We start from the raw sequence: 107,466 nt of genomic DNA on the forward strand, positions 1-107,466 counted from the left end.
AACTCAAAACATTGTTTGGATTCAGGATAGGAGGAACAATTTGAAATCACGTATTCAAACAAAAAAGTCATATTACCGTTTTAGGGAATTAATAATGTCATCATATTCGAATTTTCGAATTTTTCACATATAGCCTTACTTAGGATCGAGCTACTGATCTTAAAAGTGCATTCGAAATTATCTAAAAACCTCACCATCTTTTCTATTTCCAGGGTACACGGAAAGAAAAATTCAATTTGGTGAGAGTGTGTGCACCACAGAAAGCGGTGCCACGTTTACTTTTCAATTTAGTTCGCTAAGACTGGAGTAAAGCAGCTTAGGACTCGCAATTCTGTGAAATATAAGGCAGGTCTCACGGCTGTGCAACGCTGGCCTCAACGGATTGCTCGCTGCTAATGAATCCTGACGCTCCCTGATACAAGGACACACAGGATCAAGAAATTCTTGTATGTGGTGACATGTTCAATACAAGGTATTGAACAAGGGTATTGACAAGGGTATTGGAAAGCTCATGAATGCTGAATGAGTGCATTAGTAATTAAAGTGAATCGCTGGTGTGTGCATTATTAGAAAGTACACGTGCGATCGATGACCAGAGAATTCGTTGATTTATATTATTGTTATATATGGTTATATTTATATTCGTTATATTAGTATATTTATATATTATTATATTATTATTAGATTATTAGAAAGTAGTGAACCATGTAAGAGGAATTTAAGGAAAAATATATTTGATTTTGTGACATACAAATTGAGCTGAAGTTTGTCGATCTCTAAAGCATTAGCTCAAATGTGACAAGATAACAAGGGTTGAGAAGCTTTGAATTAGCACTAAATAACAGCAAAAAAAACAGACTTCGCATGGTAATTGTTCTAAATTCTTGGAGTTGTGAAGCAGAGAACTTCCCACAAATTAAAATATAGCTTTGGATAAAATTTTGTATATTGGCCAAATTGTTAATGTAGATGTGATTATTAACTCAATATCGAACGAAAGTTTCATTAATAAAAGTTACTGCTTGTTTTTCACTCTGGGAAAGTGACAATCTCTAATTTAACCTTCAATTGAACAAATTTAAATGATAATTTCCGCGTCAAGTAAGGCAGCTAACATCTCTAAATTTTATTTTAAGATTAGATTTCCGTCATTTTATAAATTACATTACTTCTTTGGCAAATTTAAAAAAATCGTGTCAAATGACTGAATCTTCAGTTATTAACCTAATATTGTTATTGAGCATGTATCGTCAAGCAATATCGGCGAATTTAGATCACGCCTCAAATATAGGGTGAACCAGAATTAAGTAACCCTTTTAATTTGTTAATAAATAAAAAACTAAGAACGTTATGAAGTTGAAACTTGTTTTATTTAAAAGAAGAACATTTTTATGGTAATATTGTATCATAGTTACGTCATTATCCTGTATAAAAAAAAAAACAATTAAATCTCTTTATCGAAAATTTGCGGATACCGGGAAATTACTAATGAAGGTTATGGAAGCAACGAAGAGAAGAGCCCTATTTTGTCAAAACAATTGTGGCGGGCATTTAAAATGTATTATACCTATTTAAAAACTATGATACAATATTACCATAAAAATGTTCTTCTTTTAAATAAAACAAGTTTCATCTTCATAGCGTTCTTAGTTTTTTATTTATTAACAAATTAAAAGGGTTAATTAATTCTGGTTCACCCTGTATATCTTAGTATGCGAGCCTTTAGTCCTTTATTCATGAAAATCAAGGCGAAAACAACCATTGTAATTCGTCGACCTTTTCTTCCAAACTCCTGAAGCATTTCAGCAGAACTACCCTCAACACAGCGCCATTAACAAGCTCTCTTCTGTCATGCCATGCGCACGCCTGTAACATGTCACCATTAGGATGGCAGAGCACAACAACGTCAATTGTTGCTGCTGATGCACGCCTATAACATGTCGCCATTAGGACGGCGGAGATTAATTAGCGCTGATGAATTAACAGTCAATTCTGGTCGTGTTGATTCCTTCACTTTTGAGGAAGTTCCTTGGTGGAAATCCCCCCTTCCCCCCTCAAAAAAAATAATTTCTTTCACAATGAAAAATCGCTATAGGTCTAGATAACCAGCCGCTCAAAATAATCATTTGGACAACAAATGTATAAATTTATTACTAAATCTAATAAAAAATTAAACAAATGACCGAAAAGAATCATGGCGAAGCCACAAGTCTATTAAATCAGTGAACACTAATAAACTAAGAAAAACACATGAAAAGGCTTCTAATAAACCAGCGGTCGACCGCAAAGCTCCGATAACCGACCGTGGATAATTAAACTACGGCTTGGATGTGATGACGCTACAGGATGAATAATCACTTCCCATTAGACTGCTGGAATGAGTCTCATTAATTAATTCTATTCCATGAAGGATGAATCGCAACGACGGAAGTGTACTCGGTACTTGTTATTCTCAGCGTCCTTACTCTTGCATCATAACAATGTTACTGGCACCCGTGCTCTATAAATTATGAATATCCTTCCATTACAACGAGCTGAAAGCAGAGGTAGAAAAAATGTTTCATCGAACAATATTATTCTAAAGTTTTACGTAAAATAACATAGTTCAAAAATATGCCAGAATTAACGAAGTATTTGAGGTGGGATTATATTATTGTATGGATATCATTAAAATCATAATGATGTAATTAACACAATTAATGAAATATTTCAACGATTGGCCCGAAATGAAAGATGTGTAATGCCGCACTTTGTTAAACAGCGAATTACATAATGATTGCTCTTATTATATTACATAATGATTGCTTTTATTATATTTTCAAGGTAAATTTTATATCCAAGCTTCTTTCGAATTGAATGACTCAACTTTCAGGTGAAAAAATTTAATTCAGTATAACTCATTGCAGTGAGTGACAGAGAGCGCATTTTCTCGTCGACGAAAACGTCAAGTCACGGACAGACGGACGGACATGACGAGCACAATAGCGCCTTTTTTCCATAAATCAGAAAATGCACCAAAAAGAACACTCTATGTTCTGCAAAAGAGTAAGCTAATTTGCGAAAGAATACCTACTAAAAGACGGTCAATTACTTAATAATTTATTGTCGCCACAGTAAAAACTGTAGCGCTGCAGGACAAACTTAAGAGCACTGCAGTGCGACGATTTGCCTTACTTCTTATTTAAGTTTTACCTCGTTGCTCTTTTGAAGCCTCTGTTGCGCGGGAAGTCCTGCCCCTTGTTAATTCCGGACAAGAGTTATTGCCCACACTCCCTGCTTAAAACTGAGGTCATATTTTGCATTGCATCGCTTGCAGGCCAAGCTTTGCAGACTGGGCCATGAGCGACGACAGCTCCTGCGGTGAGCCGCAGTTCACGGCCAAACATGGAAGATATGAACCTATTTACGAATGAAATATTACGGGCCAAAGAGAGTTTCCTTATTTTCCGGATGCTTGCTAGTGAATAAATAACAGAATACACGAAAAAAATATTTATTAATTCTTTAAAAAACTACTAGGCACTTTAATTTTTACTTTTATAAAAAAAGTCAGAAAGAAGATCTAAAGTTAATAAAATCGTCGATTTGCAGCCCATTTACTTTCTATCCTATAATTCCAATGACTCATAGCTTAATTCGTGTTTCTTGCGATCATTGTTGATATTAATTTTGGTAAGGAAATCCTTTTTATATCTGATAAGAATCCTTTTATATCTTTGGAATTATTTCATATTAAGAGAAATCCCATTCAACCCTGAATGGACGAGCACGGTCAACTCTATATACCAACTTCGGTGCTGAATAATTCTACGAATTATTACCGTTTTCTGAGAGTAACAGTTGTTTGAAATGCGGTACAAGTTCAGCCGTAGCGCCGGACGTGTTCGATATCAGCCTGCTGGTGTCAGTTGTACATTAACATTACAGAATTAAATATTTTTCCATAATTTTAAATGCTTTTCTTGCAATTTACATACACATTCGTTGCATCGGATATTACACAATTTCAGGAGAAGGGTTGTTTGAAATATTCCCTATTAAAATGGTTGTCTAAATATAATAATTATATAAACGTTTTTAATTTTCAGGTCGTGATACAGACCGTGTAAGGTTGAAGGATAATCGTCAAATATTTAAATTTTTGAATGAAGGTTCTTCTATTCAAGTAAACTCGGAAATATTTTTCACAAATTATTTAGTATTTTCAACGACATATCCCATGGATGAAAACGTTGAAGGAAAAATAGCACAACGAAGCTAATTTTCTTACAACAAATCCATTAAAATACACTTCATAGTTCTGAATTAAATTGTCCAAAGTAGCACTTCAGCAAAAAAAACATTCATCCCAGATACATTATTTTATTTAAAACGCCTTATTTCCCAGATAGACTCGTAAATTGTGGAGCTCCGAGGTCAGTTGTGCCCGAACATCGGTCGTGCGTGGAGTGCTGCCTTCGCGCTGTCACGCGCCGTGCCCATTTCTGATCTGTCCGAAATTTCACTCTAGGAGAACTCCTATTGTAAAATTTACAGTAAATATGAGTAAATAATATTATATACTTATGTATAAATACATACTATTTAATTCACTTCGTTACGAGTACATGATTTTTTAACTCTACGAAATCAGAATGATATGTTTAACTGCAAACTAATATTTGATGGATTCAACGAACAATACAATTTAACAATTAGTAACACACTTTCCTTAGAACTTTACAATTTTTTGTAAATAATATCCGTATATAATTCGTCCATGCTCATGAGCGCCGAATCCGATTCCATAACAACATATTAGCATGTTCAGCTTTTTAAGGAAGTCTCGAGTCAACTAATTATCTTATCAAAAGACACTAGATATTTATATAATTCAATAGAAATTTATGTAAATTGATTCTTCCAACTATTTCAGAAATTTTTCGTGTAAGAATCGAAAGTTGAATACAAAAACGTTACACTGCCACAAGTGATTTTAGGCGTAATCAATGGAATATAAGGTTTCTGCTCACCATCGACACTCTGTTTAGAAATAATGAAGCCAACTCATTTGCAAAAATATGACAATTGGGCCGATAATTTACTTCTATTGATGCATATGCATAACAAGTTTTTTCTCGGACGTTGAGAAAATTATCGTACTATATCGATAATTTGATTGAACAATTCTGTATGAACATTGTTTGCTGAACCTTAGTCTGTGAAAGACAGTTATTAAAAATGGCAGTTTTTTGCTACTGACTTTGATATTTAGAATTAATTTGCCAACGAATAAGAATACGCGAGACTGGCATGCTTTTTCGTTATTTTAGTATTTTACCCATCCCTACGAATAAGTCCAACTATCGAGCTGGCGACGCTTCTAAATTTGGCAAGAAACAATAGCACGGCGATGGTTACTAAAAGGCTTTACGCGTCGAGTGATTGCTTTTTCGGCCCGCGTTGCTATCTTTGTTTTGCTAAGTAAATTGACCGTGTTGCCGCGTGCGAAAGATAGGCGTAAATTTCCAACAACGTTGATGGAGAATCCATTATTGTTTATTAAATGTTTTTATCGCTCCAAAAATTGCAACGTCGATTATGATGAACGACATTCTTCCCCCAAGGATTTATTCGAAAATTCATGAAGAGAGAACGCAGTTTATGAACGTTTTAAATTAGACATAATAAAGGAAGATATGAATATACGCTGGTGCTGTTTCTGTGTTCGCATTAATTGCATAGACATCCGTCTGTGTAATCTTCGAGCATATCTAACCTGCCACCATAGGCAATCCTCCGCGCCTGCTTTGCAGATGAGTTATAAATTTTAATGTACTAATGCATTTAACGTTTATTATGTAATTAATTGAATTAATTAATTAATTATTAAATTATCAAAATTTAATATGCAACAAATTTATTCTGTAATGCAATTTAAAATTTCAATTTTGAACTACTTGCAAACTTGTACAAGTAAAATTTATTTATGATTCACAGTAATTTTCGCGCAATCAGGAGCTCAACATTTCTCAGCACAACGCAATTATTTTAATACAAGTAAACAATCCATACAATAGACCCGAACAATGGGTGCTGAAAATCAGATGATAGCCACTAGAGTAATTGTTCAAATCGATCAAGTAACTTGTGTCATCAATATAATTTAAATTCTCATAGCTTGGATGGTCATAATTTGACTTTTCAATTTTATATGCAATCATAAAAACTGCCAATAGCATTAGGACCGAAAATTTCTACCTAGTTTTAAACAAACACTCATGTCCTCACCAGTCTTATGCCATTTACGCGGAATTTCACATGAGACAAAATAAATTCAATATTTAATAAAATTTTTGCCCGCAACTATCCATGGCTGGTCAATTTACATATCACTCAACTTCATAAATTTATAATCATAGAATGTTCGAAACAATCATATACAATAATTATATACAAATAACATAGACATAAAATTGGTAGCAGTACACATACTCAATTCCCGTACTCACATATGACCTCGTGGAATTTTCCTCAAGCTTCCATCGGTAAGCAGCGACAAGCTCATCATAGGCTTGCCAATATCGGCTTTGTGGCCCTCAGCAACGGCATCAGTCTGTGTCGGGCGGTAGAGGCCCGAGCTATTGTGTGATACATTTAATATTTCACCCGAGAAAATTTGCCGAGTTTCGTTTGGCATAAAATTCAAGCTCATATTTTCGAGCATCTAAATTTACTATTTTAGTAAGTTATTTTGATGGATGCTTTTAGCAAATACTATGATAATGGTTTCGGAGAAAGTCCTTAGTTGAACAGGGTTGAGTTCAAAGAGACTTCGTAAAATCTAAAAATGAATTTTCGGTTGAATAGATAAAGAAATCGAAATATTCGTTGGCATTTCTCGTGAAGTTCGGGTACTTCAAGAAGCTTTGAGGAAAGAAAAAAAAAACAAAATCATTGTCAGTTGAAATGAAACTCATCTTTTCAATTAGTTAATGTTCGTGTGTTAAAAAAGGAAGGCAATGTTAACTAACTTAAATCCAATCGCATCTGACAAATATACCGCAAATGATTTTTTGAAACTCTTGAAAGCTGATTATAAACCAATAAATTGATAGGTACCGAAGTTTGAAGAACCAGTTCCGTTGAGTTGCGAGAAGCATCAGTTAGCAAGTCTCTTCTGAGGAAGCGAAGGCAATCGGTCACTGTCATATCTCGGCCCGTCACCGATACCTCTTCAAATCCGCATCAAATTACTTTCTTGAGGTTTTCGAGTAGACAAGACTGGGCCAGACGTAAGCACCTCAGATCTCTCAATGCATTTTTTCTTTGGTGAAAGAAGAGCGGACAGTAAAAGCTGAAGTGAAGGATTTAGCCGTCGTTTGGAGGGCATTTCTTTTGATTGGAAATTTTGTTTTCCTTTACAGAAATTTAAAATTAAAACACTATATAGTTGAGGTAAAGTTGGAATCATAGAAAATAATCAAGAGTTTACTATAGTTTGAGAGATTTTAGAAGGGTTTGACTACTTTTCTTTATTATTTTTTAATTTTTGAAAGAATTCAAAATAATTATCGCGAGCTTTGAATCTTAAATCCTTCAAGGATCAATGAAAGAAAATAATTCCAATAACTAATCTTTCAATCAAGCAATTCAGACTTAATAAGCTATATTATTACCCGCGGGATGTATAAATGATCAGGTTGAAAATAATATCCGGTGAAATCTAACAAGAAGTCAATTTTTTATGGGGCGATAATTTTTTGCATTCAAATTAAGGTTGGAAAAGCAACATTTTCAACTTCTTTACATTTCAAATTGAAAATTGTGTAATAAGTTAAATCGAACATCGTGCACATTTTTCATGTGCACACTCCCGATTTCTCCATTCTTTTTTATAATTAGAATGGGACAAATTAATCAACAGAATGAGAATATTAGGAACATTAGGAACAATAAATAATGTCACCAACTATAAGTGCGTTATCATTTTTACGTTAAATATTGAAAAGTTTTTACTTACACGTTTTCGTGTCCTCTTCTCCAGGCATTGGGTTTGCCAAAACATCATAGAGTGGATTTTATGATATGTTTTGCCTAGCCCTTATAAGAAAGCGAACAAGACACAAGTTTTTTTTTTCTCGGAATAGTGAAAAAAATGCCTGCTAGCATCAGATCTTATTTTGATCCTTATCTTTGGTTAGAAAGCAAATTTTTCTTAGCAATTTTTTCTATTTCAGTTTAGCCCTCCTCGATTTTCTTCTAACAACATTGCCAAAAAATTTTCAAGTCAATATCTAAAATCCGAAGTCCAGCAGCAATTCAACCTCTTCTCGAAATGATATTCAAGTCTCAATTCTATTGGGGAAATCTAAAGATAAATCAAACCTTCTATTCTTCTATTCTATTGGGGAAATAAGTTCAAGTTAAACTGTAAATATTTAATATTTATTGAATTTAAATCGTATTAACATATCAATCTTTTCGCAATGACCCGTCAGTATTGTCAGGATCTCTCTCGGGACTTTAAGGCAGAATCGTAGGAATCTTTCAAGTCTTCCTCAAATGCCTTGAATTCTTGGCACCATAAATTTCAAGACGCACATTTCGGTGTCAGTGACAGGCTGACTCGCGGGACACAGACAATTACCCTCAAATAATTGAACAGAATAAACGACTTTTACGGCCTCGCACGTTTTTTACCTCAATTCGTAACGTCGGAATAGAAATTCTACAGACGAGATTACTTTAATTTTCTTGGATGCAACGGGGCTCGATGGGATTACATTGCATGAAGTGGTCTTAGTCCAAGTGGAAATGCCATTTCATGACTTATATCTGCATGATGGAAAACATATTCATGTTGACGCTCGTGATGTCTCAGCCATGAATTTGTGCTATTATGGAGGATTTTTGTGTTACTCCGTAGAGGACGAAACCATTTTTGAAATTATTACCATTTTAAAAGTTTTAAATTCGTATTCTTAAAATGATTTGATCGAGTTTAATTATTGTTTGTCCCTGTAGTCATATAATATATTATTGTGCGTAGTATAGATGAAGATGTAGAAAGCAAGTCTTTTTCGGGGGGGCATTCATATTGAAACTTTTTCCTCTTTTTTAATATCAAATTAAATGGCGTAACGTAACGAGTTTCTTATGGTTAACTTTTCTATTGTTTCTAATAATATAATTGGGTTTATTTGTTTTGCTTTAAAAAGTTTTTCGGGGCAATTCACGTAAATTCAATGCCTTAAAATTGCTCTAAAAACATCATTCAGTTCTCATAATGACTGTTCCATTTGGTTACTTCAAAATTTTCTTCTGTAAAATATTTCAAATGATCAATCAATTTAATCATTAATTAATATTTACTGCGTCTTTACGAAGTATTTGTTGTATCTTAAGATGTTGACGTCGCTACAAAGGCACCTGAGAGCGACGCCCGCCGAGAGCTTAACATCGCGCTACCATTAGCCTGCGCCGAAATATCGCTTGCGCCAGGCTTTCATTAGCAGTTTTTTCGCCAAAGTTGACAAGAAAAGCAGAGTTTTGAGGACATGCTGTTGTCAGCATCCGACGCAAGACCTTTAATTAGCTTCGCCGTAAGTGGGAGCAAAATTGTAGAGATTGGACATCTTTAGTACAGGAATTCTTATCAAATAGCCGGGTCTCAACTGGAGACTTGGCAAGCGATTACTTAAATGGTGACTTTCTAAAAGCTTCGGCAAACATTGAGTTTTCTAAAGGAAGAGCGCTTTTTTTGTTCATTTGGGATACGGTAAAATAGATATTCTATATCGGTTCATGATGGTTGAAACCAATTTCGATTATTCAGCCATATTATATGTTAATAGCTTTTGATAAGTCAAAACAAAACGCTAATAAAAGTAATTGGGTTCGAAAGTCGTGTTTCTGCTGCCCTAACGTAAAATTGCCTCGCTTAAGATATAATAATGCAACTCAAATGCGAAATAATCCCGCAGTTTATTATGTTGACGCTACAATGTAACCAAGAACCGGCCTAATAGCCTACGTACTGAGCTCATTAGAACACTTTAGTCAGAATAAAAATTTTCTCATCTCGAACCTAGATGGGACAATGTACGTAATAAATTTGCAGGGTATAAGTACTAAACAGAATGGTAAGCAGATAAGTATCATTGTATCACAAAGAAAGTTCATGGAATGTTATTTTCGGAGTGAAATTATTAACCAACTTCTTGCAAAAGTTGATATTAAATTAAGGTTTTTCTTTTTCTTCGATTTTACGACTTAGATTTCCCCAGTTGAATTAAAACAGTATCATCTCCTTTAATAATCTTAATCAGTCAAACTTTAATCAGAATGCAGATAATATGCAAATAAAATCCTTAAAATTACAATTTCATCATCGCTGATAACTTGACCTAATACAATTTCTTCGAAAATTTAGAAATATGGAATACAATTCTGCTCCTATATTATGGTAGTTTTCCAAATAGTATCAGAATTTTGTTCTCACTGAGACAGACCGTCGTTTTAGGATCAAGATGTAAAAAGCAATCAATATTCATACATTTACTTTTTATGGTTTGAGTTTAAGATCACTGTCATTAAACTTCGCTGTCGATTTAACAGATTTATCATTAAAAACATCATATTTAACTGATGTGAAGCTTACTTCCTATTGAACTCTTAAGCTCAGATTGATCTCTGTAGAAAATCCAGTTAGTTTTGCAAGTTTTTCAATGCATTTAGCGGAATTATCCTCGTAATTTATTGTTGTAGTTTGACCATAACTTTTTGAAAATGGCCGTTACGGAATCGCTCCTGTCGTAATGTATCAAGCTCATCACACAACATCATAAATTGAGTCCTTTATAAAAAATATAATTTTGATGGTTTTCAACAAGCGTTTGCATTTAACACGGCACATTCCTTGATATTAATATTAACACGGAAGACTTTACTTACTTGTGTATCTAAATTTCGTGCGACTAAATAGTGAATTTATTTCACTCATTTACTGTTTATCCTTCTCAAGTCACCTAAAGCTGCATTAAATGCTCTCAAGTATTTTAAAGATCGAAAATTGGAAAAACATCAGATGGTTCATTTTATCGTGAGGCGTAATTACCATTTTAATTTCAACCAAAACTTAAAAAAAGTGATTCAAAATAAATTACCCAAGACTTCTCAACTGAACTCTCCAGAAATTGCCGGTCGATTAAAAACCTCCGTAAGCAATTTTTTAGATGCCGGTAATAACGCTTCTATTTATTTTAATACACAGAAAAGACCCACCCCCTGCACTTCAAACTCTTGGGTTAACTGCGTCAGATGACGTCGCTAGCATTAAAGAATCCTGCCCTAGATTATAGCATCAAAGGATATCCTCTTTTTTCCCACAATATTTTGAGTCACCGAGAATAAAACTCAATGGCTTTGGTGAAACTATTTGAAAAATTTTCTCCCAAGCTATGGCTGGGGTTTGAATTTTTATTTCGATAGTCGCCATCCATTGATGGAGTTTCAAGGGAGTTAAAAGTTCACGTATCGAAGCTCTTCAGTGATGTTGAAATACACTTTAAAAGAACATTTTTTTGCTGTTGATAAGTAATAGTACGCAAATGTCGTAAAAAAACTATAGTGTGAAAAGTCTTTCTCAATACTGGTATTTGCAATTCACAAAAATTGTTTACCGATGCCCGATTAGAATTAATGTAATTAGATTGGCTTAATCAATAATATCAGCTTAAATTATAATTTGCTCTAGCCGGGATTAGAGCTATACACATTTCTGATACTATTTCCATTGATAGTATTGACTCAGAGATATACAGTATGGCCTGAGCTTGACAGAAAAATAAATGTAATATTTTAGCGCATTCTTCGCGTTGCCGACAGTATCCAGATTTCCATCCACTCTCGCCGAGTTTTCCTAGAGCTTTCCATGGCCTGAAAAAGCAGCGGTATCCTTAGAAAAAGTATTGTATTAAGGAAGAGGCAATAAATTAGCCACTAGTCCTTTATATTGCCGAGTGTCTGCTGAAGGATGGCCAGGAAGTGGAGCAAATCTTTCTTCGCCCAACATTTGTTGTTAAAAAAAATATTGCTTCACTTGGATTGACTAAGACACGCTAAGGATAGTGGGACTGCGGAGATAAAAGTCTTAGGCAATCATGCACGGCTAAAAATACACTTCTTAATATTTACTGAATGAATTTATATCCGTTACGCTGTTCAGAGTTAGAATTTAAAAATTTAACTAAGGAAAAAAATTTAACTTACGAAATAATAATTTCACACCCTTATATTACACAATTTTAAACAAGATATTCAATTTCAAATGAGAATTTTCAAAATAATGTTGACTAATATTCATGACTAAGGATTTCACATATGCTGACAATCATTCCAGTCTTATGGGGCATAGTAATATATTCACTGGCTTTACTTTATTACCAAGCAGTGCCCGTCTTTTATTAGGCTTTAACCCAAAAACACCTGATTAGCAGGGTGCTCCTTTGTAATAAATGATTGAAGGAAATGCAATTTTACGTAACGTAAAGACGACTGACTAATAATAATTTTAATAATAAATCATCAACTTGTGAGGTCAGGACTCTGACTCGTCTTTAGGAAATCGAGTTTATAGCTGCCAGAAATAGGATACTAGTTTTTGCTTTGTGGACGAAACGCGCTATTTTATTGCCCTTATTAGCGTCAATAGTTTTGGGACCGACCTTTCATCCCTCATTAGGTGGCAATTGGACAATTCCTCAGAGCAAATTGCCTAATAACGGTACTGGGAATTTGCCACTGAAAGGCAAAGGTCAGCTCACTCAGTTGCATTTTTCGTTACGTTTTCATCGAAAAATTTTCATAATATTTTAGCACTTACATGAAGATTTTTCGCATGTTTGAGTTACTCCTTATAATATTCTCGATCCCATGCGAACGCTCGTCAAAGCCATCTTTCGGAGGACAATTTTAGCAAGTGCGTAACAAACCCGACCTATGAATTTACTCAAATGAAAATTAACGATCATTTAACGGGCATGTTCTTCTTGATCCACGTACATTAATTTGTTTGAACGCTTGAAATTTAGGTAAACAAATATTTATGGTCTGACAGTTGTTTTGATTTATATGGCTTAATTATTTAGTCAAGATGAATTGCTCAGAGAAAACTATTTTGTCAATAAATATATTTCAGAAAACCTTTTTCCTAACAAACGTAAACAGGAAGGTAGGAGAACATTTGTTAAGATATCAATTTATATTCTAGACCCGTTTCATGCTCGATCATATCTCAGACCTTTTTAATTGGCGACTAAAAAAATGCTCGTTAGATCTTTTACAGTAATTATTCCAACTCAATAAATCAAGACTTTCCGAACCTCCTACTCTGCTGTACATTTTTGAGCTAAGTCGCGGATCACTGAATCGTTCAAATCATTCTCTTTTTAATGCGACCTTAATGGGAAAAGGCTCAGAGTTGGGCTTCTGAAGTCGCTTTTTAATGATGATATTAGCACTCATGCGATAATATGTTAAGCAAAGCGGGTTCTACTAAATGCCTCCTGAAATTTTCATTCAACTGAACTGCAGTAATATTTCCTTTCAAGAGAATTCCATTCAAAGTCTCTCGACAAGACTTAATTTACCAGGAAACTCAAGTTAAATTTCTGAATCAGTTAATTTCTCGCCGATGTTTCTGCGCAACTAGTGTAAAAAAAGCTAATCGTATCAGAAAAGTACATAGAATTACAAATTATGGTTTCAATTTAGTTTCTCGTTGTATACAATTTTTATAGTTTCCTTGCAATTTAAACAATATTTTAAATGTGAATAAATGAGACTCTATAGAGTTCCATAACTTTCAAAAAATTATCTTGATCAGACAAACATAAAACGAACGTTCATCTCGTATTTTAAAAAGCAACCGATTTGTACAGAAACTACATTGATGGCTTTTCAAATGTTTCAGCAAGTCATCTAAACAGTTATTTTGATTTAAAATATAAGATAAAGTCCTTATATAAGATTACGGACAACGCGGAAGATCTGCCAGGAAAACATTTCAGCGTATAATATTAATCGATAATTATAAATCTAAAAACAAAATGGAAGGTTGTAGGTCCGAGCATATATCATCAAAACTTCAATATATGTACTTAAACCTAATTAGCTCGAAACCGGACATTTCATTGAAAATTAATGTACTGTACACAAGGGTCTTTGCTTGCAATTGAACGTTACTTTTAATGGATCAGTACTTTTGTCTCTAATCCATTAAGTTCCATTAGATAACTCTTACACAGCGACGACGATTATTATTTATCACCGAAAAAAGCAAAGTATCCAACTACAAAATTTATTTCAGTATAACATCATTTAATTGACATTTTCAGAGCACTTAACAATACGAGATCTCGATCCAAAATTCATTTATTTAATAGCTTTCACTAACGACCTTTGATCCTGATACAGCAGTCTTCGAGGACCATGAACTACAGAATACCAACTCGATTTATGAGATGCACCGAGCTGCTGGTCTATTGCTGCGTCGCAACGTGTGTTGCTGCAAGTGCTGCTCCAATGAACGCGACTCATGGCATCGTAAAAGACATTAATGCAAACTTTACTGAAATTAAGACAACTCAATTCGTCGCATCTGATGATCTCGGGCTGCATCCAAGATCGACTGATAATTACCCAAGGAAGGACGTGCGAAGTGAGGAAGAAATAAAAATAAGTTTACATGAGGACGAAATTAACAATAAATTACAGACAAATTATATTCTCAAGCATAAGCATGCCTCAGAAAACTCTATTAACATTCTCTCGACACTTGGTCCACTAAATGAATTGTATTCAGTCAATGCCTTTCAAAAATCAGACATTCCGAATCACCTCAGTACGCTCTACCACAAAAATGAACTTCTACTCTCTACAAAATTTAGTAAGCATTGGAAAATAACCAGAAATAACTCCCTAAAGTACAATTTAGAGCAACGCCATCCAGTAAACGTTACTGTAAATGAGTCACTACGTCGTGATGTGACGAGACGTCGACGAGATGCCGAGACCAGCGTCACAAATGACGCTCACGAAGCAATACATGTCGCACGCGCTACGAAAGACGGCATTCAAGACACGAATAACATCAAGACCGCTGAAGACCTCCTGTCTCGCTACCCTGGACAAGACGACCTTATCAGTGAGTATCAATACATAGTCGTTCTGTAAATTTAGCCGCACTTTATCTGTTTTTAGAAGATTCCAATGTCTCAGATTTGTGTCTACTTATAAGTATCGGGTTCATATATCTTTTCTCAAAGTTCGTTATTTTCCCCTCAAAAGTCATTGCTTTTTTTCAACTAGCAATTTTAAAAATTTTATCCAACTTTGATTTTGTGTTTAAACTCGAAAAATCACATGATTTTCATTATAAGAACTTCCAGGTACATTTCTCAGTATTCATTATCAATCCTGCAGTTTACTGCTCACTGAAGCCGTTGATTCAGACACTCGACTAGCGGCATTCCAGGCTGTGACTTACTCAGACTCAGCGAAAATCGAACTGAAATCAAGGCGGCACCAGCAACACGTTCGTAACTTAGAGGCGCTAATCAGAGCGCAAGTTGAGGTCTAACGACAGAGTGCCGAAGAAATAACTTCTATAACGAGGAGTTACGAGCGCCACTCAAATTGCTCAGGACTGAATTTTAAAATAGGCTTTGAGACGTTGGTTCGTGAGGAAATTCATCGTGTGACTAGCGAGTGAAATGCACGTGGTATGGTGAATTTTTATGCAGATGAAGAACCAAACTACCCGAGTAAAAAACTTATTAACCGTGAGAATTATTCTATTATGGCGGGCTACGAAAACATTCGGATGCATTGCGATACCTCAATACCATTAGAATACGACGATTTAAGCAGGAAATAATCAAGATGAAAAAAAAAATAAAATAAAAAGCGATTTTTCATTTTTTGATGGTACTTATTACGCACACTCGTACATTATATAGCTCTCAGCTATTATTTTCAACGTCATTCGTAAAACTATAATTAAGGAATTGAATTTCTTAGCCACAGTCAGATTCAATTAGCAAAGTAATTCTGACGAAAGTGAAGTTGCATAAATTTTTCAACTCTCGTTGTGAATAGTGTTTTTTCCATTGAAATTTAAGTGCTGCAAATTTTCTTGATAATATGTGAATGAAAAATTAATCATTCTAAATTATAATATTTTCAACAAGGGAAATTAATCTACGTCTTTGTGAACTAGAAGGCATTTTAAATAAATTTCTAAACCATGTCATATCAGTCAGCACAAAATTTCGTGATATCACGGCCTGACTCTGGCGTGTTTACCGCTTCACCCACGGAGATACGACAACACAAGGGCTTAGCTCCGTCTTAGATTACGACGGATTTCAAAGGCCAAGATTAGCAGCTCCAGGAACATGCTTCACTTCGCCTGGAAAAATCTTGACAGGCTCTTAGTACGACTGTAATTGGCGGAGGCTCCAGGGCTAGACGAAGCCTGTCTCGTTGCAGAACTCGAATTTACGTGTCAGTGTTTCCCCTGGCCTGTGCGACGTTAAACTTTCCGACTGGTCGGCTGAACTGGACTTTGACGTTAATTTATAGCGAATGGCCTTAGCTTCACGCTAGACTGGGTTATGAACGAAAGAATATTCTCGCATTGCTTCTCATTTTTGTAACTACTATCGCCTGACCTTTCCTAATAGAATTTTGCAATATAATTATTTATCTGGTAAACACTTATGCTTTATTCAGGCAAGCTGATAAGAAACTATTCTGAATGAAATCAATTCAATAATAATAACCACTTTGCTAATAAATGTTTAAAACGAATGGCTCACTATCTAAAAATTTATTTAAGTACATGCTCACTGCCAGGAAAAAATGGACTTTTCCACTTTCTTATTTTCCTTTTAGGAAAATAAAAAAGTGGGGAAATTTATTCTAATTTCGGGTACTTTGTTCAAGCAATTGCAGTCGTCCCACCTCCGATACACTATGATGGGCACCAATATTTTTTAAAAAATCATGAATTACGTTCACAAAATCCTATCATCATGGCTATGTTTCAGCGTTCTATCATTCACTAACTTCAGCCTTCCACCCAGTGTAGCATGGGTGCTTTGTGATCTATTATGCACACCATGCGAGTCACTTAAGGCTATTGGCGCTCTTTCAGCTCTTAATCCCGATACTTTGTTACGGAGAATTTCAGTATAATGAATAGACGTTAAATTAGGAGGTACACTACAAGATTTAACACGCACTCCACGCGTCGCAATATGAGACATTGCTAAACTAAAATAGAAAATTACCAGGCTTGAATGTTCATTACGAAGTAACTAATTCGAATGAGTGCTGTTTTAGTTGAGATTTCGATCAATTTCAATACTTTTCTAATCTTTAACGTTGTAACAAATAACAGTTATAAATAACGCTCTTGAATAACAGTTATAAATAACGCTCTTGAATAACAGTTATAAATAACGCTCTTGAATAACAGTTATATTTTATTTTCTATGTAACGGGGTTACGTGTTCTGCAATATAGTTTCAGAAGCCCTTTAATTACGAGAGGCTATGGCTTCTCGATTCTCATTCAGAGACGTCGGTATAAAGAAGCAAGAACCTTTGTTTGATTGACTATAGATTAAATTAAATAGATCAAATAGAGCTTCGGCCTTAAATTAATTTACAAGTCGCATTCAGTCAGACTGTTCAAATACAAATCAATTAAATTCCTCATTCCCATTTCATGTAATTATATTCAAGGAATTATTTCAACCGAAGCATTTGTTTTCGATGAAATGAGTTACAACTCCTATATTTATTATTTATTATTCAAAAAGATTCTTGAGTGCAAAATTTTGCAACACAGGGATATTTGATTTTTGAATACCTAGGACCTAAAAATTGGAGTGCCTCTAGAATACTTCTTTCATGACATTCCGAAAAAGGTGCGCCTTGGTTTTTCAGACCAATCAGAAGGTTGGTATTCTTTGGGCGCTCTAAAGTGAAACTAAACACATTATAAACTTTCAACAAATCTCAAGAATTCCGGGGAGGGAACTCTGCCCAGAGTAAAAAATTTTGTATCCCAAAGATTCTGCGGTGATGTCGGTAAAAAATAAGATTGCTCAGCAGATGCTTAGGCAGCCGATTTCAGCAGCCCATACAGCAAAAATTTTTGAAGAACTTCCCCAGATAATGAGAGTTGGGTCCACACTTTCTTTATAGGGTCGGAGCTGTGGGCAGGAGCATAAATTTGTCTTTATATCAGTGACCGGGCCGTTACCTCGAGTTTCTTCGGCGCAGTTCTAGGGAAATAGTGGAAGTTGAAAGGAAAAGTTCTGATTTTTTCGTGGTGTTTTGCCGAACGTGGTTGGTATTTTCTAGGTGTCATGTGTCTGGTTTGTGGTGTCAGGCTTAATGCTTTTGTTTTGGAACCCTGAAAAAGCAATTGATGATACTTGTGAAGTTATTCCAAAATTTTGTGACTTCCAGTCAGTTTGAATTTATGATTAGATTTTTACCGATTTTACATAGAATTTCTTTGAGACGTTGGTTACTTGCTCTAACCTGCCGAATATATTCAATAACTCATTGGAAGGTTAACATTTTGTGAAGAATATTTTCTAAAAGTGTCTGTTTTGCTGAAGATGGTCGTTTCTGGAGAAATATAAAAAATTTCTAGGCTGTACGAGTTGCCCGTGAAAAATTTTTATTGGTTTCAAAGAGGAACATTAGTAAAGAATATATTTCATTAGATCATGCAAAATTTTTAGAGCATTATCTTACGCGAGAAGGCAATACTCCAATATTTTACTACTAATATCCATTTTTTATCCCAAATAATGAACTTTTTGTATTATTTTGCCTCAAGGCAACTAGGCTTAAATTAGCACACTACCTCTAAGCTGCTCTCCTGATAGCTTTTATGCTAACAAAAATACGTTAGATTAACCGGTAAGTAGAGCCTTTTTACCCATTGAATTAAAGCCTGAGTAAGAATGAATGGCTCAAGAGCTCAAGGCTATCCAGATAGCAGAATTAGGAAACCAATTAAATAAGGCTTTAAAATTTGGAAAATGGCTTACGCTAATTATCATCACAGGCTGGAATATTATTTAATCCTAAGCCTATACCAGGGAAGCATGATAATTGTCTGAGATGCGGCCAAGCGGAAACAAGAAGGCCTCATAACGAAATGAAATGGAAGATTAGATCTGAGTTATGACTGCCACCTGAGGATGCAGAGGATGCTTCGTTGAGTTTTGGTCTGGAGATGTTAAGCTTTGCTGTGTGGTTTTCATAAAGTACTAATGCATTAGAATGAAATATATCATTTATTAATAACTACATATTACATTAAATTTATATTGAAATATTATTTATACATTTATTGTAGGGCCCTTCATTAAGACAAGCTTGATTCAAAAATAATATGCGTTTAAAAATTACTTTTTGAAGACAACACTTCTGAACAATCCAGTGTCTTGGATGTTACACATGTACAATGAATTTCTAACTTTATTTTTAACTATTGAAGAAAAAATTATTTTTCCAACTTTTTTTGATATCAAATTTTTTTTAATTTTCAAAATTATTTATTCTGTCAATTGATTCATGCATTGTCCCTGAATTTATGCAATTGTGCAAAATTTCAGATCAATTGGACAGGTCAAATTGTGTCATATATGGATTATAAGATTTGTAGCAGACAAAATTTTATTTTTTAATTTTTTTTAATAATGAAAAAAAATTTTAGTTTATAAAATTATTTATTCTGTCACTTGATGATTCATGCATTGTCTCCAACTTTACGCAAGTGTGCCAAATTTCAGATCGATTGGGCAGGTAGAAGTGTGTTAAATATCGATTATAAGATTTGTAGCAGACAGACAGACAAACAAACAAGAAGTGAAGTTAAAGAGAAGTGTTGTAAGAATGACATTTCAATCAAAACTTCATTAGAGTTTAGTTTCTCTAGCTTTCTAATAAAAGGTACAATAGTAAGGTCAACGAGTCTTAAAATTTCTCCAAAAGAAAGGATTGTAAAACCAGCCGACGCGTTTCGCTCGTCGCTGAGCATCTTTAGGTATAAAAGTCAAGCTGAATATTTATTTCATATATTATTTATTTATAAGTATTTTTTTCGAAAATATTCCAGCGTATGATTAGGCATTGAATGAATACGTACCAAAACCGAAAGCGCCGATGAACTTACATAAATATGTCATAAAAACATGTAATAGATATTTAGTAGAAGTAAAAAGGAGTGTGTTAAGGATATTTTGTTGAATCATTAAATACTTTATCATTGAAGCTGTATCACACTGTGAAATTACTGTTTTCAAATTGAGTTAATGTTACTATATTATTCTAAATAAATAAAACTTTGTAAATTAAACATGTACTAAAAATCCGTAGAGTTTTTCCCTCTTCTCGTCGATGTTGAAGACTTGTTGGTAAACGCACAGAGTTTTAGCAAGCTTTGAGTTAGTTTAAGTGTAAGCATTTACTTACACTTGATCGATATCTTTTCAACCATGTGGTATAAATTAAGAAAAATTTTACATTTTAGGAATTAAAAGGCAGGTAAATACGAAGATATAGATATTAAATTAATTTTGTTAGAAATAATACATTCTCATGGCATTTCTTTTCCAACCATTGCTTGCACATGCAATATCTCACGATGACGATGCAGGAATGCATGTATCTATTCCTGCGTTCCATATAAACTTTATTCGACGCTCAGAGTTACGCTAGAACTTTGCCCCTGAAAGTTTATCATGCCGCTGGTCACTCGAGCTCCAGTGAATCCTTGCATTTCTATGACCTAACTGTTATGAATAACTTTTACTTCGGACTGCTTAATGGATGGAAAAATAATTCTGAAATTACATTTTCTATGACATTGTCAACTTAGAAAAATAAATTGCCTGAAATATCTAGCATTAATGAAGTTTCAGCAGGAGAGACGTCTCGGCAACTTAGATATTCTTCTGTAGCTTCCATTTTATTAGCGTTGAAAGATGATGCACCTTGAGCATTAATTTCGGGTCTTGAATTCATTGCCAAATATATTCCATTTGAGAAAAGAATACATGAAAAATAACTGAACCCATTTAACATTTACTTGATAAAAATTTTTAAATATGGAAAAATACGCAAATAAACAATAATTGTTAATACATAAATGCAAACCGAATTTGAATTTTGCAATCCAAATTACTCTCATAAATTTCGATCATGAAAGACTTTTATAAAAAAATTCATATGACCTGAAATTTTCTATCCACTGGAAAAACATTTCTCCGTTCTCTTGCATTAACTCTCCCAAGCCTCTCTGTCTTATTATGACGGCAATGTTTTTACTGCTGTAGTCACAGCTCTTCGGTTTTCATCATTGTTGTAAAGTCCGCTCTGTTTTTATGCTCTATACAATTATTGTCTGATAGAACAACAGTTATTTATGATGAATACGCTGTGAAAGCTGACAGCTCTCCCGATAATTGCGTTACGGCGTTTGTTTTTTCGTCCGCTGTTGCTCGTGACGAATGACGGACCTGCCGATCTTGTGGGATTGGCCGTAGCTCTCCGCATGTTGCAGCAGTTTTGCGGCCCGCTCCGCAGTTCTCGGTTGTGCAAGCAGCCAGTTTTGCGGCCCGCGCCGCAGTTTCCGGTTGTGCAAGCAGCCAGTTTTGCGGCCCGCGCCGCAGTTTCCGGTTGTGCAAGCAGCCAGTTTTGCGGCCCGCTCCGCAGTTCTCGGTTGTGCAAGCATCCAGTTATCAACCGTGCTGGCAGTGACTGGAGCTGTCCCATGTTTTACCAGCTCGTTTTTAGGCAGCATTACGTGCAATCAGCAGCTTCGCATGCTACAATCAGCATACAGCTAAGTTAAGATGAGTTAATTCAAGTTAAGCATACAATTAAGAAACTCCAACAATAGTTTGAAACGTCATCTACCAATAACTTTGCAAAACGTGCAGTTATTTAATGCATAGCGAGCAGCCCTGTTGTATAAATAAATCACTTCATTCACTGCCAACTACTCACTGTATATCACTGCCTATTAAGAGAAGCTTGTTTTGTGCTTCGCAAAGTCGTTCGTAGACAGATTTTCTACCAGCCCTGTTTGAATCCTTGCAGACGCTGTGAGTTCCCAATTATAGTGAAACAGTTCATCACAGGCGAAGGTAAATGATACAGCATTCTTAAAACTCAGCGATTAATGTCATGCTTGAAATCAGCAAATTACATCTAGAGATTTGATAGCAGTGGCAGCATTTTCCTCCAATATCAGGGAGCAAACACTGCAAGTAAGTCGCCTTGCGCTTGGACCCCAGAGAAAACTCTCTTATTCTCATATAACTTTCACCTAATGACTGCCGAAGAAAAATTCCGATTAATTCTCACCTAGCGAAACTTTCTTTGAATTTCTAACAAGGCAAATTTTCCAGGCTGCGTGAGTTTGGTCGGAGTCATCGGCTGGGATAATGCCTGCATAAAAGACGGCAGCTTTCCTTGATGACTTTCTTCGTTAATGATATCAGCGTTAAATCGGTTTCCTTGTGCGATTATATATCAGGGATAATGCAAATTATAGTGCTTAAATATAGTTATGTTAATTGTAAATTGTATGTTAGTGAACGACAAAAAAAACGAACACTATCACAGCTTCTCCAATTCTATCGCAATCTTTTAAATTTTTAAAAAGATAAATTAGTTGATAAATACTCAACACGATTCAACAATCATCACAAAGCTCGATTGGAATTTCCCTAATGAGACTGTTTTTGGGCGACAAATTCCGCCATAGACGGCCTTGTCTTCACTAAAAATGCAATGCAGTAAAATTGCCTTTTTGCCAAGCCAAAACAGCAATTTTAGTGCAGTTTTTTCTAACCAAGTTCAGTCGTAATTTTCTGGCTTTAATTTCGTTACTGAGGCAAACAATTTCCACGCAATACAAAAAATAGAAGGAAAAATTGCTGTGCTCGTTAGCATGTTTCCAAGATTTAATTCCGGTCTCATTAACACTTGTGCAGCTTGATGAGACTAAACGCTCACTTCGCTAACACAAGACTTAACGAATATAAAGCATTACGAATGGAAGACTTTACGAATATATGACTAAACGAATTTAAGAATTTAAGAATACTAGACTATAAGAATAATAAAGAATACGAATATAAGACTATATGAATATATGACTTTAAGATTATAAGACTTTACGAATATAAGACTTCCGAAATATAAGGCTTTACGGGTATGACTCTCCGAATTTAAGACTTTACGAATGCAGCCAATCTGACTCAAATTCCACACGCCCAATACTTTTGTGAGCTTTTGGACGGCCCACCAACCGATCTACGAATGTTATGATCAAGATAATCTATTTTATTATACAGACATATTTGATCAAACATGTGTCATGAAAAATTTTTTGGCGTACTCAGATCAAAATCCGTAGCTAGGCCAATCTATATTTGAACGTGAATAATAATTATCCATCAAAATCAAATCCTATTTGCCAACACAAAAAATAACAAAGAAAATGCAGCCAGCGATGATTGATAAAAATAAAAAATAAAATTGCAGAATTCAGTCCTTACTGGAGAATTTCTCTGTAATTCTTTATAGTTTGTGATGCGGGAATTGTATGCATTTCAATTTCGATTAGACTAATCTAATAAAGTTCTCATTGCACCGAATAAAATAAATCATCTGAAAGTTTCAAGTCGAAATCAATCCCGTACTAAATTAGTTATTTATTCAAATGCGCTTAGAAGCTTAGCAGGTTTAAAATGAGCCCTAAAATTGCTTCTCAAAGGCCTGCAGTTTCAATATCCAAAAATTATTCTTTAGAGTTAAATATGTGGGGGAATAAAGTGCGGAGCAAATTGAAAAATTACAATTAATAATATTGAATTATAAGGCAAAGCTTTCAAGTGTTAAAAGTTAAAAAAACATATAGTATACCCACGAAAATTTGAACTTTGCTCATAGTTTGAACTCTACTGCAAAAAAATAATCATTTCCTAATATTTTAGAATCAATCTCGGTCAAGCAAACCTGTGTTATAATTAACATTTAAAATTATTGATCACAAATAAACCCAGTTCCTTAGTCCAAAGATTCTTTAAAATTATTCATCTTCTATCGTTTCCATTGAATACTATTTATAAAAAATTGTTTAGTGTCTTTTGATGGCGATAATGATTGTCTTAAATACCGACCGGAAATTATTTAATGCGTTTTCTTATTTTTTGCAGCTAAAAATCATTCATCACTGTGAAACCATCCTAATTTGAATTGAAGAATTGAACGATCTCGGCTTATACATTTTTCATTGAGGTAAATGTTTATTTCCTGACATTTCACAGAATAATACCTGTACTTGCAAAATAAGGATGGACGACTGATTAAAAAAAGATTACTATGAACCATCATAAATTCAGGTCAGAACATATTGTCTTAGCATTTCTCTGGGGGAAAAATTATGGTGAGTAGCTCGTTCAAAAATTAAAGCGAGAGCTACTAAATTAAAAAGCTCTTTCTAGCGCATTTTCTCATTAATGAAAAAGGCGCTATTGTGCTCGTCATGTCCACCTGTCCGTCCGTCTGTCTGTCTGTCTGTCTGTCCGTCTGTCTGTCCGTCTGTCTGTCCGTCTGTCCGTCTGTCTGTCCGTCTGTCTGTCCGTCTGTCTGTCCGTCTGTCTGAACAAGCCCGTCTACAGGTCAGTGACGTCCACAAGCCCGTCTACAGGTCAGTGACGTCCACAAGCCCGTCTACAGGTCAGTGACGGGCACAAGCCCGTCTACAGGTCAGTGACGTGCACAGGTCCGTTGGCTGGAACGAAATGAAAACACATTTCTTTAGAAATTCGCTATCCAACTGTGATTTTTTTGTGGACACTTGCCTAATTAATCCACTTCGAGCATTTTTCTACCAAACAATTTCTAGAGTTACCCTAAAACTAATTTCATCTCCAATTTTAGAAACTTAGCCTGATTAGGTGATATTAATTAATAAACATTTAATAGTCAATAACAAATCAGTATAAAAAATAGAGCACATTTGGTTTGATGATAATTAGCTCTTCGAACTTCATTCGCATTATATAGCGAAGCATGGCCACATCCTTACCCCTCCCCTTAGACCTAGGTTAGCTGGAGGATGTTGTGGATGCGTGTGCCTGTCTTTTTGTGGCGGTTGGTCATTTATATTTTGCACACCATTATCATCTTGAGATATTATTTCATACATTTAATTCATCCAATTTCGTTCAACGCTTATAAAAAATATATATTGTATCAGAAAGTGGTGGTATTCATAGTATTCATTGTTAACCGAACCGCTAACCCAGAATGTTCAAAACAAAAACCATGCCAAACGAAAAAATCCACGGAGGTTGTTTTTCACGTTTCAGTTACTGAGAAATGAAAAGCTCACGACAGGAGGTCACAGCTTCACTGGAAATAGTATAATAGTTATTATTATTATATATTATTAAAAAAATATTATATTATGCCGCTCGAACCTAAACGGCTTGTTGAAAACACCTCTACGATAGGAATAAGTCATGATATTGAGAGTTTGTTGAACCATGCAGCATTAGTGAGAGAATGCAATAAACATGTTAAAAGGGTTTTAAAATATGAAATTTTTGAGCGAGAACAAGGAAAAGTAGTTCAGGACAATATTCGTCAATTAGTAACAATTATATAAATCCTGACATTAGTCGCTAGGGATGTTCAACTTTATTACGAAAACTGCATCATTCTCCTGTGAGAAACTATGTCCAGAAAATGAAACAAGTGCAAATTATTAACTAGTATAACGAGAATGGATAGAAAAATTGAAGTTCATGAACGAGGTGATCTTAAAAGAACAATGCGATGATTGTATATATTGTTCTAAGTGAACCTTGTATGATTGGCGCTGCAATTGCAACAAGTTCAACAGCGTTACCGGATTAGAGACAAAAAAGTGTGTCCATGTTGGAACAAGCCTTTCTTGAGAGCCCACAATCAACCTCGCTAATTAATCTTACGCAAGACAAATTTGAGTTGAAGAAGAATTGTCAATAGGCAGTATGGTAACATCATGAACGAGACTAGATGTTTCTCATAGCAGCCTTCCACTTATAGAGAAATATCAAAAAGGTTGCTATACTTCTTCTTCTTTTAAATCTATAACCGAATTAATTTATACTGTAAAATTAGCTAGAATTTAACTTGATAATGGAATTATAATCGAATTTATTTATACTGTCGAATTAGCTAGAATTTAGCTAGATAATGGAACTAAGTGTATCAGAAGAGTTGCATGCTGCAACGCACAACTGAAATATCCGACTAGCCAGTGGAGGCCATCGAGAAAGAAATCATTTTCAAGGGCTTCTTTATTAATCAAAGCAGAGCATCTTCCTTTCAATTTGAAAAAGACGAAGAATAAATCATCATGTTGATATTTTCTGTGATGGTAGAAGGTTGATGAAGGTTGATTTGCTCGACACTAATATCTTACTAATATCTTACTAATACTAATATTCTTATTAGTGTATATATATAATATTAGCTCGACACTAATATACAATACACTAATATCTTGTAGTTAGACATGATAATTCCAGAAAGCTCATTGGTTGCTCATCCTTTTCCAATAATGTCCTGTATATAAAATTTTCGTAATTGACCATTGTGGCTTTTCCGGTAGTTGTACCATGTAATTTTTACCCCCAGTAAGTTCTTGAACCAGTCGCAATTTCAGCTCCGAATACCAAAGTATAACTTAGATTTTTAAATAAATTCATCGCATTGTAGTTTGGAGACACTCATTACATTTTTTGCTTTTTGTTTCTCATCAAGGCCTGATATTTTAAGCAATATGATATATTATTTTATTTCTTCATCCAGTTTCACTGAAGGGGTTGGTTGATACAATTTTTAAAATTGATGAATATTGTCTGACTAATATTGTCGTTTTTGTATTTAGCTAATAATGTATTTAACTGCCTTTCCATGTTCTCGCTGTGGAATATTTATGGAATATTATTCTCGCCCCAGTGGAATATTTGTAATATTCTCTCACAAATGTTGCAAGGTTCACCAAACACCTAACTCTAAACATCATTACCTGTTATCCTCTAAGATGTGCTAAAAAGCAGCTGTATAAGGTTTAGGTGGCATTATTTAACAAGAGCATCATCTCTACCTAACAACACATTTATCAATAAGCGTTGAATTAAATAAAGATGTTATACATGCACTAAATAATATATAAATTTTGTAATAGAGTGCAACATATAACATACAGCCACCTACAGACACACAAGCACCCGTAACATGCTCAGGTCCAGGAGGGATCAAAGTCCAGGTGGGAGAAGGGGAGTGCGACCATGCCACACAATAGTATGCGTATAGTATGCGTATTTTTTAAATGATTCATTTATATTCATTTAGCAATAAGACCTCAATCTCTAAAATTGAACGCTAAAGACAATATCCGCTTAATATCCCTTATGTGCAGAATTTATTTAAAGGCTTTACGATAACTCCAGAAATTGTCTGTTTAAAAAATCCTTTGAAGGAGATTAATTTGCTGGTGTCATGACGTACACAATCCTATATGCAGCGATGTCAAAATCCACCAGCAGATATAAAAACATATAGTAATTATAACTTTATAAATTTCATTCAATTTTTCAAATATACGCTACAGAAAACTAGAAAGCACAAAGTCAATTAAAGCCACAATCAATACATTGTTAGATGTATTAAAGCTTATCATGGATTCCTAATTTTATTCAAGATTTTACTCAGCAATATTTAAGCCATTAAAGTATTCATCGATAGCCATTATAGAGCCCTTATGATAATTGGATTGAAGAAACTCTTTTTACTGAAATTAATTCTCGAGAGATCTTCTTGATAGATTACTGCGAATACCGCGTCAGGAAATTATTTATTGCCGGGAAACTGCATAAGAAATATTTTAAATATCTATTGACTCTAAATATATAGGAAGCATACTCCAGTGGCAATTAGTAATAGAAACTCGCAATTGAAATTAAATGCACAATTGTGGAAGAAGGTCTTTGTTGAAAACTAAATATAGCTTACAAGCTTGAATAAGGCATGTTAATGTTATTTGATGTTCTATGATTCGTTATAATTCAGAAAATGGCTTGAAATTTTTATTTTTACAAAAACATTTGATAAAATACAGACAAATCTGTTGTAAGGTAAGTCACAAATATTTCGCCACATGTTAAAGTTTTTATGTAAATTTTGAATTTAAGGCAAGGAATCGCATATTTCGTTTTATGGAATCACATAGTTTCTAAAATGGAATATTTTAGAAACTTTCAAGGAACACAGATGAATTTCGATTGCGCTAAAATTCATTTGCCTTTCATTTTGCTTATTTTGGAAAAATATTTAGAGAAATATTTTCTGTCTAGCTTCTGACACAACTAAAATTTTACAAGCAAACTTTGAAACCGGAAACAGTCTTTGTAACTTTGAAACTCGCCAAAAGCAACTAAAGTTTTCGTATGCGATTCGATGAAATTGGAAATACATAAACGACGATATCTTTCCGAGGGCAGCAGAAGCAGGAGCAACCATCAGAATTGGTTTCAATTCAAAGCTCGGACACAAAAAGGAATGAGAGTTCACGAAAGGAGCTTTCTGAGGGCAAAACTCTTTATCAGACTGGCGTGGTAAACACGCCATGACAATGGGAGCCATTGAGCATTGCGGACCATGCGGACGGTTCCATTGAAGACCTTTACGGTGCGGTAAGGAGTGTCGAGCATCTAAGTTATTGTTAGGGGTCCCCCAGTGCAGAAATAACATCGGCGATATACGGGCAACGAGCCTATAGTCGGAATAACATCAGGGATATGGGAAGGGGACCGTACCGTGCAAATGGAAGCGCTATGAAATTGCCGGGACCGGAATGCGCTACCTAAACACGTGCTTTATTGTAGTGAGGAAGGCCGCAATATGTGTCACGAGGACCTTTTTAGATACGTGAGAAGAGGTCACATGCTTTTATAATACACAATAAAATGATTCATTTGAATCAAAGCCCGTAAATTCTCTAGAAGTATATAAACTACCAATATTAATATAATGAAGTATGTGTTCGAGCTCAAATTCGACAGTCTTGTCCTTATTTCTTTTAAATGAGCCTGGAATGCGACTTAATGCTGACATTTCCATGATATAATAGATATTCATTCAATTTCTTATTCACCTTCAAGTTATAAAAAAATTTATCAAGGAGATTTTTAGGTTTCCCTAGTCTTATCATAATAATAATTACATGAAACCAGAAGAAATAATATGCGTTTAAAAATTACTTTTTAAAGACAACACTTCTAAAGAATGCAGTGTCTCCGATGTTACACATCTACAATGAATTTCTAATTTTATTTCCATATATTAAAAAAATATTAACATTTTTTCAATATATGAAAAAATTTAAATTTTCAAAATTATTTATTGTGGCAATTAATACATGCAATGTCTCAGACTTTACGCAAGTGTGCAAAATTTCAGATCGATTGGACATGTATAAGTGTGTTAAATATCGATGATAAGATTTGTGTTAGACAAAATTATTTTTTCAAATTTTTTAATATTAAGAAAATGTATTTTTTTATTTTTTTATTCTTTTTTTTTTTTTTGTCAATTGATTCATTCATTGTCTACAACTTTATGTAAGTGTGCACAATTTCAGATCAATATGAAAGGTAAAAGTATTTTAATTTTGATTATAAGATTTGTAGCAGACAGACAAACAAACAGACAAGAAGTAAAGTTAAAGAGAAGTGTTGTAAAAATAAAATGGTTACACTTATTTATACACTTCAAAAATTTTATGCCTAGTTTTATTTAGTTGACAAGATCAACAGTATCGTACAGCAAAAAGTGATCGCCCAAGTCTGCCGTATTCGCTACGTAAACTAATAAGATTTCCACCTTTTTTCAAGTTGCGTTAGACCTTTGCCAAAATTTCCGTGTTTTTTTTACCAATTTTTAACTTCAAACTCTCATGCATGTGGGTCAATCGATTTTAACCAATTTCATGAGACTCGAATATGATAATTTTCCGGCTGATTCACTTGACAAAATTGAACCTGCAAAACCTACGCATTTCCCATATTGTAGGGACCGTTGCGTTCGTCAAAGCTAACTGGTCAAACCCTAAATGGTCCTTGATAACCTTATAAGCCGGGACACACGTCATACTAAGGCCCGGCTCTATCAGTCGATCGAAGCTTAACATGGTTACGCTACCTCGAGACGATGACAAGGACCGATTGTTCTCTATTATCTTGCGATAACCGCAGCTGGAAACTGTTTTAGTCTTCAGACACTTTGATGCCTAAAATATGCTATGCAAATTATGAATATTCCTCGTGTTGTAAACTCGAATAAACATATTTGGTACACATGAGTTTTATTTAAATATGGTAACTTGTAAGCGCTAAACCAGCCTGAAGGGGTAACGTGTTCCGACGCATGATCCACTATTCCGACAAAAATCATGTATCGTTTTCCCGTAGTTTGTTTGCGAAGGTAAAATAAGCTCTTTTCACTATCTTGTCTCAGTTTCTCTATCATTTCATCATGAAATGGTCTCATGTCAGAGTTTTAATTGTTGCAGAACCAAAATTTTACAACAACTCCTGTAAATGTTTTGCAGCTACGATGCACGCAGTGGAGCAGCAGTGCACTGGAAAAATGCAAGTCTGTACGACAACCGAGTGGTGTTTTTACCTGCGCGTTCCGTGCTTGTGCTCTCCAAGATTAAAGCGTCGGATGAAGTTACCTACACGTGTCGACTGGACTTTAAAATCAGCCCAACACTCACCTATAAAGTCAACCTCACCGTCATTGGTGAGTATTGTGATTTGTTAAATCAAAATTTTAGAACTTCGTCAGATTCGTTACAGGGTAAACTGAAATTTTGTAAAGTAGTTTGTAGGAATTTATAAAGTTTATGGAACATATTTGCTTGCTAGGCAAAGCTTTTGCTATTATGTAATCAATAGTAGGCTAATATAGAGATCTTCTAACGCTATATTTCGAATACGATTAAAGATTCTTTCAATTCAAGTAAAAAAATACAGAGTAGTAATCAAGTATCAATACAGAGTAAAAAAATTTATTGAGGTTCTGTTTCTATTTCCACATATTTTAAAATATAAAAAGCTTAAATTCTCTTGATAAATTAATATGCTTGGAAAAATTAACTAAACTAAATCTTATAATCATTTTCTAACTAAATCTTATAATCATTGTCAATAAAAATCTTCACAATAAATACTTCTTATTTCATAAGTTTTCTAGATTCTTGCATCGACCAGTTTTAATTTTTGTAAGTTGTCGAATGTCAAAATTTCGCATTAATGATTTTTCAAACCCATTATTCCATCTTTTCAAACTTGGAAGATATTTAAGGAGCTGAAAAAAATATTTAGGACAGAATGTGACAAAATTTTAAATTTAATAATTAATTTACTACTGTCTCTATCCAGTCTTACTCTATAAACCGGGCAAATTTCTAGTTTATTTTACAATGTTTCTTTTCGTTTATATAATGCCATTCACTAAAAGTTTATTGGTCGTTTACCAAATTATATATTTGTTAGAGTTTTTTATTTTTAAACAACATATCTCCCATTTCTTTAGTTTAGAACTCTTCACTTCTTTGAAAATGCAATGTAATTTGCTTTAGGTTATGTTCAAATGACACGAAACTTCCCGAAAACACTGATTGCTACGAATTTGCAATATGAACGAGACTGAATATCACGTCAAGAAAAAGACAATCACGAGATTCTTTGCAACATTTCCTGCACGAAATTGTAAGGAATTGGGATCCAATTAGCGCGAGTTTCCCAACGACGAAAACATAAGCAGATTACATTTCCAAAATTGCGCAATACAAAAATATTGTTAAAAAATTCTCGGAAATTTTGAAGTCTAAATATGAAGCGTGAGTTTCAAAATATTGAAGAGCAAGATTGAGCGAGATTCCTACTCAAATATGTAGGCGCAATCAGGCTTGATGGATGAGCAGCGTATCATGTCAATTGTAACTACCTAACGGCCTCCATTCTTTGTGCTGGTGACAGCAACACGAACCATCAAGTTCATCACTGCAATCATGCTGATTGAGGATCAATCTATACTTCGTTTCATCATAGTTTGTTTTATTCTCGTCTTTTGAAGCCTTCCTGTTTAACCTCTTTTCTTGGTTATTTTGTTCTATTTCGCCTACCGCTGTCCGCTCATTGTCTTAATCTTCCTGTGTTCTAAGAGTATCAATAAATTTATATAATATCTTTAGAAAAACTGAGAAAATAATTATTACATCTATATTGAATCATATTTTCGTATCAAACATATTTCCTAATGAATTGAATATTTTCTTAACGCACGATTCACAAATCATATAGTTAAAAAGAAGTTAAAGGTAAAGTCATGTAAGTTAAAAAGAAGTAAAAAACCTATGAAAATTATTCAGTCGCGTGAAAAGCACACCAATTAAGACGATAAATGAAGAATGGCAAATTACTGCGCAGAGGGAGGAAAAAATAATGGCATCTGCTTAGAAATTCATAACTCAGTCGCCAGTACTGCAAGCATGACTGGACTGACGCAATGTAGTAACAGAATCATCAATATTCTAATGCAGTTAAAATGGTAATATCAGTTATAGAAAATACTTCAAGAGGAAATTAATTAATTAAAGAGGAACGTTATTCTGGGCAGGAAAATGAATTATTCTTCATGAACCCAGTTATTGAACTTCACAACGGGAAAAAATAATGCGCGTGGAACCTTAAACAACACGCATGCATCAGTGAAATAATTGGTTTTCTTCTCAGTACCGCATACAAAATTTTTTGATGGATAATGAAGTCGAGAATGAAAATTATAATTCATGCCTTTTAATTCTTTAAATGATTTAATACAAACTCAATCGAACATTAGAGCTTAAATTTTAAAATTAAAAAAAAATTCAAAGACAAACTTATATAATTTAAACCAGAACTGCAATTAATGAGAACTGTACATATTGTATATAAATATTTTTAATCTGCATTAATCCATTTTACGGAAAGCGTGAGCTGTGCTTGTACGAGCAATTGAATTAGAAATCCTAATTTATCAAAATTTAAAATCATTTAAGTCGGAAATTTAAAATTTTTATTAAATTTAGAGAAGAGGTAGAATTGAGGTTCGTTAAAAGGCGGAGAAGGAGGTTGATCGAGAGCGGAAAACGTTGTTCTTCGCCCGGTGGAGTACATCGAGCGATAGAATCTCTCAAGAAAATTCTCGTCTGATTACAATTGCGTAATATATGGCAGAAATGCCATGTCTGCGTGTATCCACAACACTCCCTTGCAAAAAAAGTTGTAACAAAGATAATCCGGCTTATTTCAATTTCAGAAAATGTTTATTTAAATGGACCTACATCAACAAACAAAAAATACTGAATGAATATGGACAATTTTAATTACATTATTAAAAATAGCAAATTAAGTACGTAAATCATTTGTGAAAAGAATGTAGCGAATGAATTGAACACAATGGCAGTACCTCCGTAACCAATGTCTCGCTATCCACGATAGCAATACTTCAGTACCGTACTAAATGCCACCTCAACACCTCAGCATCTTGTTGACTATAAGCAGGCAAGTCCTGGAAAAAATATAACTCAGTACTCACTGCAGTGAGTGACAGAGAGCGCATTTTCTCGTCGACAAAAACGTGAAGTCACGGACGGACAGACAGGCAGACAGACGGACGGACATGACGAGCACAATAGGGCATTTTTAGCTCATTTTCTCATTTATGAAAAAAATGCACTATCGCATTTTTTCCGTCTGGCCGTCCGTCTGTCCGTCCGTCTGTCCGTCTGTCTGTTCGTCTGTCTGTCCGTCCGTGACTTCACGTTTTCGTCGACGAGAAAATGCGCTCTCTGTCACTCACTGCAGTGAGTACTGGGTTATTTTTTTTCCATAGAGGAGAAAATGCTCTAAAAATTATCCACAAAAGGTGTAATCTAAGAATATTAATGTTTCCAGTGCCACCGCGTGAGCTCGTCATCCTGTCGACAGCGAGCACGACAATCACAAATAACAGCGTGGGACCGCTCGTAGAAGGCTCGTCTTTGACTCTAATTTGCCAGAGCAAAGGCGGGACGCCCGACCCCAGAGTGCTGTGGTTTGACCAAAACGACCAGCTTGCTGAGGGCGTCTCACGCAACCTCAGGCGACAAACTGTTTCTACGCAGATGATCGCTTACAACGTCTCTCAAGCCCTTAGTTTGTCACCTAGAGGATCTTATGAGGCGATTAGCAGTAAGTTTTTGGTTGTCTGTTCAAAAAAATGTTTGATGGTAGGTTGAAAAGACGTTCTCCTTATTCTGTCATGAAGAAAAAAATTAATTCATCCTATGCATGCAGCTAGAGCTTGCTCGACGGTAGTAATTTATAGATTGATGGTTTTTAGTGGAACGAAATTGGTACTTAAAATATTTCGCTGGTACTCCTCTGCTCAAGCAGTAAACTATCTCTAAAAACTCATTTTCATATGAACTATAAGAGAAAATTGTAATAGTAGACAAAATTTTCCCAACATTTTTATGAGGAACTGCGATCCGTGACTGAAATACCAATTTTCTTGCTTTTACCTTTGCAAGAGGACTCTGTTGTACGCAACACGTTGGTACTCGAGCCCTTACAACGTTCAGATCACAACCGTACCTTGACGTGCGTGTCAACCAACACAAACCTCACCAACCCTATGGAGACGTCGGTTGTCGTCCATCTAAACGGTTAGAATAAAGTGTTGTTTTTGTCCATTTTAGAATGACAATTTTTCGTTTGAAGCGAGGTCTTGCATTTTTTATTTTTCATGTGAATAATAAAATAACATTTGCTCAGTGTGTTATTACCTCGCAAATTTTTGAGAAAGTGTCATACATATTTTGTGCTAGACGATACATGAAGCCGTCTTCAATTTATAAATGATACTGTATGAAAAATAATTCAACTAACTACATTTCCGCCATGAAAACTCTACTGTGCTTATAAAAAAAGTAAATAATGTATTTCACCTATAAACCTAATCAGTAAACTTGTATTCTATTATCGTGACTAAAAATTGTGCCCCCAGTTCCTCCGACCAGCGTAGAGATCGAGGGCCCGAAGGAGCCGCTAGTAGCCGGTCGGGTTTTCCTCTTCAGATGTCAGGCGCGCGACGCTCGGCCGCCGGCGACGCTCGACTGGTACCTCCGGGACCAAAAATTATCAAACTACAGCAAGAATTTGGTGAGTTAGACTTTCCAAATACCGGCAGCTGTCAATTTAAATATTTTGAAAATGTGATAAAAAAATTCCATCAATAATTTTATTTTGCACTATTTTCAAGATAAACGTAAACTTCAATTAATGCCAGCTTGACAGTGAGCAATTCACTCTACTCTAGAGGATGGAGTGAATCACATTGGATGTTTGCATTATATTAAGAAAACAACTCCATCATAAACGTGTAAGTAAATTTTTAAAGAATGTTTGAGTAAAGGTTCGGAGGCTTGAGATAATCATCAATCTTACTCTACATATTGAATGTTACAAAATGTAAATTTTAAAGCTAGAAACAGGAGCATATTTTTATAAATTAGTTAAACAAAATTTATGAATTGTAAGATATGCATTTTTTGTTTCTGACGAGAAATTACTGCATGAATTTAGTTTTTAGCGCTGCCACAGATTTATCTGCGATAATATTAGGAGCCCTACCTCATAAATTTTCATTCTATTACCTATGAAGGTATTTCATGACGCACTGAGAGAAATACGACTTTTAGGAAACATTCACAGAACTTCAGTAACACTTGTAGTGAAGTGTTTGCTAGGTGCTGAAAGTTACATACTATATCACTAATTAAAAGGGCATTTGACGTAGCACGCTGTAACTACATGGTCGTAAATCGATATAGCGAAAAAGTTTCGGAGTCTATTGAATAGCAAACGCACAAAGAAGCCCTACTAAGAAGTTCCATAAGACTCCCAAACACCCGAAACAGTTGGCCATACTGCGCTCATCGTAAGGCAAAACTATAAAATTTCAGTTACCGCCGTGTTGGTATGGCTCCGTAAACAGTATGGTCATTCCACAGCGACTGCGGCGCTTCAAACGACATTTACGAAGGACGTTATGGCAGCACCGAGCTAGCCAGTCTAGTTTTTAGGACTCGGAATAACATTGAAAAGCCGGCGTTTTTTCTTCTTTTCCACAGAAATTTAAAGAAAACCTACCTGCATGCCTGCAGATTTCCAGGAAAAGGAAGTATAACTGTGTTTAAAAATTTTCAGGTAGGTACAAGATGCATTAACTTCGACTTCGTGATATAAATACATAATATAAATAAATAACCTGATTCACGACTTTTGAAGTGAAAGAAAAGGCTTTCAATTATTGGTATAAATCAAAACAATCTAGTCAGGATTCATTCTAGACGATTTCATATCATGCATGGTAAACTTCATTTGGTAAACGGTTTTGCTGAAACCCGACGTGATAGCAGTTTTCGAGAACGCTTCATATGCTCAAGATATCTGTGGAATGTTATCGTCTTAACGGGTTTCTCCAGTGAAATAGATTACTTTAAAGGTTTTCCTGCCGTACCTCAAATCCCATCACAATTTCATTTCTGCGCAACATCCCCAGCTATTCCTAGCAATGTAGCGATTTCACGAATATCTGTTGCAACATACGAGATCACGATGCTTAATTGACAACGAATCCCTTACTTAAAAGTATCAATGGATGGCAAGTTAGAAAGCATAATGTTTCAGGACACCTTCACTTATCGAAATATTCTACAACGTAACCTAACAGAGAATTTCTCGTGTAGAAGCGTCCCTAAACAAGTTATTTGTCAGAGGAAACATGCTCACCAGGACAGCTTTTTAAGGTAAATATCATTCAATTAAATCAAGAACCTACAAGCAAACTCACGATGTCGTTGGCGATCGACCATCCGGCGGCTGGTAAGAGGAGCGCTACCTTAACTGTTATTGCATTCCTCGGCCGTCTTAAGCAAAGCATGCCGCTCTGTATCTTCGAATGCTTCACTGCCGTGCCCGATATATCATTTGATGAACATCAGGAGAAATTCGATACATCTGCAACAAATTATTTTCGGGGATCCTTAGTTGAATTTTTTTTTTGAAATATTTTATCTTTAGTCTAAATGAATCGCAAGTTTAGTCCGAATGAATCGAAAGAACTGAAAGCAAAGGAAACGGGACGTAAATACATCATATCGTTTTCCAAACGTTTCGGAGACCAGCTCCAATATCATTTAAAAGTTGAGTTAACACACGAAACAAATTTAAATATATTTATTTATCAAATTCTGAAATTGTGAAACATGAAAAAACAAAAAATATCCTGCGATAGATAAGTTTTCACAATAAATAAAACACTAAATCAATAATATTTTAAGGAAGAACTCGAGAAAACTTTCAGGTTGTAGCTTATGTGCTTGAAAATATGTAATGAAGCCTTTCAGAACACCGGATTGATTTCGTAAATTTGTCACATTGTAATAAATAACTAGCGGAAATAAAAAAGTATAACCAAGAGGACACATTAATCTTTTATAGTAGCCCAATAATTATTATAATGTCCTTTATGAACAATTTCGAGAAATTATTTAATGCTAGCTACGGAATTTAATTTGATTTAATCTGCAATACGTGGACTAAATCACATGGACCAGTCATTGTAATTCAAAATGCCATAAATTGACAATTTGGAGGGACGGGCGATTATTCCAGATGACGTTTACCGGTCATCAAATAAACCGCGTTCACGTTCGTCAAAACCTGCATCTGAACGCAACATGTGAGACGCGCCCAAAAATTCATTTGCTTGATAAATGAATTTCATGTTATTGGCTGTGATGACACTCTTGCATATGGATGCTTCAGATTTGACTATGACTTCATAAGTAAATGGAGGGCCAAAGTTTCCGTGTCAGAGTTTTTGGTTCTGAACCGCAAGTCACTGAATCCAATCAGCTTGTCATGCATAATTTAAATCCAATCAATGGCTTTCGTGCTTTGAAGATCGGCTATCCCAAATTTCGGCCCAATTATTGAATATCGCATAGGCTTCAAGGTCTGCTTATAGAGAAGCTCGATATTTACTAGAATCTACGGGCTTTTGTACATGTAAGGGCAGCTTTAAATTTGTATCAACGCTTCAAGTTCAAAATAAAATCAGATAAGCAAATCACTCAATTTATCGAAACATTTCAGTGCCAGCGATAGTTTTTTATTTTTTTTTTAAACATGTGTCTGATGATCCCGATTAGAAACATTCAGAATCCGAAACAAATTAGTCTCTTCTAATTTGGTGAGCCATAGAGCATTAACAACGCAATCTTCCATATAATTCATAATTAGACATTTCAGGCATAACTAGAGATCAATGTCAAACTAGACTGACATAACTAGAGTTCAATGTCAACAAATTCAAAACTAGAGTTTAATGTCAAACTAGATGGGCTTCTCTATGATGATCATGGCAGCGAAAAATTGCTCCATAATTAGCCGACTCGATTCTTGTCCGTCATTAGCGATCGGTTGAGGCCGAATAGCAAGACGACCCTTACAAATAGGCATCGATTTCACGTCCCAATTACCCGAAATATCAGAATTTGATCCCACATTTTTCATCGAGGCGCGTTTTCTCCGAACTCAGACGGTATTAGCATACAAATTACACTATTGCGGTATAGCTCTCATTGTATTGATAATCCTGGTAATGGTTGATCTCAATTGTCGCTCATAGATTGCATGAGTTGCCTCGAGATATATCATTAAGTATAATGTTCATAATTGAAGGCCCAGCTGATATTCCGGTCACAACAATTGCCGGTTAGCCTGGAGCCTCATTGAATTGTTTTTACTCTACTGGTAAAACGTCCTAATTGCATTTAATGTGTCTAACATAGATGTTGAAACTACGCAGTTGCACTATGTAATTTCGCTGCAGGCTGGGAAGTAAAAAGTACAATTTAGAGAAGCGTATTGCACCCTCGCTCATGCTCAGAGAAGTTTATGGTAAGAGTAACAGCGCAGTTTGGGCTCAGAATAAAAGCATTTGAGCTATGGGAATGGTCTATAATAATAAATACGGATGAAATAGAAAACAACTTAAATTACCGTCATTTGAAAACTATATTGTCCTTTTACATTAATGAACATTTTTTTTCCTTCCGATTACAAATTGAACTATTAACGCACTAAAATATCTACTCTGAATATCATAAGGGAGCGCAGTTATTTATCATTTTTATAAGTTCACATTTATGCGCGTTATTGCTAATGCAACAGCGTGACATTTATTCTGGTATTCCTCTTGTTATGTATAGTTTTTACTATTACTTTGCTAACCTTTGTTTCCTTTCCGCGTCCATCGCTTTCACACGTCTACATTACAGAGCGAAAGTCGAACCCAATTCACGCCGTCTTAGCAGTTCATTGTAACAAAGTTGTCAGGTTTTACAAGAGCGCCGTAATCTTACAAACAAGGCACACGAGGCAACAACAAATTCCTAAACATTGGCTTAAGTTGTGATATTTTTGTGTCATCTCCGTCAGGCGCCACAAACCAGAATGGAGTCGCTGCAAGAGGGTACTCGTGAAGATGCTTCTGTCGACTCCAGTGTTTTGTGGTTCATGCCTGAGAGGAAACATCACGGACTGCCTTTAGCATGCGTGGCAAGCCAAGAAGATCGCAGGCTAAAGCCTGTCACCGCAAGTAAACGGCTTGAAGTTTACTGTGAGTATACATAACTCGGATGGAGAGGTTCTTTTGGGGTTCTCAAAACGGTGAAGGTAGTGTGAGGAGCTTTTATTATTAAACGGAAAAACTTTTTGCGCATTATATCATAAAACTCAGAGAAATATGGTTATTCTGAGTCTCGGTCTATCTAGTCATGAACGTATAAAATTTGCTACAAAAATAAACGTGATTGTGGAGTCACATAAGACAAAATTTTACTTATTTGGGGCCACGGTATGGGTGTTATCTTCTAAATTACTCTACTTAAAGTCCAATACAACTTCAAATTTAACAATGACGTAAACTGCCTATAAAAATTCTTCTCAAATTTGATGCAATTCTTCAACACATTATGTATGGGCTGCTGCCAATTGATAGAAACTTTTTTTTCATTCATTAATAAAAAAATTTGTCAGTTTTCATTTACTTCCCTTCAAACTAGACCAACTTGAGAGCGCCGTTTCAATATCCTGTTTTCCCATAAGGTCTTAATTTTATGGCTTTTGTGGGCGTTTTCGATCTCAGTTTGTTAGTAATGCATTGCGGTAAACCCAAACTAAGCCTTCATATCTCGCTCTTTATCATTCTTCCATTTTCGCTGTAATTGCCTCCCGAGAATCTAATCGAAAATAAACAAGATTTTCTGAATTTAAGATCCTCCTAGCGCGGTACTCAAACCCGGACGCTCCGTGAACCTCTCTGCGATAGAAGAGGGAGACGATCTCTACGTGGAGTGTGTGGTCGACGCCAGTCCTCCAGCTTACAAAATCGTGTGGTACCATCAGGTAAGTAGTTCATTTCGAGTGAAAAGTTTATGCTTTGATAATAGTAATTGATCAATGTTTTTTCATTCAAATTAAAAGAATGAAGAAGATGTCATCCTCTTCATCCATCTTCATCCAAAGAATTGGATGAAGATGAAATGAAATAATAGCAATGGAACTTAGCCACCAGCTCAATACTCAGAGGTCGGTGTAGCGACATGTTTTTGAGCGAGATTTTGTCGATCAACGTGGTATTATTTAAATTCAAGGACGAATTGCTAAAGATAATATATAAATAATAGCAATGAAACTTAACCACCAACTCAGAAGTCAGAGGTCGGTGTTGCTTCATTTATGGGCATAATTACTACGTTGAATATAGCTGCAATTTTAAGTTTTTAAATGAATTGTAATTATTCGCCCATGTAATTGTAATTGTAATTATTAGCCGTGTAATTGTAATGAATTAATTATTAGCCCTTGTGAAATATGTATGTGCTTTTTTAAGTAATTCATAATTTTGGATTGTGTATCTTATATTGGATTGCCAAAATCGCAATTTTTGTTACACTTGAAATTAAAATGCTGGGAACGTAGTTTGTAGTGAGCTCGAGGCGCACTGCGATGCGAGTGGCACAAACTTTCATAAAAACCAGCGACCGGAGCTGTACTCGCTGCAAAATCAGCAGCTGGAAACCCCTCAGAAAAACAGCTTGCGAGGGCTTTATTAAAAGTCAGCTGTCCGAAGCGATCCCCAGTGACGGTATTATTTTTGCATGAGGCTCGTGTCAAGCGATGCTCAAGAGAAGTGTAAAAGTGTTGTTGTCGAGTGAGAGGCGAGGCTCAAACTTAGGTTTTCGAGATAAAGTAAGCTCATATTTCCCAAGTTATTCGGAACTTTCTCTGTCAGAAGTTTTAGTATGGACAGATTATTCATTGAATAACAGACGAGATTGTCCAATACAAATTTTTTTATTCGCGAGGATCAGCTCATATTGATCTCGCCTGGACGAAATGGGAAATAAAGTTTAACAACTAAAGATATAGTGGACATTTAAATTTGTTAAAATGATCTGTTACAAATGCAAAGTCAACACATTCATTATAATCTATTTAAAAGCCATCAAGACGATTATCAATATTTGAAGGAATTAATGCAAATTACTCTCTCTCTCGACAACTTGTAATGAGAAAATAAAATTGGGCAAGATAAATAACCGACATGAATAAGAAAATCGGAGAGCAATGTGCCTGAAAATCACAGCACGCATCAATAAAAGATCGATATTGCCGTTAATTGGGCGGGAAGAAAACGATATCCTTGTAACCTGAAATGCAGACTCCTACGGTAGCATCCTTCTCTGTTTTAAGGATATGAGATTTGCTTATTTAATTAGAGTTGAAATTTATGACACCTCTAATTGCTATAAAATGGTCGAGGTTTGTCAATTGCATTTAGTTTTCCTAATAATGTCGTACAATTCTTAAGCTCTAATCCTCAGATTGGCATGTATTGTGACAGAGTCACATTATAGTAGGGTAAAATACTGAAATTAATTTATATGGAGTTAAATAGTAAATATTTATCTCTGTTGTTCAAAGTTCAATACCATGCATCAAAACTATAATAAACTGTCTATGCATTGAAGATAGAATAATTTGTATCACTTTATACTGACAAAAAGAAAGCTTATTTCAATAAATCCACCTTTCCTTCATCGGATTTCAGTTTATAGTTAATGTCTGAACAAAACAATTCTGTGGTCGAATTTAGCAAAAAGCGATCGTTTAAATTGAAGTAGCACGATTTTTGGGCCGAATAGATATTTGTTAAAAATTATAATTCTAGGTGAAACATGATTGAATAGGAATGGAAGTATTCGATATTGAGTCATTACATTTAATTGGAAGAATTATATTTCAAACTAACCAAATTTGAACCTAGGGCACGATATTTAAGGTTATTAGAAAGTACATTGTTGAAGAAATAAGCTGAAAGAAAGAACACTTCTTTATATTTCCTTTCAACAGTTTCTAATGTTCTTGTTTTACTAACGCTGAATAGATCATTTAGGATATTAGGGAAGCAATGGGAGACAATTATTTTAATAAATTGTAGACGTATCATTAACGCCATTTTATCAGTTCATAATACAGTCTTAGAAAGAAATTGCGTTCGGCAACGATTAATCGTACGTATTTAGTCCGTAATAAACAACAGATAATTAATAACAATAATTAAGAGTAAGGTAGAGTTGAAGCCTCCATTTTGGTTCATAAATTGCCGTAATAATGTCAAATGCAACGGTGAGCGCGGCGACTCAAATTGAGGCGATTATGAACAAGGCAAGCGCTTGGTAGGATCAGACACTAAAATATAGTGCCTTTGCGATTCAGATTTACCAGGTTAAAGCCAGTGATTTGAATGGTGTGGAGACTTCCATGAGCGAGAAAAGTTGAAATTTCCATGACACTTTTGGAGGTAGCTTGCACTGTGCAAATTAAATTGTCTGAAAATTTTTGAAAAAATTGTGTACCTGAGGAAGATATTTACAGATGATGTAATAATGACTGTAGAAAATATTCCTTGCAACGTCAGAGATATTTTGCTCACCTCCATGAAACTTTGCTGCTTCATGGGGAATGAGAACCCATTTTTCGTTCAAGGAATCCTTCGGACACAAAGCTTTCTTTCTGAAATACATATCCATGGCTCCATTCTCAAAAGTTGGGCAAAATCCAAATTTCTCGACAAGTTTTCGGGCATTTTTCGCAGGGTCTTACAAACCGAAGCGCCATGCAGTCTTTGCTATATGCATCGCCGTTAGATTTTCTTCGCGTAAGAGCAGCGAACAATGGGTCAAGCATTTTAAGAATGGCTCTTCTTAGACTACCTACGACATCACACAGCGTCCACGTGAAGGATCACCGAAGCATAAACAAGCAATATGCGTACGGCGCGCTCGCTTCGAAGCACAGCCCGATTGCCACGTTCGAGAAGGCCATGAAAATTGCCGTTGTCATGCTGCTGATATTGTTGCTGTTTTAATATCTTACCTGTTATTACTGTTTCTAGTGCAGTTCCTGGTTTGACAAGTGTTGCTGTTTTTTTCAATTTATATTAATGTATTGAGGAGTTTTTCGCGTCTACGCTGTTACCAACATAATTCTTTTGTGAGCAGCATAAGCTTTTCCACAAAATTTGTTGTTGTTGTTCCGGCTGTTTTCAAAAACTACCTGTCTTTGACACTGGCACCTTCAAATGAAAATATAAGACTGCACTCTTTCAATGGTTGCAGTTTTGTTTGATTTTCCAGTCAAATCTAAATCGAATCCAGCAGTTTTTCTATCGTATACAAAAATGTTCTCCGAATACGGGTGTATGAATGGAGGCGGAGCCCCCAAGCCATGAATGATAGCCTGTGTCGTTTGGAGCTGTCAGAAGCCATAAAATAAATGTCATGCTCATGTCACTTTCCAGGTCCATGCGAACGGTTCGAAACGCAGAAAATGTCAAATCTATTTTACACTTCCATTTGTTTTACACGACTAGGATGGGAAACTCCAGGGCGACTGCCGTTTCATTTTTAGTTTATTTCTTTATCATTGTTTTCTATTCTTATTTTGAGCTTAAATTTGAGCTTAAAATGATACATTTGAAAAGTACGTGGGTTAAACGAACGTCACGAGTGAAAGATCTAAATATATTATATATTTATTTATATGAGAAAATATATAAAGTGTTTTAGCAACTGAAAGCTGCTAAAATAAAATGTAACTAACTATGATATTACCGACAGCAACTAGCTGCTGTTTAAAATGACCTTATATAGGCACATTGGAGCAGTAACTTACCCTCCATCCTAAGTTTAAGAATTTGGATTGTAATGATTGGCTGTATGCTTACGTGACATTCATCTTCGCATTTTTCGCCCAAAACTTCGCAGTAACATAACCGCACACCCATTTGCATAAAACAAAGTTATAAGGAATCACTGAGACGGAAACGCATATAAAAATGTGACTGAACTTCACATTTTCTTTCTTTTCCGATTTATTGTCGAACGTTATGAGTAATGAAACCTAATGTATTTAAAACTATTATGAAAATAATGTTCACGAAATAAATCCTAATCGAAATAATAAAAAAATTAAATAATAATAATCTCCTTACTAACGAGATTATCCACGTGCTCACATATTGGAAGTGCTGTAAGCCCTTACTATCGAGATTATCCACGCGCTCACATATTGAATAATTGCAAGCCTTAACTAATGACATTATCCACGTGCTCACATATTGAAGAGTTATAAACCTTAACTAATGAGATTATCCACGCGCTCACATATTGAATTATTGTAAACCTTAACTAACGACATTATCCATGTGCTCACATATTGAAGAGTTATAAACCTTAACTAACGACATTATCCACGTGCTCACATATTGAAGAGTTATAAACCTTAACTAACGAGATTATCCACGCGCTCACATATTGAAGAGTTATAAACCTTAACTAATGAGATTATCCACGCGCTCACATATTGAATTATTGTAAACCTTAACTAACGAGATTATTCTCGCTCACATATTGAAGAGTTATAAACCATTACCAACGAGATTATCCACGCACTCACATATTGAAGTACTATAAACCCTTGCTAAAGAGATGCCGGTTTTGCTAAAATGTATCTCTTGCAATCACCATGAGAAAAACGATCAAGAGCGAAACCAATAAAAATAGCTAAAAATTATTCAATTTTTATATTATGTGTAGTTTTCGTGAATGTTTTAAAATTAAATTAAACATGTAGAATAAAAGATCAAAATAAGAAGATGCTTTAAGAAAAATCAAATCTGCGCCCTAGACGACCCGTTATTTTATTTTAACTTTTCTTCAATTATGTATATTGGAATATATTAATATTTAAAAGAAATAATATAATGAAAAATTAAGAAACAGCACATTTTATTTATCCGCATCCTGTAATTTGTTTTACTGAAGAACGATTTGCAATTTGCTTAAATTGAATGCATTCAATATGCTACATGTATTATTAAAGTATCAAATTAAATTGAAATATTATTACATTAATGAAGATCCGTTTTGTGGCGTAATATTAAAATAATTTAATTAAATTAAAATATTCTCATATTAACAAAGACCCGTTTTCTGCCATACAGGGGCAGCTGTTGGACCAGAACGTGTCGGCAGGAATAATCCTAAGCAACCAGAGTTTGGTGCTGCAGCGAGCGAGGCGACAGCACGCCGGCGTCTACAGCTGCCTCGCCTCCAACATAGAGGGAGACGGCGCGTCTAACGCCATCACTCTCACCGTCAAGTGTGAGTAGTTTTCATAATAATAATAATAATAATATTAATATTAATAATAATAATTATAATAATAATATTAATAATAATAATAGCGGTTTTAACTTTTATTAAGCCGTGGGCCTGTCGCCGATTCTTAACATCGCAGAACATTCACAGCATTTTGAGGTCTCGAACTCGCAACTCACTGCTACAATTCTGCTCTGCTTAACCGCCCGGCCTCCTCGCCGATTCTGACCAGAAACTGGCGCACAGAGCTGGGATCGAACCCGCGCCTCTCTGCGCCAATCTTGGTACTCTGAACTGTAACCACTGGGCCACCCTGCCATGTATTCATACTAGAAGGAAATTAATTTTCAGAATACGAATAACTTTGGTAGAACAGTAGATGTAGAGGAAAATAGTTGGTTTCCTATGTTTCTACATATTCCTAATACAAGGTATTTAAATTTAATGTGCAAATTAAATTGGTGGAAGTAAAGGGTTCTCATTTGACTGTGTAGTGAAAAGTAATTTTCCTATATTCCTACGAAAATTAATCAAAATTTATTATACGATTAAATTTGATGGAACAGTTGAAGTGTAAGACTACTTACTGCCTCAATTTGAAAATGCAGTTTTACTGGTTTTCCTAGGTTCCAGCTGAACGCTATTTGAAAGGTACAATACCAAGCACTCTGCAGGGACTATGTTTGTATAGTTTACTGCCTCATCTTGACGATGCAGTATGAGTAGTTTTCCTACTTTAATACTAAAAGTTTTTTAAAATTCATAATTCGCAAAACTTGGGACCGTGGAGTAACCGTGGGAGTATTGACTGCCAATGAGAATATGTTAATTTATTTGTACCGTCTCACTGCACCGTTACTTTTAAGGTGCAGTGTGCATAATATTATATTGTGTTCCTAATAATAACTGATCAAAATAAAAAATATATTAAAATCAGCGCCCATTTATGCAAATTTTAGTTTTTCAAATGAGAATTTGAAGGAGATGAGCTTTTTGTTTGTTGTAACTAATATTTAAACGTACTCCTCACTCTATCTTGAATAATATTATAATGCTGATTGCGAGAAAACCTCATAATTTATTCGTCTAAATGACTTGTTTACATTAATCAACTAAAGTGCAATATAAAAGCATTTTTATTCCCAAGCTTTCTGATGTAGCTTTTCTCATAAAACAATAATTTTGTATGAATTTAGGCATGTCGGAAAATTGTCAACCAGCAAGCGATTTCAATAATAATAATTGCTGCCACATTTCTTAACTGTTCGTCATGATTAAAACTTCATATGTTAATCAACGTTAGGTTCAAAAATGGAATTTTCTGTTTTTTAAGAACTCAAAAAACCTTATTTATGCATTTAAGCTAGAGTTGCTTTGAATTAAGATAACCAAGGAATAACTTCATTTTAAATTTACTGGTAAGCTTGAAATTATTCAATATTTTTTTCATAAGCTGATATTAGGAAAAGATTTTATTATATTTTTTTGCAAGTTACAAAGAAATGAGAAATTCACGAATGAAACTTTCAAAAATATTTAATGTATAAGAATTTAAAGATATCGTCACTCGGGTTTAGGAGTGATTGCCACAAGCTGGCGTGCATCCGTCTTAATATCAAGTCAGTTGACTGCTCCCTGACGGCCGACGTAAACTCAGGATTGCTTTCCGCACTGGCGGCTTCCGTTCGTTAGGTTCGCAATGACTTTGGATTTCCGAGTCCTACTGTGCAACATTGGTGCATTCGGTCAGCCTAAATTAAAATTATTCATGCCTTTTCTCCGAATTTCGTCACTTCTTCATGTTAGATTGAAAATTTTGACGTTGAATTTGAATGATAGTTTAGCAGAATTCTCAAATTTCATTACGTTCACGTTAAGATAAATTTCTTGTGACCCCAAATTTTCATAATTATATGTACAATTCTATCAGGTCTCAACTTAGCTTTGGTTCTGTTCAAAATGAGAATATATGACGATTTTTTTGTGTTCAACTTCTTTTCAAACTGAGATACTAAAGAAAATATCCTTTAATGTATTTCTATAGAAAATATTTGGTGAAAGCAGCCGAATTGAATCAAGTTTCTTCCCGCGTTTGTCAATTCCGGTAGAGGTGCAATTTCTCCGCAGACCTTCGGCATTCCGTCAGCAAAAGCACTCACCTTATGAGGCGTTCGTTTTTCCGAACGAGAGAATAATTTCTTGACGTTTCGAATGAAATAACCAATGACGAGGAGAATTTCTGGCTTCGAATTCTTTGACAAAAAAAAACTCATGGGATATAACCTCACAGCTGAAAAAACTGGTATCTTATACATATTTTTCGAAATTAGCATTTGTTTGTGTGCGTTTGAAAACTTGCCCAGTAAATTTATACTGCCTATTCGATAGCGTATCCAGGGAATTATTCCGAGGCATTAACTGAATCTAAAAGTTTATTTTTAGTTAGAGAATAGTAAGGCATTGCAAAACAGAGAGCAAATGAAAACTGAAAAAGTTGAGCTTTTTAATTGGTTTGAATGATTTCACGTTACATGGTGCCAAAATATTTTTGAAACTAAAGAAGTTGAAACAAAAGACATTCACTAGTAGTTATACTTAAAATAACTTAGCAGATCTTTTTTGCAATTATGATCTTCGTACAAATTACGATTTGATATAAAGGGATTATGAAATTGCAGAGATTATCGATCCCGGTTACGCCTGACTAACCTGATAATATATTCTATATAAAAGATTATTAAGATAATAAAACGTACCATTAAACATCATATGTTAGAGTTGAAAAAATGAATAGTAGGTCCACTAATTTCACGGTTACTGCAATAAACCACCTCCGTGAGTTTTAAGAGATGACTCGAAGAATTTAAATAAAATGAAAACTTATGACACAGCAAATATTAGTGATTCACACCCCCATAATTATTTGGCTTAATCAACTACTCTCAAAGTAAATTTATACCCTGCAATTATTTTAAGAATGAAAATTGTCATTATTTTCATATAAGGTATACAAAGACGAGCAAATTTTTGAAAACAATAATTTTACCATTTACGAAGATATGAACAAAGAACGCGGGATCATTTCATATAATGAATCGAATTACCCTTCGGAAAAATATAGATTGCAAATTGAGGCTTAACACAATCATGGAATATGTAAACCAAGTACCCAGTGAATCAATATTTTTAAATAAAAAGTAAATTATACCCAAAACTGGTTAAACTAACAAGGAAATATTTGATCAAGTAAAGTTTGAGGAAAGTTGAATCATAAATAGGAATTATGGGAACACCAATGGAATTAAAATATTCATACTTCCAATAAATCTAAATACGCCACAATTTTAAGCAAATTTACATATATAGTAAATTAGAATAAACAGACTATTTTAATGTGTGAATGAAATAATTCGGCTGCCCGTCACCCTGCGACAGTCGCGCCTGTGTGCCGGGGGCCGGCGTGGCAGTACAGAGGAGCGTCGCTGATGGAGGTTCTGCAGGCGACCTGCCAACTGGACGCGCTGCCTCCCGTGCAGAGCGTCACTTGGACCTTCAACAACACCGGCGAGATCATCAACATCAGCAACGTGAGTTGTTGATTAGGACCTTCAACAATACCGGCGAGACCCTGTCTCTTATACACATCTAGATNTTGTTGATTAGGACCTTCAACAACACCGGCGAGATCATCAATATCAGCAACGTAAGTTGTTGATTAGTACATTCAAAAGTATCGTCGTGAGCATCAACATCAGCAACGTGAGTTATTGATTAGGACTTTCAACAACACCGGCGAGATCATCAACATCAGCAACGTGAGTTGTTGATTAGGACCTTCGACAATACCGTTGTGAGTATAAACATCAGCAGCGTGAGTTGTTGATTAGGACTTTCAAAAATACCGTCGTGAGCATCAACACCAGCAATGATGATTAATAATTATATTTTATTGCATAATTGCTTCGTCTATTTCAAAGGCAGTATGATGTTGCTTGAGTGCGACTAATACATTTTGAAACAATCAGAGCAGGGAAGAGATTAAATTAAGTGTTGTAACACAATTAACAGGAGAATCAAGACCATGAGATTCATATACGGGAGTGGTTTGTTGCTTCACAGCCTGCACCGGTAGAAAGTTGCTAGGTTCTCTGTGTACAGTAAAATAATTACACGGAACATACTAGACAATTTCGTAAGAGCAGAACACGCGTCCCCAAACGGCGGTTCGTAAGGAATACTACAATTTATAGCCCCTCCATGCCACACAAGGAATGAAATTAGAAACGGAGATCTTCCGAAGTTTTAAGTGCAAATTTGGTACAAATCTGGAAATTAAACGTTGGGTCTCCTTGGTTTAGCACGGAATTTATTTAATACCAAAAGTTATAACATTTATTACTTCATTGCCCCAGACCTAGAGCAACTAAATTTGACTGATGAGTTATCTTGATATGTAATACGATTACTTTTAAACAGACTGGCTTCATTTTATGCACTATCGAATTTTGCTGTGATACAAATGGATTCGCTAAAGCAAGATCAAACGAATTAACTCACAAACTACGAAAATTACTTTCCATTCACATAATTCTCAAAAACCGATAATATTCGCATCATCTTCGTCATAATTTGCAATCATAACCGTAAAACCAATCATAGATCTTAGCTTAGCACTTTCCATCAGAGGTTTGCGGCACATCCATTCATTTCATCCAGCAAACCTTTTCCGGATCTTGCGTGCCGACTCTCGCCGTCTTTTTATTAAGGCAGCGCTACGGAAAGGTTGTGCAGAGCCACGTTTGCTCTCTGTCATTTGCATGCAGATTTCATGCCAGGGCTTACCGCCAACGCTGCCAAGATTTGTTTTCTTTGAGGTTACACGCAAAATAAAACGAGTTTTTGCGAATTTTGTCAGATACATTAAAATAATATGGTATTTTAATAGATTTCAGTATCATAAAGAATTCCAAAAGGAAATTAAACGCTATTTCTGGGTCATGATAAATTTTGAATTGTTTATCTTCAGCTACGGTGTGTCGTGAATCTACGGTACAAGATAGAAAAAGACGGTAGCATTTAGGGAAGCTGAAATCTATTAGTCGATTCCAAAACTTTCCAAATTAAATAATTAATTGTGGTTTAAGTTGCTATCAACATTGTTCTAATTTGTACGAGACCGTAAGGGTTTGTACTATGCTCAGTTTTTCTTAAATTAAGGTTTAAATAAATTACCATTGCTACAATTCAAGCAGCATTTGTAAAAACATTGTACTATAAAAGTTATGGCATTGTAAAAAATGATGTTGCTTGGAAATATTTATACTAATAATTTTTCAACGATGAAACGTCCGTATCACTCCATGTTATTTCAGTATATCGTTTCCCGTTGGACTTCAGCGTATATACGTAGAAATAGCGGCAAGCTTTCTCATTTAAACATCGTTACTAACACTCATCTAACCAATTTCTATTTAAATTTCTGGCTATATAATTCAGTTACTAGTCCTTTCCAGGATCATCACATCATAACATAGGAGTTTCACATTTTCTAAATAATTGTTATGCGGCATGGCTGTGAAACGATGCAAATCTCATGGCCTGCAGATCCTTTTAGGTCATAACCTAAAGATATTAAGAAAGCTATTTACATAATTCCAGAGCATCATAATTATCCTTTCAGTGTTAAAAACATTTTTAAGGCAAAATTTAAGGAGCCTTGTTGTACTTTACACAGGATTTGGTGACGGTAACAGGGAGCAATTCAACAGTCCGTTACACGCCTCTCACCGAACTAGACTTCGGCAGCCTCCTCTGTTGGGGGACGAACGAAGTGGGCAAGCAGAAAATTCCATGTGGAGTGCAGATCTTCCCTGCTGGTGAGTTGAAAAACCTGTGTGTGGTGTAGATCTTCCCTGCTGGTGAGTTGAAAAACCTGTGTGTGGTGTAGATCTTCCCTATGGTGCAGATCTTCCCTGCTGGTGAGTTGAAAAACCTGTGTGTGGTGCAGATCTTCCCTGCTGGTGAGTTTAAAAACCTGTGTGTGGTGCAGATCTTCCCTGCTGGTGAGTTGAAAAATAATGTGTGGTGCAGGTTCCGCTGGTGAGTTTAAAATCTGTTTGTGGTGCAGGTCTATTCTGGTGGTGAGTTTAAAAATCAGTATGTGGTGCAGTTTTTTCCGGTAGTGAGTTTAAAAATCAGTGTGTAGTGCAGGTCTTTTCCGGTGGTGAGTTTAAAAATCAGTGTGTAGTGCAGGACTTTTCCGGTGGTGAGTTTAAAAAATATTTAGTGGTGCAGCTTGTTTCCGGTGGTCTGTTTGAGAATCAGTGTACACGGTAAACTTTTCTACTGGGGAGCTTAAAAACTTTGCATGAAGCAAACTTTTTCTGCTGACGATTTAAAATCCGTATGAGGAATTTTTCCTGATGGTGAGTTTAAAAATCAGGATAAAGGGCAAACTTTTTCTACGTGTGTGTTTTAAAATAATGATTTAGGGCAAATTTTTCTGCTAGTGAGCTTAATAATCAGAATATGGTACAAACTTTTTCGGCTGGTGACTTTAAAAATTATTTTTTGTTCAGAGCTCCCCTGCAGTACGTTTAAAAATCTCTCATTAGTATAGATCTTCTAAGGTGGTGAGTTCAAAAATCAGTGAAGTGCAAATCTTCCATGCTGATGAGTTTAAAAAGTAAATCAGGCTGCAGTTCTTTCAAATTACTAGATGAAAAACTAGCATATTTTCAGGTTTTCCCAATACTGATGTCAAAAATTAATGTTAATTCATGTATATTCCCATAAAGATTTTCAAATTTAGTGTCTGAAGCAGTTCTTTCCAACTCTTGAGTTTCCATGTAAAACCCGGCAGCTTCATGACACTAGAATCGATACGGGATTTTTTCATATTATTCACCAATTTATTTTGACAGTGGACCTACATCCATGCAAGTGTCTCATATCCCATGCTTTACATGACCAGTTAATATCAACTGAGGTCGCAAACAATTATTTGTTACTGCCAAACAATATACTGAGAAGCTAAATCAATTTTAGCTCATAGACGACAAATCACCGCTTTTTCAGCAATATGGGCTTCAATAATATTTGTAATATGACTAAATGTTTCGACGATTAAGTGCGAGATGAGGTGACACAGTTTTGCCTTTATCATGAACTATCACAAAATCTACGGAATCATTATTTTTGTTTTTTTATTATCAAAAACTCAAGATTACCTAAGCCATGAGTTCAATCTCGCAGAGACAAACGAGTCAACGGATGAGACAGCAATCTCTCACTCAGGGCCAGAGTTTTGCAATAAGCTCATACTTGGCCAAGCTAAAACTGACGTTGTTTTTTCCTTCGCATATTAAGTTGAAACATTTCCCTCAAGAGTGATTGATGAAGGATCTACCAAGCAGTTGGAAGCTCGAAGTCGTTGATATACCAAGTCATCGCTGGAAGGAAGTACCATGTTTCACATACATCATTCGTTCAAATTAGTATTTGCCGATGAGGTTTACGGTTACCTACGAATCACATTAAAATTCTTCATTAAAAATGATGCACTGTCTACTGGCTAGTATAAATAGCATGATAAATTAGTTCTGTATATCAAAATTTTTTTCTTTTTAAATAAGTAAATTAGGACTAACACAATGTATAATATATTTCAATTTTATTTCAGGTCGTACAATTAAGGCCGAAAATCATTCATTTGTGACTCAATTCAGATAGCAGCGATTCATCAGCTCTCAAAAGTTACAGGACGCGTTTTTTAAAACCTCATAGTTTCATCTCTTTAAATTCCACTAGCTGAATAATAGGACTTCTTTCAAGCTTCAAAGAAGCTGTTTCACTTTCTTGTATCTATCACGACTATTAATTGAAAAATTTAAAAGTATATCATTAATTAATTCCCTGCACTCACCTAATAGGGCTCCTCACAATCATGAAAGAGTGCAGACAAATTTCAAGGAGAAAGTTAAGTCATCCATAATTGCTAATCCTGAAATCGTAAAATTATCCACAATTATGTATTCAAATTGAGATCCATAATTTTTTCGTTTCTTTCCTCATATGTTGGCTTATTCACTTGCATCAGCAAACCGCAAAATGTTTTAATTTTCTGGCTTGGTTCGAAATGAAGGATGAAAAGCTCAATGCCAACGTGAGACTGGAGATCACTAGAGCCGACTGAAATTTAAATGTCACTTCTAGCATCCAGCCCGTAATTAAGATTATAGGGAAACGCAGGGATCACAGAGATTATTCGGTGAAATTATTGCCGGCATAATTGAGTCGCATGTTAGTCGTGATGAGTTCATATCCTAACCGTCACATCAGTTCTCAAATAAAGCAGAAATTGCAAGCAAGAGCTTCAGTAAACTATTTCGCCATCTTGTACACGTAAGGATTATTATTGATCAATGATTAAGATAATGTTCAGATTATTCTTTGCAACACCCTGGACTCGAATGAAAGATTAGTTGAAAAACTTTTGGAGAAATTCCTTTTTATTCGAGATATTAAACAGATATTAGATAGACAATTTCATAACACCCATAATAATATGGACTTACTTTCATAAATACTGTATTACTTTGAGCGGTGTAAAAAAATTGATGCCTTCGAATTAAAAAGTATTCCAGGGAGCGCAAAATGTGTGCATCGTCCAATATTCGTTTTAGAAAATGAAACTGTTTAAAACTTTACCAACGAAAAATTGGGAGCTAAACTAAACTTATCTTGATTAAAAAACATGTCGTACTTTTTTAACAATATTTCAACTGTCCGGAACAATATGAAGAAAACGAGCCCCAGTTTTGCACACAACCGAAACTGTAAACGAACACCAATTCTTTATTTTGTATAACAGAATAAATATAAATGCGGCCGAAATTAAAGTGAGCATATATGATCAATTCTTTGTCTACAGAGACCTAAAGCGTTTCATAGCTCAGCTATATGCAGTTAAAAATACTTTTATCGTGTGATTCAGCCAGTTGACTATTTCAGACACGAAATTTACTTATGTTAACTTATCTCTTAGTAATCGCTTCTGACGCATTTCATTTTCCCTATACTTAAACGCCGCTCAGCAAAGCTGTATATTTTCTTATGAAATTCCAATTAAAATACATCCGCGTTTGGGATATTTATGCCGGTATTCACGATACGTTATGACCGTAATACGATGCTCAAAATTGTGCAACAATATTAACTCTGATTAAGAGCCTAATTCCAACGTTCTTGTTCTCCGCTCAGCTTTAGACCCACAACATTTATGTGAATTTTGTTTGTCATATACATGCTAGGGAAACAGGTTCTCGAAACATTGCATTATTGAGCCCGTAAAATGAGATTCGCGTTGCTTTAGACGCATTTTGCGTGCCGGCACGACAGCCTAATTCCATCGAGCCGCCTCATAACAAAACCCATTGTTTCTGAGTGTCTCCGCAGCCCTGATCACGTAGCCTAGATACGGCCTGTGCCTGGGCTCTAGATTAGCTTCCATTACTTGTCCTTACGGTGGGGCCTCTAGATTAGTTTCCATAAGTAACACAATGCAGTAATATTGGCTTCCAAGAGCTGCGCTTTAAGATTAGTTAACAATGAGTAATGCATTTCGATTATCTTCCATGTGTAACGCTGTTACATTAGCTTCCATGAATTGACTTTTTAGATTATCTTCCATGAGTTGCGCTTTTACATAAGTGTCCATAGGTAACGCAGCTAGATTAGTTTCGTTTTGTTTAACATATATAAAGATTCCTTTTCAATCGTCACTCTAAACCTTGAACGTGTTTGATGTTTAACATCTTTGTGTGGTTAAGAGTTAGATTATTACTGATATTGCATTTGTATTTCTAAATCCCGTGAACAAATAACTACCATCAAATACCATAAAGGCAGCGACTTAAACAGAGCTTTAATTAGCATGTTAATGTTTATTAACTGAAATATCTATATCCATGAAAAATTATTCATAAATAACTATAGTCTCTCCAGTGAAGATTTTTGAAGGCAACATTATAGTAGCCACTATGAATTAATGAGGTTGAATTTACACTTGGATCTAAATCAGGTGTTAACTTCATGCAAATATTACAGCTAAAAAATTAATTTCAGGCACAGATCAGCATAAATTCATGGTTTGTGTGCCTACCGAGAAGAGAAGTTAACTTTTCTTTGCCTAATGGAACTAAACTCTAATTCACTAAATACTAATTCGCGGAAACTTCCTGTTTTGTATTTCGCGCCAAGAAGCCAGATGATGTAGGAAAAGAGTGAGAAGTATTTCATGAGAAAGGCATGGTCATGAAATTTTGAGTCCTATCTAATAATTTGCCACTATGCAAAGGACAAGTAAGCAGCGTGCGCTTGCTGTCGAGGCGTACTTTTCTAATGGCCGTTTACAGAGTTGCCTCCATCTGAGACAATACTTTGCAGGGCGCTTCATTTTCGTTGAGAAGTGACCTACTTTGGCCGACCCGATCCCCCGACTTGGCTCCGTATGATTTTTAATGGGGTCATCTTAAACCAATTGTTTACAATGACTGTACGAGGAAGGACCCTACCTCATTTGAAGAACAACATATGCCAAGCCATCGCCTACATACCGGTCAATATGCTTCAGCGCGTTTAATGGAATTTTGAAAATCGACTAATTGAATGCATTGAATGGGGGCCGTCATTTGTCCGATTTCTTCTTTGAAACTAAGAGACACAAAAATTCATTTAATATCTTTCTCTAATGTCTTTTTTTAATGTCTAATATCCTTACTAGTTTTGCATGAAGCTTTAAAATAAGGGAGTTTCCGTGAATCATCCTGTATCACATATATTTGCATGCCGTAAGAATAACCATATATAAGTCTGTACCTAGAGTAAATTTTCGACGCAAGTGCCTACAGCAACAGGAAATTCAAGTTCGCAAACGATCCAATTTGGTCGCATTCAAGAGTGTGCCCGACACGAGCGCTTCAGCCATATGAGCTTCAATGGGTACACGCTTCACACTCGCAAATACACCAGCACAGGCGATGGCGGCTCTCATGGGCTGAATTGTTCACACTCCGCAATCAAGAATTCCCCAAACTAGAATGAGACTGCCTAATGAGATTGGCTGGACAGTTTTGTTTATACGCTTCGCACTCGCGAGTGCCCTAATACGAGCGAGTCCGCTAGTGTGCTAGTGCTAGACTACATGCTTCACACTTGCGAGTGCCCCAACACGAGTGAGTCAGCCTTATGCGCTGTACTGCACGCTACACACTTTCGAGTGCCCCAACACAAGCGAGTGAACTAATGGGTTGGACTGTACATGCTTCACAATTGCGAGTGCCCCAACACAAGCAAGTCAGCCTATTGGACTGGACTGTACATGCTTCACACTTTCGAGTGCCCCAACACAAGCAAGTCAGCCTAATGGGCTGGACTGTACTTGGTTCACACTTTTGCGTGCCCCAACACAAGCGAGTCAACTAATGGAATGGACTGTACATGCTGCGCGCTTCACACTTGCGAGTGCCCCAACCCGAAACGAGTCATTTAATGGGCTGTACCGTACACTTCTCGCAAGTTTAAATCGCATTTAATTGCCACGAGGAAGCCACCAGGCAAGTAACTTAGATGCGAGACAAGGAAATGACGCTGAAGGCAAATCAAATTACGTCTGGTCTCAAGTTTTGCTCGATTGCAGTGAAGTTTTACTCAACTTACGTGGTTGGAATTAAATTTAAGTAATACTTATTGGTAATAGACGCAAGTGAAATCAATTAATGTCGGCTGAATTAATCATGAACAAATATTTTTTTGAAAGTATATTTAAAAGGTTTTTTTTAATTAAAAAAATTAATTCATGGATATTATTGTTAAATTTAAGTCAAATTCACTTTGTAATCGTTTATGCTAGAAAATAAAGCATACTTTTATCTAAACCGACTGCGTGTTGAGCAAAACAATACCCTAGTAATAAAAAAACATTTTAAAGGAATATTTGCAAATGTAAACAAATGAATTGACATGTTGGCTGTAAATCGATACTAACAAATATCGTAAAAAATTTTAATTTTATAACGGAATTCCAATGTCTAACATCGAGCTTGTACCTACTACGAATTGTAGACATTAGCAGCAATAAGCAACGAACCATTTACTTGGCACGTAAATGATAAATAATTTAGAATGATAATTTATGTGATTACCTTCACTTGGTTTAAACTAGAACAATAATACTGGCGATTGACAAGCAGAACTTCATAGGTCGGCTCACCAACATCCCAACGTAGGCAAATAAAAATGTAACTCAGTACTCACTGCAGTGAGTGACAGAGAGCGCATTTTCTCGTCGACGAAAACGTGAAGTCACGGACGGACAGACGGACGGACGGACAGACGGACATGGCGAGCACAATAGTGCATTTTTTCCATAATTGAGAAAATGCGCTAAAACCATTAACGGTTTAATCACCTATAACAACGCAATTAAGAACGCTTATTAATGACGTCCATCCCTTACACCGGTAACTCTCATACAGTTAGATCTGAATTAATTCGCAACCTTACAGGCACAACATATTCGTAGTGTGATGAAACTGATATAAACATGGCAATTCTAGTGCTTACAAAATTTAAACGGAAATTTCTCAAAAAAATATAGCAATATGTGAGAAAAATATATGAAGCTATTTCTGAAAAATATTGGCCACGCTTCTAACAGTATAACGTAATCTACACAAATCCGGGCAAAAATCTTCCAAACTGGAATCAAAGCTCCCTTGCAACCAGTTAAAAGTTCATATAATTACATTCATATTACGACAGTGCCCTGCATTAAACTCATACGGATGTTTCGCTGCAACACTTGAAGCATCAACCAAAAACACAGTACCGACATGTTCGCTCGTTTGGGAATTTCATTGCAGTCACGAGCACCAACTAAAGATGGTGCAGTTTGTTCCAGCAGACTTCAGTGAGTGCAGACACACTGAATCTGGTGCAGTTTGTTCCAGCAGACTGCAGTGAGTGCAGACACATTGAATCTGGTGCAGTTTGTTCCAGCAGACTGCAGTGAGTGCAGACCACATGAATCTGGTGCAGTTTGTTCCAGCAGACTGCAGTGAGCATTCAAAGGAAATTATTACGCCTCCACCAGCGTGTTCGCCAGTTTGATGACAGTCATTAAATGGGGGTTTTATAAGTCGAAAATCGTGTAGTCACAGCGCTCGAAAACAGTGATCTTGAGCCTTCCAATGGCCGAAGTGATGAAATGGTTGTGCGTGAAATGTTCCATGAAAGATCCCGGCATAGTGGAGTTGCTAGAACGGAGTGGTGATAAAACATAAAATACTGCATTCAATAACATAACATGAAACAATTAATAATTTAAATTAAAAACAATCCTCATAATCTTAAGCAGCCATGCTGGCGTTAGTGCCACTGTATATTTGGAATGACTTGATAACTTTAACTTACCTGGATCTTTCTGTGAAAATTCAAGCGACACGTTTGGCGAAATTCGCAAATTTACTTCTAACTGCAGCCAAAAATACGAGCAACGACTCAGCGCGCTTTGATTTGGACTCGTAGCTCTGAGGCTGGTTTCCTTATTTGCTGCAACTATTTCAGTTAATTTCACGGAGAATGCCGACTCTGAATATCTCAGCCGAACTGCAAATGTTTTACGCTGAGTTCAATTTTCTCTGGCGAGAAATTCCTAGAACCAAGCAATTCATTCGGAAAACCCGAAAATCCGTTCGAGTTCGCAGCTTAGGTTCGGACAGGTGCTTACACCGTCCAGTGGAGCTGAAACCTTCGTAACATGAATCATTCTTATTTGTAATTATCAAGTTTTATTCACTATTCAAAAAAATTAATTTGATATTAACCAACATAAAGCTGCGTTATAGTAATAGTTCAGGTGACCTCAATGGGAAAAATCACCTGTGACGAAATGTGGCTACCGATTAATTACTAATTATGAATGAGCTCCCATGGCGAAATCTTAACATGATTGGCTATGCACATTTATCAAAACTAAATCGATAGATTAGAGCAGAAAATAAATTCACACATTTAAAAAAACAGACCATTGTTATCGAAGCAAAATGTCTATTCGACAATACTGTCATCCATGCATAATGTTTACGTAGCATTTTTGTTATCTAAGTTTATTTTATGTTACCAAATTTTATCAATGACTTAAGTCAATAGAGGAAATAAATTCAATATCACTATGTTCATAGAATATTATTTTTACGGAACAAAAGTTCTATCCATGCACGAAGGAAACGTAACAAAGTTATCATCCGTACTGGGTGTCTATCGCCTTATTTATATTATTCCCATATCTCAAAGCCAGGATATTAGCATAGGCATATCATCTATTACATCAATGCCGGTGCATTGTCATCAGCAGGGCCTCCTCCGAAAGGCCTCCCATTAATCATGACTAATTAGACTACGACTTCGGCTTGGTCAGGTCGGCCGGACCCTCCGGACGAGTGCGAACAATTCAACTTCTCCGTTTCGGTGATCAGCGTTCTCTGCAAGGCTGGCTTCGATGGCGGCTTACGGCAGAACTTCACGCTTGAAATCTATGAGGAGAATCAGTCGTTACTGATCGCCACCGTAACGAATGAGGCGAGTCTTTAATACACGATTATACTGTATGTTTAAAAATGCTATAATCTGTTTATAAAATTCAGAAATCTTATATTCCCAAATAAGAACCTATATTCGCCTTTGAAATATTATTATTAGAAAAATATTTGTTTAAATATATGTGTATTTTGTAAGCAGTTTCCTGTACTGGAGGTGGCGAGTGTGGCGTCAGCCCAGAGCTACCGCGCGGTGCTTTACAGCGCCAACGCTAAGGGCCGGAGTGATGTCACCACAATGTCGGTCATCACACTCAGGGATCTGGTGGAGAGGAGGACTGGTGAGTGGTGATTCTACGTCATCAACCTGAAACATCTGCTAAACTAAATGAAAATTCCATTCCCGTTATCAAATCTTTCAAGAATTCCGAAAATTTTTGAATTTTCCGAAAAAGAAACGAAGATCCCAAAAAAAGCAAACCAAATTTTTTGTGAAATTGTCACAAAACTAAATCATATGGAAGAACTCAGCGCCAATTTAGGAAGGCATCAGCCAAGCAGTTTGTAGAAGCGTTGGTCCCTGCACGACACGAGCGAGCGAGCAAAATGCTCTGCATTTTGTCTTGCAGAGAAATATAATCCACGGCTGCTGGTGTCTGCGGCATCGCCTGCCAATAGGCGAGAATGTTTGGAAATTACAGCTCATAATTTCCGACATCAGCCTTCTAGAACGCCAATTTTGGCAGTGTGTTTGTCTAGTCTGATAATTGCAAAAAAATTATCCTTCGTTGAGGTGTCCAAGTGATATGGAGAATTAATGCGGCAATTTGGTTTCTATCCTGACTTGCAATTATTATATACTCGTAGCAGTGTCAAAGAGCTACGTGCGATCAACGAAACAATTGTATTTTCTACACTATATTTTTGTTAAATACCACCGTAGCCAGTTGATAAATCCAGTTCAAGTGAAGAATGTAAAATTGTTTCGCCCACGGATTTTCAGCGTTCATACGCTGACGCAAGATGTTGCCCATTCGCTAGTTGTCTTGCTTATCATCATGCAATGATATTTTTTAGATGCATACAATGTAGATTTCTTGTATCAATTTTCTATCACTCAAGTTACTTTTAGTTAAGTGTAATTTCGCTGCACACGTACATATGCATTATGGTTTGCTAAACTACATTTTAGTTATATTTTTTTTATTTTCATGCATCTTACAGCAGCCATGAAGCCTCCACCAGAATACCCTCTGCTGGCATCGACATCTTTGGACGCGTTGGACAGCGTGCCCACTTACGTGGTCATCACACTAGGCATCATTGCTGGATTAATTCTGGTATATTTCCTGTTGTTCGTTGCCATCAGATTTAAGAGCTCACAACGTCGCCGCAACCAACGCTTGAGTTTGGATGATCTTAGCGACAGAAGTCCTCAGGCTACACCAAATTTTGATGAGCATCCCTCACTCAATGTCGCCGAAAAACCTGACGCGCATCTCACGAAAAACTCAAAAAGTCTCCCTGAAAAACGTTTGCAAAGTATGAGCGCCCAAACGGCCCCACATATTTCTCTCGCTGGTCCAGTAAATGAAAGCTCTGCCAATAACAAAGATTTTACAAAAAGAACACGAAAAAAACTTACCGGAGATGAAGTGACGGCCGAGCCAATTTTGGATGCCGAAGATCCAGTGGAGACGAGACTCCCAAAAAACGTTAGTGGAACAGAAGGTAAGGCTTTAATTTAAAACACAAATTATCAACAAAGTTTTTAGCTTTAACTAAAGACTAACCACAAGTTTATGATTAGCTCACATATGAGACGAAACACGGAAATAATTAGCACGCTTTTAATTCTATCCATACGGAAACGATTAAAGAAGTTTGAGTGTGCAAGTAAAATTATTTTCAGTTTAAACAATAGTTGCGGAAATAGTACAAAGTCGTTACTTTAGGAAGTCTTAATTAATTGAAGAAGATGACATACGATTAATTTATTTAGATGTAGTTTAATAGGCATCAGGTTTATAATTAATTCATAAACTTCTGTAAAGACCAAAACATGATATCCCCTACACAAAGTGCCAAATTCCAATCTAAAGCTCAATGAATGTCAAACGGTCATTTGGAAAAGAATAAATTTTGTTATATTGTTGCGAAGTAAGTATAGGTATGCTTGCTAAGTACGTCAGTTCGAATTCGCATTGATATGAAACACTGTTTTAATTCAAACATTATCTCTTCAATCGATGCAATTCCCACACAAATTTGACGTTAAAATATCGTTGATTTAGTTTTTGCAGCGAAACTAATTCGTAATCAACGTTATATCAATGTCGTTTACTTGGAGGTCATATATCAAAATAATGATTTATAGAACAATATATATCTTTCTAATATTTTTGAAAAAATAATTTAAGATGAATATTATTTCTGCAAAATGTGAAGGACTTACTCTGGAATAAGATTGAAAAAGAGAGTGAAAATATCTTCAATAAACTTCTTTCGAACTTAATTTAAAAAAAATCGTTCAAAGGAGCAGACTTGCCATTTAACATTAAAAACTATCATTTGTGTTGCAAGATCGTGTTTTTCAAGTGTCCTTGAACTCGTAAGCATGATTTAAATTTAAATTACGAAATATCTGACCTAAACTGAAACTTGGTTCATAAACTTTGGCACATTGAATCTCACTTCATATGCTATAAGCTATTAACTGGCAAGAAAAATATACGATCAGGAACAACTTATTATCATTGATCAATGCGGATCACAGCCGAATTTGGTAATTTTAATCAGTACGAATTGAGTCTTGCCTCATTGGAGAAAAATTCACGTTATTTTTCAAAGTCGGACGCGAATCTTGGTCAGGCTGTGCAACCTTCCGACTGAAACTCAATACTCAATCAATTCCTCTTTGCAGTTCAAAAATTTCCGAGCCTCCCTATATGAGCGCCCCACATTCTTTGAAACAGATTCCTAGTTTTATGGGCCCTGGTTTTGGCAAACTGAGTTCAACGTGATTGCGAATTGGTCCGAACGGAAGCCCTCACACGGCAGTTGCTCCCAGAAGGAAAATAATTAAGCCTATGGGATTTTTGAACGTCAGTGATTATTGACAAATGACTTGGTAAAATGGTTAAGCTTGCATCTCTCTTTGAGGGCACATCGGAGTTTTTGATTGCCGTCAGGGTGATTAATTACCGTCAAACGTTTGAAATTTCCTGATTCGATGATACATCTCATTTTTCATCTGAATATTTATTTCAATGAGATCATTTGCAAGTAATACTCAGGAAAAATCTACGTTGGTGTCAGCGGTAACTTTCAATCATGCGATTTCATCACAACTTTGAATATATTTTTCCATGATATGCGTCGTTCATCGATGTTTCAGGACCATTAATATCTTCCCTTCTCCAGAGGGTTAAATCGAAGCGTCTGGCAGCTCATGCACTTGACACAATATATTATACCTGAGCTGAGGAAGGATGCTCAGAAATGACGTATTACGCATTCTGTCTTAACGCTCCGCAGTTTTATTCATAAAACCTGTCATACTTCAATCCCAAAAGACCGTAAAAATTTATTACATATATTACAGTCTTCTCAATGAATGATGACTGAGCTTAGCTTCGTTTATACAACGTGTATAAGTTTAATTCTAGCTCGTACTTTGGAATCTTTGTTAATGTGCAAGACGTATCATTTTTGAAACGGGATAATTTATCTAATTTGAATCGAATATTTATTCACTATAATGCATGAGACAGTTGAAATATATTTATGTTCACTGTTAGACTATAAATTAAATAAGTAAATAGTGACTCATTCCCCGTCGACGTAACTTTCTCCATTATTGGTCATTTTACACATTCATGCACGAGCGCGGAAGCAAAGTCAACTAAAGTTTAGTTATACTTCGCTTTCATATTTAGTGATAATCCGTTGAGCATTGGAATTGAAGACCGGTCCGGTATGTTGCAGTTTCAAGGGACTCCTCTCATCAACATCAAAGTGTCCGGCCCGTCAGATCAGAAGAGGCAGCCGCCAGTGACGCGTTCCTTGACAAACCAGCCTCAGGCGACCGTCGCTTCTATGGCCCTGGACCTGCGCTGGACACGCGCTCGGTCAGTGTGTCATGTAATTGATATTTTCCTGGAATGTTAAAAGCTAAAATAGCTACCAAGAACTTAACATTTCTTTATAAGAGAAGAAATTTCGGAGTCCATCTGAAATGATGAATTTTTTGGCTATTTTTCTTGTTTTTAAGTTCCTGGTTTATTCGGGATTTAAGCAGTTATATGATCTTAATTGCTATTTATGATAGTTTTGCACGATATTCCGACATGCTAAGTCTCTGACACGAGCATTATTTATAATGATCGGATTAGCATAGAATATTTTATACTGCTGAGACAACGAAAAAGTTATACCTTAGGGATACGATATCGAATACGTTTTTTTCCTTTAAGTATTATTGTTATATTAAGTTTTATATATTAAGTTTTTTTCCTTAAGTATTATTGCAGTACATGCTTAAACTATTTTAGTGCATTTCAATGTAGCTCCCTATTCTTTGAAGAGTGACAACTTTTTCAAGTTTGAATATGGTTCTATGGAAAGTTTATAAACTAAATTTAAGATGCGGTAAGGTTGAAAGCACAAAAAAGAAATGGATTTATCAGTGGAATTTTTCTCATGATTTCTCACACGATATTTTTCCTTCGTTTTCAGGCTATAACTCATGAAACTTCTAGGACAAGCAGCCAAGGATTGGATCCTCTATCATCCGGAGAATCAATTACGGAACTGCAAGTCGAATCCAGGAGCATTCCTCCCTCTCCGGCGCCCGTGAAGTGCGAGCATTCCAATATTAATGGGAAAAAAGAAATGACACCATTAACCGATTTCGACCTCCAACTCCTCGGGATGGGTCACTGTGACAGAAAAATTTCAGCCGAAAAGGCATTCTATCCTAAATCTTACGGGGACCGTGATCCATTTTTTAACTATAACTTGAACACAAATAATAATTTTCCCAGTTACTTAGACACCGTTGGTACTCGAACGCTAGACAGGGTTTCAAGAAATCGTCAAGACCGTGACTTTCAGAGGTTTTTACACTCGCTTCATGAATTGGGGTACAGTCTGCCTCTGAAAATCGGCCCGAGTAACGCTACTCTCAGCAATGCAAATCTCCTCAACTCGCACTTGATGAAATCAGATGGCAATTTAAGCATTCATCAAACCAATGAGCATTCTTTGCGAGCCCAGATTTTCAATAATGCAACAAGCAACTTTGAATTTGGTAGACCTTATCCTTTTGATAACCAAAATTTACGAAATACCAGCTTATCCTACAAAGATACGTTATCAAATAAAGACGGTAATTCAAATTTCCGAAACGAAATGTACTGTTTTCCAGAGGGTAATTTGTCTGCTTTCAATGATGACATGCATTGTTTAGGAAACGGTAAATCTTCAAAAAGTTCTTCAAGCTCGGATGTTAATGCTTTACTAGACGCCTTCATAAGGCCTATAACGCTCATAAGAGAACGAGAAAGTGCGGTTTGATCAGTTTGATTTTTGAACCTTATTTCCTATTTACAAAATTTTATTTCTGTCTGTCTTCTCAGCTATCAACCTTTTACTCGTGCTATATGACTTTTCTGACTTAATATTCTGAAACATTATTTTCAATATTTGCTCTCTCAGTAGTCAGGTTTTCGAAATAATTAACTGCTGAACTATACGAAATAAACTTTATTATTTTTATATTTACGTCCTATTAATTACATATTTTAATTCTCTCACATTTTCAACAGGTTAGTCCATTTGACCTTCATTTTGGTTTTGTGTTGCTAGGCTCGTTTTGAGGCAAAAGAGTTCGGTATTTGTAACAGACTAAGCCAGAGCTTGATTACACGAGTTACATAAAAGGGAAAGTATTTATAATTTAGTAAGGCACGTGCGAACAAATGTTGATATCAGTCATCAGACGATAATAATCGAACCTTTGCTGGTAAACCGAATGAGAACTCGTGTAAACAAAATGAACATACTAGTTGACCTCAGTATTGTACTTTATTCTTTATTATATTTATATTATTATATTATATTATTCTATAATTTTATATACTTTATATTTATATAAAATTTCCTATTTTTCATATGAAGGATCTGAAATAAATTTATGACACTTCCGTTTATTCTCGCTCCGTGCGTACTGTAATTCTGAATGATACTGGAAAAGCTAAAAAATATGCCTCTATGCGGGATCTATCAATGTTAGAGATTTTTTGTTCAAATGTGAATAAACAATTTGCATGGCATCTGTTGTGATAGTCTGAAATTTTTTTCGTATCCTTATTTTCTGAATTGATCTAGAGCTTGTATACGTCAAATGTAGTTGCAATAAACAATTTATTATCATTTTTTTTGAGGAGGTGATAGTTCTGTTTTAAGAGTTCTCAAAATCTTCCTAACCATTTTTGCTTGTTCAATTGTCACTTCCCATCATTTTAATTCCAAGTAATTTAAAGAAGGCATCCAAGTAGCTGAGCAGCTTATGCACACGAATCAACACATTTCTTTCATTGTTTGGGAGAATTAAATAATTTGGCGTGTTTTAAGTAATTCATGCTGCGTTAAATTTAAATTAAATCCATTTAAACTAAGCATTAATGTGATAATTCTATCAATATGGAAAGCAGGCCAATATGGTAACAAGCGAAAGCACGATCAATCATGCAAGGCAGGCTAGACACGCTGTCATGCTTTGCACCTCATATGCTACCTAGCAAGACATGATATTGTTGCCCTGCAGCCCTTGCAACAATCGCACAAACCCTATCAATGCGTAAGCCGCAGCCAAGCGAAACACTTAAGGTGCAGTCATGGACTCAACTGAGCTCATGTAACATTCATGAAGATCACATGTACCGTATATGTGAGCCGCAGCAAAGCAAGCTTACACTACACATATGATACAGCCATGCAATTAGGCACTGCACATATGGCACATATAATACAGTCAAGCAAGACAGCACTACACATATGATACAGTCAAGCAAGACAGCACTACACATATGATACAGTCAAGCAAGACAGCGCTACACATATGATACAGTCAAGCACGACAGCACTACACATATGATACAGTCAAGCAAGACAGCATTTCACATATGATACAGTCAAGCAAGACAGCACTACACATATGATACAGTCAAGCAAGACAGCATTTCACATATGATACAGCCAAGCACGACAGCACTACACATATGATACAATAATGAAAGCTACGTTACGATAGCAACTATCACGCAAGCCATGGCTTGACAAGAGAGCCAGAACCTGGATATATCGACAGATATCGAGTATCTCATCTACGTCTGCCCAGAAGACATCGGAGAAGTCTCTGAAATCAGAGCAAAAACTTCAGCTTCTTCACTGCGGTTGTTTTGCTGCTCTTCTGATTGGTTGCGGAGACAAGAATCTGGGTTGACTTGTTTCGGTCGCACCGAGGATCCACCAACCAAACTTTTCTCCAGTGCCTCTTTTGCGTCAGTAGAGCCCCTGCACAGAGTGATGTCGAAACTTGATGCGCCGTTCCCAAATTGACAACATTTTTGTCTAAAAATTTGTCGTGTCTAGAGGTTTGTATATAAATTTCTTTATTTAAAGTCGTTATATGATGTGTAAACCTTTTTTGTACACTGTTGGAATGATAATCTTCTTTTTCTTGGACAAGTAAATACGTATAAATAACAACTGCAATTCAGCTGAATAAATTAACATATTCGCCACTTGTTTCATTTGCAATGTTCAAATTATACTTTGTTCTCTTGAATGAGACTGGACGAACACAAAATATAAAAACCTAAAATAACATGAACAGCTTGAACTTTGTATTAACAATGCTCAAGGTAAATTCAAGCCTCAACCATCACTTTGACACGTGAACGTCTTCCAAGTGCTTCAAGAAACCGACCAGGCATCGATAAAAACTTGCACGAGAGTCCTTGATGTCCAAGCCTCCTTGAGTGTAAAATGTTTAGTGATGTTGACGGTATTTTCAGGGCCCATATCCTCCAGATTGTGTAACTTAAGGTTGAAAGAGTCGAAAAATGGCGTGAAGACGAAAATAGAGTGAAACAAATCTCTGGAATAAATAATGATATTATATTATTATTATATTGTTATATTAATATTATAATAATTGTAATTAACACCCACTTCCAGGTCAAGCGTCATTTTATGTCCATGCTCTCGAATAAGAGCACCAAAAAGTTCTCTAAACATCGATTTTTAAGAGCAATTCTGTGAGCTATGCCGACTAGAATCTAAATGTGTATATGTTGTTGAACAATTTGAGCTAGGGAGTAATAATCCCACATAATCTTCGGCTCATTCACCAGCCTTTCATGATATTGATCATTAAAACATTATGAGATATTATTTCGTCACATTCTGCCTGTGAATATTAACGAAATTCTAAAATTATAATAACCGTTATACCACTTTATGTTTTAGACATCCGTTTTTCACAATATCTAATGCAGTATTGGTCTTGACACCAACTCATAATAAAAATATATAAAACATATAAAACTTAACTCAATCTCATTTTGGATGAAGCCCAAAATCCTTCCATAAATCCAACAGAATATTCAGCCAGACCTAATCCCAACTTTCGGACGACCTCTTTTGCAGAGAATATAAGTAAAAAAATTTAGCCCCGCTTTGCCTTGACTTTCTGCGATGCCATATAAATAAACCTTAGAATAGAAAGCTTGACCCCACCTTAATACATAAACATTCAGATGCTAATGCATTTCTTGATCTTGGAATCGATTGGCGGGCAAGTCTCAAGGTGGCGTATTTGCGATGCAGATATGAAGACTGGCGCTCAGTCAGACGAAATTTAGCCCAAACTTCACGGCAATTTCGCCAGAGGCTTCAAGACTTTTAGAAATTCTCCTTTTGATCTACTTTTAGTAGAACAAGAACTGAAGAGAGGCCGGACAAAGAATTAATGTCAAAAAAATTTTTTTTCATCGAGACCGAGAGCTACGATGTGCACCTCAAAGGTAGTATTCAAAGCGCCTGTCATAAAAGAAATAAATAGTAAACGAATTTGATCGGAACTCACTTCCTCAAAGATTTTTTCATTTTTTTTTAGATTTTTAAAAGATTTTAATTTTTTTAATTATGACAGTGATTCTGCGCCTTTGCACTGTTTATTAAGAATTGAGCCGCCGATTGAAGTTATATCAGAAATTGCAAGTCTTTCCTACCGAAGTGTGCTATCGCGTCATTGGAGCCTTGTCACATACTTATAAACTCAGCTTTAATAGACATAATTTTACTACTAAAGCACTCTCACTACTATACTAAACAAACAAATTGAATCCAGTCATAAACTTCGGCAAATGCGATGACAGAATTTGCGCAACGCAAAACCATCCTAAATGAAGCCACTAGATGAGCATTTGCAGTGTTATTCAGAAATAACGCCATGAACACCAAATGATGCAATTACAAATGATGCAATTTGTCTCATTCAAATGATGCAATTTGTCTCATTCAAATGCCCCGGATTTTGGGGCAAAAACTAATATTTATTTAATTACCATCTCACTTCACGAGCTGACAGCACCAAGAAATCCACTTCCGGGGAGTACAAGTGTAATTGAGCAGGGTTAAAGCAGCTGCAAATTCAAAATTATGAGAAAATTCTCGATTAACTCGTCCGCAAAGCTCAGCGTACTCGAATCCGTTCCGAACTCGGTAGGCATAATTTGCTGACAGGCGAAATCTTGCGGATTTCGACAAGCTTTGAAGTTCTGCGACGGTAGCGATCCCACGGATTAAAGGACTTCACAGCAAGACTAGCGTCGATAGCTGAATATATTCTTGCGAGTTGAATAATTTCATTAAGAATGTTAAATTATGTTTGTATATATTTTCTGTAAATCTACATAAAGAGCTAAACAAATTGAAAACAGTGTCTTTGAAACACATTTCACGGTTTGGGAAAAAATGTTTACTATTTAGAACCACAACTTTCTTCACATACGTTGTCATTTCAGAACATTGCACCGTTATTTTCAAACTACAAAAGATTCTTACAGCTTCTATTTGATGCTGACATTGCAGTACTAAAAAGTCAATGTACCACAACTCACAACACCTTTAAAGTCATCACAGCGTTACATAATAACTTGAAGACGTCATAGACCGAACAAGCATCAACCAAACTCATTATAAAACTGATTAAATGAGAAACTGCGTCTAAAAAATCACCAGTATTACGCAGTGTTTTTAAGAGGACAATAACAAAGCAATATGGGATACCGCGAGCCTACCTATATTAATATAGTGCTGCTTCTATGGGAGTGCAAGAGACGTTCATAACGAGACAAACAGTGCAAAACTCCAGCACGAAGATCGCAGAGACGACCGAGTCAGATAAATGGGCGTCTTGATGGACTTTGTGCTCACCGTTCATTCATTTCGGCAGAGATTCTTCCGAGTGAATGTGCACGTAGAAGCTTTAGGTGAAAAATATAGAAGAGGAAAAGATTTTCGCTGATGAATGAAGGCGTTCATTGACGGAGTGAAAAAAAAATAGGTAAAATAAATTTCACGAACGTCCACATCAGTAGTCGGAAAAAGGAAGGCACCAATAAAGGAGATTCGCAAGGGTGAACTACACGCCTCTAGCAGAAAGATGATGACTGCAGAAAAGATTTTCACAGTAAAATGTTGTCGGTCAAAAAATATTTGTCAAAGACTGTATATCAATGTCGCCATATAAATATACTGTATATCAAAAACAAATATCATTGTCTCGGGCGCTTTTGTCTCAGGTTAATCTTATTCGTGCGGTGAAGACTTATTCCGAAGGGTTAATTATTTTGTGGTTGGATGAAAGAAGACATGTATTCGAATTTTGAGACTAATCGGCAACTAACACTGTGAACTTGTAAGGAATTTACAGATATTTTTGTGGATAAGTGGACTTTTGGACATTTAATTATCATAGCTTCAAACGTTTCGTGAATATTAACAACAAATAACTCGAAAAAACCTCACCTCAAGAAAATCTTTACATTAGGTAATGAAGCACAGACAACACGTCACGGTAGTTTTCCAATTAACGTATTGTTTCAATTTGGTGGAGATTCAAGTTCATGGGAGGAAGTTATCGCATAGTTAGATAATTCATAGACGACTAAACCCACGTAATTGAAATTATTACAGTAACTGATGTGTTGTAAAATTTTTCGCATTATTTCAAAATCGCGCTTCATTTGAGACAGTTATCGGATAATTACTAGATTTAGAAATTAATGAATCCACATGCTTGAATTTTTTCCATGACGGCACCATGCAGTTGTATATTTGCCAGAGGTATCGAAATTGGTGGAAATCCCAGATAACTGTTATCATTAATAACATCAAAAAATTATCATCATTATCTTTATTAATAATAATTATGAAAATTATACAGTTAATTTAGAATAAATTATTAATTTAATTCAAAATATTTTATTAATTTAACTTAAAATAAAGTATTGTAATTATTATTACTTATTCCTAAGTAATTATTTGTCATTGTAGAGTCGAAAAGTTGACAAATTTCACAAATTATTGAAGATCCAATTTCATTTTGAACAGTGAGCGATTCATTACCCTTTTAGATGCGACTGCTTCCACATGACTGAGTTTTGACTGTCACTGCTCAGTTATAAAAATAAAATGTCTCGAGTTTGGAAGAAATTCAAAGTCATTTGGGACAGTTAACGGTTAAAGGAAAATTTCGAATGGAATTATCTCAATAAGACGAATCTAAAATTAATTTATAAATGACTGAACTGACGCACGTTAAATTCCCACCGCATTTTTTCCCCCATGTCCAGGGAATAAATTTCTTGGGTTGGTGGGATATTTCGAGTTGAAATACTTCAGTCATTTAAATCAAAAAGGATTCATGAAACCACTAATCAGATACTCGTAAAATTCGTAAAGAATTTTAACCGTTGTCAAGTAGATGCATTTCTTAGGACAGGAAAATGTCGTGTTGAATTATTGTATTGTTGAAAATGAAAAGAGTTCAGAAATGAATGAATTGTCAAGCGCGAAATTCAAACAGCATTTTTTTCCGTTGTCGAATGAATGCAAAGCTGGGCTCAGGAGGATATTTTCAAGTTGAGGTACCACAGTTATTAGAAGAAAAAATAATTCAAAAACGAATCAATTGACACTCGTAAAACTGACGTAGCATTTTTGTCTTTGTCAATTTAATGCATTCCTTGTGTTAAGGGAGAATTTCGAGTTAAATTACCACAATTATTGGCCGATAACCTAATCGGATAATCAATTTCAGAAACGACTAAACCCATATACCTGCACTTTTTCCAGTCACAGCCGCGTGTAAATTTAATATAGTGCTGGAGTTAGGTGAAGATCTAGCACAGACACGATCTAATATAGTCTTGCACAGACACGATCTAATAGTCTTGCACAGACACGATCTAATAGTCTTGCACAGACACGATCTAATAGTCTTGCACAGACACGATCTAATATTACCACGTGCCTGAAATTGTTACAGTCAGTGCGGAGTTGTGAAACTGAATAATTTCTTGAGTTAGTTAGAAACGAAACTTCATCAAGTTCGGTTATTATTTAATTGCCTAATTCAGACACGACTAAATCCGCATCACTGAATTTTTGATGGTTGCTGCAAACATGTAAAATTACCAAATTGACCAAGTTTGGTAGAGATCAAAATTCATTTGCGGCGGTTATCGGTTATTTATCTAACTTAGAAACGACAGGTCCCAGATGCATGATACATATTATTAAAATCACTACGTGGTTGTGAAGTTCAGAAATTTTTCGAGTCAAAAGGAGATTCAACTTCATTTAAGTTAGTTATCGGTTAATTTATAAATCCAATAATGACTGAACACATATATTTGAATTTTCCACAGTCGATTGGTAAATTTGCAATTGTCATACTTCTCGAGCTTGGTGATGATCCAAATTAATTTATTACAGTTTTTAGTTAATTAACACGTTCAGATACAACTAGAACCACATTGCTCATATTATTCATTCACGGCGGAGGGGCAAATTAGCGTATTTCTCGAGTTTGAAGACATTAATGTTTCTCGCGAATGCTTGTGCGACATTTTTCCCACGGTCGATCTGTTCAACTAGTTAAATACCACGAAACTCTGACCTAAGAAAATTCATGTATAAATATTGTGCCCTCGTGTATCGGAATCAGTGATAAGTTCGAATTGAAAACGTCGAAAACGAATTGAAATGGTTCTGGCGGGTCAGCGAGCCAGTGATGGTCGTGGAACTACCAGTGGCACCAAGTGCCCGGAAAAACTGACCTATCACCCCCTCCCTTACCTAGTTGCCACTACCAGGATGGGCAATTACAACAATTGAAAACGTCCGTTCCATCACACATGATTAATTTTTTATATTAATTTAACTTACTCTTCAAATCATAGATGAACAACAGTTTCATTTTGGACATTTTTAAAATTCATTTTTATTATTTCTTATCGATAATATAATTTCCGTTGTTGAAAGGTTCTTCAAGTGTGGGATTTCTGAAATGAATCGAAGCCAGATTTTTTAGCAGCGATGACATTCACCTAATTGTTTTTTTTTCTACAGAGGAAGTTCCTCATTAGCATGTTTACTGGCTGCAAAATCTTTCATTCAAGCTGGCAATTTTTTCATAATATTCCTTTTTACGTAATTTTCTCGGATAATTACATTTCTCCCTCATTTCCATATATATAACTAAGCGAGATTTATTGGAAGCGCAGCATCAGGTAGCTAATGCCGGATCGGAAGCTGTCCTGCTGAAATACGGTAATCAAATTTGATTGTTTTCGGTTACAGAGCTGGTGATGAACTTTCATACGAGCAAATCTGACCAGGTCGACAAAAAAATAAGCTAGATATTTCTTTAGTGCCTTTATTTAAGAAATTAAGATGACGTGTGCAGTCAAGATGCTACAGCGCCAAGCACATTAAAAGCGTAAAATAAAACTTGGAGTGAGTTTCCTGAAAGCCACAACATGTCAGTTCCATTCTTGATGCAGAATAAGTAGCCTAAATAGTCTTTGTGATATTACGTGTAATAAAAATATTAAAAACCGATTGACCGAAAAACATAAAATATCAAAACGGCAACTTAACTTTGTCTTGTCTTAAAGAACAGTTTTTAGGTCCACGCTATCTAAGGACGTTGCATCAGCAAGAAATTGAAAAATGTATACATGATCATTTTTTTTATCTGCATTTTTTGAAATTACATCGAAAATTTAATAGCAAATTAATTAGAAATCCTCTTAAACAGCGTCGCTTGATACGCACCAAGTGGATCGAGGGGGCAATTAGGGGCTCCTTCGAAAGCTTTATAAATTCAAGGAATATATTGAACTTTTGTGAAATAACTGGTGAGCAATATGAGTAAAAGTGTTCTTACAGTAAATTATTGACGGAAAGCTTTTACTCACCGTGCAATGAGATACTTTGAAACTGTTCATATGCAACGGAGAATATGGTAAGAATATTGTTATTAGATTGATATCCTCACATGAAAATATCTCTTATTAAAATTATCAATTTAATTTTATCTTCTGTAAACTTAATCCGAGATTCTAAATCGCCTTTAAGAAATGGCAAATGATGAAGCAAGAAATTAGATTGCGTTAGCAAAAGCATAATCTATGATACTTTTTCATGGTAAAATATTCATACAATAAAAGATCATCTGAAATCATTATTTTATCTTATAATTAATTGTCTCATTAATCCGGTGAAACAGAGCGAAGATTAAACAAATCGTACATCAATCATAGCTGTCAACGTTATTTTAAAGAAAAGGTCAAATTAACACTATAACTGCAAAGAACTCTACCTAAATTCCATTTTCACCTAGCCTTTTTTTTTGCCATAAATATATTGTAAATGTGAGATTATAATGGCATTAATTATAACCTTCTGTCAACATCAATTTCTTAGAAGTACTGAATTCATTATAAATTAATCCTGATGTCCTGTATACCTGAAATTAATAATTAAAACGTATATATTTTTCATTGTCGCAAATTTTGTTGCCAATATTACACTATTGCTATATGAGTCTAATCATGAGAAGCCAAAAGGCAGCGAATCAAGACAAAACATTTGAAATTACCAAAACTATGGCTCGTTAACTCGTGATCGAGTAAAATTTGCAGGTCCTGTACAGTCATGTACCTACAGGCACCTTCTGAGCGAGTACCATTTGCAGGTCCTGTACAGTCACGTCGTACCTCCAGGCATCTGCCGAGTGAGTACCATTTGCAGGTCCTGTACAGTCATGTACCTACAGGCACCTGCCGAGCGAGTACCATTTGCAGGTCCTGTACAGTCACGTCGTACCTACAGGCACCTGCCGAGTGAGTACCATTTACAGGTCCTGTACAGTCACGTCGTACCTACAGGCACCTGCCGAGTGAGTACCATTTACAGGTCCTGTACAGTCAAGTCGTACCTACAGGCACCTGCCGAGTGAGTACCATTTACAGGTCCTGTACAGTCATGTTGTACCTACAGGCACCTGCCGAGTGAGTACCATTTACTGGTCCTGTACAGTCAAGTCGTACCTACAGGCACCTGCCGAGTGAGTACCATTTGCAGGTCCCGTAGTCACGTAGTTCCTCCAGGTACAAATACTTCACATTAGCCGTTAGCGAATAGCATTAATCACGTTATAATTTATATAATGCACTTTCAAGAAGCGAATTAAATATGCATCGTTTGAATTATAGTTTAAGCATCAGAGAACTGTTGGATGGCTATTCTTGCAAATCGATTTTTATTTATTTTGTGTATGGATTATTATTTATTAAATTATAGGTTATTTTGTGTTAGGCACTAAATATTTTCGTGAAATGAAAAAGATTAAATGATTGATTTTTTCGAAGAAATCATATATAACATAAAATTATTCAGGTAAAACCTGAGAAGCACTCGCGTTCTACAAGTTACGCATGTAGCAGTCTGGGTAACATTAACGTAACATTGACGTACAGCATTAAGATGATTAGACTTAAAGGTTTTAAATAAAAGAAGTATAAATTTGAATTGATCGCGCTCCTGAAGTGATTCATGCCGAATCCTTGTACCCGATTCTTGTCATTCCGAATTGGCTTAATAATTCTGAACTACTTTAACCAGTTCAAACCCACATTTGGCCCAAAACCACCTTTCAATTCCCATTTTGATATCTATATGAAACTTGACTTTTTTATTTACGAAAAAAATTCTTTCTCACTGACGTCCATACATAATTTCAATTTTTCTCTACTTTTTAACAGTAAAGATATTTTACGATCAAATTCTATTAATTAAATAATCTCGCGCAACTCTTGTAGACAAAACATGACAGGGGCACGAATATGTAACGTCAAGAGCCTGTTTATCGCTTGGATCGCTTTGCAGATAATTCATCTTGAAACAATTTCATTTTGAATAATGACGACATCCAATAAACAGGCTCACCTGTTTGCGCCTTCGAAACTTTAATAAATATGAAGAGATAAAAATATCTTTTGATGAAGGCTTTAATAATAACGTACTGTTTGTCTTCCACCTCCGTACTTTGAACTGTTTGATGAGATTTTCCTGATGGTAAATTGGCAGTGAACACTTATTTACATCAACATGATTGTGCTCTGATGAACATGTGGGCTTAGAGCACAGAATTCATTATTCAATAAGAATTATAATTATCTGTTGATTTTTTATTCACACCAGATAAACTTTGATTGATATTTGTCTGACGCTAATCAATACATAATCTTTATGCGTTTTATTACTTTTTTAAGATTAAAGAACGCTCGACAAAAAATTAACGCTGATTTTCACGTCGTCTTATCATTCTAAATGTAACAAAAATTAATAATTGAAAGGAACAGGAAAATATGAATCCAAGGTAATTCCTATATTCTTGAAAGATTTTGTTACAAAGTTTTCGAGTTTTTCAAGTTTCGTCATCAAATTTTCATCAAGTTTTGAGTTTTTTTATATTTCATCTGAATCGGTGATGCCAAAAGGAAGATAACTACCGCAGCAATAATTTTTATTATTATTATTACTATTATTATTATTATTATTATTATTATTATCATTATTATTATTTTTATTAAATAATATTATTCTTATTATTAATATACGAAGCAGTTATCGTAACGTCTGCTTCAAACGAACTTCGAACTTCGGGGGCTCGTTACACATAAGTTTTACAGCGAGCGAAAAATAATTAGACACGACAGTTGATGATGCGAGACCCACTGCGCTGCTCTGCGTTTATTACGCGATTAGCGCGTTCATTACGAATTGCAGTTTTATTAATTGAGTGTCGTTGTCGGCAGTACATAGGGTGTGGCATTACATTGTCCAATCTGGTCAAAACGAGCGCCACCACGAGGGCCTCGAAAGACAGCGACTGACTCTACGTATTCATCGCAGAGTGCCAAGACAGGCTGTGGTGACTTTGACAATGTGGTTGTTGATAGAATGTTCCGAGTCCAGCAGAATGCCGAGGTTGCAAACCAAAGACACAGGCATGACGAACTCGTTGACCAAGAGAACAGCGTTGGCCGGAAGCTGATGCTGGCACCGAGCATTCGCAAACCAAATGAAGTCGGTTTTTGATGCATTGAGCTGGAGCCGATTGGAGCGCATCTAGTCTAAGACGGCGTCCATGCAGACAGACACCCGGTCCTGCAACGCTGCAGCGTCAGCCGACGCACAGTAACCCTAAATTTGGGAGGCGTGATGATTGCAAATAATAAAATTAATATCTAAAGATTTACTAATGAAAATCTATTCTTCGCTGTAATAGTGCTCAATTCATAATTGCGAAGGGATTAATACTCGTGTATTCATTTGTATTTTAAATTTTCATTCATTGCGGTAGGGTAGAGTAACATTTATGAGCAGTTCTGCTCAAATCAACAAGTCATATCTCCTATCATATCTTAATAAGTGAAATTCGAAACGAAAAGTTGTAGCTGTCAATGCAGCGTTGAAGCTCAGTAAGTTTTTGAGTAGTGATAAATGTACATGAGGCACGTTTGCTGTTTTAGACTAATGAAATTCTGTCCTAGTAAAGAAATTAACACTGTAAATAGATTTCATGAGAGTAATAAGCTGAAGAAATATGCCGATGATATACAGAGACTTTAAACACCGAATAAATACACCGATGCTCTAAACCAATGTAATACATCGAAGTAATACACCGACTTAATACTCCGACTTAATACACAGACATAATACACCGACATAATGGATCGACGTAATACACCCAAGAAAATTACACGTGATCTGAATTCTGTGACATACTGAGAGTAATACTTGATATAAATTCAACCTAAGCCCGAGCCAACGAAACCTTCGATGTCTCGGGCAACGTAACCAAGGTGATCATCCATTCATTCTATTCGACGCGGCGGTACTGCAAATTTGAAAAAGTTATCTCTAGATTTGCCGCAAAAGAAGTCGTGTGCATTGTTATGAGCTGACGCCAGACTCAATTTGCACTTCAAAGAACTACCTCCCGTCTGCCACTCCGCTTGTTGATGCGGAATTCAAGATTCGAAACGACACTTGGATGTCGCTAAAATATCCAGCACACACTTGTGTATCATTCAAGTAATGAACTCGCATCCGTACTCTGATTATATCGTCCTTTATTATATATAGTTGAAGTAGGAATCGAAAATTAACTTGGTCACACTTTCACAACACGTTTTTGGTCTGGAAAAGACCGTGAATGAAATTCTAGTTGAGCGTAAGTAGCTTTATACCACAATAATTTTAAATTTTCAAACTAATTCAGCTGAATTGTTCTGCCTGAATTTCAAAAAACATTAAATTATAATGACCTCAAATTTATTAATACCAAACTTGAGTGCTACTGAAGATGACAGTATCGTAGATGAAATCATTACTTCAGAATACGTTTGCCCTGCTAAAGATATATCATCTTATGGGACAGGATACACAACACAGACAATGTAGGATATCATTCTTAGGGATACCATCGCAAACATTGTAGAAGACGTCACCATCGCAGTCAAAATCGACACACTGAATAATCCACTCTGTAGGAGATATCCTGAAATTTGGCAGTTTTTTTAGATGCAGGATATCTCCATCAACACAATACAGCAAGTACACAAGCTCTTTCCCCGCCACAGCGTCTGCGCCTTGTAGTTTGCCTTTAATTCAACGTCGCTACGTGCGTATCACTGACGATCGCCTTGCCAATTTCTGACGGCAAACACGAAGCTCGAACGCTATTCTCAGAGCAAATCTACGCTAGTTCGCGAAACAACTTTTCGTCCAATTTTCGTTCCCATTTTCGTTCCCCTAATTTACGAAACATCATTCTGACTGATTTGTATTGTGTTTGTCATAAGGAGAATTTATGCACGTTTGAACACTGCACGTTTCATAGACTCATTGTCAATGACCCAAGCTGGATTTATATGCACTAGATCCACGATAAACCATTTCATGGTGCAATGGTGATGTGCACGTTGCGCAGAGAGTTGGGCATCCCAATGCACTTTGTGTGGTAACAAGTTAATTACCAAGTAATTATCCCGGGAAACGTTACGTTGGTTGGGTATCATAGCCATCTCAAATTCTCCCTACGAAAAAATATGATCTTTATGGGAGGCCCTTGGTTTGTTTCGATGTCTAAATAAGTGATAACAATTTTTAAAAATCGACACACTGAAACAGCGGGCTACCCGTTACATTTGGATTGTGAGAGAAACCAATAAAAAATGTCATTTCTATTGTCAAGGAACACCGCAAATGATGAGGCCAATGTTATGTACAACTAGGCGAACAATTCATGGTTACAATAATAGGCCTGCGACAACGATAAAAACTACTCTAAATTTGAAGTTGCTGAACTACGACTAGTATGGTCGCTGCGTCAGAATAAATCTTGGATTGTCACGCATGATTTATGCAATCATTTCATTTCAAACGATTTTCACACTTCGTATTTAATTTCAATAGTTAAAATTTCCAAATGACCTCCGCAGTAATCAGAAAAAGAGAAAATATAACTACTGAAGCGATTGGCTAGCACTCATGCATGATGTTGATGTATATGTCAAAAAATTACCGCGCGCCGCACACGTAACTTTTTACTAATGAAAAATTTTCCTCAGTAAAAATATTAGTATTTCCTAAATAACATCATCGTCAAAATTTCGTTATTACACTATCATTACCTTCCCCATAAACTAAAGACATAATATTATAGAATCTCGGCATTTGCATCCAATGCTAATGTCAACTTCTACACTTTACAATGTAGACAGCTACAATCAATTAATAATATGCACATCAAAACTGCTTAAATCAGTGTAATGCACTTTTAATATATGTGTCATAAACTGACAGCTAAACATCGTATCTTATGTAATCCAAGCAAGATTTTCAGAAACAATGAGAATTAATCAGCATAATGGACAGAATATCACACGATCGCTGCTTTTGGCCTACAATCCAACCAAATTCATGGAAAATTTTTTCAATGCCTGGGAATTTCTCTATAAATATTATGTAAATATCAATGCCCCAAAAAATATATTCTCAAATTTCGACTGCAAGATTTTCATACCTTGTACGATAGTTCTCCAGGCAATAACAATTCTTGTGCGGAAGAGATATTAACAAGTTTTTTACACTTCCGTGGTGTTCTCGAAAAAGAAAACTAAAATTTGTGCCCGTAATTCAAACTTCCGTAAGCCTTTACTGTTCTAGTTTGACCCATTATAGTTTCGTATTGAAGTTTACAAACATGAAGGGTCATTAAAAAGTTTTCGTGTTTGCCTCCGTAACGACGAACTACGAAGAATTTCCTCTGGCGAATAACACACACACAGAAAATTAATGTCAAATTGTTTCAATAGAGACACAGTATACGAGCCGAGAACTGAAATCTCACGAATACAATTTTTACCGAGCCTAACTGGGTCAACATGACACACTTTGTTGTTGCGCAGCTCATCAGTCGTTTGATTGACATTTTTCTTGTCAATCAACGTAGCTGAATGTGTCGCGACGTCGGCTGAGCTTGCCTCGTTGTTATTTAAAAGGAACGATCTCACTATGTTATTACAATTTCAGAGCCAGAGATTTAATAATATTATTGCTTACTCGCCACTTTTATTATTGTTATTATTATTACTATTATTATTAATTATTAATAGTATTATTATTACTATTATTAGCTTGCAACAAGTAATACAACCATGGACTAACGATACCAACAGTTTTTATTTATATTATTTCAATGTTTCGTTCTCTTGTTGAGTTGGGTAGCATGAATACTGGCATCCTTCCCCCAACTCTCTATTTTTGTTTGGGGCGTAGCTTAGTTTTGGTTTTGTGTTTAACTTATTTATTTTTTATTCGTTGACAGAGCGAACACCAAGAAATTCTTGGAAACAAGGAATCTCGGATGTAAAAATTCAACTTCCGCATTATTTGATTAAATAAAATGGAAATCAAAACAATCTTTGTCTAAACAACTGGCATCCCAGAGACCTTCAAGCCGCAATGGTGAAATTGAGCGAATTGCATTAGAAATACTTAATAAGACTTGAACTTTCCTTGTTTCGTGAAAGAAGTCTATAACTTTCACAGGCTTCAATAGAAACGGATAAACCTGGACGATGACTCACACCGATCGAAACACCGATTTGCATCATTTTGCAATGTGTTGTTGGCATCATTTGGCAAGAGAATTTGCGTAGGTTGTAAGGATTTCCGTATATATATTTCTTGTCGGTTATGTTTTGAAGTAGCTTCCAACTTTTCAAGATAGACTAGTTTTTAGCTACTTGATGTAACTTTGTACCTCCGGATTTATCAAGTCTCGTCATTTTTCACTATACCGTCAACAGTCAACGTTAACAGTCGCTATACGGGCATATATAAATAACAGTTGGAAACACGCCCACAAGCAACAAACATTGGCAAAAAGTACATCCCATTTCGGACAATATCCCTCTAATTTCCTTGAGTGAAGACTCCAAGCTGTGGACTAACTTGCGAGTGTTAGCAGTGTTCGGGTGGCGCGCCACACCCCTAACAAAATTTAGAGTCACCCCAGCTTCTGGTAACCCAAATCAGAAGCTGCCGCGTCTGTAAAATTTCACTGGCACTGGCAATCGGGAGATTTTTCGGAATAATAAAGTCAGAAAATTGCCTGCTTCCAGGACACGTTCCTGCAGTGTTTGCTCCGGAGGAGAGCGCTTGGGAAATACGAAAATCATGACCGAATCTTCTTGTATACACAGGGGTTAAACGAAATAAGGGTAATAACGGAGAAATCCAGAAAATATATTTTAGTATGGTGTAGGTCCATCTTTTGCGGCAACTACAGCCTCAATTCTCCGAAGTATTGATTCATACAAATTGTGGATTGTTTCCAAAGTAATTTTTGACCCATTTTTCAGTTAAAACTTCGTCCAGCTCTTTTAAAAACGATGGCGGCGAGAATCGACTTCTGACTTGCATCTCTAAAATCGACCTTAAATGTTCAAAAATATTCAGGTCTGGTGTTTGTGATGGCCAAATGCGATGCTCAACTTCATTAAAATGTTCTTCGTGCTATTTATCAATAATTTTAGCTATATGGATTGGGGCATTATCACTTTAAAAGATGGCTTTCTCCACCGTAAACAGTGCTTGAGCCATTGGATGAACTTGGTCTTCCAAAGTTCTTAAATAGTCACGGCTGTTGATTCTTCCATGAAGAGAAATCATTGGTTCGTCAGATTTCCATGAAATTGCACCCCAGATCATCACAGATCTCCCGCCATGTTTTAGAGTTGGGAGGAGGCAATCAGGATTAAATAACTCTTTTGGCTGTCTTCAAACGTAAACTCGGCCAAAGACCGGAAATAAGGTAAACGATGATTCGTCAGAGAAAATTGCTTTTTTTCATTGCTCGAGGGACCAATTTTAGAGGTTTTTATTCCACTCTAAACGCTTTGAAGCACTGGTATTTGAAACCAGAGGTTTTCTAATTGCGGTTGTTCCATAGAAACCAGGTCTCTGCAGCTCTCGACGGACAATCAGTAAGGAAACAGGGTTCTATAGGTGTCCATTGCGATCTGCTGTAATTTTAACAGTCGTGGTCTTTCGATTGTCCCTCACAATTCTATTTAGGTACCGACGGTCTCTCTCAGATAACTTCGATTTTCGGCCATACCTGTGCTTCGCTGGGATAATTTTTTCTTCTTTTTCAAAAGCAGTCATTAAGACAGAACCTCTAGAAGCGTCAAGCATTCGGGAAGCTTTGTCCCACTAGCACCTGCCATACGGGCACCAACAATTTGGCCTCTTTGAAAGTCAGGGAGATTTGCCTCTTATATGTTAAGTTATTGACACAAAACTTTTGTAAAAATATCTGTGCAATGATAAAATATCAGTTAGGAGCAATAATAAACAATAAAAAACAAAGATGTGTCACATTTTAGTCTTTACAACATGTTCAAAAGGTACGATATCAAAATGTCATGGGTTTCCCTTATTTTGTCCAACCTCTGTATTTAGTGAGTATGTACTGTATATAGTGATTTAATATAGAATACAGGGGGAAATATGGTGAGTGACAAGCGAGCCATCTTTACCATTATAACAGAGATATTTATAAAGAGAATAGTTTTTTATAAATCAAAATTAACTATCACATACTGATAGAACTATTTATAATATGTTCTGTTTTAAAAATAATTAGATACGATTTAGATCATTTAAGATTGCCAAGAAGGATCTTTTCATAGAACCTAATGCATTGTTACTCTTCCCGTTTACATAACAAAATTTTACAACCTTAAAACGTAGCAAATAATTGTAGCAGAAACTAATAAAAAATTTCTTATATCAATTACTTTACTCAAATAACTGAATTTCTAAAGCTTTTTTTTCGTGCTTCGATGCTGGCTCCAAACATATTTATTAACACTGCTGTAAGAATATGAACTTTGTATAATATTGGAACACTCATGACTGAATGATTTGATTTAACATCAATAGGAATGACTACTTCAAAGGATAAATTTTATTTCAATCTCCTTTTTTCTAAATTGAGGGCATGAAAGCTGACCTTGTCAGTCAGACACAAAGCTCTATGCAATCGTAATTCGCTTTTAAAAATAACTGCATATGCTCAAAGGCATCGATAAATTACTAATTTGCTGTATCGTTACTTCTCTGAGCTCAAGTCTTTACGTCTGTTTGATAAATGAAGACAGTTTCGAGGCTAGATACTGAATAATTATAATGTATTCGAGGAAAGATACTGAAATATTTTCTGTCACATCAGATGGTGACCGAGCAATCAAAATCTAGCTTTTCTCTAATTTTCGGGCAGTATTTTTCGGAGTTATGGCTCATAGAAGAATCTAAGTGAGAGAATTTGAAAAAATAATCAAGATCGGGGTTGTTCATAATCATGGTTCACCGGTGAATCTGAATTTAAAAACTCGTGATTAATCATCAAGTTTGCTATTCTTCAGGATCATGACTCAGTGGTGAGACTAAGTTAAAGATCTCTATATTAATTATCAAGGTTCGCTATTGTCCATTGTTAGAGCTCAGTGATGTAACTCAACTGAAGAATTGTAATGGAATTGAACAGCACGCGACCATCCAAGTGATGACTGATCTAACGAGAAGCAAATAAGGGCACATGGGCGCAGCGTGCTGCTGATAGATGGCTTTATTAGACGAACTTCTGGTCGAGACAAAGTCAACACTGACTGGGCAACACCAGAAGCTCCCAGTGTGCAATTTATGGAGGATCCTGCGATTCATAAGGCGTAGCAATGCCAGCTGTCATGAAGATACGCACTCGAGCGATGCCGAACACAGGCAATGCGATGACCAACGTGGTTTATATATACTTATATTATACTAGTTATATATATAAAGGGTGATCGAGGCATGAATCATTTATTTGTGATGAAGCAATCACATGCCTACTTTATAAGAGGCTCAAGCGATTTAGCAAGTGGATAAATCTGAATCCTAAGTGAAAACGTGAGGAATCGAAGCAAACGATCCACTCTGTATGATATCTCGGGCAACACACGTCGAATTTTTCAATTTTCAAAGCTTCGACCAGCACAAGACAAATTAATTTTGAAATTTGAAGTTCAAAAAACAAATTAAAATGAAATTATGAAGTTCAAAAGCCAAATTAGAATGACATATAATACATGAGAAACTGGATTGCATAAACACCAGTAATTTTAATCTTGCAAAATTATGATTTTTGGCGAAAATAAAGTCAATTATAGTTGAATGTGAACTAGAAACAAATGTAGACATGTGACATGTCAAAGCGATTGATGTTCAGCATAACAAAACAACATTACTGGAGATAGTGACATCTGAAAACTGAAACAAATCAAAATTTTTCCAGTCATGTTTTTAATGCAACTCTACGAGAACTTGGCTGAAGCAGTGTGCAAAAATTTTCTAGATAAATTCATGGAATTTTACTAACCCAATTAATTCTCTCCTCAGCAACTTTTGAATAGTTACTTTTATTCGCTATTTTTTGGTGTATTTTTCCTGTGTATATGTCAACACGACTAATGGGCTGTTTTTGCGCACCGAAATTGAATACTGCAAACATTTTTGTCGCTTAATTAAATCAAATCCTGGACGTGAGCCTGAAATGAATGATAACTAAAAGCTTTTGCCAGCAGATGCTGCCACCGAATTTTTATGTTATGCTAGCTGTACTCAAAACAATTCTAAGTAAAAAGAACTATTTGAATAAAGTATAGATAATACATGAGAACTGTCAAGGTGTTGCCATCAACACCTTGAATTTCCAACACCAATGGAGATCATTAAACCGCGCAGTACGACCAGGTACAAATGATAAGAACAGGACTTAATATGAAACGAAACAATGTAATAATAAAATGCGGCGAACCATTGCTGAAATTTCTTAAAGTAAACCTTTAACACGGTAAATGAGTACCGTGAATAATTTATAAAACAATGTAAACAATAATTGATTAATAAGTTTGTGTCGAACGTAAAATTCGAAATACATAATAAGAAGAAAAATTTAGTTATTTTAAATCAGTTAGGGATAACCAGTGAAGTAATTAAGAACATGTAAGACTTACTGGTCTAAGATGTCTTTGCGCACATATTAGCTTGTAAAGCAGATTGTCAGCAATACAATAGTCCTGTGATTAAACTCAATTGTAAACTATTAACATTAATTACACTTAATTCAACATGCGTGCAGAAGAATTAATTAGGATCGAATCCCTGTTGTTTAATGATGACAATGAAACGTTTTGACTGCTGCGTGCAATGTTGATTCTGCAACCAAAACCAGACAACTTAAGAGAATAAATAAATTTTAAAAAAATTGAAAGACTAGCATATTCCGAGCAAAATTTAAAAATGATGATAATGAGTATCATATTAAAACCTAGAAGCTATGCTAAATCCTCAGAAAAGCAAAAATTTCACAATAGATACTAAAATAATTGTAGAAGTTAACGCAAATTAATACGGTGATAAATCCTCAAAAACCAAAAAATTTTCCAATACATACTAAAATAATTATAGAAGTTAACGCAAATTAATACGGTGCTAAATCCTCAAAAAGCAAAAAATTGAGCAATAGATACTAAAATAATTATAGAAGTTAACGCAAATTAATACGGCAGCAATGAGCGGCAAAAGGAAGGAGGTACAGCAGATAATTACTCTTGTTGCAGACTTAATTAGGAGGACAAAGCCTTTATACTCGCACATTACCTCGGCCGGACTAGCAGAGAAGCGCGGCTGGAATTTGCCCTTAGAGCGACGAGTCGGTAAACCCTCTCATTTACCTCTTGCCTGTAACATTTACCACGTGCTTTAACAGTTACTTCGTACATTCAACAGTTACCTCGTACAGTCAACAGTTACCTCGTACATTCAACAGTTACCTCGTTCATTCAACAGTTACCTCGTACATTCAACAGTTACCTCGTACATTCAACAGTTACCTCGTACATTCAACATTTACCTCTTGCATTTAACAGTTACCTCATACATTCAACAGTTACCTCGTACATTCAACAGTTACCTCGTCATTTCAACAAAACATTTATCTCGTACAGTCAACAGTTACCTCGTACATTCAACAGTTAACGCGTACATTCAACATTTACCTCGTACATTCAACAGTTACCTCGTATATTCAACAGTTACCTCGTACATTCAATAGTTACCTCGTACATTCAACAGTTACCTCGTACATTCAACAGTTACCTCGTACATTCAACATTTATCTCGTACATTCAACATTTACCTCGTACATTCAACATTTATCTCGTACAGTCAACAGTTACCTTGTACATTCAACAGTTAACGCGTACATTCAACATTAACAGTTACCTCGTACATTCAACATTTATCTCGTACATTCAACAGTTACCTCGTACATTCAACATTTATCTCGTACAGTCAACAGTTACCTTGTACATTCAACAGTTAACGCGTACATTCAACATTTACCTCGTACATTCAACAGTTACCTCGTACATTCAACAGTTACCTCGTATATTCAACAGTTACCTCGTACATTTAAATTTCCCACGTACATTTACTTGTCGAGTAAATTGCTGCTTGAAAAACTGAACTGTTACGACGTTAATCACTATAACGTTAGTGAATAAATTAGGTCTTAATTACAATTTATGAAGAACAAGTTTTATGAGGATCTAATAATTTGCATTCATGTCGATTAAAAATATACATTTGAATTTAAAAGACGCATCCATAAGGGTTTGCTCTTTCCAGAGGACTGATAGCACTTATTTACTGTTAACTTTACTTTCTGAAGAATACAATTAGCGAATGAAAGTTGGTTAATGGTGAAATAATTACATCACCGTAGAATTTCCACGGAATATCAATGAACTGGTCGCGGGTAATAGGATGAGGGGACAATATGCATCACATATTCGTTGTTCTTTAGCAACAAATAAAAATAACTGTAGGGACACAATTTAAATTTGTTATCAGTTTCATTCATTTTCTAGAATATCTAGCTCATTTTGGCAAACCATCCGAGCTACATATAGATTGAAATTTTCTTTCTTTATCGATTCAGTTCTCCGTATTATCACATCAGACTTGTTCGCCAATTAGTGTTTGGGGGAAGACCTCCAATAGCTGCTATTATTTTAATCTAATTTGAAATATTTCCTTGTATAATATACTTCACTTATTCATTTCAATATGTATTATGCAATTAGGATTATTGCCGTTCGTTCATTCTACAGCTGCAACCTTCAAACTTTAAAAATACACATTGATCATTATCCACTGCAAATTCGTGTAACAATCCCCGCTCGCAGTTCACTTAAATTTTAGAGGTATCGAACCAACCGTTCCGCTATATAAACATTGTAAATAAATGATAAAAAAACTATTTTTTACCAACTAGTTTTATAGAATTTTATCAAAAAATAGTTTCCATACTCCGAAAATTATTTTGGAACATAGAAAAGTTATTTGTAATGAGCTGAAATTGAACTTCATTTATAGATAATGAGGAACAAAACGGATAATGAGCCGAAAAGAATAAGTATTCTAAATTTTCATTAATTGTATCTAACGAGCCGTAAAACTTACCAATTTATTTCTAACGTAAGTAATATGAACATGGCACCTGCTGCCATTTATTAAAATTCTGCAGCATTTCTAAATGCAAACACGGCGCGCTTCAGGCAGTCGTTTATGGCGCAAAAATTGTCGGCAGGAACGCATATTTTACGACGCAGCTTTGTAAAGGGAAAGTTTTTAATGCGCGCCAATAAAGTTGTAATGACTTGCATAGAAATGCATTCTGCCTATTAAATGCTCATCAATACGAGCAAAATAAGAAAGTAATTCGCAAGAAAAAGTAAATGCTGCGATGCCAAATTCGCCAGTGTGGAACGCAAGCAGTAAATAAAGAGATTAACTGGACAAGCGCGTTGAGACCTCGCAGTCCTTACGAGATTAGGGAGCATTTGTCTGGGCTCCTTAGCTGCTCTGTTAAACCTGCACTAAAACTAATAAGTAGCTTAGCGCTTACAACACAGAATAAGGGGAATTACGACTCCTCGTGATAAAGGGAGTACCTACTCCTCTTAATAAGAGGAGTAGGTAAGTACTCCTCTTAATAAGAGGAGTACCTACTACTCCTAATGACAGAAGTTACTCCGCTGGGTAAGTAGATTACCAGCGTCTCTTAATTATGAAAGGTAATATACTCCTTTTACCATAATAAGTACCTGTTTTTTCATTATGAGAGGAATGACTCCGAAAATCGTAGCCAAATACAAATCCAGTGCTGGTTTCTGGGTCTAGAGAATATAAAGAATAATAATATTACACATTTTCTCATTGAATGGAAAACGAAGTAGGAATAGTGTAAAAATTAATGTCGATCTTCACACAAAGCAAAGCACATTCTTAATAGATGATATTACACACATGTACTATTTTTTCTGGAAGTAATTTTCCCAGTAATATTACACAGGAAAAAAAGTAAAGTTGAGCGGGAAAGTTTCTAGGGGACCACTGCACCCACTCAAAATTCGATGCGTACACGTTACTCACTGTCGCGTCGTTCACGCATACTCACGCATCGGCAGCGTATTGTTAATTTACATTAAAATTCTAAAGGAACTGATTTATCACCCTACATCTTTCACGATTATTGCGAGAAATAGAATTTATTCAGCGCCTGTGGAGAAATTTCCGAAAAATTGGCGTATAGGCTTCAGATAAAAAGATAAAACTGAATACTCGGCGCAGATTCGGAATCATTGCCCCCATACATGCAAGATTCGCGATTCGCCACGTGATGCAGGATTCAGGTACTACTATGCAGGATTCAGGTCCTACTAAATGCAGGATGCAAGAAGCACTAGATGTCAAAATTTTATATGTTGAACTGCATATAAAATTTTGCAATCACTGCTGCAATATATTAGTAGCGCTTGATATAGTATTAAAAGCTAGCCCAAAATTTATTATTTTTACTGTGTTAAAGCAAGATTCATGCATCACGGTGAACAGGATTCCAGTAGCACTAGATGAAGGAATCAATGGGCTATAAACGCAATATTTAAACACATTTTACATGATTCAGGAAACACGATACTGGATTCAGGTAGCCATAGATGCAGAATAAAGATATCACTTGATGTACGATAAAAGAAGCGCTAGAGGCAGGATTATGGTATACCTAAATAGGATTCAGATTTTGCTATGATCTAAGTATATCATCATCCCTAGCCACCGCGAGGTCACCCTGCCCTAACGACCACCTCCAACTAATTAGGTCCTTGCGAGTGAAAGAAACCTTTGAAAATCCGAGCATTGCGACGCTCTGCCCGAGCGTGAGCGGTAACCCTGTAATTAAGAGGCACCTTATTTTTAGCTCAACTGTTAGGTAGAAATTACCACAAATTGCATATGGCACCAAAGGTGGGAAAAGATTGCCGCAGCTGTGAGGCTTGCAAGGTTATCAAAATTACAGGTGCCACATATTCCTGCAGTAGTGTTCACTTTCCGAGACACTTCAAGAAAATCTGTACGTAAGGAAAGGAAATTGTGGCAACTTCAAGGTTTTGTAGATTAGTCAAGTTTTCATTTTAATGTCTGCGATGTAAGTGGTGTGTTGATCGCTGTACATCAAATGTAAAGATAATTTCCTAAAGCCAGAATCGGCCATAATGATGTACATGAGCCGCCCTCCTATGTAGGTAGAGGAAATATGAAGTCGGGACATCGCTTGTAAGCATATATACGTCTTTGGAATCTTTCAAAATCATATAATCGCCGCATAATATGGTTTTTCAAATGGTTCTTTTCTAAGAAATTCATTTTGTGCAAGATGCCTGGACTCTCAAAGCATCTTCGTAGATAAACCGAAGCTCCTTGCAAAATTCAGTTCTCAACATTATCCGCCAGCCAGAAATCGCAATACAAAGAGGGACGGAAAATTATTTCACGTCGAGAAAATATTTTAAAAGAATCCTCAGCTCGATTCCTATCCTTTCTTAAAGATTTTATCTTCAGCACTTGTCCGATGTCACGAGCGCCAATCTGGAAGCGATCTTCTCGAAGTAATTTTTAAAAAATATATAAAAAGAATTTATTTTGGCGCTCTCGGGAGCATTGGTTGCTCAAAGAACTATGGGCTCAGTAAATATTAAAGACTCGTAGGTCCATCATTAAATTCAGAGGCGCAACCCAGATCGCAAATGCGTTATCTCTTGCACGAGAGACAAGTGAGTTTGTTCAAATTTCTCAGTGCGATAGCCATATTCATTTCTCGTTACAGCTCTCAATTAGCTAGTTCTCTCATAAAGGATCCACATAATGGCAATCCTTCGTCAAAATTGCATAAAAGAACACAAGCAAAATAGTCGCATTTTGATTTATGCTGATATCATGCAATGAATCATGAAAAATAATTTTCTATGTTCATTTATACGTATAAAATACGCTGTTGTGGAAGCCTCGGCCTCGGACTTCTCGAGAAAGCCTTGGCCAAGAAGGCAAAGGCTTCCATCACTCAACAAAGAAGCCAGCGCACCTCGACTGTTAATTTTTCTTAACTACATTAAATTGCATTGATATGATGTATATTGACCAACTTTAACTCACAGATAATAATAGCAGTATAACAATGCTTTCATATATATATAACAAATATAAGGAAAACAACGAGACTTCGTTCTCAGTCATGTGCAGGTTTCAACTAAAGCGGTTGATCAATCAAAATACATCATTACAAAAACAACAAATTTATTGAAAAATATTAAATAACACGAGAATTATTTCGTTTAATTTTTAGCGAAAATAAGTTAGTTCAGAGGAATTTTCTACCTCAATTGATCATTTTCGAAAACAATAATACACAAAGTTACCAGGACGGATTTAAAAAATTTATGTTATCATACTTTCAATATTATATTTCGGGCGAACCAAATAACTTATTGAAACAGCAGTCGAGATTTGACAACACAAAACTCTATGAAAAGTAAGATACGTAGAAGCTCGGGGTGATAAGAGGCCACGTAAATATCTAGACCACAAAAAATACAAAATATGAATACATTAAACAAGGTTATAACGGAAATAAATGCCTACGTAGCAAGGAATTAAAAGTGTTTTAAATATGTTATAACTGAATAAAGATGAAACGGTAAATGAATACCATCATGTAATTACAATAAATTCTGAGAGATTATAATGTAATAGGTAATTGATAACATGTCCATACGAAACCTACAGCGTTTATTGTTATACGCATGGAAACCAATAGCACCACAATAGTCAAAATCAAATAAGAAATCAATTCCTGGCTGAGCAATATTTTAGGGAAGTGAACAGAGCTGAAATTTGAAAAAATAATGTTCACTAATCCAATGCGGCGAAAAATGCAAAAAAATGTAATAATTTAAATAGTAAATGATAAGCGAAATAGTTTTTCTTAAACTAAATTTTTACAAATTTAAAATTTGAAAGCAGCGAATCCAGCAACTTAGTCGTTCGCTTTATTTCTTTCTACGACCTCGCTTGAACTTATTTTTCTTCTCATGTCTGGACTCGTAATGACGCTGACACAGTTCGTACGTAGCAAAAGATGCGCCGCAGACAGTGCATTCGTACGTCTCGATTTCCGTGTCCACGTCGTCACTTGTTCCGCCCTCAACAGGCACAAATTCATAACCCAGTTGGTCAAAGCTTTCAGAATTAACTGAATCATCAAACTTTAGGGGACTTTTCTCTTCCTTGACGACGAGGGAAGTAATGCTAGGCATGTTGTCCGCGGGGCTGTCAGATTCGTGGGCTAACTTACAATGTGACTGCAACGAGTCCTGCGAGTCAAAACGGTCATCACAACTGAAGCAATCGAAAGACGTCTCAAAAGAATCTATTGGCTCCAGCTTGATTGAGTCTTTGATGGGCGTTTCATCAATATATAAAATTTTATTAGCTTCTTCATCGGATTCATTGGGTAACAGGACGATACCTTTACCGACGCAGTCTTCGGCAGAAGATGAATACGGTATTTCTTTTTTTACCGACTCGTTAGTATGCTCGTTGTGTTTTTCAATCAAATGTTGGTTGAGCTGACTAATGCGCTTGAATGCCTCAGCGCAGATATAGCAGGAATGTTCCTTCAAATTATGGAAAATTTTCATATGTATTTTAAGGGCCTTCTGGTCAAAAAATTTAAAGTCACACTCGGTGCATTTCAGCAGCCGCGAATTGCCTTTTCGTTGGCATCCATCAGCGATGTGACGGACTAAAAAACGCCGCTGCTTAAAACCTTTAGAACACGATTGACATTTGTAAGGCTTGTTTCCACTGCGAGCATTGCCATGAAACTCTCTCCTGTGCTTCTGCATGTGCCTGTTATAGCGTCCCGTAATCCAGAAGTCTGTCTCACAAATGTGACACTTCAAAGGAACGTTCAAGTGCATGTCTTTGTGTTTACGTAAGCTGTCAGGCAAGACGTACGCTACGTTGCACAGATCACATCTGAAGTTCTGCTTGCCTTCGTGCAGGCGCATATGATCTATCAGATGACGCTTTAACATAAACGACCGCGTGCATAGCTCACAATTGAAAGGTTTGAGGTTATAATGACGTAACATGTGCGCCTTCTTGTGAGAGTAATACATGAAAGTTTTGCTACACAAATTGCATGAAAGAGGTCTCATCGTACCATGCGCTCGCTCGTCATGCTTCTTGATGGAGTCCTTGCTCACGGCTGTGTAAGAACATTTGTCACACTTGAATGGTTTCTCTCCACGATGTATTTTGTGATGAACAATGAGGTAAGCCTTCGTTGAGAACTTTTTATTGCAGTATTGACAAGCCCATTTCTTCTCTGAAGCGAGCTGATTAGCACCCGGGAACTCAGGATGCATTTGGCTAATATGCATTTTGAGACCCAATGCCGAGTTCAAAATGACACCGCAAATGATACAATCAACGTCGTCTTGCGAATGTTTAGTGAGCTCGTGAGAGTTCCGTTCATTGATGCTATTGAACGATGCAGAATTGCAAAATCTACAGGCAAACTCTTTTGGATTGGTGTGTTCTTCCATATGTTTTTTCCGGCTAGTTCTGTGATTGAAAGTTTTGGGACAGAAGTCACAAGAGAATGGACTAACACCAGAATGTCTCAACATGTGAGGCTTAAGGTTTCCTTTCTGAGAAAACCTCTTGCCACAAATCTTACAAACGTAAGGCTTTACGCCCCAATGTTTTTTAGCGTGACGCATTAAATCGGCATTAGTTAAGCAAGCAAATTTACACACGGTGCACTTGAAAGGCTCACTGGGGGATGAAGCTGGCGGACTGGGGTGCTCCGCAACTACAACTTTCTTTTCATTTACTGGACTAGAATGCTTCTGCTTCATGTGACGCTCCAAGCGTTCCTGAGTGGCACACTTACGCTTGCAAGTTTCGCATTCAAACCACAATTGTTCAGTGCTTGGTGTGAACACCAGATTCTTCTGGAGTTCTTCATATTGTTCATTGAAAGCGTCACTGTAAGTGCAGCCATATTCACTCAGAACTGATTTTCTCTTCAGGTCGTCCTCTGATATCACTGATATTGACATCTTTCAGGATTCAGATTGTCCACTTGTAATTATATGTCACGGCACGGCACCCAATCTGAAAAAAATTGTGAATACATCATTATTTTGAAAAATTGCAAATACAACAAGAGCAAAGAGAATCCTTCAATGACAGAGGAACAATTGAAACGCATATAGAGCTCAAACTTGACCCCTTATGAAAAATTATATTCAAGAAGTGCGAGATCACCCGGCAATGCCAGGGATATACGGTATTTCAGAATATCGTCATCCCGAGTCCAGTCCTTTCCTATAGAGTCCAGTCCTTTCCTATAGAGTCCAGTCCTCTCCTATCGAGTCCAGTCCTCTCCTATCGAGTCCAGTCCTTTCCTATAGAGTCCAGTCCTTTCCTATAGAGTCCAGTCCTTTCCTATAGAGTCCAGTCCTCTCCTATAGAGTTCAGTCCTCTCCTATAGAGTCCAGTCCCCTCCTATCGAGTCCAGTTCCTGCCGAGTCCAGTCGTTTGAGTATTAACAAAAGGTTTAATGATGCATATACCAATCACAGACAATCGAATTAGAAGAATTTCAGTTATTAAAATGAAACGTAAATCAATGAGTTCATATGAAAAATGAAAAAGCATGAAATACAAGATTTTATTCTATTCCAATGATGAAAAGAGTTTTCTTGGCTCTGATATGGATTATCAAAATGGGAAAATGGGTAGGTACTAGACATCCGAAAGTTGCCTAAGCTTATGGTGAATGCCGATATGAAAAGCAAGATATGGTATGCAGGGAAACAGATTATCTGCTTAGGGATGACATTTGCTTCTTTCCACTACCGTACCTTCCTTTTTAGCAATAATGTCACAGCAGGACTTGCAGCAGTAGCTGGTCATGGACTTTGGCTCATCAGCTTCAAGAAATATATTGGTGGAATGCTGACCTCTGAAAATGAAAACTATGCGATTTGCTCATAGAAGTATCACTTTACCCGTTTGTTTGGTTATGAGTGATAATTTTTAACTCACATTTTTAACCCACTTTATAATTCCCATCAATTTTTGTTGACTATAGTACTTATTGTAGACTACACATGCATTTTCTACAGCAGTTTTTGCCAACAAGATGAATAGTTTGCAGTACCACTTCATGGTTCATCTTGATGCAGTATTGCAAGATGTCATTGTGACTCATTGATATAATGTACCAAACTCACAAGTTTAGCAGTAGGTATTGAACTTTAGATTGTTTTGTAGCTCAAGCATCACAGTAACATTACAATTACATTTAACCAGAAAACTTGGTTATTTTAAGCATCAATACTTATTAAATGCATATTTTATTGCAGTCCTATGATAAATACCATGTACCTCATATGACGCACAATGAACCTGAAAGAAAGTACCTAGTTTCCATTCCAGGTGATATGCACCAAAAGAGGCTAATGGTTTTCAAGTCAGAATCTTTTAAACGCAACTTAGACAAGAGCGCCAAACTACCTGCCAAGTCTGTACCTAAAGTTATTAAAGTTTGAATGAGTTGCATAGATATCTAGTTGGCTATTTTGGGAGTTGCAATCAGTGTGTAAAAGGCCAACAAGTTACCGTATATCATACATGAAATGCTGCGTTGAAAATTAAACATGATAGTGCACGGTAATTTTGTACTCCACTGATATTTATCATATAAGTATCACTGGAATAGAAAAAACAGCAAATACCAAGAATTTTTCATCTCTATTACAGCTGCTTCAGAAGGTGTAAAGTGTGGACTGGACATAGAATCCAACTTATAGTGGCTCATGGCCAGCTTGTACCTATATTTTCCAATAGGAAAAAGTTTGTCAATATTTTAAAAGTCAAGCAACTCTGTAAATTCAGCTCAAACACTTGATGAAAATATAATCCTTTATGAGTTTAAATCATTTTAACAAGGAAAATTATATAATAGGTGTTTTTATATATGAATTGGATTGAACTAGGAACATGGTCATAACACAGCTGTGCAAAAGTTTTCTGGCATCTCTTATTGATATTCTTAACATTTTTCATGATTTTTGTAGAACCCCAAAATTTAGACAGTGTACGGTATGCATAAAAACTATTGCCACTTAAATAATTCATGTTCTGTTAATTAACAAAGACAAAATTTAAAGTTTTTTATGTACTTTGTGGCACCATGAGTGAAATTCAGCTGAACCAGTAAACAAATATGATGGCATGGGTGGTTACAATTCAGATTCCTCTTTCCATTTCAAACATGACTTGACCAAATTAAGTTGTCATTTGAACAAGGGGATAAGGAGAAAAGGATCCTGTGCATCAAACATAAAATTCTCCTCTTTGCCATTCCAATGATTTGTTATGCTCTGTATATACATGGTTTTTGCACATAGTACCAAGTTACTGCATTAATTTTCGTCTCCAGAGCTGAGGAGCAGAAAAAAAATAAATTGTTATAATACGTATCTGGGATATCAATAGAAATTTTACTTAATAAATGTGTACTAAATACGTGCTTGCCATTGATATTTTCTAGCTACATTCCTTCATAGCAATATATTTCCAATAAATTTGGAATTAGGAATGAAACTAGAGCCTTCCTGCCCTTTTCATAATTGCAAGATTCCTGCTAGATGAATTAGCTCTTATCTAATTATTAACTAAAGGGCACAATCAGGCAGCAAGATTCCAAATGTATATTAAATTTATCACCTTAGAGCTGCAAGATTTCATAAACAAGAAGAAAATTACGATCCTGTACATAGCCGCATAGATGACATCTTATTTGGAATATTGTGCAAAATTTTCTAAAATTGAGGGAAAACTTTTATTTCACATATGATTTTCAAAAATCCTAGCTAAAGATAGGCCCTTTCTGTATTTTCTACAGAGAAATTTTAAAAATGTCATTGGAACAGGTAAAATTGGCCAGATTTACAGTCATGTTTGTCCAATTGATGGGTGGCTTCTGACCATTTTCCACTTTAAGATGGCATCTGCTTGATTTTTAAGTTTGACTCCAGCATTTGAATGGTACCAGGCATGAAATATACCGTACTGGTACTGGTATCTCCCATTTGAGCAGCAACTTGAGCTTCCCTACCATTTTTGGAGCTGCAAGATTCCATCTAGTGATCTAGAATAAATTCTAGATGAATTAGCCTATCTCCTAACTAATTATCAATAAAACTGCATAATCTAGCCACAAGATTCTTAATGCATTAAAAATTGCTCACTCTGGGGCAGCAAGACTTTATTTATAACTTATAAGTAGGAAAATTGTACTCTAAAGCCAATCTATGCTATTATGTAAAAAATGTTTCAACTTTGCAGTTAGAAACCTTTGGTTTAGAAAAATCTTCAAAAATTATAGGCAAAAAAGTGGTATCATATTTCTTATCTTTTTCAGGAAATTTTGCAAATATCATGAAAATGGATAAAATTATGTATAATAATGGGCATTTTTGTCTTATTCACAGGTCACAGCCAGCTAGCACAAAAGCAGGTGGCTTTTACCAAATTTTCCAACATGGCATACACGATGAATTGATAATACAAGTTAATAATTATTTGGATTGTTCAATCCAGCCAGGACCAGTCTCACCAGTCAGTCACAAGTCAGGCATGGAATATATCTACTTGGCAAGCGGCGACTGAATTTTTCAAGCCGTGGTTTTATGGATTTGCCAGCCGTGATTCCATTTCTTCAAGCCGTGATTCCATTTCACCGAGCCATGAATTCCATAGTATCTCGGCCATGAAAAGCCATTTACAAGGCGTGAATTTACTTACAAAGTCCATGTACGTGTTACCCCAAATCTCTAATTTTACCCTAAAACAGTCAAACGGCAACAATAAAATTTGTCTGTACTGTAAGTTGAGCACATGTTAATGCAATCTGACCGCTTTGACATGACCGCAACTATGCCCGAGCTTCAACAAAACGTTTACCGTAAACTGGGGTAACTTTGACCACTTTTTTTCAAAATGATGCCATTTTTTTAATAGATAAGTTAAACTTAAATTGAACCATGCAAAATACAGGTCTATACTCTAGCTTTACTCACCATAAATTGCTGGCTCCTGCCTCTCATAGTTTTGATGTAATTAAAAAAAAATCGCTGGTCTTTTTTACCCCAGCTCTGGGGGTATCTTTGACCGGGTGGTAAAATCAATTTTATTTTTTGGTAAAATAACTCCATGCATTGTAGTAGAACTTTTCTAGTTACATATGCAAAAGAAAAATTTTAGGAAAGTGTCATAGTTTGCAAATGGGGGGCGCTGCCCCCAAATGGGCAAAATGTGACCATCTAATGGCAGCCGTGACGGGGTAACATTGACCGGTTTGGAAATTAAGTTGAAATTACCATATATAAGACTCTGTAGAGTCTGAAACATGAAGAAAAAAACATTAATAGGTGTATCAAACATAAAATATGTTATATAGGTACGTACCTATGGTGATTTTAACTTAATTTCCAAGCCGGTCAATGTTACCCCATCACGGCTGCCATTAGGTGGTCAAAGTTACCCCATTGGGGGGCGGCACCCCCCATTTGCAAACTATGAAACTTTCCTAAAATTTGTCTTTTGCATATGTAACAAGAAGAGTTCTACTGCAATGCATCAAAACCTGGAGTTATTTTACCAAAAAATAAAAAAATTGGAGGGGGTACTCCAACAGGCTTTAAATAATAGCTCTTTTTTGTGGGTCACATTTTTAATTTTTTAACCTATTAGATAAGTAAACTTTGTAAATCTTTCTATTGTGTTACGTAGCCTCAGTATTAGGCCTTTAATACCCATTGACAAAATTTTTCTATGTCAAATAGTTTTTGAGTTTTGGGGGTTTTTGTTAAAAAAACGAAAAGTGGTCAAAGTTACCCAGGGAGTCAAAGTTACCCCAGTTTACGGTACCTAGTTGATTTGTTTACATTACAATGTTTACGTTTTTTCTGCAGGACATTTTGGCTGGAAATTGGAATGGTAAAACAAAGCAGATTGTGCAAGCTGAAAATTTTATGAAATGACATGTTTGCAAAGTGCAAACCGCGATTTTTCAATCAAACAAAAATTTATGACATTCAAGCCGCAAGATTTCATACTTAATGAAATTATATGATATTAGAGCCACAATATTTCAGACAAAAATAAGACTTTTCCAGCCCTGTCACAAGTTAGGTACATAATCCACACTCAGGATTATGTATGTTTTCAGGGAATTTTCCCGCGCATTTTGACTTTTTTCAAGCTACTGCGGCGCACAGTTGGTGCAACTTCTGGCCATCCCTGCTTGCACGCGCAAGCGTTGGCGCAGCACGTGCAAGCGTCGGCGCAGCGCGCGCAAGCGTCGACGTAGCGCGCACATACATTTTGTCAAGGGACAAGAGACAGAAAATATATAATACCTAATAATTAATATGCATTTAATTATCCATTAATAATCTATGATTTTCCTTGATATGGAAATTTTGTGAAAGCAAAAATCTAGAAATTTATTTTCAAAGAAATTTTCTACAAATTTCTTATACGAACTGGTGAACATCGTTAGTGTTTGTTTACCTTCCGTAGACCGTCTGGTCCGGACGTGAGGCAATATTCAGTCCGGATGTGAGGCAAGTGGTGAATAACCAAGTCCTCAGAAATTGGACATATGAAGTAAACAAATATTAGTGTTAAATGACAGATTTTGCTCGTTCTATATATACTATTATTGCGCTGATAGGGTTATTAGAGATTCTACGATTAATGAAAGGAGTCAGAAATAATTTCATCATTGTAATTAATGGAAAAATAGTTTTGAGTGCGAAATCTATGTAAATAAAATATGTCCTGACATACGTAACTGTCATCAGAAATTCCCAACATCGTCTTTACATACTTTTACGCAATGCTGCTTCATCGTCATGTGATAACGTCTCGGACAAATTTACGGCTGTACTTGCGGCCCGTTTCGCGGCTGGACTCTGCCTGAAATTTCTCCAATAGTACTGAACGTAGTTCAATGAAACTTGGTACACATATTCATTATGGCCTAACGGTGATGTCAAGCTCGTGACAATTATTTTTAATATCGCCTTCATTTATGAGTTATATGACGAAACGTACCAAAATTTGCAGTGTACCACTAGTACGTCTCGGACAAATTTGCGGCCGGTCTCGCGGCCGCCGGACTAAAAACATAGAAAAAACCTAGCCAATCAACGAAAACCTCGCAGGTTAGGTCCAGTTAGGAACAGGTTCCATTAAAAACACATAAAACCTAGAAAAACTCATAAAAACACTAAGAAAACCTTTTGGTCGCGAGACTGGCTGCCAGTCCGGCTGTAAATTTGTCCGAGACCTGTGTACCAGCCATTTCTTCTAAAATACTGAACAGATTTTAATGAAACTTTGCATGTAGAAACCTAACCTCCCAACGGTGTGATGTTTAGCTCGTGACAATTTTTTACGTTTTGCCTTCGTTGGATCGTGATTTAAACAGCAAAATTGTGTTTAAATTCGCAGTGTACCAGAGATTTCTTCTAAAATACTGAACAGATTTGAACGAAACTTTGCATATAGAAACCTAGCTTCCCAATTCCAACGGTGATGTTTAGCTTGTGACAATTTTTTCTATTTTGCCTTCATTTGCGAGTTATACGGAGAAACGACCAGCATTTCTCAGGCCAATTTTTGAACTTGCATTGACCAAGAGCCATATACACAAAGCCGTATAACTCGCAAACGAAGGCAAAATTGACAAAATTGTCACGAATTAAACATCACCATTGGGAAGTTAGGTTTCTCTATGCAAAGTTTCGTTCAAATCTGTTCAGTATTTTAGAAGAAATCTCTGGTACACTGCGAATTTAAACACAAATTTACTTTTTAAATCACGAATGAGGGAAAAGAGAAAAATACTCATCAACAAAGGCAAAACGTAAAAAAATTGTCACAAGCTAAACATCACACCATTGGGAGGTTAAGTTTCTATGTGCAAAGTTTCGTTCAGATCTGTTCAGTATTTGAGAAGAAATATCTGGTACACTGCTAATTTCAGCACATTTTGTCATAGAGCTCACGAATGTAGGCAATATTAAAAAGAATTGTCACGCGCTTCGGCGCTTGACATCACCGTTAGGGTACGCACACAGTGAAAGCAGGTTTGCCTGCGCGGGCAACCTGCTTCAACCTGCCACAAGAATGAACATAGGATAATCATGTAACTGTTCACAGTGAAAACCTGTACGGATAGGCTTCTGTATTCTTAGTCTCGGTTCAGGCGCCAGCCTGAGCAGGTAACCAGCACGCTGGCAATCTGCTTTCACTGTGTGCGCACCCTTAGGCCATAATGAATATGTGAACCAAGTTTCATCAAGCTATGTTCAGTACTTTGGGAGATATTTCAGGTACAGAGTCCGGCCGTAAATTTGTCTGAGATGCATAGTGGCAAAGCAGAGAGTTTTTTAGACTCTCCCTCAAGTTCATTTTTGAGTCCTATAAGTAGACCAGTAAAGTATCATGCATAGTGGCAAAGCAGAGAGTTTTTTAGACTCTCCCTCAAGTTCATTTTTGAGTCCTATAAGTAGACCAATAAAGTATCCTGGATACCAGCATTATCATACATAAGAAATTAGTTTAAATCTCGAGTAAATGAGGAAATTAAAAATGAACTGATTCTAAAAATGCTCTGGTTTGCCACTATGCTGAGATGTATGAGTCTCTTGAAGCTATTCATATTTTATTAAAGTTTGTTGTTAGTCTATATAATTAACCTTCAAAGTTGTGAAAAATGAGAACTGACAATTTAAAAAAAAAAGTGCAGTGCATGTATTTTTGTTTTCAATGGGTTTGCACCGCACAAACCCATTTCTCCAGCCGGTAGGATGTCGGGAACGCAACGTATTCCTGACATTGACATTCGGGTTTGTACTATTTGCCAAAGTCAGTCCTTCGTCGGGCGCTAATACCTTCGTCGGTGCTGCGCCGTATCTTAACCAAGTAAGTAAGTCCTTCGTTAAAAGGAGCCAATCTCAAGCCATGTGGATTGTCGCCTTCTACTATTCAGTTTTGTAATTAATTTCCAACCGAATTGTGATCTATGAATAATTATTGAGAACGCTGCCGACTCTTAGAACCTGAGTTAACACGTTAGAAATCTAGTCAACGCGATGCAGATATATGTTCGTGCGTGATAGCGTTGCCGCGCATTCATCTTTAAACAACTTTAGTAGCACGGCGCAGGCTGGCGCACGGTGCACTTTTTTACCGGCATATTTTGGCGCACGGCGCAAATTGATGCAATGATAATAAAAATTCCCGCGCACCTGGCACATCTTCCTGACCGTGGGGTACATTAGCTAAGCAGCCTAAGCTAGAACCCAAAAATTTAGGTAATATTTTTTTTTTGGTTTGATTACATCCCAGAATTTAACCATTAACACTGCTTCAATATTAAAATTTATATAAATTTTCTTGGCGTTAGATCAAACAACAGGAATGGATATTAATTTTCGATTTGGTTGATAATCAATAAGACACACTTTGACTTCAACTGACAGTCTGACAAATGAACCATACAAACATCTATGTTCTTTAAAACAACTTATAAATTTAACTCACACTCACTTGGCGCGAAGATACTATAGTTTTTAATTGAGAGGTCAGTGATACAGAAATTCTACAAAAACGTAAGCCTCTTCTCTTCAAACTTCAATGGCAACGGGCCACTAGCTTAGCTGCAGCTCATCAGTCATCACCCCTTCCACAAAGTAAGTAGAAATGACTTCGACCGGCATTTTCAGCATCCGCAAGAACATAACATAACAAAAAATAGTGACCGGCGCTAAAGAGTAAGTCTGGTGTGGCCTGTCGCCGATTCTTGAACTTTTCGTGACGTTCACAAAAGATCTAAAATCGTGTCATTTGACCGGATCTTTTCAAGACTGACGATAATTTGAAATTGCTACTAGACTTCCACTGGGTTTGATATGGTGCAAGGCATTTCAAGTCTGAACATTTTTTTGCTATAGCTTATTGCCTATATAGTATATCTAGTCTGTTCTTGAACGCGTTCATACTCGTAGCGCCAACGATATAATCAGGGAGTCTGTTCCACATGTCGGTGATTCGAAGCGAGAAGAAATGTTGTCGCGTGGGCAAGTTGCAGTGCTGTTTTTAACACGTTTTTCTTAGCTTAGCTTCGCGTTTGTTTGTTTGTTAAAACGTTTTTCTTAGCTTAGCTTCGCGTTTTTTTGTTTGTTTGTTGTTAACATTGACAACGAAAATTAGCCCACTTCTGATTGCTCTAGAGATCTGAAATTCGGCATGCAGGCTATTTTCGCCTAACAATTTCAGATACAATCATAAAAACTTGCTATTAGAGACCTAAATTAGCTTAATCGAGTAAAGTATATATATATAGTATATATATATAGTATGACGTGCGGGCGCTGACGTTATAGACGAGCAGGCGCTGACGCTGCGTATCATCGATACGTACGTCAAGTCATGCTTTTTAGTCCGTGCAGCAACGGACTAAAAAGGAGAAAATAAAATACTTTAAAATACTTTTTAAAAAAACACGTTTTTCTTGTGGACTAAAAAGTAGAAAATAAATTATGGCTCGCCCCAAAAACGTGGCTCGGGCTGTACGTTCACCATCAAATTTCCAAAATTCGTGTGTTGTGTGCTTTTCGCTTTAATCATAAATCTGCCCGACACACGTTTTTTGGGGCGAGCCATAATTTATTTTCTACTTTTTAGTCCACAAGAAAAACGTGTTTTTTTTAAAGTATTTTTATGGATTTTATTTAGTTTATAGCCATGGCCCCTGGTGTTGGTTCTTGTTTGAAATTCTAGTAATCCTTCTGGGACCTTGTATAAAGCATGAGTATACGTATACTTGTATACTTCAATGAGGTCCCCCAAGCAGACGTCGATAACTGAGGCTTGGAAGCTTCATAATTTTTCTTCAAAGGACTTGCCCTTCAAGCCTGGAATTATCCTTGTTGAACGTCTCTGAACATTTTCTATTACATTATTGTCCTTTTCAAATCTCGTTGACCACACAACGTTTCCAAACTCTAGATTCGGGCGCACGACAGCAACAAAAAACTGCTTCATCGCTTCTACACCTAGGAACTCTTAAGAGCGTCTGATTAGACAAGAAAGTTTGTTGAATGTATTAGCTATCGTTTCTACATGCTTAGAAAATTTCAGCTCCTTGTCGACATAAACTCCGAGATCTTTTTCCGCACTAGAGTTTTATTCGATGTTTAATTTACTAGTTTTTGAGGAAGGACGGGTGTAGCCGAAAAAGAATATGAATGTATACATAGTTTAATAAACACGTGAGAAAAAAGGCATACGTTAGTGGCGTGAGAGTGAGGAATGGAAAGAAAATCTAGCCTCAAATTGTACCAGATTAAAACAATACCTAAGTGTAGATATACTTGTATGTAATAGGATCAAGGGTATGTCCTTCTTTCCATGCTAGAGCCGTAGCGTTAAGTGTAAATTAACGTACACACAAGTGGAATTAGTGAAGAGAGGATGAGTGTTTTTAGGCGATGGAAGTGTAAATTAAATCTAAAGCCCCTGATTGGGCAATGACACACATTGCAATCATTATAAAATAGCCAGTGGAAGTCTATCAGAGTTTTCGAAAACAGATGAATTTTCCCATATAATTTATTTTTGCCTCTAATGAAGATGACAGTTTTTGGCGCATTTTCTAATCTATGGAAAAAATGGGCTATTGTGCTCGTCATGTCCGTCCGTCCGTAACGTCCGTCCGTGGGCAAAGTCACACACACTCGTGTCTCTGAGTGCAAGGCCAGCTCCCGGCACGTCACGGACGGATGAGAAAATGCGCTCTCTGTCACTCACTGCTATGAGTACTGATCTAACTTTTTTACTTTATGAAATCAGGGTTCCGTCCGTGGACAAGCATACTAGAGGTCGAAATAGCCTATGAACTTATGTGTCAAAAGCCACAGTAGCCGTAAAATCACAGCCACTGCCGAATCCAGACTTATTTCACAAATTACAAGCCTCCGTAATTCTACCTCAACTCCCAGCACGCCTTCCTTCCCAAATTTGAACTAACTGGACCTAAAATTTTCATCGTTGGCAAGTGCAGGTGAAGAGGGAGGTATACCCAGCTATCGGCTAGAGAAAGAGTCGAGATCTCGGCCAAGTGAGCCGAGAATTTGTGATATAATGCCATATAGTTTTTGCTGACTCATACGGTAATTAAATTGGATATGGATATGATCATACACTTTAATAATGTTTAATGTATCTTCTTAATATTGTTTCTCCGCATTTTCTTATTTATGAAAAAAGTCGCTATTGTGCTCGCCATGTCCGTCCGTCCGTCCGTCCGTTCGTCCGTCTGTCTGCCTGTGACTTCACGTTACCGAGTATCCATGATACTCGGCAACGAGAAAATGCGCTCTCTGTCACTCACTGCAGTGAGTACTGATATATTTTTTCTGAACTAAGACAGGTTTTAGAAGATACGGGGCGAAACTTGTCTGCTTTACGGCTATATAGCGCAGTCTGTGGTTTTTTGCTTCGAGGTTGAGAGCAGCACTTGCAAGCTGATGCATGGCGTGGGCTCCAACATTTGTTGGGTAGCATTAAACCGATTCTGGTGGTGTTGCCGATGCAAGACCACCAGAACTTGGCAGCTGAGTTTGTGGCCCGCGGCTGCTTCCCTGCAGATGTAAAGGTCGAGTCTATAAGGTAGCTGCACCTCCCCCTCCCATGCAATCAACACTCATTTCGACGAGAAAGCTGCTGAATATAGATAGTTTAATCATAGGCAGCATTTCTTCTCGCAACACGTGATTGATCGTTGGAACAGCCTGCCAGCGGAGATAGCCGAGACACCAATGATGAACGCCTTGAAGAATAGACATGACTCGGTCATGCATTGTTACATGTAAAGTATGAAGCAGCTTTCCACCAGAATTCGACTACCGGACAGTTTAAATACCATGTGCAGTGTTGGACATTGCCTTGGCCATGGGCCATATGTTTCACCGGTGGGGGGAAATTTCAAATTTATTACCGCGTCATGACAATAAGT

At 36.1% G+C, this 107,466-nt stretch overlaps 2 protein-coding genes across 4 annotated transcripts; one reads left to right on the top strand and one right to left on the bottom strand.

Moving 5' to 3' along the window:
* Positions 1–30,328: 30,328 nt before the first annotated feature.
* Positions 30,329–66,693, top strand: LOC108665285. Its single transcript, XM_047882670.1, has 15 exons — positions 30,329–30,366; positions 30,751–30,944; positions 34,145–34,420; positions 34,762–34,896; positions 35,238–35,392; positions 39,740–39,920; positions 40,578–40,708; positions 45,873–46,032; positions 49,465–49,616; positions 51,764–51,905; positions 60,509–60,669; positions 60,829–60,967; positions 61,851–62,357; positions 64,614–64,756; positions 65,364–66,693. Exons 1-15 carry the CDS (start codon positions 30,329–30,331, stop codon positions 66,201–66,203), a joined length of 3,354 nt encoding a protein of 1,117 aa, XP_047738626.1. The 3' UTR covers positions 66,204–66,693.
* Positions 66,694–92,596: 25,903 nt separating this feature from the next.
* LOC108665292 (zinc finger protein 260-like) lies at positions 92,597–104,133 on the bottom strand. Of its 3 annotated transcripts, none has more exons than XM_018152028.2 (2): positions 103,998–104,133; positions 92,597–95,477 (listed from the first exon to the last, which is right to left on the bottom strand). In XM_018152028.2, the coding sequence occupies exon 2, from the start codon at positions 95,420–95,422 to the stop codon at positions 93,341–93,343; it is 2,082 nt and encodes a 693-aa protein (XP_018007517.1). In that variant the 5' UTR covers positions 95,423–95,477; positions 103,998–104,133; the 3' UTR covers positions 92,597–93,340. The 3 variants fall into 3 exon arrangements, with proteins under 3 accessions (XP_018007517.1, XP_018007518.1, XP_047738627.1); XM_018152029.2 differs by having other exon boundaries at positions 103,992–104,133; XM_047882671.1 differs by lacking the exon at positions 103,998–104,133 and adding an exon at positions 96,230–96,327.
* Between the last annotated feature and the right edge of the window lie 3,333 nt (positions 104,134–107,466).

The sequence above is a fragment of the Hyalella azteca genome, unplaced genomic scaffold (genome assembly GCF_000764305.2).
Source record: "Hyalella azteca isolate HAZT.00-mixed unplaced genomic scaffold, Hazt_2.0.2 contig10999, whole genome shotgun sequence".
NCBI classification, from domain to species: Eukaryota; Metazoa; Arthropoda; class Malacostraca; order Amphipoda; family Hyalellidae; genus Hyalella; species Hyalella azteca.

What these genes read in the sequence shown, in the direction of transcription:
- LOC108665285 (XM_047882670.1), top strand. Translation starts at nt 30,329, where the DNA reads ATGGTTACGCTACCTCGAGACGATGACAAGGACCGATT. An exon ending in TAAACGGCTTGAAGTTTACT is followed by an intron (nt 39,921 to 40,577) that starts GTGAGTATACAT and finishes TCTGAATTTAAG; the next exon opens with ATCCTCCTAGCGCGGTACTC. An exon ending in AGATCATCAACATCAGCAAC is followed by an intron (nt 49,617 to 51,763) that starts GTGAGTTGTTGA and finishes TACTTTACACAG; the next exon opens with GATTTGGTGACGGTAACAGG.
- LOC108665292 (XM_018152028.2), bottom strand. Translation starts at nt 95,422, where the DNA reads ATGTCAATATCAGTGATATCAGAGGACGACCTGAAGAGAAAATCAGTT.